General features: G+C 38.6%; 1 protein-coding gene across 1 annotated transcript; it reads left to right on the top strand.

Annotated features, from left to right (window-relative positions):
* Positions 1-9,145: 9,145 nt before the first annotated feature.
* Positions 9,146-119,749, top strand: FRMPD4 (FERM and PDZ domain containing 4). Its single transcript, XM_062515113.1, is given in 18 exon segments — positions 9,146-9,255; positions 17,662-17,688; positions 17,690-17,743; positions 53,613-53,773; positions 55,855-55,957; positions 88,945-88,990; positions 98,402-98,506; positions 99,667-99,774; positions 102,785-102,916; positions 105,216-105,335; positions 106,069-106,205; positions 107,422-107,548; positions 109,905-109,994; positions 110,567-110,749; positions 113,893-114,031; positions 114,613-115,674; positions 115,997-117,268; positions 118,398-119,749. Coding segments are annotated over 18 exon segments (5,256 nt in total). The 5' UTR covers positions 9,146-9,217.
* The last annotated feature ends 24,430 nt before the right edge of the window (positions 119,750-144,179 follow it).

The raw sequence follows: 144,179 nt of genomic DNA on the forward strand, positions 1-144,179 counted from the left end.
CCTGACTTCAGGGTGAGGATGATGAAAATAAAGGAGCAGGAACATTGGAGTTGCACAGAAAATAAACACTTTAACTGAAAACAAAACAGAGAGGGTGCCCAGAAACCAAGTACAGTATAGGGATGAGCTCCGAAGACCAAGAAATGGGATAGGTACAGCAATATATAAGGTAGGTCTGGGGAGGGGCTGAGGGTAAGGGACCAGTCACAAATGGGATTAGGAATATGTAAAACAATGTGGCAAATAACAACCATTCAGGGCAGAGAACTGGGACTACTTGGCATAACAATCTCAAAGACTTCTGGGAGGAATTCTCTGTCTCACCGTGACTTAGATAAATGTTTCCCAGGGCTTGAAGTTAATGCCTGCTGGGTTAGGGGTGAAGTCTAACTTAGTCCGAGCCAGGCTGGCACCCACACTATACTCTCTTCTGGAATAAATTCTCATAGTTAGTAACAATGCTGTCAGTAAACTAGATTGCATTTCTATCAGTGACTTTATGGGATGTTTTTTTCATAAGGCAGATGTGGCAAAATTCCTGAACTTCTTCCTGAAACATAGCAGTGAGTCATGGCTGCTTGTTACTGCAAAACTGGTTAGAGGATGAAAATTCATTGAGAGCAGAAGTAACAACACTATAAAGCAAGGTAAAAAGCCCATAAAAATTATATGTGGGATAAAATCCAGCATCTGATAATAGTTGTGATTTTTTTTTTAGGGATTGCATTTTATGAAAAATTAATTTGGTGCCTGGTCTAGGGGTATGCTGCACATCACATGGTAAGGTTTTCCAGCATGTATTATGCTGAGAGAGAAAAAAAATGAAAAAGGCTTTTCAGCAGATTTAGAAATAAATCAATACTCCATTTACTAAATGAGAAAGAGACCAAAATGCTTCATATAGTTTCATTAGTTTGTTTTGTTGAACTGTTTTTTTTTTTTTAATCCTGAAATACTGAGTAGGCCTGAGAAAGCCTAAGGTCAAAATCCCCATTAAAACAGAGAAAAACACAACAGATTTTAGAGACCTTCACTTTCTAGCGCACATCAGCATGAAGCTAAAGCATCCTATAGAACAGAATGGCAAAGAGCCTTTCACAGGCATCCAAGTCCCAACTATTACTTGCTGCTTTGGGAAATTTCTGGCTTTAGTAATACATAATTCTGGAGGTGAAACAATTCCTTCAGGACTTGGATCTCTAATGGGGTCAGTGTGCTTTAAATGAGAAGTTATGGCAGTCTAAAAGGAAATATGATGGAGACTTTTGTTTTCTATTAAATGGGGGCACATCTTTAATAATAATGGATATAAAACTTAGAGGGAGAAAAGACAGGCAAATGAAAAATGTGACATGTCTCAGATATTTTAAGAAGCCCATGAAACCAACCAACCAAAAAGTCCCATAACAAAACAAACAACAGACATGGAGGTGCATTAACTGGACAGCAATGACTGTAGAGAATCAGAATACATGCACATTTTTTGCTAAAAGGAAAAACTCAGCTTACACAGAACAGGGCAGCGCAAGAAACAGATATATCAGTGATAAAGAGTTTTTACCTTTTGGGGAATCAGAGACAAGAAGAGACGCATTCTGGGGTAGGCAAGATACCTCAAGGAATGATTAGACCTTTACCTTGCCCCTTTTCCAGGGCATGTGGAGGTTGTTAGTGCCTGGAACAGACCAGCATTGCCTCACAGAGTTTGTTTCATACATTGTCCCGGTGTTCTGCCTGTACCTTTGATAGTTGTGGGTCCACAGAGGACAATAGTGGCTCTTTGAGGAGCCACCACTCAATTCTGAAGAGCTTTCTAACTGAAGGCAAAAGCATGTTCCAGAGGTACTTCTCTGTGCTGTTTGGTTACCTGTGTCTTTGCACACATCAGTTAGAGAAGAGAGAGGAAAGTAAAATTGAGATTTTGGAAGATACTTGGTGAAAACCGTTCTACACATAGACCCTTAGAACAAAGCTTGTTCGGAAGTAACATCATGTTGCAGTTTCAGACTGAGAAGAACCATTCCTTGTATAGTGAGGTGTGCAATGAGTACAGTATGCGTTTTGAAAAGTCTGTGGCTTTGTTCTTCATTGTTCTGTCTTCCCTGTGATACAGACAGGAATCTGGAATTGATGCTGAAGTGTTTGGAGCCCATGAGTGGCTCACAAAGTCCATGAATAGACTTTTATGGCCATGTGGAACTGCCCTATTTTTTTTTCCTGATGGAGTGATGGGCACCTGCTGCTGTATTTCCTGCTTATGTGGCAGGAGAGCTGTTGTGGAGTGTTCCCCATGGCAGTCATGGAATCCCTGGTAAAAGGGATCCCTTACCTTTCAGATCGGCTATACAGCATGGACCCTTGTCTCATGAGTGGCAGCAGGAGCAGTGATTTCTGGAGTAGGAATTTATAATTCATTGGAGTGTCTTCTGTTCTCAATCTAGGCATAGGCTGACATTTAGAAAAAAAATTGGTTTAAGCATTGAGGAGATGGAAGCTAATGAAATCTATGACAAAAACAGCCTGACAGGGTTTTCTAGAAATGTAGCTCCTTGACAATTGAATTGCCATAGAGGAGTCCAGTATGAGTTTTTGAGTTGAACTTGAGGTTTTCTCTGGTCCCCCAAAGGATTTAAAGGTCAAGTGAAGCCTTTAGCATAGTTGTCTCTTTGGAGTGGGAATGAGTGGCACTTGGTGAAATTGTGAATAATTCAGAGCATCTGTGGTGAAAGGTGGGGACAGGAGAAATAAAAGTTTGGAATTTTTTTGCTTCAGCCAGAGCTGGGGGGTAGTTAATGCTCAAGAAAGAAAAACTTTGAGACAATTTCTGAACAACTGATGCAAGGCAGCCTGGCTTTGTTCATAGACCTTACTAGAAAAAACTAGCATATAGCACAACAAAGGTGAATGCCTTTATTTTCTGAATAACATTTACATTTTCCTGATGGTGCATGATGCAGGGAGAAAATTTCAGACAAGCCTGAAGAATACAGTGACATTCTATCTTTGACCAGAGCATGTCTGTGTTGCAAAATTATTGAGAATAAGGTGTCAGGTGAGAAACAGGTGTCAAAGGGAAAAAATATTTTTTTAGCATTTTGTTCTTATGATTAAATAAGAAAAATATTCTTGGACAACAATTCTACCTTTAGTGATTGGTTAATTACAAGCTTGAAGCTCTTAACCCATTTATGGGATGATAATCCTCAAATTTATTTTAACTGATACACACAAGTTCAAAAATAGCACACATTTAGATGAGGACTAAAACCCTTTTGCTTTCTTACCCATCAAAAGATTTGAAAGCATGCAGGTTGTAGAAGATGAAGGATATCTGAAGTCGTTAGGGTTCCCTTCTGTACTTACATGATTTAGTAATAAGAGACTCAGCATGAATTAAGGTTTTTGCCAGAGCAGAGAGTGTCTGGGGCAGTTAATTTTCTTCTTTTGTGTTTCTGGTAGGATTACTTCTCTGGGGGTTTATAGGACTCGCCTCTACAAAGACAAGTCTTCCAGTGTCCTTGATCTTGCATCCAGAAACTATTGTCCATCATGTCTGTGTGCCCCTCAGGAGAGTTACAATAGAAGGGTATGATGATTGATTTTGATAATATCTCTACAGATTCTTTTAAACTTTCATTTCTCATTTTTTTAAGTTAAAGTGGTAGGATGGAGGTAAAAGTATTGTGGTATTCTCCTGGGACAGGAGAGGGTGAGAACTGGATTGAGAAAGAAGGGTTTCATTCCTGAGGCAATGGAAGATTAAATATCATATAGAGGCAGTTACTGAACTCCACTTGTGTCACAATAATGTTTCCTATTTGCAGATGGACATGCCCTGAGGATACTTCAGGTGTGGTGTTCTTACTTTTAAAAACTAATAATACAAAATGTTTTTTTCTCTGGTGTCCCTCTTGGTACCTCCTTGGGATTGTTGTGGCTAGAATTGCCTCTGTGCTGTGGAGCTGTGTGTCCTTCATAAGCAGCTCTGGGAGTGCAGTGTGGCTTTTGTTCAGGATGTCTATCTTTAATGGTGGGTGGGACAGGGGCTGACCTACGTATTGGCACGTGGGAAGCAAAGAGCTGGCTTTTGTACCAATGGATAGTTGAAATGAAGCCAGGCTACATGGCAAGACTTGAAATTCAGAAGGTTTTTCTCCATATGATAATGTAAAGGAAGCCAGCATTTCGACACCATTACTCCATTCACAGTGCTGACTTGCTTGTGTTATATGGTTGGCCTTGTGTGAGTCACAGATGCCCCTGAATGCAGTGCTTTCAGGGAAAAAAAATTCCTGTATATGAGGAAGTACTATGAGAAACATCAATATGTTGAACAAGATGATTGCAGGACATTGAATATCCAAATGGTACACACAGTATTATAATGAGAACCCCCATAATAAACGTTCTGTATCTTCAGCCATCCACGAAAGTTGAAGCAGTTCAAGGGATTGATATAAAAGAAGATTAGAACATAATCCTTCCACTATTTCAATCCAACTGAGGAAATCCAAGGTAGATGCTTAAAAAGTTACTAATACCTAAAGAGAAATCATGCATAGAATATTAATATTTCAAATTATTTATATTTAGGAAATTCATAGGTCTCCATATGGTTTTACATACAGAGATTTTAAAGAATTTTGAAGATTTTTGTCAGAAACTGTGGATAATTTCAGTTTTTGATAGCCTGTGAACTAACAGATATTAAAGCAACACTGGGAGAAAATAAGGCACAGGAAAAAGTTGTGTTGAGAAGAAGTTTTCAAGGGGAGCTGCTTTGATGGGAACATTTTGGAAGATATGCCCCAACTTTGAACTGAATGTTGTGCCCCATCAGGCTCAAAATATGCTAAATACAATTGGGACATTCCATTTAACTGAGTGCATTCTGTCATGTCTTTGCCTAAGAACTATCCAAAGAATGCAGTTTTTGTTCTACTATTCATTTTTGCTGCCATGTGACCATCTGTGAGGCCATGAAGTAAGCAGAGATGAATCTGAATGGAAAAAAAATAGCTGCTAATTTTAAGGTGTACCAGTTTTCTTTCATTGGCACCGGAGCAACAGATTTGAAGCAGGAGATGCTGGGAGAATGAGGATACTGCTTTTGTGTCAGTGGCAGTTTATGCTGTTTCAAAATTATAGCCTGAGAGCTTAATCACTAGTTCAGGGAAGTGCTACATTTATAACAAAATTTACAGGCTTGGGCTATAGAGGTGGCACAGTTAAAAAGTCTGTCAAGATTTCTATAGTGAGGACCTATTGAGAGGAATCTCCAATTGCTGGTTAAAAAAAACAGGTTTTGGGCAATATTACATACTTATTGGTTGAGTCTGTAGATACTACTTTTTTTTTTTTTAACTGAATTTTTCAACTTATTTAAACATTTGTTTTTCCCATGTTTGAAAGAAGAAATGGTATTACTTTCTTCATTCACCATTAACACCATCCAAACTGCTGTGGACATTAGGCTTTAATAGTATGTTTTAAAATTCAAACTGTTCTAGTTTTGATCTTTAAAAAATAAGTGGATAACACTACAGATTTGCACTTCTTGTTATGGCATGTTTTATGCTGAGTATATTCTATATATCATATAAAGAACATATCACTGATATAGTGCAGGAGACTTTACATATGCTCTCATGCTTCAGGTCATTCCTCAAGCACAGGGCAGAAAAAAAGACTGACCTGAAGATGTTTGCTTTGGCAGAGCTAAGGCATTATCAATCAGAATGTCCCTCCACAGGGCACATTGATTCCTTACACACCACTTCAGTAATCACCACTTTGGTGATTTAATGAATTGATTGTTTAATATGAAGCAATTTGGAGAGATCAGGTTTCATATTTCTGCAGCAAGAATGTCAAAAGCAGGTTGAGGGGATATTTTAGCTAATCTGCCTTGTTTTCAGACCTCTGCTGGCATGATACTGGACTAGCTTTCACAGTGAAGTTTAACATCTAAGGACTGTGCTCCTAAAGGCTCTCCAGCAGCCAGTCCCTTTGCTGTGAGCAAGCAGGGAGGGTGGTGGACAGCAGGCAGTGAGCAACAGCAGTGCCTCTGCAGCCAGACTTGCTGAAGTAGAAGGTGCATTTTCTTTATCTTTTTAGTCTCTGTCAGTGTGCAAGTCTTCCACAAATCTAGGCAGTCTTGGTGTGCTCCTCCTTTGCCTGTGAAGGAATGAAATGACAAATGGTGATCAGTGAGCTGAGGGATATATCCAAGATCACCAGCAGGGAGGTAGGATTTGGACTGGGATCTTCCAGAGCCTGATGATCTTCCTCATCACTAAGGTATCCTCTTGACTTAAAGATTATCAAGATGCCTTTTCTCTTTCCCAAAGTGAAATGCCTGCCTTGCTTATCATTTCTGGCATTTCTTTCCTCTTTGCCATCTTTTGCCCTTCATAGTGGCCACTGAACAGAATTCTTGAAGACAAAGCAGAATTATGTTCAACAAGCAAAGGGACGTGTAGAAAAAAAAACCAGTTAACTTGCTCCTTTCTTCAGACTGTACAGGCAGCTGGGAATTCTAGTTACCTCTGAGCGTAAAGACCTTGCATTATTGTTATGGCATGAGTGTTTATTATTGAATTGCACAATAGCTGTAGGAAAAATTAAGTATTTTTCCCCTGTGGAGCCGCAGTGAATTTTCACACGTCTGATGTAAGTGTGTACAGTGTCTCAAGTGCTAATTTGTATCCCACTGATTGTAAGAAAGTCTGGAGGAGTAGATCAGATGTAGACATATTTATAGTTAAGTAGGATAGTTATTACCTGTCATATATGATACGGTTCTGACACCATTAATATTTTAAGGGCTCAAAGAAAGCTTTCAAGGGAATTAGATTTACCTTAAAATCCACTAATGTTATAATCCATACAAAGATAAGTCCTTAATTTGGATGCAGAGAGTTACAATATTGATTATCATCACTGTCCCATGTCCTACAAATTATCTGATAATTTGATGTACTTTACTTGGAAATTTAAATGTCACTGTATCCATTTAACAGATGGTGAAACTATAACACAGGGTTTGTGAAACACATCTAATTAAAATGAAAACTGTTAAATGGATGGGTATCCATGTATACAGTCTTGATAAAATAAAGGTTATGTTCTAGTGTATCTAGTTAACTGCAGTGGTTAGGATTCCAAATACTCTGAAGTGTTATTTGAAGTCTGTAGATGTAGTTAAGCTGACATTCTCACATTGTAGAATGGCTCCTGTCTAAAAGGGACCCTTTTTTGTCTCTCAAGCATATGGAGAAAAAGGAATGTTTATGCTCATCTTAACAAGAAACTGCATGAGAAAATGTTGAAAGTATTTTGGATTTGTTCCTTGTATGACTGTTTTCTAATAAATTCCTTGGATCAGAAATGGATTAGTTGCATTTATCTGGAGTACTGTAGAATATCTGACATTTATGTGTTTGATAACCCTTGAACTAATTTTTTTAAGAGTTCTAGCATTTTCAATATTAGACTTAAGCTGTGCCTTATAGCAAATACCAGTGTTTGAATATGCTCACATAAATGTTTTTCTACTCCTTCAAGATAGAGTACTTAATGTAATTGATAAACTAAATGATACCTAGCATCCCATTGCGATGCTCTACTTTACATGTAAATTATATTTTGAAGCACCATATTTTTTCTCAATTGTGATTAATCCTTGAAATGAAGGGGGAGGGCAAAGCAGCTAGTTTGTTTTTTAATGATACATTCCTCCTTTGGGAAAGATTAACTATGCACAACTTCATTGAATTTAGCAATTTACAATCAGTTATTGAGTTGTCCATGGAGACCAATTCTGTTTCTTCAGGAGAGTTTGTCAGGTTACACTGTGTTCTGTTTCTCTAAAGAAAAGTTCTTATGTCTCTATCTGTGGCAAGAGGTAGTAAGTCCTGTGTTACAGTTTGAACTTAAATAAATCTAGCACATAAAACTAAACTGTAATATATTTGATGGGTGGAGAAAAGACAGGAATGGGGAAGGCAACTAATTAAAAACATGTTCTTATTTTGTATGGTTTTGGTTTTCATGTCAAAATTTCAGACTGTATTCAGTGTTGGGTGCTCATTCCTATTTGCCTGTCTGTCCCACGCTCTTAGCTGGCCTTTAGCTTTGTTGGTTGCCCTGCATCCTCTTCCTCCTATTTCCCTTTTTCAGATTGTACATAGATATTAATGGCTTCAGTAATTTTGCTAAAAGACCTTTTTTTTTGTCCTCTGAACCTCTTAAGTCCCACAGGAGAAAGTGGGAATGTGCACTAATATCTAGTTTAATCCCTGCAAGTGTGGGGAAAAGCATGTGTGCAAACACTGGGGATTCCTGTGGGAAACTACGGCAGGTCCTTGCTAGCTGAATCTTTTATTGTATGGAGTCAGTAGAAAGTACCTCACAAAATATTTCAGATTAGTGGGGAAGCACTGTCGCTTGGGAGTGCTGCTGAGCCCTTCTTTGGGAGTGGGAATAATAGCAGAGAGTGCTGGAGCAGTGGGATATAACAGTATGTGGGCTCAGAGATGCTGCAGCCTTTTAAAGGTTATTTGGTAGGAGAGATAATGGATAATGATCAAGTGCAACAAGATTTTATATTCAGTCAATTTAGCATGTTATGCAGCAGTGTCATGGCCTTCCTTCATTCAAGCAAAAGAAACAAAAAATGTTTTCCTAGCCATGCACCTTCTTGTGCCAGGTGTTGCACTGTGTGTGTGATCTGCAGTGATGCAGTGGGTGGTTTGGTTTGATGGATTTTTTTCCCACTACAACTGTGATGAGAGCTGGCATTTGAACACGGAATGGTGATGAATGAAAGTGCTTCCCCTTCCATTTATTTCAGCTACTGAAAATTAGCACTGCCTATGTGGGACTGACGGAGAATAAAAAATTCACCAACCAAAGGTTTGAAGTCAGACTGTTAGAAATGACAGCCTATCTTTTTACTGACTGAAAGAATATCATAAATGTAAATAGATCTGCTAACTTCTGTTTCCTTGCCTGGGTTTTGACTCTGTATTTCACAACTATGAAAGTACTTGGATGTCAAGTGAATCATATGAAGTACAAGAGAGAAATAACTTATTTTCCCCTGTCTTTTCCCCTCTACGCTTTCCAAAATTGCAGCCACAGGAATAAGTCTTCAGGCTGGCCTCACCCTTCAGGGACCTGGAGTTTGAACCAGGGGACACCTTATGGATGGGAGATGACGGCAAACAGAGATGGAAGAGACTACTTCATCAGGTAAGTGGGCTGTGCCGTGTGGGGCACAGCACTGCAGCCCTGCTCCCAGCTGTATCGCCTTGGAATCCCAATTCTGCTTCAGCCCTACATGGTTAATGTTTGCTGGTTTGATTTATGGCACAAGGATAGCTCAGACTGTGCTTTCTGCACTTTGCTTTGGTACTTGGTTACTTCATTTGCTCAAGAGAATGTTGATAATATAAGGACCTGTAATTCTTTGAGAATTACAAGTAAGGTCATTAACAAAAGATAAATAAAAAATTAAAATGCCATGTTTAAAGAATGAGGCAGGTCAGTTCTGACTGAGACTTCCCACTCTTCTCTGTCTCTGCCATGTTGATGCCTTAGGATTTAGCGTTCATATTTTTCAGATCCTGTACTGCTTTAGTGTATAACTCTAAAACTCCACAGGCTGTCAGCTACTGTTCTTCCATTTTATTCAGACAAAACAATTCCTCTCTAGGCCTGAAACTCAAGGACATCTTATTGTCTGAGGCCTGGAGAGATGTAAACAACAGTGAAGTGGGGGGTGGAAACTTGGAGTAAATTACTTCATTGCCTGAAACTGTAATTGGAGGATTAACCCCCGATATGTAAACGGACCAAACTTTCAATTGCATGGAAGACTTGTGACCATTGTCCATCTTGGATGAAGCCCCTTGGTGGCTTTTGACTGCCCAAAGTGTACCTAGTGAAGGCCTTTAATAAATACCCACTTTTATTCTCTTAATTTAATTTAGCCTCTGTTTTAGGTAGCCACTCCAAGGCATCAGTGTGAAGTCTTTTGGTTTGTCTAATATGTTCATTATACTGGTAATAAGAAAGTGTATGTTTGGATCCTGTATAGCAAATATACTAATTCTTAGCTTTCCCATATTTTTTACCTCTGGTTTTAAAAAAATGTCAACATGATATAATTGTAAACACAATTGGCTTTTCTTTTCCCCTTGTAAACTGTGCGTAATTATTCTTAAATCACTGAGGTGCCTTGGATAAAATACATTTTGCTGTTCCAACAAATGTATTCTTAGATGACTTTGGAACTTCACTAAAGAGGGGTGATAGTAGTGAGTTAGCATAACAATTGGCTGCTTGGCATTCCTTGCTTTAGCTTGCATTTCATTTTAAGGTTAGTGTTTTGATTCTGTTATTGTGAAATTCTGCATTTTTTAAATTATTATTTCATTTTTGTCTTTATCAACCTATTTAGAAACTTGCAGGTACTTGAAAAAGTCATGGATGAGAATTAAAATTCTTTTAACACTGAGTAGAAGGATCAAACATATTTTTAATTGACTGCTAAAAATCTTTAATTCTCTCAAGATCGTTCAACTGCAAAAAAAAGAATTTTAAGACTGAAGATCCCTGTTACCATGCTTTGCTTCCCTAGCCCTTTTGCCTACAGGGTCTGCCTTGGCTTCCTAGGAGGCATCTGCTTTTGGAGCCAAAGCAAAATTTGTAGCAGCCTGGTGACCTGAAGGCTTTCAAGGTTTAGAGCAATTTCAGACCTGTCCAAATTGGAACAAATTTTCTGGGTTAATGAGGGCTCAGAAGCTGACTTTGAAATGTTGTTTTCTTGCTCCAGGAAGTATTTGTCATGCTTTGGATGTCTGAAAGATGGACAATGTGAAGCTGAATGCCAGGCACAGTGTAATTGTATTAGCATAGGTTTTCTGCCTGAATTCATTAGGCTTGTCAGGAAGTATAGGTGAGCCTCCAAAGTACTGTGCAGATGCCAGACTGTTGTTTCTGTTACTCAAGTTAGTGAAGATACCTGCATGTCTCATTCTTATTTTCTGTAGACTGTTGGTATGTTCTTGCCTGCGTGAATGGGATTCATTTGAAGGATTAATATCCTGATTCTGAGGACAGGCACTACATTTGATTGCTCCTCTTTTCTCAGTGGTCGCATAATGGGATTCTGCACTTGTGTAGCTGTCAACAGCTGTAGCTTACAAAATGCAGTGCCTTAGTACTCATTAATTTTGCAATTTGGGAATGTTTACTAATCCTCTTTAGCTAATGATTATTTTGTTTATTTTTTTCTGGAATGGCTTTTAGTACCTTAAAATGCCACATCCCTTTCTTAAATTAAGAAAACTGCATCTAGGACAAAAAAGAATTCCGTAACAGGGAGTGCCAAATCATGCCTTGATTAATATTACTCCTGTGGTTGTTTTGTTGTTGGGGTGGTTGTTTTGTTGTTGTTTTTTTTTTTTCTTATGCTCTTACAAGGTGCTTGCTTTTCATTCTCTTTTGGGCTCTGGTCTTTTTTCCATTTCTCTGTGTGTGTGGATGGCAGAGTACATTGAGAAAAATAGTCTGCTCTGAGAGGTAATGAGCATGAGGCCTCTGTGGAAACTGATCTGTAGAAGCCTTTGATGTTTTGTGCCATTCTTTCCAACCCACCAGAATCTCTGAGCAGTTTCAGGTGCAAGTTGAACTATATACCTACACATTGCATGGTTTATAGCACACATTCCTGTAGCACATATTCATACAGTAGCAAATGTTTTAAAGCATCAGCATTGGCTGTAGCATGTGCACAAAAGTGCTTCTAGACAAGTTATGCATCTTGCATTTGATGATGCTTCCCAGGAATGCATGAAGAGCAGTACTTTTAGAAACAGAACAAAACTGTTTGGAACTACATACTGCTGCACTGAGTCACCAGCCATCAACCATTACTAGGGAACATCAGCCCAAATGGCTACTAGAATGTGACTGGCTAGTTCCATTACATGCATCTTGGTTTTAGAAGAATGACCAAAGACTAAATAGAACCAGTGACTTGCCAGTGCTTCCTCTGTGGAGTTGTACATAGTATCTGTCCTTACAGTGACTGTCATTTGGCAGAGGAGCTCTCTCTGGCTTTCCAAACAATTGTTTTTGCAAATACTACATGAGACTGTATAAATAAAAACAGAATTTAATTTTCTTTCCTTCATTTTCACACCTCGATTTTAGGAATGATATAGTGAGGTGGTTGTTGACAGTTATTCCAATAAAGACAGGAGAGAGATCAGCTAGATTTCATTTTTTATTGTCTCTAAGCCTTTTTTATTGCCGTGGAGATTATGCAGATTAACAAATTGCATCACACTGAAAGAGAAAAAACAATTCAAATACTTTGCTTGGTTTTGATTAAAGATGTATAAGCCAGGTATATCATAATGAAATGTATGCATGAGCTCTGTACAAGGAAGTAACATAATTCATAGGGACATTAACTGCTTTTTAATTAAATAATTTGCTTTGTGCCATATGTACCTATCCATTCAACTGCAAGCAGACATATTGTAATTTTGAAATTGTGAGAGGAATAGAGAATCCAGGAGAATCTTCTGGTGAAATGAAATGTAATTATATAGTGTTGGTGCAAATGTTTTAAGGGATGAATGGGAAGAGATGTTTATTCTTTCTGCTGCAGCAAATTTGATTTCTTTCAAATCTCTGAAAGCCCTTATGACATGAGAGCAATCGGGGGCATCTTCCATCATCAGGCAGTGCTTTTGTAAAAGTGTGAGAAGAGCCTCTTATCAAAATATTTTCAGATGTTGCTAACATCATTTGGTATCTCTTCTGTACAGAGAGCACAACCAGGGTCATTTTGCAAACCTCTAAAATATTTTTTCTTAAGTTTAGGCCATGGCAAATTGAAGTTTCAGAACTTCACCCATTCCCTTTTAACTTGCCCCTTTTACTTGAAATAGCATTATGAGATAAGTAATACATTTCAGTATGGGAGAATGGCAATCATTTAGTATTCTCCCAGTGTATTTCTGTACTCCACAAGCTGTATCAAGCTGGACTTCTAATATTAAATAATTTGAATATGGTATATTTTACCACTTTAAAATTCTAAATGTTTTATTTGCATCTATTATATATGCTGTGTAGTATATGATTATGAGAAATTCTGTAATGTTAATTTGAATAAAAACATGACACTTATTAAAAATGGTTTTGTGTGAATATAGTATTCTAGAGAGATAGTATGTGGAGCAGAAGGTTTTGGCTAAATTTGTGTACAAAAGGTTTAGCCTCACGGCAGTTTTAGGTCCTTATTTTTGCCATTGCTGTGATTTTACTGATTTTTGGACCTATACATTTTTTTCCTTTCCCTTGTGGAAATCTGGCTGCTTGTCAGATCTGGAGAGAGGTTGATAGATGGAAATAAAGAGACAAAAGTGAATAAAAAGTTAATCTTATGGAGAAAGCAATAAATTTTATGTCTGTTTTCCTCTAAGCTGATCCTTTGCATGGTCTGATGAAGTTGCAGAATAGCTTATCATGGAAGAATCCTCTGCAGGTCAGCCTATCCAGCTTCCTGCTCAGACCATGGCTAATACCAGGTGATGAGCAGCATTGCTGCCATACTGAAATATCTGACTGGCTTGAGAAAAGGGTTGCAACAGAGTTGTATTGCCTTAAGATGCCTGGCAACTGCACTTTAAGGTACAAGTTGAAGCAACAGTCACTGCCTTCAAAAGTCATACCTTTTTGATTCCTATTGATGTTTAGTTGCTAAGGAATGAGATACTTTGGTATTTTCATGGACTTAGTTTCTGTCATTCAAATAAAGGCCAGAGAATGTGAAATAAAATTATCTGAAAGGAAACGTAGCCCTTCTCATGTGAACTTAGAATAACACTGGTTCCTATAAGGTGTAGTTAGTTATTAGGTACTCAGGACAGAGGGGTCTGTTAAGTCAGTTTATTGCAAGAGGTGCTATTGGTTGTGTTTGCTTTCTCTTGCATTATTGTTTTTATTTGTTGTGTTTACTTATTCTTGCTATTGCCTGGGAGAGGATGATAGGGTCCTTCTGTGATTCCACTTTGGTTTGCTCCCTACTTGACTCCAAGGACCCTGACCATCTGTACTTTGTGCATATTAGCTTTCCTCTGTGCTCCAGACTGGAACAAACTGAGCAAACAGTTGTGATCCCAGGCAAGAAATTAAAGGAAGCACACCCAGAGGTCAAAGCCTGCAGCATTATTACTGCTTGGTTTGAAACCACAGGTCAGACTCCAGAGTGCTCAGTAGAACTGGGAGAGTACTACTTGTCAAAAGTATTTCTGAATTTTATTTATGTTAATACAACATGGTTGCTAGAGCAGTTGAAATGACTGAATGACCCACATAGAGGATGAGGGAAACTCTTGAGGATGTAGGATACTTGGACTTCAGTAAAGTCTTCGATACTGTCTCCCATGGCATTCTCAAGGAAAAGCTGGCAGCCCACATATTGGACAGGTGCTCTCTTGACTGGATTAAAAACTGGCTGGATGGCTGAGCCCAGAGAATAGTAGTAAATCCAGTTGGAGGCCAGTCATTAGTGGGGTTCCTCAGAGCTCAGTACTGGAGCCAGTCCTATTTAATATCTTTATTGATGATCGCAATGAGGAGATCAAGGGCACCCTCAGCAAGTTCACGGACGACACTAAGTGGGGTGAGAGTGTGGATCTGCTGGAAGACTCTGCAGAGGGGTCTGGACAGGCTGGATCAATGGGGTGAGGCCAGCAGTGTGAGGTTCTGTTGAGGAATACACTCGGTGTGGGTAGCTCAGTGTGCGCTGCAGTGTGAGCTGCAGGTTGAGCTCTGTGGGGTGGGAGCTGGCACTACAGGCAAGAGGCCATGAGCTGCCAACCCTCTGCATAACAAAGGGCACAGGGACCTGTGGCTCGGCCAGGTGACTGGACACTTAGAGACACAGCAGGAGCCAAGGATCCCAGACATCCCTGTGCTTAGACCGTAAGGATATAAAAGCCCAGGTTTCCTTTTTTTCAGAGTCCCTCCTCAGAGGCATCCAGCTCAAGCTGTTATTTTGTTATTGCACCAAGATTAAATTATTCCAAGCATCAAGACCTGTGAGGCCCTGCTATGGGAAACTCGGGGTCGAACTGGTAAGGAAACCTGGTCTGACTGAGTGTGGGGTGTGTAGCTGTGAAGGGGCCTTGGTCCCAGCTTAGGTGGTGTGAATGTGACAGAGTGACTCCTGGATGGTCAGACCAGGACAGTGGAATAAATCCAAGTTGCTGGCTCCTGCACTTCAGTCACAACACTCCCTGCAGCACTGCAGGCTTAGGGAGCGTGGTTGGAAAGCAGGCCAGTAGAAAAGGTCCTGAGGGTGTTGGTTGACAGCAGGCTGAGCATGAGCTGGTGTGTGCCCAGGTGGCCAGGAAGGCCAACAGCATCCTGGATTGCATCAAAAATAGTTTGACCAACCGGACCAGGGAAGTCATTTTCCCCCTGTATTGGCCACTGGTGAGGCCATACCTCGGATCCTGTGTTCAGTTCTGGGCTCCTCACTTCAAGAAAGACACTGAGGTGCTGGAGTGTGTGCAGAGAAGGGCAACAGAGCTGGTGGAGGGTCTGGAGAGTCGAATCATACGAGGAGCAGCTGAGGGAGCTAGGATGTTTAGCCTGGAGAAAAGGAGACTTCATGGAGATATTACTGCTCTTCTCAACTACCAGAACAAAAGTTATAGCAAGATGAGGGTTGGCCTCTTCTCCCAAGCAGCTAGTGACAGAATGAGAAGACATAGCCTCAAGTCTCAAGCTGCACTAGGGGAAGTTCAAGTAGGAAGAATTTCTTCATGGAAAGGGTTTTTAAACATTAGAACAGACTACCCAGGTGGAGTTACCATCTCTGGAGGTGTTCAAGATATGACTCTACATGGCATTTAGTGCTATGGCCTAGTTGACAAGGTGGTAATTGGTCAAAGGTTGGACCTGGAGGTCTTATCCAACCTAAATGATTCTGCGTCACATCATATTTTGATATCCTGAGCGCCTTGTTGTTTGCTAGTGCTTTTGAATTTAGTGTCAAAAAAATATTTTAGACTTCTTCCCGGTGTATCTGGCAAGCTTAATTCTTTTCTCTAAGGTATGTTATCCTGTATATATAAACTCCATGATTTTTGGCTTGTGAAATCATTACATTTAGGTTGTCCTTGTTTGGCTTAGTAGCTGTGCTATTCCTGAAACATGAAATTCTTAAATGTCAGCTTTTGCCCTGTACAGAAAAAGTGGTAATGTGTTTGTGTTCTTTGATAACTAGTGTAGCTCACAGCATCCTAAATTCACAAGGCATACATGGTAGAATATTTCTTTGCAATAAAACAATGTTATGATATTCTTCTATACTCAAATACTTACCTAAATTTTCTTTAGTAATCTACATCTTATTCTTTTAGTGCCTGCTGTGCTCAGAAGAGGAACTCAGTTGTGTTTTCTAAAAGTTTACCTCTGCTCATGTTGCATGCATCCTGTGTGGCCTATGTGCTTCTCCTTGTACACCCAGATCTAATAGCTGGGCAGCAATGTGGAATGACACAACACAATCATTGATGATATTAATGGCCTATCAATCAAGCATCCTGCTTATTAAGGACCACTAATTTATACCAGATGCAAAACTGAGGCTTGCAGCCTGCTAATCAGTTTACTTCAAAATAAATAAACACGGAAGATGATCAGACCATTCAGCTTTTTTTTATTTTTTAATTACTGTTTTCTTTTGTTACATCTAGCCTATCCCAACATTCTTGAACATATGTTCTGTAGGTGTTTGCTTTGTTGGAAGGTTTTGAAAACCATCAACAGATATAAGCAAAATATAGTGAAAGCCTTGATTGTTGTTAGTATGTTGTTCATCTTCCCGGGTTTTGAAATGGCTGTTGTTATTTTACCTTAAAACTACCATAGTGCATAAAGCCATAATGAAAGTTTGAAGTTGCAGGAACCACCTTCTGCCCTGTAGGTGTGACATTATATAGCACTTTACTGAGCACATTGCATCCTTTCATCTAAGTACAAAAACAATGTTGACTGGGTTCACGGGGGATTTATGTGACATTCTCAAAAATAAGAGCAGCACAGCTGCTGCTGTTTCGTTCATGAGGGCACTCACCACTTGTGCAGGGCACCTTTCCTTGGGGTGAGGGCTGTGAACAGCCCGTGTGCTGGTTCAGTGCCTCAAGCCAAAGGCTGACTGCTGTGCACCTCCTCAGGCATCTCCGCTCCCAGGTGAGATGCCAAGGGGAAAAAAGGCAGTGGAATCATACTCTCTGGCCCACTTATTCCTGAGTCCCTAAAAGGGACATCCAATGAGATTGAATGGCAGGCAGTTTAAGTGTGATAAAAATAGTACAACCTATATAATTAGCAAATAGAACTCTCAGCTACAGGTTACAGTAAAGCCTAAAATGCTTCATAGGATTCAAGTATACATTTGCAAAGTACATTTGTAATAAGACTTTCACTATTAAATTACATAGGATTAAAAAAAAATTAGAGCAGATACAAAATCTTATGTTTCAGACAAGCGGGTGAGTCAGCTGCTGACTGCCTAGGGCTAGGACGAAACTTCCTGTATTAATCAGGTTATTCTATAATTACAAGGTTTCTTGCACCTTCCTTTGAAGCGGGTACTGAGTGCTGTCAGAGAAAGAATACTGGACCAGGTGGACAACAGGTCTGATTGGTATGGCTATTTTTGATTTTTTTCTATCTCCTTTATGTTTTTTTTCTTTTAATTCCCTTGTCACTAATATGGATGGTTGATAAGAATAGTGTGCTATTAGAGAAAGAGTGCTACTCTGCTTCTTTCAGACTGCATACAAATTTGCTTTCTGTTGCTAAGGGTTTGACCTACTCAAGGACAGGATCATATGGTGGAAGGGGGAGTGGATCTAGAAAAGATGAGCTGCAGCAGGGAAACACAAATGCAAGTGACTGTTTAAAGCAAACCTGAATAATTAGAAAGGAGCAGAAGGAAAATTATATAGCAACCTGTTTATGTCAGTGGTTTGCCTAGAGACTACTTGGGTATGGTGAAAAAGAGAGTATTGCTAAATCAGCTCAACCTCCTGAAAAGGGAGGATGATTTAACAATTGTCCTTCCTTTGCAAAGTGATGTTGCTCTAGCCGTAAGTATGACAGTCATAAATATGACAGACAAAGTGATGTTAATACTGGCTGGGATAAATCGTTGTTATAATGGAGGGTATGATAGCAAGGACATGACTGCTTGTGGGGTTGTTTTGTTTTAATTAGAGCATGGAAAAATGGAGAGTTCATTGCATTGCAAGGCAGCTGTACCTAACCTGGTTAGTGTGCTGTAACTGGGGAGCTAGTCACAGCAGTGTGGTTCCCTCCCTCTTTTCTGCCTTGCAGTTTTTGAGTCCCCTCTGCACACACGTAGAACCCTTACTGACTGAACCAAGGGTATTTCTCAGACTGGAAAGGTGAGGGAGGTTATACAAGAAGGTGTGAATGTGGGTGAGACTCCACAGAAGAGAAGAAGCTTTTGCTCAGTCATTTGCCTTGGGTTGCCTGGATGTAATTACACCTAAGTGGAATACAGGGAATCACACTGTGGGCCTCTGCTACAGCAAATTCAATGTTTCTGAGCTAGTCCTCTGTATTTTCTCCAAACACAAACTGGATGGGGACACCATAAAATTCAGAGAAGTATTGCATCCTGAACACTGTTACTCTTGTGTTCTTGAAGGTGGATTTGGAAGGAATAATACTTCTGCAGCAGAACCTGTAAAGGAAAAAAAAAATCCAAGTATCATAACCCAGGATTACAGAGTACATTAACATAGAGGTGCAAAGATTAAACCTGCAGTATTGTTGGAGTACACGGTGTTCTAGGTAGGTGTTTCATATATAATAACAGCAGCTCATCTGTGAGTTGCAGCATGTAAATGCTTTTGTAGAAGCATTGCTTTGGTACTCCAAGATACCCTTCCTGGGAGTGTAAAACAAATTAATTCTTGTAAAGATTTTGTGTGAGAACGATAGTCCCCACTGGAATTTGTTTTTTCAAGCATCTCTCTTGTAAAACAGTGGGGTCCCTGCAGAACTGGGATTAAAAGTGTCAATTTCTGGTTCTGCAAAGCCATGCAAGTGTTTGGAAGAGTGGTAGTGGTTTGTAAGAAGCTAAGTCTTACCTTGGGTCACATGCTAGAAACCAAATTGATTCAAGCACAGAGACTCTGCATATAAAATAAAACCAGGCTATGTAAAAATAAAGAGGGGAATACAGCCCTAGAAACACCTAAAAGGTGTTTTCTGCAGCATGTACATGGGGCCTTGGTGGTGATGAGCTTGAAAAATTAAATAAGGCAAAGCTGTCTGGTACTTGGTGATGGAACTTCCCTTAGAGCTGCAGTTACAACATTGAGGGGAAAATGTGCTGGAGCTGGATTATAGAGCCAAAAAAAAAAATAAATAAAGGGATGAGAGTTAGCACACTATATCTATATTGCTGCTGTTTAAATAACACAGTTGAAGTTTACCGGTTCATCATGGTGTATGTACAGAATTTAAAATTAGTTACCTAATGTGTTATGCCATGCCAGGAAATACCATATTTCCAGCAGACATTCATATACTAAAGAACTGCATGCTGATGTATGTGAAAGCCAGCACTTAGGAAGCCTAATTCATCCTGTGGGATTAATTTGTCTCATATTAATATATTTACAGTTTTCTGTAAAGAAAATCAAGTATAAGCCTCCTGTGAAAGTTCTTGTCTGGATTGCTTTTGTAGATCAGGAAGATAATTTGTTTTAGAAAGACAAGATGTTACTACCAAAAGTTTACTGAATTTTAATTCTCGTTTAGTTTTCAATTGCCCTTCTTGCAATAAAATAGTGCCTAATTATACTCGAAATTCTCAGCTCCCAAATATATATAATTCTACAAATCCTCATATTTTGTATGTTGTCATATATATTAAGATTCAGGTAAAGAAACAGTTCAGATGAACTCAAATTAATCTAGTCACTGACAACATTATGACTCACTGCGATATTTTGAAAACCGTTTATCTCAAGTTCACTGAAATCCTGGACCGTTCCACAGAAGAACTTCAATTTAAAATAAACCAATCAAACTGTGTCGCTGCACAATTAAATATCTCCATGGTAACAGGGATTAAGCACATAAGGTAAAGACCTGCTGACAGTGCAGAGATTATTTCAAATTTCTGGCTCTTCCAGCAGTAGACAAATGAATTTATATTTTCTGTATTGAGCACTGGGAAACATAAAATGAAAGCAATTGAGCTACTTCTGTGGCATCTTGGGACCTCAGACAGTATATTCTTGACAGGGGAAGTAATTAGCTGGAATTACAAGTAGGAACTTAGCAGACAGATACAAATATGCATTTGCTCATGGGATTTATTTAGTGTTTCATAATTAAAACCTGGATAGGCATATTATTTAGGATACAAATAGCATGGAAACATCTTGCCATAATTTCAAAATTTAACAGCATAATAAAACCATTTTTCTTTTAAGTGATTTTAGGTTCACTTAGGAGAGGTTATTTGCAGCTCTGCTATCAAGTAATATTTTTAATGAGAAATGTACTTCTAAAGTTATAGTGCAGATAGACACACTGATATTCAGTGAAGACATAGGATGATGCTTTAATCAATCCTAACATCTTTCTGATTCTCTCTGACTCTATTCCTGGCTTTTTCATATGCATTTATAAAAGCTACTGGAAATGCACATCTGCTGGCATGTGTAGTTATCAGCTTTCAGTTATGTGGCTTACGGTTGGTTTGTTTTTCTTTTCTCAGATTGGCTTTTGGTTTGGTTCCTAGGGACATACAATGACTTGGAAGGGACCTTAAAGATCACTCAGTTCCAACCCACCTACCATGCACAGGGACACCTTTCACTAGACCATGTTTCTCAGTGCTGCATCCAGCCTGGCCTTGGAAACTTCCAGCAGTGGGTCATCCAAAACTTCTTTGGGCAACCTGTGTCTTCCAGTGCCTCACCATCCTCAGAGTAAACAATTTCTTCCTGATACCCAATCTAAATCTAGCTTCTTTCAGATTAAAACCATTGCTCCTTGTCCTGTCATTGAAAGCCCTTGTAAAATGTCTTTCTCCAGCTCTCCTGTAGGGCCCCTTAACATACTGGAAGGCTGCACTAAAGTGTCCCTGGACCCTTCTCTTCTCCAGACCGAACAATCCCATGTCTCACAGCCTGTCTTGATAGGAGAGTTGCTTGTCTGTCAAAATGTGGGAAGTGGAAGTGAGCTGCCCCCATGTGCAAGCAATTCATCCTGTAGCTCTTCATCCTGTATTAGGCAGATGTAAAATCTGCAGTGCTTTTGCATTCTGAACATTCTTTCAGTATTTTGAGCTCGCAGTATGTTGAGATGAAAGGTGTGGTGGCTTCCCACCACTAGTGCTTACTAGGTTGAGTTGGTCTTGGAATCATGCTGTTCTCATTCTTTGTGGCAGGATGGAATTCCACCCTTGCATAGCAGATAAGACACTTGGAAAACATTTTATGAGACCAGGTTGTCAGATAGACCCACAACTGTACCTCTTCACTTGGAATTAGAATTTACCTACTCTGTCAAGCTACATTTTGTTGTCTGCTTTTGATTATGGGAGTCTATACAGTCTTGGATGTCTTTGGTTCCCTGTTCATTTCAAGCCTAAACACAGGTCTCTGTGTTTAAAGAAACAGGTTTTTTAGCTATGCTCTTATGAAGACACATTGCTTCAATTATCCTAGTTGTCTGACACTCAGCTTTATGTTAGAATATTCTTCGTTGCCCGTTGAGGTGCAATTTCTTTTCTTTGCATCTTGGGATGAAAAATGTTTGTTAAAAATTCAAAATAAATATGTCAGATATATCGAAAAGTCATCATAACTGGTACATTCCTAAAGGAAGAGAAGAATACCCAGCACATTTGATAGGAATGAGTACAGAGTCTCTGTTTATGGCTGCACTCTTTAACCATTCAAAAAAAGCAGAAGACCATGTTAAAGTTAGCTCCTAGCATAAACATCCAACAAATGTAGAAGGAAGAAGTACTGAAACATTGATGAAACTAAAGGTAAACCAAAAAGTCAGGAGTATATGGAGGAGGTGTCTTAAGAAAAAGCTTCAAAGATAAAGGGACAGGTATCTGAGGGGTGCTGTATGAGATAACACAGTTCCTGGGCTGGACCAGGTGGGAACAACAGTTTTATCTGGGGTCTAAAGAGATACTTCATATTTCTGTTCATGTTTATAACCCCTTTTGTGCAGCATTTTCTTCTTGCTGCTGTGTTTATTAGTTTTGTTTAATCCAGTCAGTGCCTTGAGCTGGACAAAAAGCTGTGCCGATAAAAGACATTTTGGGGTGGACCATGAGGGGCTGATTCTGGCCGCTCATCACAGTGACATTCAGAGGTTTTGTGGCATGATTCTTTTTGCCAGCACCCAATGAAGATGCAGTTCCAGCCTGTTAACAGTGTCCTATCAAAGTATGAACTAATGATCTATCTCTGTGAAGGAAGGGGCATACTATTGGTGTTGCACACTGACAAGTTGCAATTTTCCAATCAGGAATTATTTTAGTTAAAATATACATATAAAAAAGTAGGGTATTCAGTGCCTTGAAACACAAGCCAAAATTGTGGCTATGTCTTGAAAAAGATTTGGTTCCCCAGAGTGTCACACTATGACTAGCCAGAAGTTTCCAAAAGGCTTTGAACTAGTAAGAGAAATCCCAACATCAGTATACTCAAGCTCCATTTAAGACAGTCCTGTTAGTTTCCCTGACTAGAATTAATTAACACGAGTGCCAAGCTAATGGGCAGATCATAGAAACAGCTGCTTTCATGGCATGAGCCTTCAGGAACAGTGTTCCTGAAGGAGGAACCCTATCACCTGAACATAATGTCTAATAGATGCACAGCTGGTTTCTCAGCCTGGCCTCTGTGACTTGCATAGGCAATTGAGCCCTGTGCTGAAAGCCTGGGCACTGTTACGGAGAGTGACAGGACAGAGCTTCGTGCCGAGCTGCTTGGAGAGGGAGGTTTGGTTGGATGGCTTGATTTTTTTCAGTAAGCTTCTTTTCCAGCAAGCTGTGCTCAGAGTGAGCTGGAATATCCCAGACAGCCTTAGAAAGGATGTCATAACTGCCCATGCTCAAGATTTGGCAGTGTGAAATGGTTAGTCAGGATAGCTTAATGGTTAGGTTAATGGTGCTGTTGTTTGAGTTCAAATTTAAAGAATTGATCAGCTGAACCTCCAGAGAAATTTGCTAAAAAAGAATTTGGTTTTTGGTTAATGGAGTTCTTTTTTTCATTATTGTTTTGTTTGATTGGTTGGTTTTTTGTTTGTTTGTTTTTGTTTTGTTTTTGTGGGTTTTTTTGTTGTTTTGGGTTTGTTTTTTTTTTTTTTTTTTTTGGTTGGTTGGTTTTCTTTTGGTCTTTTTGGTTTAGTTTTTTTGTTTTATTTTTTCTTTTTTGGGGGGGTGGGTTGTTTTTTCGTAGGTTTGGGTTGGTTTGGTTTTGGTTGTACTTTTTTTTTTTTTTTTTGTCCATACCAGGGGAGCACACATACATCTCTTGCACTTCTGTAGTGATTCTTGCTGATGCTAAGAATTGCAAAAAGTGTGTTGCATATTTAAATAAGAGTTTTTAATCATCTGGATTTATAGTCTAGTTTATAAATTCTCAAATCTTTCAGCAATTTTCATGCATGTACCTGAAAACTGGTATAAGAGAGGCATATTTAGCTGAATAACCACATCTGTAAAAACATTACAAAAAATCAACACGTGTAAGGGATGGTTAAAAGGACTGACCAACATTGAGAACTTCGTAAATATCAGAAACTAGAGGGCTGTAGTGAGGTTTGCAGAAGTGCAGCATGAATTATCCATATAAAAGAGGAATGGGAGACCTCTGGATTTTACTGTTTGTCTGGGTTCTTTACACAAAGACATGATTGAGGACTAATAACAAAATCTTCCCAATTATCTAAAAGTAATTGTTTAAATGACTGAGGAGAGGAATTGTTACATGTTAGCTGATTTGCTGAGATAAGTTCAAGTTTCATCTTTTGGTTATGTCACTGGAAAATGCTGTTGTAGAGATAGGGAAGTATTATTTATTGCAGCTAGACATGTTTGAGAGGGGGTATTCAAACTGTAAAAAATGCAGAAACTACTGTTAGAATGGCTTTGGTGAGGGAAAAATTTAGGGGAGACAAGATCACATAGATTTGTCTAATATAGCAAAAGTAAGAACTAGAGGGAATAAACACCAGGAAGAAGCAAGAAATGTTTAAAGCAAAGAGTAATTTGTTGCAAAAAACATGAAGGTGCTGTATATTCAAATTGAAAGAGGGAAGACTCTTAAAGATGAGAGCAATGGAGTTAATTTCCAAGTTTGCAGCCAGAACACTGGATTGAGTAACCCAAAATGTATTTATACTGATTAATAAATAATATTTAAAGGAGGATACAGGACACAGTTTATAAGATAGATTGTAAAAGAGCAAGGGTTTGGAGATGGTGGCAAACCAGATCATTCCCATTCCTGTTTTCCTGTAAGTCAAGTGACACTTCTTTCTTTAGCATGTGGAACATGAAATCTAAGCAACACTTTTTCAAAACAGACTTAATCCACTATATGTCCTTAGAACCTTTTGCAAATATTAATGAAACATATCTAATTATCTCTTTCAGACAGATTACTCATGGCAATTTAGATTGCCATATAAGAGTGGAATGAAAATCAGTGGTTATAGTTACCATATGGGTAATAAAAATACTTAAATGGGATGATATTCAGGGAGATGATATCACTTGACCAGACTTTTGGAAAACTGGATAAATGTTCTTTTCTAAATGCTGTCACAGAATGATGAATAAGTCTATTTTAAAAAATGCTTTCATTGAAAGATAGGAAAGGAAATATTTTTTCCTGAAGTGTTTATATGTAGTATCAGCAAAATGTTTTTCTTTTTCTGGAAAACGGGCATTGTCATCAATCTTATTAAAGAATAAAACATAAAAGTAGTCTGCAAATATAAGGACAAGTTAAAGTACTATTTCTTTCTGGAAGTTTTGAGTTTTATATTGTTTTCTTATAACAACCAGGATCAGTTATTAATTTCATCAGAATATACTGGTTGTCTTCTGCCCACCTATCAAAAAAAACAATTGCAGGTATCTGATACAATTTTTTTGAAGCAACATTTAGGGAATCCTTTTGCTCATGTGAACTTCTGAATAATTGTGGTAATATGTGTGGTATTTTTGTGTGAGCAGACTTTTGCTGCCAATAATAAAATGGTAGTGCTTTAGAAGTATGCTAGTTAGACAGCTCTTCAGAGAAGCAAAACCCAACAATTTGAATTCATTTGTCATGCGTATGGTACATGCATATGGTACACAAGCTGCCATAGCCTCCATAGTTCAGACAACCTGTTTAATAATCAACTTCCTTAGTCTAATGCTACAAGTTACCTTCACACAAGTTGTTCGTTTTGGGGTTTGATGGTTTTATTAGTTTGTTTTAAAGACTGTTTTTTATTTTTGCTGTTCAGTGTCAATAGCACACTTTTCCTGGCATGTAGAGACAGCAGTTTCCTTGAATAGGCTATCAGCAGTGGTGCAGCACAGATCCTACAGTACCTACCACAACTACCCAGTACAAGGAAATCCAGATATAAAATAGTGTCAAACAAGTGTTGGCACCGGAGCGACTGGCTACATATGTCCAGAATGTTCTGGTGGATATTTTACATGCTTCATCAGACCTCCTTTCTGGCTGGTTCAATGTCTCTTTCCCTTCTTATCTTAATGTATAGAATGCTAATGCTCCTTATGAGTTCTCAGACATATATATGCTATGGTTCAATTAAAGTAGAACCACTAAATTAATGCTAGCCAAATGTAGAAAATGTCTTAAGAGAGGTTTGAGTGGTGACCATCTAGCTCAGAGGGGATTCCTCCCATCCTGGTCTGACAGCACCAGCTGCTGCAGTCCCCTGTCCCCTGGTCCAGCTCCCCGTGAGGCTGAACATGACTGCACGCAAAAATGCTCTGGACTGGCACAGATGGCACCAGGATCATGCATACAGGCAACCAGTGCCTCTGCAGGCACCACATCCACACAAGCAGCCCACCCATGAACAAGACCAGTACAAACAGCCTGATCCTGTTCTTACCCATCAGCAGCTGGATCTTGCATATCGGGTGCTTGCTACTGGGACATGTATACATACCCATGCACGGGGTGCAGGAGTGGGTGTCACCAGTCACACCGATGGTCTTCCACACCGCAAACCCTTGTCTCTGGTCTCTCCAGTGCCACACTCCAGGTTACTTTTCCTCATTGGTTTCACTTCCATAACATCTGGACCTAAATTTGGTGTTTGTGAACCATCACCAAGATGCCATTACCTTTACATAGTAAGACCAATACAGTCCCCTTGGCACTGTTGGCCTTGCAAGTCCCATTCCCCAAGGATTGTCTGGGGTCCTGTCAAACGTGGTGTTCTTCCACAGGATCCCCCCTCAGCTGCCCATGACACCCAGCCAGCCCTCCCTGTGCTCTCTGTCACTTGTGGCACTTCTCACTCTGCTGTGTGCTACAGCCAGCTCTTTCTCTTGATGTGCTTTCTAGTTTTTCTTGGTTGACAGCTGCACCTTAATCTCTGTATGCATTAAAAAAAGAATCCATTATGAAAACAGAATAATGTGTGTGTTTACTGCATAGTCCCAAGAACTGCCAATTCCAAATTCTCAACTGCTGCAAAGAAAGGGGGGTACAATATATCCCAAGTTAGAAAAAGGATTTTGCTCTCCATTTTTCAGTAATGTTTGGCTTCTAATTTAGCATTACGACTATTGTATTTTAATTCTTTCTAACATTACTTCAGGAACTTTAATATTTTATTTATATGTGCTTTCTCTGCAGTAAATGAGGTTTTTTGTCTAAGTCAGATATCACAGACTAATAAAAAGCTATACTGCTCTGTAGGTGTTCCAAAATTTTGGAAAAACTTGAATGAAATTATTAAGTTTTTCATGCTCTCGTTCTTTTTACAAGGGCTGCTGAATGCCTTTCATCAGCAGATCTTTTTTAGCTATTTGTAACCTTACATGCTTTCCTTGACTGAGGCAAAAAGTTTTGTTCCCATCTCTTTTCTGAGACCTAATTAGTATTTTGAAAAAATATCTTCCCTTTCCTGGAGAAACAGAAGATGTTTTGCCAAAGTGCATTGCAAAGCTTCATTCCCAGTGTTTGAGACAGATGACCTATACATCCCCTTGCAACCAGGGATGTAATTTCTGTTGTGGCTGTGAAGTTCTCCCATGTTAAGAGCCTTCTGAAAATTTTGGAAATGGCCAGAAATACAGAAGAGGCAGCAGTGTTCATGCAACGTATCCAAAAAATATATCACATGGCTAAAAGGAAATATGCTGATAGCGACTGCTGAGCATCAGAATGGAGAGCTGAGGAGGAAGCTAGGTAAAAATATGGACAACTCAATTCAAGGAGGAACTAATGTGAGTGGCAGGACTTGGTTTAACTGAGTTTAACAGGATAGTCATTAGGAGCTATGAGAGTAGAAGGATTAGGTGGAGAATTGCTCTCACGAGGAGATGGGAGCAGGAAAGAGGAGGACAGGGGAGGTAAAAAATGACATCTATAATTTTTTTGCAACACAGTGGCACTGACTCATGATCTGGTTATGACCTGTAATAAACTTTGCTATTGTTCTGCCAGTTTTATTATAAATGTTTTGCGTATGAATTCTCTGTATTTATTCCTGTCAAATTGATAGGAGTATTAAGTCTGCAACATGAATGTTAATATTTTATTTTGTCAAATGCCTAAAACATTTAGCCATGTGTTATATGCATATGTACTGTTTACATTATTAAAACATTTTTAGAGTTCAGGAGTGACATGAGTTAAGTACTAAAACATTGTAGAGTTTAGGAGTGACATGAATTAACTATTGAAGTTCTTGCTAACTGAATTAAAATTTGTTTTACGAAATTATAATTTTAGTTGTCCTGAAATGTGGCTGCTAGTATCTCTAAAGTATTCATTTCATGCTTTGTTGCTGCCTTTCACAGAGGTGTTATTAGTATTTTAATTATGTATATCATTGCCACTGTCAATGTGAGACCACAAGATGAATACAACACAGCTCTTCTGCACAGACTACATTTGTGTTCTGTGTTATTGTAGACTTTTAATAATATATTTCTACAAAATCTGCTGTTGAATTTAGACATTAGTTGTCATCATAGGAAATAAAGAAACAGAGTCTCTGCCATAAGTCAGGTTGGCTTCATTAATGTCAGCAGAGCCCCGCTGATTTACACCAACAGAAATGACACAAAAGCACTTTTTATATTTTATTGCTTCTCCCATGAGTTGCTCTCTTGCAGTGTTTCATGAGTCCTAGAATAATAGTTCTTTTTCTCTTTTTTCCCATCTTTTCCTCTCTGCGCATTCATTGTTTTGTCAGCCACTTGAGCTCAAAAATATCCTTACCTAGTCTAAGTGTAAAAAAAGGTTTGATAATGTGCTGTTTGTCCATAGCTATCATGGAGACATTTCAGTTTTTACTTTTTTCATTACAGATATTAGTCAAAGTGTGCTTTGGGCTTTTGTGAATAGGAAGCTGGCTGCCTGTAGCTTTCCTGGTTTTGTGCTGCAATCATAATCCACACATAAATGTTTATGGATGTGCATGGATGTCCTGTCAGCCCCATAGTAGAACACAAATTGCAAATAATCGAGCTTAATTAGGCCTACTGAATTACTTATGGGGACCTTGATGCATTTCTCTTAGATAAATACATTATGGGGTCATTTTTCTGGATCAGGATCTCAGTTGTGACTCAGGAAGAAAAAAGGCGTAGTCAAAACCCAGGGTTCTGGCTGCACTGCAGTCACAGTGAGAGCTGCTGTGAATCAGTGTGCCCCAGTCAGCCTTAGCTGGGCTGGCATGGGCACCAGTGCAATCTTGCTGTGGCAGCCTCAAGTTTTGGCTGGTGTGAAAGGGAGCAGGATAAACCTGTGCTGTGCTCTGCAGTGCAGCACCTGGGCTTCCCACAGCACCCAAGTGCACTGGCTGAAAGCTGTATAGATTTCAGATTTCTCACAGCTCACTACTCAAGTATTCACTTTTACAGATAGTTGTCCTTAGTGATGGGCTCAGATTTTCAGCCTGACCTATCTTCTAATATGGAAATACTCTCTAGGGATATAGTAGTCTTTTCTGCTTGGGAGAATCTCTTATATTTTGTTGCAGTTAGCAGCCTCCATCTTGTACTCCTGGCTTGTATCAGCAATAGCATGGCCAGCAGGACTAGGGCGGTGATCTTCCCACTGTACTCAGCATGGTGAGGCCACATCTCAAATCTTGTGTTCAGTTTTGGGTCCCTCCATAGAGGAAAGACTTTCAGGTGCTGGAGCAAGTCCAAAGAAGGGCAATGGAGCTGGTGAAAATCTGGAACACAAGGCTTATGGAGAGCAGCTGAGGGAGCTGGGGTTGTTTAGCCTGGAGAAAGGAGGCTGAGGTGGGACCGTATTGCTCTCTAGAACCACCTGAAAGGAGGCTGTACCCAGGTGGGAGTCAGTCTCTTCTGACAGGTGACAGGGTGGGAGGAAGGGCTGCTAGAGGAAGCTTAGATTAGATGTTAGGAAAACTTCCTTCATGGAAAGCATTGTCAAGCTCTGAAACAGGCTGCCCAGGGAAGTGATTTAGTAACCAGCCCTGAAAGTACTCAAAAGACATGTAGATGTGGCATTTAGGGACATGGTTTAGTGTTGGACTTGGCAGTGCTCAGTTAATGATCTGGCTCAGTGATTTTAAAGGCCTTTTCCAACCTAAATGATTTTGTGATTCTATGAGAACTTGCAGCTTTATTCTGTGAATAATTGTTTTTTTCAGCTTGGTTGCTATTTCAGATCAAATCAAATGTAATGTGTGTGACGGTTTCTCCTCTTCCTAGTTGTTCCCTGACTAGAACAAAAAGTACTCCACTTCTTCAGTAATTCACATTTTTCTACACAAAATGGCCCATTCAAAGCTAGATTCACAAAACTGCCAGAATATTAGAAACTGCATTTGCTTTTCAAAGTGATTAATCCCTTTGTGTTGGTCAATTTTGTCATCTACCTGGTGAGATAAGCTCATGATTCCTGTTCCCTGCACAAGATTATCCAGCATTCCTGGCCACAATGGTACAGCTCCATGTTGCATAAATGTGAATTAAATGCTCACTGAAGCAGAGCAGGGACCAAGTATGACACTTGTCAGATGACTCATTTGGCCTTGCTTCAGCTTGCCTGTGGGTAATGTTTTGATGAGATTTAACTGATGGACTTTACAATGCAGCCTTATGCTGGGTGGGTAAAAGTCATTCTCCAGTGCCATGGGAGCTTGCTGGATGTTTGGACCCTGGGAAGCTGAGGAAAAAAGCTGGAGTTATTTCCAGTTCCAGAGACTGCTTCTCCCGGGAGGGAGAGAGCCCAGTTTGAGCTCCAGATACTTCACTTCTCTGATGATTTTGAGTTTTTCACTTCAGCAAGTAAAAAGCCTGTACCAAACCCTACAGCATTTAAAGCAGGACTGGCTCACAGCTTTCCAGGGCTTTGGCTTTATGGGGGAGATGAGGGATTGCATCCCAGATGTCCTTTCTTTTATACTCTCTTACTGGGAATATCAGAAGGCAGAGAGCAACTGTGATGCTTTCTTTATGCATATTAAGAAATCATGAAAAATTGGTGTTGCTCACATGTAGCTAATGTGATCTGTTCTAAACTCTAGAGAACCCTGTTCTGCTACAAAATAACCACTCGATCTTCCACGTATTTCTTTGACAGCTGTCTTTGGAGATTAAAATTATTATATTTGCATTCGGTGGAGTGGAACAACCCCCCATCATACTGACTGAAGAAAAGAAAGGAGTCTCAAATAGTTAACAAAGTTACAAAAATTACCTGCCTTGCAACAGATCCTACTTTATTTTATTAAACCTTCAACTAAGTTGCATTAAAAGATCTCATTTTTAATTTCTTTTGCAAAATCACTTAAAATTTGATGATTTATTCTACATATATTCTTCACACATCCTCAAAACATTTTTTTCAAAATTATCATCATAGAATTCTCTTTTACCCCACTCTATTGTTTCTTTTTCTTTTCCACATTTGACACAGTATTTGTTTACTTAGACACTAATTTTGTATGTGTGCTATAAGCTTTAAAAGGGGTGGTCGAGAGGTTGTGAAAATGTGAAGTGTTTGGCCTTAGGAAAGCAGCACTCATTCCTAGACTCTGAAAAATCTTGATCTATGGTCAAACATAGCTTAAATTGTGAAAATTAATAACAGTAATAATTGTTGGTTTTTTGTTTGTTTTGGTTTTGGTTTTGGGTTTTTTGTTTGGTTGGTTGGTTTTTTGGTTTTGCTTTTTTTTGTTCATTTTTATTTCAGGTCCAATTATATAGCTAATAGCTAAAACACATCATTACTTTTTGTTGCCATTATCATGTCTTTCCTTATGGGATATAATGTTTGGGAAATAAGTCATATATCCCCCATGTAATTTATGTTTATATACATATATGTATGTATACAGAAAGCATAGTCTTTCTTTGAGGTAGTTAACTATAAAACTAATTTACTACAGTTCCTTGTTTGGTCTCAACGAGGAGTAGTGCTTTACTCACACTGCTGTGTATTTTGCCTGTACTGTGTGATTTGTTCCATTCAGTTTGGTTTATTTTCTAAAAGTACTTTAGCTTGTATTATTTGGTGTATACAGAGTAATGGAAGTGATTTTAAATATGTTTATCTAAGATTAGAGATGAAAATGTTATTAGATACTATAATGTTTTGCATTTGCAATAAGGCTGTATTTAGAAATTGAGGGTTACCAGCTCTTTGGGCATGCTGGGAAAGCAAGGAAGAGGCACCACCTTTTATGTGAAACAGCGGCTGGGAAGCAAAGAGCTCTGCTGTGGGGATGGGAGATGAACAGATCAGTGTGCATAGGTCAGGACTGGCAGGTAAACCTACATGGGTGATGCTCTAGGAAGTCTGCTCTAGGCCACTGTCATGGTTTAGCCCCAGCCAAGACAGATGTGGTTTAGCTCCAGACAGCTGCTTGCTCGTGGCCCCACCAGCAGGATCAGGGAGACAACTGGAAGGGTAAAAGATAGAAGACTTTTGAGTTGAGATAAATGCAGTTTAATAGGGAAAGCAGAAGCAACACACACCAAGTACAGCAAGGAATTGATTCAGTGCTTCCTGTGGGCAGGCAGGTGTTCAGCCATGTCCAGGAGAGCAGGTCCCACCACATGTAATGGTGACTTAGGAAGACAAATACCATCACTCCTAATGTCCCCCTCTTTCTCTTTCTTCCCCCCACTTTATGTACTGAGCATGATGTCAGATGGTCTGGAATATCCCTTTTTTATGTTGGGGTCACCTGTCCCAGCTGTGTCTCTTCCCAGTCTCCTATGCATCACCAAGGTCCTCACCAGTGTCAGTAGGAAAAGCAGAAAAGGCCCTGGGTCTGTGTAAACTCTGTTCAGCAATAAAAAAACATTTCTACATTATCAAATCTGTGCTCAGCATAAATCCAAAACATAGCCCCATACCAGCCACTGTGAAGGACATTATCTCTACCCCAGCTGAAACCAACACAGCCACCTGATCAGGAAGGAAGATGAAACCTTAGGACAATGGGAATTAGCCTCACATTTACACACAAAGGTCCTTACTGGGGATGTGAACCAGTTTCATAACTTGCTGGTTTTGTGTGCAAAAGATGAAGGTTACGAGGAACCTTGGCTGTAATGCCCATGATACGATGGAGTTCCAGGGGCGTGAGAGGAGGGAGCAGGGCAAAAAAGTAGGACCACACCCTCAGACTTCAGGAAGACAGTCTTTGGCCTATTTCAGTACCTGCTTGGAAGAATCACATGGTATCTTATGGCATCCCATGGCCCTGGAAAGAAGAGCAGTTCAAGGCTGGTCTTCAAGAATCATCTTGGGCCACTTGAGGGAGTTCACTGTCCTGCTCCACTCTGTGCTGGTGCATCCTCATGCCAAGTCCTATATGCAGTTTTGGGTACCACAGTAAGAAAAATATAAAGCTATTAGAGTGTCTAAAGGCTACAAAGATGGTGAAGGATCTAGAGGGGAAGCCATAGGAGGACTGGATGGGAGCACTACGTTGTTCAGCCTTGAGAAAAGGAGACTGAGGGAAGACCTCACAGTGGTCTGCAGTTTCCTCACGATGGGACACAAAGGAGTGGACATTGATATCTTCCCTCTGGAGACCAGGGACAGGACCCAGGGGAATTACAGAAGCTGTGCTTGGGAGAATTAGGTTAAGATGTCAAAAAAAGGTTCTTCACCCAATGGATTCCTGGGCACTGGAATGGGCTCCCCTTGGAAGTAGCCACAGCACCAAGCCTGACAGAGGCATTTGGGCAATGCTCTCATGCACATCATGTGAGTCTTGGGGCTGTTCTGTGCAGGGCCAGGAGTTGAACTTTGATGATCCTTGTGAGTCCTTTCAAACTCAGGCTATTCTATGATTCTGTGATCTTCTCCAAGATTTAATTTGGCCCATCCCAACAAGCAATCAGCTTGGAAGCAGGGACAGGTAACCCAGGAGGAATAGAGATAGTGTCTGGTCAAGCAGGGGTGGTATTGGGAAAGGCAAAGCTCATGTGGCTTGAATCTGGCAAGGGATGTAAAAGGCAACAAGAAAGGATTGTAGGGGAATATGAGCAGCAAAAGACTAAAGAAAATGTGAGCCCACTGCTGAGTGGTTCTGGGATACTGCTGAAAATAGACAGAGAAAATGCTGAGGTACTCAATGACTTCTTTGTTTCAGATTTTCCTTGCCTTTATGAATCCAAGACCCTTTAAACTAGAGGGAAGGTCTAGAGCAAAGACTTGTCCTTAGTGGAGGGTGATTGAGTTAAGGAATGCTTAAAATTGATGTAAACAAGTCCATAAGGCCTGGTAGATTGCATACATGACTGTTGAGGGAACTGACTTATTTCACTGTGAGGCAATTCAGCTATGTTTGGAAGGTCCCTGAAAGTGGGAAAAGAGATAATTACCATGTCTCTCTTCCAAAAGGGCAAGGAGTGGGATCTGGGGAACTCCAGGTTGGTCAGCCTCACCTTGATCCCTGGGAAGGTGATGGAGCAACTTATCCCAGAAAGGATTTCCATATGCAGGAGGGACAAGAAGGGGATCCAGAATAGTCATTGTGGATTTACAGAGTAAATTGTGTGTATGCAATCTGACAGCCTTCTAAAATGATGTGACTGATTGGAAGGGAAAGGAGTGGATGTTGATAGCTTTGATTTTAGTGAGGTTTTAAACAATCTTTCATAAGATCCTCAAAGACAAGCAGATGAAATAAGGGTGAAACAAGTAAGGTGGGTGAAAAAGTGGCTGAATGGCTGAGTCAAGAGGGTTGTGATCAGTGGTGCAAAGTCCAGTTGGAAGTCAGTCACTAAGATAGTACTCCAGAGTTTGATACTGAGCTCAGTACTGAGTAACATCTGCGTTAATGACCTGAAGGATGAGGTGGGATGCACTCTCAGAAAGGTAGCAGGTGCTAAAAAATCCTGGGAGCAATGTTAATACACTGCTTGGGTGTGAGGCCATTTAGAGTGACCCTGACAGGCTCAGGGTCATTTCAGACCCTGAAATGGGCAGGCAGGAACCTGACAAAGATCAAGAGGGTGCTGCATTGGTGGAGGATAAACAGCATGCATGAGTATAGGCTTGGGCCTGGCCAGCTAGAAATCTGCTTAGCAGAAGAAGATTGTTTCTTCTGTACTCCAAGCTGACCATAAACTAGGAATGCACTCTTGGAACAGAGGTAGCCAACAGCATCCTGGGCTACATTGGGAATCCATTGCTAGCAGGTCAAGGAAGGTGATTTTCTACCCTGCTCAGCACTGGTGTGGCTGCATCTGGAATCCAGTTCCCCAGAGAGGTTTTGGAGCCTTCATTGTTAGAGGTGCTCAGAATCCATCTGGACACATTTCTGGACAACCTGCTCCAAGTGGCCCTGCTTGAGAAGGGTCTGGATTACATGATCTTAAGAGGTTATTTCCAGCTTCAATTGCTCTGTGACTCCATAGCTTCCCTGACACACCTTCTCATCTTCCATGAATCTATTAGTAGATTCTTGGTGCTTCCTGTGCAGAAGTTGTGCTTAAATAATATTTGCCTTTTGACCAGAAGCTGGTTGATGGTTGTTACATGAATTTAAAGGGCCATGTTTATGAATCTTTTTAGACATGATACTTCTAATAATGTGTGTAGAATGACACACAATAGAATAATACACTTAACACCTCAAAACTTCTGTTATCACAATTTTTATTGCTGTTATCATTTAATTTGCACTAAAGCTGCTAGAGACTTTCTCAAAAAGATCCTGTTTTAGACACCATTAAGATAGAAGCTTAGTAAATTAAGCAGTTCTGTATAATTTTTTAAGGGAAAAAAATTTGATGGGGCCATCAGCTAAACTATTAGAATAGTCCTTGACATGCTCATGCATGTGCCACTTCACACTTCCCAAAAAAACTGTGAAGATAGGTTGGGATTTAGCATAGGCTGTAGGGGTCTTGTAATCCCCACAAGACTTTTTTGGACATCATACCTTCTGTTGTGAAGTGTAAGAGAATGACTATAATGAGAGCTACAGGGCAGTAATAATGTTGGCACAGGCTGCTCTGTGCCATTTGCTCTCAGAGCCAGTGAACAGACTCTGGCATAATTAACTTATTGGTATTGCTATAGAGACAGAAATGTTCTAGGCCAATAGCGCTTGCATATTACTGGGAAATACATAATAGGGAGGTTGGGGATACTGGGAATCTTCTTGTCCATTTGTACAACAAAATCAGTTCTCTTTTGAGAAGTACCTGAGAAATGATAGATGAGGAAGTGGTTGGAGAACACTTCTATCTTAGTAAAGCTCCATTTTTATTTTTCACTGTACATGAATATCCATTTTTGTCACTTTTCCAGCTGGCAGAAGTTTTTTTTTTGCCAAATGAGTATTTCTTTTTCCTAGAGAACCCATGTTAAAGGAATTATTTCTCTTTGAGGCTTAGTGAAGGATACTTTAAAGACATGCTGTGTAAACTTGTAAAGGTGCACTATGTTGTCATTGAATCTTACAAAATGTATGAAGTGTTACATTACTACCAAGCTGCTTTAGGCTTTGCATTGGCTAAAGATGTCATGGCAGCCCCCAGCCACTGTGGCCATCAGCAAAGGCAATGGCAGGCTTTGGCAGGTAAGAGCTGCAGTGCTGACAGGAGCAGGTATGCTTTAAGGAGAGATTTATCATCTGAATGCCGGAGACAGTCAGTGGATGGGTTTGTTCCAAGCTTGATTTATGCGCCACTGTATCTTGTTTGGCACCTTATCATTATAATGAATTATTCCTTTATGGAGGGTCTTAGAAATTCCTATGAGATATGCAAGCACATGTTGACACTGTATTTAGCCTCACTATCAGTTTGTAATACCTATTTTACCTAGCAAACAAGCAAAATAGCAGGACTTTTCCATGGAAGTTAGTCCTTGTCATTGAGGCAGAAAATGCTTTCTGTTTACCTCTCAGTTTTTTTTTAAGAAGAAGATCCAAAATGTGTCTGTCTGGTTTTGATTGCTGTGAGCAAGGTTGTGGCATTTTAGACTTTTTATCTGTGAAAGTTACCAAAGTATTGATAGCACCCCAGGCTGCAAAGCAAAAAGGTGCAGAAACTTCATCTGTCCAGAAGCTTCAGAGGGGAGCGTAGGAAACTTCATCTACTTTCCACGTGTGATTTATCATGATCTGTAGCTGCTTTATTGAATTGAGCAGCTAAGCAGTATTTTCAAACTGATATTTCCTGATATATATGGTTGAATTTAATCTGATCTAAGATAAGGTAGGGTAAATAAGTCTATATCCAGTATATTATCCACAGTACATTAAAAACAGAGTCAGAAAAGCCCTCCCTGAGAACAGTGAATAAATTTGTGCTGGTAGTGTTTTTGTAACTGTGATAGATCTAGAAATAGAACTGAGGCAGTGCTTGTTATCTTCTACTGGGATGACAAAGATAGTTTGGGAAAAAAAACCAAGCCAAAAACAAAACCAAACCCATGCTTTTGGGCAACAAGATCCTCTGGTTAAAAGCTTGCTTGTTTTCTCAGCTACATAAGCTGCTCTAATAACTTGCTATTAGAAAAACTCGGACTCAAAGTATTTTTTTTTATTTCTATAAGCTTTCCTTTACAGCCATTCTTACAAAAATACAGCTGCTGCCTAAATAAATAGGCATTGCCCATCCAGCCTTGCTGAAAAGCAGCATGCCTTCCAGTATGCATGAACTTGTTATGTCATCCTTTATACAATATCTATTAAGATCATAAGGATCTGAGCCCTCCCTAGAAGTGCTCCCCAGGCAGCTGCTGTCGGACCTGGGTCTGGTTTCCTGTGTATCTGCTCATGGGTCAGGCACATGCTGTGGAGTGTGTTTCTGGTGTTACCACTGATGCTGAGCTGAACTTGGCTTCTGGAGCTGGCTGGACTAGGAATTTGATTTGCTGGACTATATCCAGATAGACACAAAAATAATTTTAGAAATTTCTGCTAGTAGGGGACATGGGATAATCATAATTGCTTGACTTATAGTGTCTCCTTAGTGTATGTGCTTCCCCACAACTCGAGGACCTAGCTCCCAGACAGTAAGATCTGAGCCCTAATTTGAAAAGGCTCAGAGAACTTGCTGCTAGAGCCAAGGACACCAAATCCCTGTCTTAGCAGACCTGCTGTTCAGGCTTGGAAAACATCATGCAGTGTGAATTGAGACTTGAGTCTGAATGCAATGTGTGCCTTACCTAGGCCTTCAAACTGGTAAAGGCAGTTGTCTGCTTCATCATCCCCTGCACAGCTGAATTCAAACATTGGAATGGTGCTGTGACCTCATCAGCATGAGTTCATTCCTTCCTGCAGGACCACTGTCCCTCTGATCATGACACAATGGAGGGGTGTGAAATTTTGTATGGAGCAGTTGATGATGAGAGCAGCATGTTGGATCCTCATTTGCTCTTTATGGCCTTTGTTGATACCATGAAGTAAGTCTTCTCTATAAATAATTTGGGATGGAGGTAATTTTCTTTCCTGAAATCAGATTATTTGTCTGTGATTTCAATTTATTTTTGGCACAGAAACATGTACTGCACTGCTTAGCATACTTGTACCGAAGCTGAGCTTTCAAAGGCTAGTCCAAAATTCAGAAGGACAAAGCAATGCATCCAACCTTGTTGCCATCTGATCCAAGGTACTTACAAATTATTATTAGCCTGCAAAACCCCCTAAATACTACTTTTTTAAAGTACAGAATGTAGGACAGCACTTTACCATATTTAGTAAACACTGTCCATGTTGCTTTGTGCCAGCAGCATTGTTCATAGGATACAATTATACAAGATAAGCTTTATTAACTAATTCAGATTTATATGATGGATGTCCTTGCTTTGTAGACTCATCTCCTCTGAAGTTTCTTCTGATCAATCATTAGCATATATATACCTACTGAAGAATTATCTTTTTTATCTTTTAGAGGACATGTCTTTCTGGCTAAAAACACAGCCGATTCATATCTCTAGTTTCAGATTTTATAGTACAGTCTGCCATCCAATTTAATATTTATCAGTAGTAATAACTGACTGCCAGGGTATTTTCAACATTAATTCCGGGTGTCTGTGCACTGGAAAGTCCTGCATTCAGAATTACTAAGCAGACTATGCAGGCAGACACTTTGGCTGTAACTTGTTTGCTCATTTATATACAGAAGAATGGAGATGAATAGCTAATTTTGCTGCAGAGAGTTGTCTGCTTTGAATCCCAAACACTCCATATTTTAGAACTCCAGGAGCCTGATCAAACTATTGTAGCCGTCTTCCAACTGGTAGAAGGGATTAATTATTCCAAGCTTCTTTTTTTTTCTCTCTTTCCCTGCCCCTGCAACTTTCCCTAAAAGAGAATCTGAGTCATTATTTAGAAAGCAAATTAAATGTTTCCAGTATGACCGATTTAAATTTCTCTTAAGGATTACACTGCAAATGTAGTCTTGACTGAAGGAAGGAAAGCACATACAAAGACAAAAGAAGACACACTACAGCAGAGGATCTGGATATGCAGATTTCCCCAGCCAGATTGTACCATATTGTTTCAGTCTAAGGGATTGATTTGACCTGAACAGTACATAAATGCAGGTTTATTCCCAGCTGTTTGATAGGGAAGCTGCATTGCAGCCTCAATTTTACAAGAGCTGTGCAAAACTCAGATGAAAATCCAGTCTTCTGTTTGCCCTTAGTTACAGCTACAAGGAGATCTAAGAGGAAGAGACAGGTTTTGTTCTTGTAGAAAACATTCAGTTCATGCTCATGTTTTATTTCATCTGGCAATATGTACACAGCTTCAGGGTTGGATTAGTGATGGCTTCTCCTCCAAGGATCTAAGCACCTCTACAGAAGATTTCCCAAGCAGTGTAGTCACTGTAACCATGACAAAAGAGGATGGTGGTGGACGTACACTGTGATCCCTAAAAAATGGCTTTAACTGTACTTGTGTTTGCTGAAGTATTTATATCCCTTTAAAATAGAAGTTGCTTTAGTCTCACTACTGTGAATTAACAGTGCCTCATCTAGATTTTACAGAGAAATGTCCTTTCAATGTGGCCAGAAGAACAGGGAATACAGGTTGATGGAGTAGACTGAGGATGGCAGTGCAGTGTTTGATGGATGGTGAGATGATAATGTTGCCAAGGATTCCCAATGTTTTTCTACTTCCCACAAAGACCACTTTGTTTTGCCTGGGCTGAGTTTTACCTAGATGTCACTGTAAGTCAGGCTGCCTGTGGATTCAGGAAGGAATTAAATGCTGATTGATGTTTGACCTAATCTGTAAGAAAGCATCCTGGAAGGAAAAAAAAAACACATTGGGGTTTCTTTTTCAGTCTCTGGGAGGAGGCTGGAAGTAAGATATGAAATTTATGAAGGCTTCTAGGAAGTTTTCCATGTAATTTTTCCTGCACTGATAATGTCACAGGTATAACATGGTGTGTTCCCAGCAGTCCAGAAGTTTGACTGTGAATTTTGTCTTGGCAGTAGCAACTATTTTCCCACACTATAGACAATTAAGAGGAATAGAGGAGTTGCTGATGAGTGGCTTCTCCTCTGATGTCATCTCTACCAACTCTCCTTCCCATTTCTAATTCTGTTTCGTGGTTTGACTGTGAAAAAAGTCACCCTGAATTTGGTGTGCTCATGTTCTCTGGGCTTTTTTTCCTCTCCCATCTTTACTCTTTAAAGAATGTATATGTGGCTTGGCATTTAGCTGGATTTTTGTGGGTAGCTAGGCTGAAAGGATAGTGCAGGAGGGCATCTTTCCCAATGATTTGCAGCTGTATTGATTACCAAGGAGTGGAAACATCTGTTTGGCCAATCACTCTGGATGATATCAAAGAGTGGGTTAGCTGGACACCAGTTAGAGGTGCTTGCAGTTAGAGCTTGAGACCCAGAGTTTGCTGGAGTAAGAGAAGGAGCTGGCTGAACTATGGGGAGGTAAGGGGGATGTGGTTGTGCAAGGGGCAGATAGGGAGAGAAGATGCTGTGTGAGGGATAGACAGGGTTGGGTGGCTGGGAAAGGTTAGCTGGTCATGCAGAGCTAAAGGAGTCAGAGCTCTGTGAAGTTCCTTATAAAAAAAGGAGTCAGAATTACCTGAGAGAGGTCTATGAAAGAAGGAGTGAGACTTGTGAGGAAAGAAGTTTATTAAGAGAAGAAGGCATGTAGAGTTTGCTACTAAAGGACTGGTGGTGATACCAGCTGGGTCCATTTTGACATAGTAATTGCAACAGATTTTGATTGCTGTTCCCCCCCCCCCTCCCCCAACTTGGTGTTAGTGAGGATGGGATTCTTCTTTCATCCCTGGGTATCCTGAATTGTTGCTGTGCATCTAGCTATTTTTTAAAGATCAAAACTTCAGATTTATTTTAAAAGTGGTTTAATTTTCCTATCCTTCTGTCTTTGGAAAACAGAAGAGGAGAAACTTAATTGAAGAAGTGGAACAGAAAGCTATTTTTGTGAAGCCTTTCCTATTATCTTTTTTTTCTGTAGCTGCAAATTTTTTTCTGGTTTGTTTGTTTTGCTTTTTTTTGTTTTGTTTTGTTTTTAAAGCTCTATGTATTTGGATCAGGCCATAACTGGGAGGCAGAAATACAGGACCTACAACTGGCAAAAGAGTAATCTGCATAGCTCTGAATATGGATGCAGAAGCTTAAATGAGACTTCTTCTAAAACACATTATTTTGTTCCTATTCTTTCATTTATAGCAAAACTATAATGGACAGACATAAGATCCCCTGAATTGCTGATGCTTCAGTAGTTCTCATTATTTACACAAAAGAGAATAAGTAACTGTGTTCTACAAGGATGTGAATTTGATTTAAAATGTTAAAACTTTTCCAAATCTGTTCCTTATATTTATGGACATAAGTAGTAGAGTAGTTGCATTTGACAGAACAGTGAGTAGGTTAATTATCCATCAGTGAAGACTTATTGTTTTCTCTTGCCAGATGTTTTAATTAATTTTAGAAAATAGTAGAGCTTTGCTTTGATTTTTATTCCAGTTGCTTCAATTGTGACAATGTATGACTTATGTTTCAAAACAGAATTCAGAGAGTAACTTATTTTCCTGATATGATAATTTTTTTTCCTACCCCCAAATCTGAGTTATGTAGTTTTTGAAGTTAAACTTCTTGTCAGAAATGAATAAAACTTGTCTAATTAATCCTTTTTAGTTCTTGATTTGTGGAATAACAATTTGATTTGCATATTTTGTTAAATAAAAATGCCATATAATTAAATTATGAAAATGCGTTCCATTTATAGTCTAGACTCTCTGTGATCTGAAAATATAAATGTTGATTTGTTGAGTAATTAATGATGGCAAGGGCGGTTTTGCTTTTGAAGAATTTGTGCTTTCTTCATAGACTGGCTTCTTTTTCTACTAAAAACTGGTCTACTAAATATCCAGACATTTATTTCTTAGTTTTACCTGTGGGTTGTGAGGTGACTAAGATGTGCATAATTCCTGGATCTGTCAGTAAAGATATTGTATGTAGAAGAGAATACTAGAATCATTACATTTGGAAAAGACTTCCAAGATCATCAAGTCCAACAATTAACTCAGCACTGCTGAGTTCACCACTAAGCCATGTCCCCAGTTTTACACATCTTTTAAATATCTCTGGAGCTGCTTCCCTGGGTAGCCTGTTCCAATCCTTGACAAACCTGTTGTTTAAGAAACTTTTCCAATATCCAATCTAAACCTCATCTGACACAACTTGATGTCATTTCTTCATTTTGTTGCTTGTTACTTGGAAGAAGACTGATCTCCAAGTTACTGCAACCTCCTTTCAGGTGCTTGTAGAGTGTGATAAGATTTCCTCTGTGTCTTCTCCAGACTAAACGCTCTCATCTCTTTCAGCCACACGTCATAAGGCTTTTGTTCCAGACCCTTGATGAGCTGCACTAACCATCTCTGAAGTCAAACAGTTTGGTTTGGCTTGGCTTCTCATTCCTTGGTGGAAATGCTCTTTTACTTTAGGGCAGACTTTCAAAACTAAAGTTCAGTATGCTTTGTATGGACCTTAAAATGAGGCTACAGTGCATTTTATAAAGTGTTGAGGTTTTACTGGTATAATTAGACAGATTGTTTTGTTTTTTTTCCCCTTCCCATGTGCTGTGCCATGCAGCTTAAATTCTACACTGTGTTTTAAAGGCCACTACGGTTCTGCGATGCTCTGTGAAAATTAAGGGGCCTTTGGCCAGGAAGTGTTATCTAACTAGTAAAACACTGTTTTATAGAATGCCCTATGTAGTGAAAGTAATTTGTGTAGTGAATTAGAAACTTCATCACTGGCATGTTTCCTACAAAACTGATTTATCCTCCTGGTATGGACTGCAGCTTAATATATAATAATATAGGGATAATAGTGGTCTAAATTCAGTTACAGCTAGATAATCAGATCATGTCAAGAATGGTGTTTAAATTAGTGTGTATTTCAGTGCTTATTTTGGTTTTGAGGTGGTTTTAGTAAAAAAGCTAAAAGCCTTGGTTTTTATATGGCTACCAACTATCACTCCTTCATGTAGTCCTGAACCCCACACCAGCCTGATCCTAAGCAGACTTACATTTACAAGATAAAGTAATTTATGCTTACTGCTGGTGGCTCAGATCCATCCTTGTTCTTAAATTTCAGGACATAAGTAAGAAACTAGTATTTTAGAATGGTAGTTATGGCTCATTTTCTTCAAGTTTGGCCTGTTCTGTCAGTCTGGCCTATGTACATGACAGTTTATAGGCTGAAAATGTGTACGACAGGTGTGCATGTGTATCAGTGACCAAGATTTTGTTTTAATTGGATTTTTTTTAAAACCTGAGTCTTTAAAATCTTTGTTTCAGCATTGTATTTACTATCAGAATTGCACTAGTGTTGTTTTTCCTTTAAAAAAATTAACATTCTAAAATGCTTTATGTATTTTCTCAGTTATGAAGCCTTTGAAAACCTTTGTTTTTCATGAGGTGGAGCTTTGCAGAGTTTATCAGCTTCAGATTTCAGAAGAGAGTGGCATGTCTGTGACTTAAACAAAAAGCAAACCATCTGTAGAATTGTTTTGAGCTCCAAAGTGAGGATTGTCAGAGTTTGGAATTCACTGCTTGCTTTACTGAGAGCTTTCACTGTTTACAGAGAATTGAGACTTCTTGACATAACCAGGGAGATTTAACATGCTGATCAGCCTGGCTGCAACTTCCCTCATAATTTTTTTGTGTTAAGGTTACTCTACATGACACTTTTGTTTGACCTTTTTCCTCACCTGTAAGCAAGCAGTATCTATCTGAATAGGCTTCCCTAGAGCAGCTGTCACTCCAGTTTAACTCCAATGCATCTGTTTTGAAATGTTGTATATTACCTTTTTTCTCCTTCACCTCTTGAAGCTTGCTGGCAGTTACAAATTGAAGGAGGTAATGATTCTTGTACATCGTTGCCACATATAGTGTCTTTAATAATGTAATAGATTGGCAGTTGGGCAGCTTCTCCTGTGTAGGTAAATAGAAATGACCTGCAGGCTTTAGCAGAAGCTTCTTTGAATAATGAAGCTGCAATATGATCTGCAGCCAACCCTATTTCTAAGATATATAAAATATCCTGTGGTTACTAGAAGTGCTCTCACTTAGAAATGTTAGCTGCTTACTAAAAAGTAAGTCCAGAAAAAATAATTCAGCCATTTGTGCTGAAGTATAGAGAATGGTGTATCAGTTAAAAAACAAAGATCAATCTGGCAGCCTCATATCCCATCAGTGCAATCTGTTATTCTAGGTTGTTTCAATTAAGTTCCTTCTCATTTTGCTGAAGAGTCATAATGCTGCGCTCCCAAATCAGCAAAGAGAGTAATCCTCACTATTCGTATTTGTAAAGAGAAAGGAAGAGATTGTTTCTTTGTTTCCTCTCTCTCATCAAGGCCTTCTCCAGAATTACAGAACTGCAAGATTCGCTTTGAAGACCAACTGTGAAGACTTTGTTACAGATCAAGAAGGCTTGATTTTGGGGCTTTTGTGAATTATGAAAGTCTTTTAAATTCCTTCTATTCTCCTTGATTGCTTGTAGATCCCTTTCTTTCTGGTAGCTGGAGAATTAAAGGTTTTCCTTGCTGTCATTTTATCGGTGTGAGAGTTTGACATCTTAATAAAACAACTTTCTAATCTTTGCTGTGCTTGGATTTCCAGTGAAGAGAATTCATACCCAGCACTGGAAACTGGAGACAGCTTGTACTGATGTACAGACTGGTCCTCTGTGTTACCCTGAACTCAGACAAATTCAATGCTTCTAACTGGGTTGCTGTGTTGCCGTGTTGCCCTGTCCTTAAGTGAACATACTGAAGCAGGTGCAGCACTCAGTACTTCTGAGTGCAGAGAGCTGTATGGACCAGAGTGATATAAACTCAGGGCTTATATCCCTGAGTATTTAAATACTTGGTTGTCAATGAACTAAGCAGCTGCAGTACTGAGTATCCACTGTTCATCAGCTAACCCATATGTTGATACTTCACCTGTTTTAACACTGCCAGCTGATGCTCAGTTTCACCTGAGAAAGGCTGCGCTTGGCTCAAGAGGCAATATGTTGGAATGCTGGGTTGATAAGGTACCATCAGAAGGGCTAGCTTTGGTTCAGGAGCCCTCCACTGTAACTGGAACAGAAGGAAATTAGTAGAGAATTCAGAATCCTTTCTGTGACCTGCTCCTCCATTCAGTTGCTGAAGGAATGAGGAAGATTAAGTTTAAAGGATTAACACATGAGTTTTGCTTCTGCTGTAATTGCTTATCTCCGTATGTGCATAACAGTACTGAGTTCCCAAGAGTTAGGCAGATAGAGACCTGTTAAAGCAGGAGCTTCAGTGTTTCAGGTGTTGGTTCATGCCAAACCCAGCTGTACCAGGGGGTTACAATGGGCACATTAAATCTTCGTTTTCTTACCAGGTCATCAGGTTCCCCACACAATGTTTACAGAGAGTAACATGTGATGGTAGGAGCAAGATTATAGCATTGCACCAGATGAGATAATTTTTTTTTTTTTTAGTTAGTAGCTTTCCAAATCTGATCAGGACCTTAAAAGCACTTTCCATGCTGCTTCTCCTCCCTTCTTTTTATGAGATTTCAGTTGGACAAACTGTCTATCTTGTGCTGGAGATGGTAGCTCCTTTTACTTGCTGGATGGGAAATGCTGGCAGCCCTTAGTACAGGTCTCTGCTGTTTGTTGCAGACTTGGGCCAGGCAAGGCTGACAGATTGCTCTTGATGGAGTCAGTGTGAAGTTTCTAAAGCAGGTTGAATAGGAATTGTTTGCTCTGTTTTCCAGAGGATGTTTTCAGCCCAAGTGGATTTATTGTGTATTTGCAGGTTGAGGCTTTTCTTTCCCCTTTTCTATGTCTATAGTTGCAACAGGGTTTATTGAGGCATGTGCAGGGGATAATGAAAAGCTACATTTCAGATCATCTTTAAGGGTCTTGAAGTAGTTCACTGTCCTAAACAGAGTAGCTCGGATAACTTTGAGAAAAATGCTTTTTGTTAGGATAATATCTATGTGCACTTCAAATCCTAACTTTGTAAGAAATTCCTGCTGTGGGGGAAAGCCAGTAATTCTGATTTCTAGGAGAAGCATCTTGCACAGTTTCCCTCTTGAAGGAGCTGGGCCAGGCAGGTGGCCCAACACCCTGCCTGCCTGTGCTATACTACCAGCCCATGCTGCATATGCAAGAGTTGACCTGTGAAAAGCTCCTTTCTGGAGGGAAATACCAGTGACTTTGTGGCATTGTAAATCTGTTTTCCTGGGAAAGGCAAGGACCAATTGGTGGTCAAACCAGACGATGTTAGCCATTTGTCATTTCTGCTGTCTAGCTCTGTCCCACATTTTGGATTACCCTATGTTTTCACAGCTCCAGCCCAGGGCTTGCCCTGGAATTTCTTGTGGGAGGCAGTTCACACAAGTTTCATCCATGCGGTCTTGTACATAGGAGTATTTTGTGAGTTTCTGTTGACTAGGAAAACCTGCTCAAGAATGGGCCCCTCAATCTCTGTTTACTTTCATACTTTGAAACCAAGACTATTTCTGCTGAACCTGGTGTCACCCAGCTGGGAAAAGTTTGCTGGGATAAAAACTGAGTGCAGAAGCCACTCAGCAGTGTAGGAGCATAATTGTGTGTTAGGGGGAGGGCTGTCCATGTGCCTTATGTGCTGCATGTGCATGGCTGCAGTTCAGGCTTGACATTGGGATACCCATTTTGGCTGTGCTTTTTGGGTAGTGAGTCAGACAGAGGCTGGCATCATGCTCAGCTTCCAGGGGAGGAATTCCAGCATTTAGGTGGCCCTTTCTCCACCAGTTTTAACTGAGGTGTTTCTGTGCAATTTCTCCTATTTGGCGTGTGCCTGTAAAGTCCCATCCCAATACAAAAGGCAGGAATTCCAATGTTCATCATGATCAGAGGCTTTGCAATGTTTGTGGCCATCCTGACAGAAGAATAATTTTAAAAGAGAATTTCTCTAGCAATCTGTAGATACAATAATCAAAGCAAACAACTGCTAGTTGGCAACTGGGGCTGGAGGTTTATTTTCATGTCTTTGTGGGATTCAACTATAGAAGTTTTCTTTCTTTCTTTCCCAATATATAGTTTTCATATACAGGATAAGGAAGAATGAATAAGCATTTGCATTTTACACATGTAATAATGAGTGCTAGTTGTCATTGTGAATTATATTTTCAGTGTTGTTTTCCCCAGTGTCTGACTAAAGTTGAGCAAAAATCTTTTTAGCCCTCTAAATTTGCATTCATGTCAGTTTTATTCAGTGCAATTTTGGTTCACTTTTCCTTGCTTTAGATTGCAGATCATGCCCAACAGTGGAAGAGTGGATCTTGAAGTTTTTTATATGTCTCAGATTTCCCTGTATCCAGTTTTATCAAAAAAGCTGTCACAATCTTCTTCTGAAACCAGAAAACCTTTTTTCTTTCTAATTACATTTTTACCATATGTTCATCCAGATGGCATATGCCAAACATTTTCTAGGGTGTTATAGAATGACCTGACTTTGGAGGATTTAACTGTTGAAGAAGCTTAAAAAAAATTGACATTGGGGCAAAAAAAAAAAAAAAAAAAAAAAAAAGTAGTCCTAGAAAGAAGAAATAAAAAGATCTGATAAATATCCCCAGTTGCAATTTTTGGCTGTGATACTGAATTATTGGTATATACACCTGCACAAAAAAAAAAAAAAGTGGAAAATGTAGGGAATGTTTTCTTGAAGCATTAAAAGTTGACTCCTTTTTTAACCACTGAAAATAAAATTTTTGTCTGTTGAATGTCTAAAATAATTCTAGAACTTTGAGCAACTCTCTGGTTTCCTGCAAAATGGAGCAAGAAAGAGTTTGTCAAGGCACCAGATTCTCTGTAGGAGCAGCAGTTTTACTGAGCAATGTAATAACTACTTGTGCACTTTTTTCTTGAAATATCCTTTTCAAGTAAAAGGCAGTTGATGCAAGATTTTGACACTTGTGTCCTAGTTCTTAATAATTCTTGGGGGATTTCTTAGAGAAAATAAATTAACTTGGGATATACTGAGAAATTCCAGGAAGGAAATTATTTTTCATATCAGTTCTTCATTTTCTGGAGGGCTTGCATATTTTTTCATCTCTGGCAGTTCTGTTTTGACTGTTGTTGTTGTTTTGGTAGTCTTTCCAGATTATCAAGCAGGAAAATATAGAATAGCCTCGTGTTGTTATCAGTTGTCATAGAACTGTCTCAAGCCATTTTACTTAGTGCTAATTCCTGAAGAATAGTGATTGAATGACAATTAGATTTAATTCCTTGTGTTGCTACAATAGCTTTTCCCACTCCCAGGAAATCTTGAGTACAGAGCCCAAGACTCTGAATAGAGTATAAACAGGTAGTTTTGGGGCAGGATGGGCAGGGACTCAGATGGAAAATTGTAAATGAAAGTTTGTTCAGTGTCCTTAACTTGCTAATCTTGTTGAAAATCAAAACTGCAATCAACAAAGCAGATCCTCTACCTCCTCCAAATTAATGAGACAGTGTTCAACAATTTGAAGTGGTTTTGTTATTTCTGAATTAAACCTTTGGTAAAAAGTCCTTATCTCCATTCTCTTTGCCTACTTCTTATTAGTCTCTGAGTGGTTTGACATTTCCACAGACTCTTCTATGTCATTGATCAAGTTTACACCTGCTGTGTCTCAAGTTTGAGAGTCTATTTTGTAAGTAAATTAATCTGTATAGCAGAGGTACTGTAAGTATTTAAAAGCTAAGGATTAAACACCCCAAAACTGCAAGCTGGTGTTAACCTGTGAAGCAATTGAAACAAACTGTAATAGGGGAATATGAAATGAGACATCCGAAAGTGGGATGTCTCCACCCTGTCAAAATATGATATAACAGCCAATTGTTTAGTTGTTCTGGAGTTTGTGGGTGTGCAGCTGTATTCAACTCAGTTTGAGGTATAACTTTTCCTGCTTTCTTTTTGGAAGTCTTTGCAGAAAGGAGCTAAAGTTGTTCAGGTGCCTTTGTTACTTACTTCTAAAATAATGTTTATCACAACCAGGATTGCTGGTGCTGTGGCTTCCAGTTTCTTAGAGCAGTTAGAGCTCTAACAATTTTTCTGTAGAAACACTCAATTTTTTGTCAAAAATAAACAAAAAAACTTTTGACATGTCAGGGAATGACGTGTCAAAATGCAAAGGCTAAAAAAGCATTTTACTCAGATACTTTGCTTTTCATTACTAGTAAGCATTATTAAGTCAGGTTCTCAGTTGCAGTCTTTGTTTATATATTCTTTGAATTACTCAGCCTCTAACTAAAATAAGGACAATGTTAGGAAGGTTTCCATGGACAATATTACCAAGTTCACAATTTTCAAGCTAATTATGTGAGGATTCAAAGTGTCAGTCTTAAACAACACCTCTGACTAAGCCTAGCATGAATCTGGATATGCACCTGTTAAGTCAGACTCCTTATAAAGTCCTGGGCTTCTGAATTGTGTTTGCAAGTGCTAGCTGCTGTGATGCAGCTGATCAGTGCTCCCCAGGGTGTCTTTCTTTCCTAATTTTCTTCCTCTTTTGCTCACTGTAGGCCCCTTTGTGGGAGTGTGCACATGAGTTTTATGCCACCCTGCAATATCTCTGTTCTGCTCTGTGTGTTGGTGCATGCACACTCAGATGCCTTCTCTCATTTCCCCTGATACCTTCTCGTTTGACTAGAGCAGTTGCCACAGAGTTTTTGAGAGTAAGTGCTTATGATTGCACTTCTATGATTTTCCATAGCTGGTAGTTGCTCTCAGAAGAGTCTGGTATATAAAAATCTCTGTTCAGGAAATTCTCTACAAATTATTCTCCTTCATATGGCAGCAGTCTCCCAGTACTGACAACGTGAGTGCATCAGAAGATGGCCTTTTGCAAAGCAGGAACTAATCTCAGCTGTTGAAAATGGGAGGAAATAAGTGTCTCACTTTGAAAAGACAGTCTAAGGGCAGCTTGAGTTTGTGTACATGGAAAGATCAGTTAGTATTTAAAATCTCAGTCTTTTTATTTTTGTCCCATTTTTCCTTGAGAGAAGCAAATCTTTATGTATGATAGAAGGACTGTATCTAAATGTATCTAAATAAATTTTAGGGTGTTTGAAGCAAATAGCAAGCTTGTAGTGTTGCAGTTGTTCTTCTAAGATCTTTCACAGTGTAAGGGATGTTCTGGGTAGGGTTCCCCAAAGTGGCTTTTTTGAGTCCAAGCTTATTAGATTCTGGTTTAGAACTTGTAGCATAGTTATTCTGTGGAAGTCAGTATTTTCCATAGCTGAGAAGGAGATAAAATACCTGCAATTAATGCAAAATTCAAATTAGTCTTGAACTGTGGTACCACAACTCGCATCTCAATAATGAACTAACTGCAGGAGGAAGTGGGTTTGTCCATGTACCATCACAAAAAGCTTTGAGCATTCATCTAATCTCTTTTGGGATCATATTTATACATCTTGCTGCTCTCTTGAAATACACCCCCAAAGTACTGAATGGCACAAGAATATCTGATGCAGCAAGCTGTGGAATCATGAGGTGGAGAGTCTTTACTTGATGTATTTCAAGGTGGATAACCTTAAAAATCAATAGTGTCTCCTGTGCTACTCAGAATCCTGATGGACTGCTCCTCGCTGATCCTCTTGCTAAGGCTTTGAATAACTGATGCTGTGCTGCTGCAGATCCTCAGCACCAGCCAAGGCGAGGGCTGGAGCTGGAGGGCTGAACCAGTGGCAGGGTTGCTCTTTTAAGCAAATCTGTCTGCTCTTAGAATTTGTTACGTGAAGTGCAGCTGTTGTTTGGGGGTTGTTTTGGAGTTTTTCCTTTTTAAAACAGACTACACAAGTCCTAGAAGACAGATTAAGTACACTTACCGGAAAGTAGTTTTCAAAGTCTCAAGCAGTATTTTCACATTGCTTGTAAATATGGTATTTTCTCTTTGGAGACAGAAGGTGCTTTCTGTTTTGGCTTGTAGTGCTCCAGTTGCAAAAATGGAAATGGTTATTAGGAAAAAATATTAAATAGATTATCATAACTTTGTGGAATGTTAACTTTGTGGGGCTGTCCTCTAAGAGAGGTGAAAAATGTAGAGTTTTGTCTTCTCTACCAAAACAGAATTCTCAAGTTTTTTAGATACGTGGTACCTCAGAAATTGTCTCATTAGAAAGACAAAATGTTTGAATATCTAGAAGCATAAACCATGAATAGGAATTTATGGAGAGGAGGTACCTGGGAGGTCTTGAAGATAGTTTTTTGTTGTTTTGTTGGGTTTTTTTTAAGGGTCTGCATACAATTCTCTGGGTTTGCCAAGAGTTCATTGGAAAAAACAAAACAGAAAGTTATCTAAAATAAACTGACAAATGCTGGAAGAGGAAGAGAATGAAGTAGCACATGTGATGCTCTAGCTAGTAAAAAACAAGTAGTTTCTTTTCTGACCTCACTTTATGTGTATATTAAGAGAGCAGAGAGATATTCTCTTCCTCATATGTTTGTAAGGAAGTAGCTTCTGCTGCCTCTGATCATATGCATGAAAAGAGAGCATGTTACTCTTAGGCAGACTGAATTTAGTGATAGGGATAGAAAGCTTCTTTGAAGAAAAGCCCTAGAAAAATCCAGTAACAGAAATAGACTCCCACTGAGAGTTTACTGAGATTTTGCTGCTCTTCTGTGTATCAGTAATGAAGCAGACTATGGAGAGAAAGTAAATTGTCATGCCCAGGTATATGTGTTGGGGAAAGATTAGAGAAGTTTTTGCATGTCATTGATGCTGAAAAGAGATCTCTGAGTGATACTTTCTCTTTATGGACTGTCCATTTGGAATTCTTCAGGGAGTTGTATTTGCAGATAGAAAAGGGACAGGTGGTGAGAGCAAAAATGCTGGTTGCACAGAATGTCCCTTAACTCTCATGTTATAACATGTCATATGTAAAAGTATCAAAAACATGTGAAAATTGCTTGAATTTCATATTGTTAATTAATTATGAGGATACTAACGGATAATACTGCTTAGTGCTATAGGGATATCTGCCTCTCTGATGTGCATTTCAGAGTTCTTGGGTTGGGCACCTGGCTGTTACCTTTCTCAGAGCCTGTGTCCTCTCTGCAGGTGGGGTTGGGACTTGGCTCCCTCTATTTGTCTACTGCATTCATCTACCCTGAGCTAGAGTTAGTTCAGCACTTGCAGATTTACACTCTCTTGAAAGTGAAAAAAGAGTTAACTCTTGGTCAGGCAACTTAAAACAAATATTATCTGAGGTCTCTCAGGACTGCAATAAGTTGATGCCATGAGCTGAAGTCCATCTTTGTACTGTGCTGACCAGATATTGCTTTTTGCCTGCAGTGGTAGTTTGGTTTCCTGAAGCACATGAGTTCAATGGATAGTGTTTGTGGTATGACGCTGGAGTGGTCTGTCTGTCTGTCTGTCTGGCACTGGGAATTGGTAGCTGTGATTCAGTGGGGACTCCAGGCATTGGGTGGAAAATGCAAAGTATGTTTTGGTTCTGATTGTGTACAGCATCAACCATGTTTCACCAGTGTTTATTAACATTAATTTAAAATCTTTAAACTGTTACCTATTTCATGGATATGTGATGTTGGATAGCTTTTATCCTTTCTATTTTCTGCTTGAAAACTCAACATCTTTCCCTCCAGCCCTAAGAATTTTTCTTCTACGTACAATAAATAGGCTTTGTCATAACACCATAGAAGAAAGTAAAGTATTTTAGTAATTCCACATAAATATATTTTCTTTTTTTTTTGTTTGTGCCCTGTAACATTTTGAAGTGATTTCAGATAGTTTATCCAAGTGCACATACAGAGCTGTTATGGGTGCCTTAGGAAGGGAGAGGATTCAGGTCAGAAATTTGCTTAACATGCTAGATCCCCAAATTAAAATGTGTGGCCTTTTATTAAAAAGGCTGACAAACTCTAATTGTTGTGTTTTGTGTTATGAGTAGATCACTGTTATTATTTTCCCCTTCCAAAAATTGAAGGATGAAAAATTCAAGCACAGATGATGAAGGCTTTATTGTCAGGTTATTTTTCTTTAATATATGGTATATGATTAAATATGTGCTGTCAAAAATAGGCCTCTTTAAAGCCTGATACTATTGATTACTATTTGAGACCTGCCAGCAGCATTATTACTTAATGCATAAGAAAATCTAATAGGAAATTATTAAGTTGGTGTTTTAGTTCCTCTAGTGAGATCGTTTCAGATATTCATCTCATATCGTTGCATAAATTGCTTGGCTCAAGTAGATACCACAAAATCATGTTTTAATGATTTTTTTCCTTTTTCCATATTTTTTTTTTTTTCACAGTCACATGACACAATCAGCCACATTTGAAGACCCTCGAATAGAGAGCTGCCAAATAACCCCTCCAGCTCCTCGGAAAGTGGAAATGAGGAGGGATCCTGTGCTAGGATTTGGGTTTGTGGCTGGTAGTGAAAAGCCAGTTGTTGTGCGCTCAGTAACACCAGGTATGTTTTCCCCACCCGACCCCAGAAGAAAACTTTGATTTAGCCTACTTAGATGAAATGCAGCTACAAACTTGAGAACTGTTGAAATATTCAGGCAGGCAAAGTAATCACAAATACTATATGTGATTTTTAAGTCTTGTCTTACTCAGTGGCTTCCTTCCTCACACTCATTTTTGAACATTGCATAAATGTGTTGGCAAAAAGACAGTTTGGAGTTATTGTTCTGAGCCATTACTAGTGTTTGCCTGAAAAAAGTTAACCCATTTCATTCAAGGAAAGAAGGTCTTCTCCCTGGTATCTTTATATTGGTTTGCTGTCGCCTTCATTACCATTGAATCAGTGTTTTCAAGAGGTATGTTGAGTTCTGAGATTAAAACTTGCATATTTTTCATTCTTACCATCACCCTCCAAGGAAAGCTAGGTTTCTAAAAACAGTATTTCTTTCTGAAAATGATGATGCTATTGCTGGCTACTTTTTTCTTTAATTAATGCATCTGTATAACTATATGGTTAAAAGCCAGGTCAAAAGATATCCCTAAACATCTTACCTGCAGTGAAAATTAATGAGGTTTGTGATCATCTTGAAGTGATGAGAGACCAGACCTGGGATAATCTGTCTCCCAGATAACAGGCTCCTGCTCTCTGTGCTTAAAAGTTCAGTTGTTATGTAAAATTGCAGCCAAGGGCAGGGATTTGACTTTGCTCTTGTTCAATATGCACTCCAGAACCCCCACAGAGAGCAGAAGAGAGGCAAAATCGACTTTGTGGAGTTCTGATGTCATTTTCCCACGTGTGTGCATTGATTACATTTGTATTGCTTTCACATGAAGTGAGCAGTGTAACTAATATTTGAACCAGATCCAGACAGCTCATTTCTCCTAACTTGGCATTATTAATGTCGTTTTATGTTAAAATTTGGAAAATGTGTTTGCTATGTTTTGTTCCAAGTGAATAGGAGGAAATATGAGCTCAGGACAATGTTCTCCTACATAGATTTATATCCATTTACATGGGATATGGAAGTGAAGTAAAGTTTTCAAAGCAAAGAGAGGGGAGGATCAGCAATAGCTCAGTTGTGGAATGAATTGGTTTTGATGGTGAAACTTTTTCTTTTAAGACTTTATCTTCATAGTGGTACTATAACTCGGGGGTTTTTAATGTATCATTGCGGAGTGTAAAGACAAAGACTAGAGAGGATATATCTTTACATGAGGAACTGTGTCACATCTTCTGGGCATGTAATTGTGCTGAAAAACAAAGTAATATGTGCATTTTATAAAATACAATGCACTCAGTGTGCATTTCAGCAGTGCCAGAATGTATTACTGATTGTCTATTCAGACTAATGCTAAATATCCATGTCTAACTGAAAGTGGCAATGCTTTTTGGATGCACCTGTGTTCTTCATGTGGTAGGAATCCATCAGAAAAAAAGATTCAAGGAGCTGGAGGTATAAAAGCTTGCCACCTCCAATTGAAGAAAATAGGACTGTTTTGCCTAGAACAGAAAAGTCATAGGAGAGACCTGTGAATGATACTCAAATATGAAAGTGATGCTTCATAGGAAAGAGGAATAAAATGTTCTCTGGTGTGATTTTTGCCTGGGACAGGAAACAATGTGCTGCAACCAGGAAGACCTGGTATACTTACCATGGGAAAAGCCTTCCTGATCTAAGGAATAGATAAACAGGATCATTTATTCACAGGAAAAGAAATCCTTCTCAGGGTGATCTTACAAAATATCAGAGGAGCTTGATCACAGCTTAAAGGGTGCATTGGGTTTATGGGTCCTTTTGGTTTATGGGTCCTTTTGGCCCTTCAGAAAACTGAGCCCTTGATTTAGGTGGTTACGTACAGGTTTACAACTTGAACTTCAGTAGAAGCTGCTAAACCCCTAGCTCACAAGATTTTCCTGGTGAGGGAATACTGGTAAGGTCAGAAATAGTGTTAGTGTAAAAATGTCATTAGCTGAAGAAAAGCACTTGTAGTATGTGAACAACAGTGTGTCTGTGCATTTACAATGGTCTGCTAACCTGTGCTGTTTTGTTGTTTGTTTTTTTTTTTTTCTTCATTTGTTTGCAGGCGGCCCCTCTGAAGGAAAGCTTATACCAGGAGATCAGATCATAATGATTAATGATGAGCCAGTCAGCACTGCTCCAAGGGAGAGAGTCATCGACCTTGTAAGGTAGTTGATGTCCTGTCACTTAAACTATGAACCCAGTGAGTTATTGCCTGGTGCAGCCATTCAGTAATACAGCAAGCCTTGCTTTCCCATTGCTGAGAAAAGGGAAAATAATGTTGCTTTAGTTATAGTGGAGAATGATGAATTATTTTAGTATTGAAATTAAGTGTCTTCTTAAAATGTCATCTGGGGAGCTGGAAAGTATGGAAACATCTAGGAGTAACTCTGAAGTACTTGGGTATCAAAAAAGGAATAGTATTCTCCTAGTAATTATTTTTTGTATGGATTGTTGTAAAGATGATTCCTAGAGCATGGAAGCTCCATTCACTGCTGCATTACTGTTCATTTTTCACGTAAAGAAAGTTAAGTCAGGTTTGTCTTATGTGAAGAATAAAGAAAACTTGGATGGCTTTGAGAGTAAATGAATGCATGTAAATATGAAGAGAAGCTCAAAGTATTTAGGTGGAATGCAGGTAGGTGAGTATGTGTGAGGAAGCATGTGGGAACAAGAGAAGAAGGCAGAAAAGTAGACAAAAGTGGCTGAGGATTGTACAGGAAAGGAGATGTCAGTATTTGTAACGGGATGCAGAAGGAAAGGAACTACAGCAATGAACAAATGTTAAGAATGTAGAAGAAGATATATTGCAATTCATAAATAAACTTTGTTTTTGTAGTAACAAGAAATGTTAGTGCATCACAGAGAAAAATGGCAGGTAACTAAAAACATAAAAATTAATAATTTAAATTCCAGTAACCTGGTTGCTGTATACCAATTTTGTTTCTGTATTCTCCTTCCCACTGATGTAAACTCTAAATCAGTGGGTCTTGTTGATTCTGAGAGATGCTCCAGGTGCTGCTCCTCAAAACTTATAGCTATCACTGTTTTCAGTGTTAACCACGTAGATTTGAAAAGCCACATTTGTTTACAGAAAATTGGGCAGGAAGTGCCAGGGCAGTTGTATTCCTCCTGCAAATGGGTGCTTGTTTGCTAGAGATTTAGCTGAAAGAAAACTTCCACAGATGATGCAGAAATGGTATAAAAATGCCCTCAATGCTGATGGTGTTTATCTTTGTTAGATGGGATTAAACAAAATATATTTTCAGGTTTTCTTCAAAAAAGTGTTAACCTGCAGATCAACCAACAAACAAAATTTGCTAAGAGCTTCTTGTGATGAGTGGACTCCATAAGCTTAAAGAACTGTCCTGCTCCTAATAAAGTTCTGTTTTGACCACTGGCATAAGCCTAAAGAATGGGTCTTATTTATGTCTTTGTTTCTAAATAAAGTGATAATATTGTCTTCATTCTTTCCATGATTATTTGATATTAAGCAAAGTTAGGTTCTCTACCTCATTTTCTGCTTCTAGCAATATGTAGTAATAACAGCAAGGCAAATAAACTGATGAGACCTGAGACAAACTGAATTTATTGCATAGTTGATTCTGTCTGCCTTCAAATGAGAAACTCAGTAAGAATGTCACCCTTCCCAATTACATTGACTACAATAGGTGGTGTTAAATTAAGCATTGTTTTGTTCCAGGGAAAGCTTTAGGTGATGCTTTTCTTACACTGTAATTCTACCTCTGCTCTCAAAATCTGTATGCTGTTGGGATTTTGACAGACTCATTATATGATGAAATTTGGAGTGAAATATATTGGGGTTGTGTGTTACAGCACTTGAAAATAAGAGCTTTCTTTTCATGCCAGTAGGGATGCCTGGAATGATTAGACACTGTCAATGTGCAGTCCTAACACCACAACAGAAGCAATTCTTTACATCAATGAAATTGTGAATCTCTTCTGTATAACTGAAGGTTTTCATGTGGGGTAGATACATCTGTAACTTTTTGATGCATCTGCATTTTTCAATGTGCATGGGAGAAATTTTGAAATCTTGTTTTCCTGCAGGTAGCAGCATCTCAGTGGCCAGCAGTGAGGGTGTTTAAAATGTGTAGGTTATGCAATGGGCATAATCACAAAATCACAGAAGAACTGAGAGGAGATTTCTGGAGGTCATCTAGTCTTACCTCTTCTTCCAGGTCAGGTAGTGTCAAGGTTAGATGTGGCTGCTCAGCACTTGCCAAATCAAGTCTTTAATATCTCCAAATATGACTATTTTACTGGGTTAACCACATCGGGTGTTTCAGTTCTTAACCAGTAGCCTTTCAAAAAGACATGAGCCAACTTCTTTATCGGCCTTAGGTGCATCCCATCTAGGCCCATGGACATGAGTGTCAATTAATCCCTAATTCAGCCTTTGTCTGCCTCTGTTCCCTAAATTGTTACTGAGCTGAGGGACCAGGGTAGCAAACCTTGACACTAAAGGCCAAAGCCCAGAAAGCACTGAGCCTCTGAGCTCGCTCAGTATCCTTCATCAGGTTACCCACTCATTTTAGCAGTAAACTTGTATTTCCCTTGGCTTTCACTGCTATTGTAGTTGTAGAGACCCTTCTTCTTATCCTTCATCCACCCTGGATAAGTTTCAGTGCCAGCAGAGCTTTGAAAACCCCATCCCTCCCTGGCCAGGTACAGCTTCTCTGGGTAACCTGTCTCCATTTCCATCTTTGATCTCTTTCCATTTTGCACTGGGTCTTGTTCAGGCTTTCCCTGTGGAGCCACGCTGGTGCCTTGCCTGCCTGCTTCCTTGCAGATTGGAATAGACCATTGTGGCACCTGGAGGAGGCTCTCTGGGAAGATCACCCAGCCCTCCTGGGCTCTGTCCTTTCAGGGCTGCATACCAAAAGACCCTGCTTGCCAGTGCTGTGAACAAGCTGCAGTCTGATTTTAGATTGGACTCCTCTTCCACTTTTGTGCTGGGATCTTAAACTGTGGTCACTGCAGCACATTAATGAGAAATTAATATTCCAACACTTTTTTTGTGATTACATGGTCTCTTGCTGATTAGGTACAACAAGTTATATTTTATATTCATGTGCAATTCAGTGGCTATTTTTATGCAGCTTTCCCTCGAAGCTTTTTGTAAACTCCACAAACAATTTGTCATTATAATTGCAGGGAGTATGGAAAACATTAATCTACTTTTAAAATACTGATATGAAGATCCTAGCATGTCAATTAGGAAAAAAACAAATTGCATAAGAGAAAGGCCATGTCTTGGTTTGAAAGACAGATGTCTGCTAAGGAAGGCAGGAGTCTTCCTTCAAATGGCAGATGTAAACCTCCTCCCTTCAATTATTATTATTTTGAAAGTAAGGGGCTCTCAGGCAAAGATATTGGAATAGGAATAGCAGCTCTTTACTAGGAAAATTAAAATTATAGAGTAACACAAAACAACAAAACATTGACAGAGTCAGAATCCAACCTGACACCCTGTCAGTCAGGGTGTTGGCAGCAGTCCCATTACATGGTTGCTGCAGTCCTCCTGCAGTGACAGATGTGGTTCTGTTGGAGCAGTGCTCCTGTAGAAGGGTGCAGTTTTCCTCCAAAGGTCCAGTGATGATGTAGAAGGACCTGTTTTTCCTCTGGAATCCAGAGGAAAAAAGCTGTTCTCATGTTCCAAATCTCAGTTTTTATCTAGATAGGAAAGGCTTGGCTCCTCCCCCTGGGTGAAGTAGCTCACAATGGGATGATGTAATTTTATCAGTCATGCAGTGGGACTCAGTGGCCCCTTAACAGAAGATATCTTCCTGGAGGAAGGATGGGTTGTGGAAAAGAAAGATGTCTGCCCCACCTGGTTTTAACAGATGGTGATAGAATACATGCTTTTGGTCACATCCTGTATTGTAACCCAAGACAGGTGGATTTCACAACCAGGTGAGCATCCAACAGGAGTAGGAAAGCTCAAAACTTCCAAGCAAAATATACATAGATGTTAGATGTTAAGACAACTTTGAATGTTAAACAGTTTTTAATGAAACACAGTATTTTCCAAGACAACATGGTCAGAATATTCTTATGAAAAGAGTTATGAGCTTGAAGGAAAAGAAAATGGAAACCGCAAATTCTGCTTTCTTAGAAAATTCTCTCAAAAACAAAATTCAAAATATCAACCAAAAAGGGTAACTGAAAAATATCAATTAAATCTTTTTTTTTTTTTTTTTTTTTTTTTTTTTTGTTAGGAAAAACTATATCCCTAACCAATAAATTAGCTTTATTTCTAAATTCACCATAAAATAAAGCAAAGTAATTTCTTTTAGGTAGCTTTTTTCTTCAGTCCTTTTCTTATCAGCCCCAAATTCATTGTTTGTTACTCCTGCATGATTAGAAATAGATAGACTGGTCTTTCAAGAAGCTCCCTTTTGTATAATGGTTTTACTACAGGATAATGCAAGAAGTTAAATGCAATGCATAATACCGAACTTTTCCCATTGGCTTTTTATTTTGTTGTAATATTTTGTGTGGGCTTTTTAAACATTCATTACTGAAAATAATCTTCCTTAAGTAGAAAACTGTTATACCTACATCTGGATGACTCCAGGGAGTACTGAGCAGGAATCTGGCAAAAGATTTTGGTTTGTTTTTTAAGCATTGAGGGACACTCTTGTATCCTAGGAAGTCTTAGGCCTGGAGATTACCAGGGGTATTCATTATAAATATCCCCTGTAGGTCATTGTGATATGCTGAATTCTTTTGGCTCTGCTTTACTGGCAACACTTTAAAATTAGTGTTCAAGTTGTCCTTTGCAAGCCAGGGTTGCAGAAACATGAATCCAGTATGGTTTGCAGACAAAACCTATATGGACTCATTATTTCTGGGTCCTGTTCAATAGCTTTTGCGCCATATCATGTTCTCCTAATCTATTTCCAACACAAATTTAGAAGTCATGTTTATGGTCTCCCTTACAAAGAGAGGTCAGTTTTATGAATATCACTTGTGGCTGTGGTCAAGATGAATTCCATTCAAGACAGGCAGTTACAGAACTTCAAAACAGAGAAAGAAACAAGCTCACTTTTCTAAATGGAAGCTTCAAGTCAAGGCAAGAAGCAAGTGAACAGAATACAAAGAATGCATTTGAAGTGCAGTCAGCTCAAAATTCATCAGGAGCTATTTATGTTGGTTTTACTTTGCTGCTGATACAGATTCTGTGAGTTCAAGATTTTCACACAGACTTAACATTTGAGATAACATTAAAGTCATGGTGTAATGGAGCAATTTTTTTCTTATATGAAGGTAAACAACAATGCAGCATTAACATATTAGAAGGCATATTAATGTATGGTATCAATTAATTGGTTACTTAGGGGTGCATGTATCTCATTCTCATGTTGCGTTTCTATCTTTTTAAGAATCAGCTTAACCAACTTCTTGTTTTTTTTTTCTTAAACAAAGAAAAACCTCTAACAAATAATTTGCCTTATTAGCTGTTTATAGGCAATTCCTATAACATTAATGACTTGTTTATCTTAGATTGCAGCGGGTCGGCATTATCCTACAAGGATCCCAACTTATGTAAACTCTCTTTTTATTTAGCAAGGTATTTTACTGAAATTTTAAGCGATGCATGAGTGTTCTGCTTACTCCATAAACCAAACAGTGAGTACAGCATGGTAGTGGTACTTTGTTCACACTTTAATTAAAAGTTGTCCAGGCAGCCATCCAGAAGAAACTGGCATCTGAAAAGGGTGATCCATCTGAGATACTTGTTTTGGCAAAACTACTCTGTTGCAGAAAGCTTTATTATACACTGACTAAATAAGAAGAGGCAAGAAAAGTATTTCAGAGTAGAAACCTGACTTCTAGGTTCCTAAATTAGGCTAGATTAGCCCATTCCTTGCAACTGTAACAGCAGTAGATCAGTATTTGATATCCTGTGAAATTCCACTAAAAGACTTAAATTGCAAAGTGAGAAATGAAGAAGGTGAAATTCATTAAGGGCTTTTATCTTGTTGGCTCTATTTTTCATGTTGGCTCTATTTTCTATTTAAGAGAAATTATTCAAAAACCTCTCTGAACTAACTCTTTGGCAAGTTAATGTCACAGCAAGTTTTCATCAAGAGGATCTAGAGGATTCTTTCAATTCTTCAGTAGTATTTATGGTTTGTGTATTGCCATAAGTGTGGAGAGAAGGAATCCTCCAGGATTTTAGCTGCATGTTGCATTTTAAGCACTAACATGAATTTAATCAATACTGACTCTCCTCACCATCATTGTGAAATGGATGAGGATTCTGTCGCTCCCATTTGACTCTGTATATGTCAAGGAGCCACTTTTCCTACTCTGTATCCTCAGAGCTAAATGCAAGTGTAAAAGGGAGCTCAGTGACAGTGCCTGTCATCATCGTCATCTTAGAGCAGCTGAAAATGCTGCTTTTCAAATATTTCTGCATCTAGTTTAGACAGTTTAATACATTGGATAAAGTAATTTTGGTGGACTTACTATTAAAGATTCTTTCTTCATCAACATCATAGAGAAAAAATCAAGCATATTAAGCTGTTAGCTATGATACTGCTTAGCAACCATGAACCTTGAAAACTGCTTTTTCTGAAAAGTCAGTCATGCAGACACTTTAATTTGAAGGTACTCCATTATACTCCCAGTTCAGTATATAAATCTGAAGGCTGTACCCACTTTGTGTCAGGCCCTGATTGATGAAGTGCTAGTGTTTTAAGTTTTAAACACATAATGAACAAAGGGACAAAATGTTGGACCAAGTGATCTGTAAGAATTTTACAAGTATCATCAATGGAGATAAGCTTTCTGCCAGGGCATTTAATTAGCTACATCTGACCATCTAGCCCATGCAGGGAGCTCAGAATCAGGATATTAGAATTCAGTTTCCCTCTGTCTTGAGCAGTGTTGTTAGATATATATCTTCTACCTTTTGAGGTGTTTCTGCAATGCAATACAGAGATAACTGGATTATATTTCAAATTAGCTCTGAACTTGTGAGAGCACACATTGAATATTATCTCATTTATCATCTTTTTTTGGCTGTTGTGATGCTGCTTGTTCTTGAGCTAATATATTGAGGGCAAATTCAGGTTTCTCCAGATTTTAATTACTAATATACAATAACATTTCAGAAATGCCCGCCCACCTTTTCAAAGGCCTTTGAGAGCAGAAAGCTGTATAGAGATCTTACTTGTTATTGGTAAAATCAGTACAACTATGGACATTGTTCTCTTTTAAATCCATCCTATGCAGTGTCATATTCTTGCTTATTCTTAGCAGAAAGTTGACTGACATGGTTTAGAAAGGTTTGGCCTTGATAATTCACATGTTCTGAATGCTGAGATCTTAATTTGTTGTGTAAACCTAATTTTCTTTTTGTGTTAACCATACTGAATAGCCCCCAGAGTAAGCAACTGTAGGCCCTGTTTTGAAATTTCAAGACTTGAAGTATCATTTGTTTGAAATGTTGTGTCATCATCTCACTCTGTTCTCTAGAAAAAGGAGTCAGCCATGATGAATTTCAGGTCAGCTGTTCCTTAATAAGTTGCTTTATGGAATGCAAGGGTATGAATGGAGTTGTGGAACAGCTTTGCCCAAAACACAAGTAACTGTACTGACTGGTTATTCAGATGTGAACCAGCAAATGCTGCTCCCATTAGCTTGTTCTGACAAGCTTATTGCTTCTCATATGACAAAAGCGTTGGCTTGTCCAAATGGAAGATTTGCTCTTAAGCCAGATGCACTCACATTAATGTTTCATAGTAGTTGTTTCCACATAAAGTCATTCAAATCAACAGCCAGTTTTATTATTAATTAATTAATGCGTCCATGTCAGGGTTTACCTTTGTATTGTGTGCTCTGCAATAGATGTTTATCCTTTGTGCTGTTTTTGTGAGCCTCATGAATCAAACGATTGCATCTGGTTGGAATATGTAGCAGGAGGTACCTGAAACTCTCATGTCCTGTATTTGGGGTAGGGAGAGTTAGAGAGTAGGTATCAAACTACCAAAATCACATGGTTTCTCTTTCCCAACCGCTTTGTCTCTTTTGAAATGACACTTCCAAATCCTCAAAGACAATATTGGGCAAGCCAGCCCTTTACATTGTGCTGTTTGTACTTGAATGTTCTGTGGATGTCTTGAAGACATTATAACAGGATAGCTGCACTTACACAGGTGTGGTCACTGTGAAGTTTAATCAGCAAAAAGTGGAAGCCAGGGAGAAATACAAGCCAGAGATAGCTTCAGGAGCTATTTGGGAAACACCAGTCAGTGCAGAACACTTTGTGGAACTGGGGAAGCAGTATAGACTGAGAGGATTGTGCCATGCACCTGGGCTGCCAGCATGGAGTGGCTGTGAAGTCGGATGATGACAGAGATGCCTTCACTGCTGCATGCACAGAAGTCACAAAGTGACTCTGTCCTCCTAGAAGTGTCTGTCTGTCCTCACTGGGAAGTTTAATACACATCAGCTAATGAAGCTATTGTAAGGGCAAAACATAGTCATTTCTGAGAAGACATGATGTTGGTGGGCCTCTGATGATTGGTGTAGGCTTTCACTATGTGGCTTTTCCCAGTGGTGGCATCAGAATTCCCTTTGATCCTGAGCCAGTGCTGGCTGTGTGAATCACAGAATTGTTTGGGTGTTTTGTTTTTTTTTGTTTGTTTGGTTTTTTTTGTTTGTTTTGTTTTGTTTTGTTTTTTGTTTTGTTTTTTTATCTGCTGCCTAAATAGCTTCAGGATGACAGGGAAGTAGTTCTTTAAAACACTGAAATGTAGGTTGCATTGTCAATAAAGTGGCTTGTAGTTGCTCTGAATTATACCAAAATGCTGTATTTTGACACAAAGATGGCAAAGGTGATGTCAAGAGCTGAGAGGCAAACATGATATTTTTATGATTTTGGAAGTTGACCCTTGCAGACTTCTGTACGCTACAGGTACCTTGTATGAAGAAAAGGCATTTAAATTGCTTCCTTATAAAGGAATACTGTTTTGAAGGTGGCAGTTTTACATGCATCAGTGTTCGTAGGAGGTAAAAGGCAATTTAAACTGTTGAGAGAGAAGGGTTAAAGGACTGTGACCAATTTGCAGTGTATTGTATATTTCCATTAATTTAAAGTCTCTTTAGTTTTCAGGTTTTTTACCCCTGTCAAAGTAGAAACAATATTCCCTGGGGTGGGAAGGGCATAAGGCAGATCACTGAAAATGAGTGAAACCATAGTCAGAGAAAAATGTCATGGAGACATCTTGGAACTCCATGGTCCATTGCTATCACAGTGTAATTTTAATGAATTGCATAATGGGAAGCTGACTCAGGAGTCCCTGAAGATGACAAGATCTTTCTCTAGCTCTGCGGCATGCAGATGCTGTCTTCCAGATTCTCAGAGTTAGTTTTTACTTTGAGAATTCTATTTACTTTCTGCATGACATTTAGTCTATAAAGTAAAATAAAATGAAGAATGGTGCTTCCTGAAGCTATGCGTGTCCATAAGGCAGCTTTCCCTCAGAACATTAGGGTCCACTTTCAGTGGCTACCTCTATACTTCCATTTCATATTCCTCCTCTCATGGCAATGTTGCCTTTTAATCAGCCAAAAACATGTTAGGGATGTCAGTGCTTGAAACCTGTAACCTGTAGGTTGTCCAAGGAGTTGGAAAAGCATAAAAAGTAGTAGAAATTAGAAAGAACCTAATACTCAATAGTTAAACTAGATTGGAAGGGGCAAAAAGACAAAAGCAGGCTTGACATTGTGCCAGGAAAGGTTGAGATTCGATATAAGAATTATACTGAATGTAAGTTCTTCACCCAAAGAGTGGGTGGGCACTGGAACAGGCTTCCCAGGGAAGTGGCCACAGCACTGACCCTGACAGAGTTCAAGTGTTTGGACACACTTTCATGCACATGGTATGACTCTTGGGGTGGTCCTATGCAGAGCCAGGAGTTGGACTTCAGTGGTCCTTGTGGATCACTTCCAACTGAGGCAATTCTATGTTTTTATGGTTCTATGAATCCTACTGACTGACGTTTTTGATTGAGAGATGTCTGGATTAAATTATTTTATAAAATTATTGGATCTGGCTCTCATTGCAATTTGATTTTTTTTCTTACTACTTTTTTTGTGTTTGCAAGGCCTAATTTTGGGGGGTTTTTGAAGCTTTTTTTAAAATCTGATCAAAAGGTTTAAGATTGTCACTAGCAAGTCCTTTTTCTTTCCTGTTTCCCTCCAATAAGGATAATTTTGTGATTCAGTCTGTCTTAGTAGTTGATAGATTAATGTAGTTGGAATAGAAATGTTGTGGGGACTTCTGTGTTGGGTGATTGTCTAGACAAGTTTGAACACAGAATTGTCGGGGTTTTTTAATACTTAAGGTGCAAGACTCGAGGGCAGTCTCCCCAACCAACCTCTAAGGGTCCCCTGATATCGGGGCTAAGGTGGCAAAATGAGGAACACGTCCACACCACAACTCTGGAACTAAATACTTCAATAACCATAAAAGAAAATGTGGGACGAGGCCCAAAACACATGCATACGCTGTAAGAGCTAAGGGTTGAAGACAAGGCTGAGGGAAAATCCAGGGTATTTATAAGGGATGATGAGAGGTGGGTCCAGGATGAGAATCCAGTGGGTAAAGGGAAGAGTGGTGCAAGGGAGGAGTAATATAAGGCAGGGGCCAATAAGGTAGGATGGGTGGAACAATGCGGTGAACATGAACCAATGGGGGTACAAGGATACAAGAACTTTCCAGAATTGGGAGGAGAAAAGGGATGACATAACTGGGAATTGAGGCAACCAACGGGAAATGAGGGTTCTAAAGCTTTACCATAAACAGTTTTTAAAACCCCTGACAACCTTCTTAGGAACTGTTATAAACTTAAACAAATGCCCTCCAAGGTCTGGGGCCGAGGGGCAACTCCTCACCAAAAACACTGGTCTGGCTTGGGATGTCAGCCAGTTCAATTCCTACACAGAATTAGATAATATTTTTGATTTAGCAGTGGTGAGCCAACTAGGACTCCAAAAATTGCCACGAGATTGAGTATCTATTTCTAACTCTACCTGATATGCCCAATCAGGTTAGTTAAAAGGGAAAGTGAACAGTTTTACATACTCTGACACATTAGTCCCCAAAGTGAGATTCTTCAGTTAATTATTAGCAGTGATTGGGATGACTCTGGGTCACAGTGCAACGTCAAAGGAGAAAAACAGCTTCTCATTAATCTGAGACAAAAACTAGTAGAAAATAAAAATAGCTATTTTTTTTTTTAATTGAGTGCTTCAAAAGGCAGCTTAATATGGTAGATTTCTCTGGGATATATTAGCTTTTCCTACATTTCTGATGTGACAATTGATCATCTGTAATTTATTACAGGCAACACCTGACAAGTAGTGTAAGAGAACTATTTTAGCTACTGCTTTAGCTTTTTAGACTTTTTTCCCCCATAGATGTAATTTTCTACTTGACTTTTTGCTTGACTTTTAACAACCAAGTCTTCACAAACCTCCTGAAAGCAACAACAGGAAAAGGGAAAGACTAAAATGGTGTATTTCAAAGCAAGTGACTTACAAATGATGTTGGTCTTAGTCTTGCTTTGGCTTTGTTTGAGAAACAAAGAAACTGCTTCTGAGAAACTGAGAAGTTAGAATATCAAACTAGAGCCTGCAAATACCAAAGGAGAAACTGCAGAGATAAAACCAGATTGCCATCAGCCTACGTTTCCCCAAAGGTGTATTTCTTGCGTATTATGTGCTGAAATGTTAATTGTTCTTTTAGCTCCTATTCTTCCTCATGCAGACTAAAGCTTTGTATATTTTACTTACTGCACAAGGGAAAATCCCTGCAGTCCACTGTCTATATTGTTAAATAAAGAAATTCAGTTTGATTGGAGGTTTAGTTAAAACACATTTGTTCAGCTTATGAATCTAACAAGACTCCAGGAGAGGCAAAGGTCTTGTCATCTTGTATCATGGAACTTAGCCATTTTATGATTGCTTCAGCTTTTCAGCAGGTCTGTTACTCAGAAAGCACTGTGTGAAAAAGACAGTTCTTTTATAGAAGAAATTGGTTGCTACAGCAGTCTAAAATCCTCTAGGTTATCTGTATCTCACAAAAACCATAGGAGTCATGAGGTTTAGTCATTACACTGAAGTCTTCATTCTGTATTTCGTCTTTTCTGCTAAATATTATTTTCTATGTGTCATTGCAGTGTGCCAGAGACTTAAAAGGGAAATATCATCTGCCTGAGTTTATCAAGAGAAATAGCAAAAACTCTCCATATTGGAAGGCAGCAAAAAAATTAAAACAACTGAGTTTGCAGTCCAATTTCTTTTTAATTTTTCATCTTGTGTCATTCTCCTTACTGCTCAATTTTACATGGGAATTATACTTTTGTGACCAGAAATACCCTTTTGTTCTGCATTTCATCTGAAATTCTATTTGTGTTCAAAGTTTTTAAATATTAGGACAACTGTGTTATTAAACATACTGCTTCCTTTTCCCCTTAGAAAGTATTGACACCATTTCTTAGTGTTTTACAGCCATTAGTCATGTTGCAGTGTCCAGCAGATGCCTTGAGCTCATTAATAATTAATTCAAACTACCATGGGTTTAAGGAACTGTACCACATATTGACATATGAGAGAGGAAGAAAATTCAGCACATACTTTTGCAACCATGTTTTTTTGGAGAAAGAGGCAATTGCATAATTTATGCTCCTAGGTATATAGAGTGAGGATACAGTTTGCTAATGTAAGTCTCAGGGCTGTTCATTGGACAAATAACATGCCATAAGCATGCAGTATATATTCTACATTTGTATGTAGGCATTTGCACATCTTTGTATGTATGTGAGGGGAGAGAGAAAAATGACTAATAAAGTTCTATTATAATGGATTTGGGATTTGTGTGTTACTTAGGAACAAGATCCTGAGGTTCTGCAGCTCATGTTACCCAAAATCTTGTCTTGACATTTTACATGGTTTGTCATGACCATTTTATATGATTTGTACAGCCAACCTGTTATAAGGAGAGTTGCTTAGATAGTTTTAAAATATTTCTTTTAAACATTTCCTTTATTGAAAATTGATAACTAAAAGGTGCAAATTCTACGATGTCATTGTGATTCTCTCCAGTAGAAAAATAATGTTTCATTTCTGTTTTACAAGAAAAATACACATTAAAATGGGGAAGGATGTGGACAGATGGGATTTTTCTAACACCTATGATTTTATGAATATTACTACTTTTATGGGGTCATAGTATATATACATTTCCTAGTGGGGGAGAGAGAGGTACTGTATACATTTTGCCAAAGATACACAATGCATTTAATTTAATCCCTTTGGAGATTGCTTCACCTACAGACAAGGCTGTTATGAGGCTTTTGTAAGCAAGGCAGCTGGAACTCCATTTCCTGTGAGATGCTGAGGAGTTCAGGAGGGCAGAGCTGCAGGTCATGGCAAAGCTGGTACTTAAGGATGGCAAAATAAGTATGTCATAGAGCAGTGTGTGTTGGAAGAGACCTTAAAGATCATCTAGTTCTAACTTCCCTGCAATGGGCATGGACATCTTCCCCTAGACCCGGTTGCTTAGAGCCCCTTCCAATCTGAACTTGAGCACTGCTAGGGGTGGGGTGTCCACAGTTTCTCTGGGCAACCTGTTCTAGTGCCTCACCACACTGACAGTAATGAATTTCTTCCTTGTATTCTGAACATATCTTGTCTTAGTTTTAAAACTCTTGTCCTAATGCAACAGGCCCAGCTAAAAAATTGGTTCCCATCTTTCTTCGAGGTCTTCTTTAATTTACTGGAAGGTGCTATAGGGTCTTCCCATCACCTTCTCTTTTCCAGGCTGAACAATTCCAATTCTCTCATTCTGTCTTTGTAGCAGAGGTGCTCCAGCACTCTTATCATTTTTGTGACTCTCTCTGGACCTGGGTCTTCACACCTCTAGCTGATGGAACCACTGTCATGTGGCAATAGCTGGTGAAATTCCAGAAATTCAGAAATTTAGGCAAAGGAGCTTTGATAGTTGTGTGTTGGCATTACGAGGGAGGTGCTATTTCCCAGTGGAATATGGCCTCTGGTAGTAAAAACTTTCTTTCAGGAGAAGCTGGCCAAGGTGAAGTGCAGGGTGACTGCCTGTTGCTCAGAGCAAGTGGGTTAAAGCTGGTATTGAGACCATTCCTCCCTAGATCCCTTAGCTCACATAACAAAGCTCAGCCTAGGGTGAAACTACCAGAGACTGTTAAGATGCAGCAGTTCATGCCTCAGCTTGCCATGGCATTAAATAATTCACTGAATCTGACCTTTCAGTGCAGTACATTGTAGCTAATAGAATGAATACAAAATGGATATAAAAAGGATAAGAATATCAAGTGGGAGTAGGGAGGCAATATAAATTATATATATAACCATAGAAGGTCTCCAGTGCTGTCCATTCCTGAAAGTGTGCTGGTAATTGGATGTAGTGTGGGAAGAGCAGCAAAAATTAACCACAAGTTTCCCCTGTTATGAGATTCATAAGAAACTCAGCTAGCTAGTTAGGTTGCTGCAGGACAGATCAAGACAGGTTTATCTGAACAAGGACAAACTGGGATAGCAGGAATCTCTTCAGCTTGGTAAAAAAGTCTAGTCCTAAGAAACTGCTGCTAATAACACTGAGAAATAAGAGAGAGAGCTGTAGTAATTCGTCATAGTTTCAAGTATTCAAGTTACAAACTTGTATCTGTTTGGAAAGATGTGCTATAACTCAAGCATAACACAAGGCCTTCCCAAAACATCTACCAACAACAGCTAGCTGGGAAGTTTTTGTTTGGACAAAGTCAGATATAGGTTTTATGTTGGTCTTGGATCTGTGAGTGCATCAGAGTAGTAAGACTCTAACTCACATCCAAATCTGGACTTTGAGGAGTTGAATAAACTGTACCTTTGGGATTATCAGCCCTTTCTGGGAAGATGTGAATTTTCCAGGAAGGAGGAGAAATTAGTATCTCTCTCTTACAGCAGTAAATTTCTGCTCTTGGGCTCTTGTTCATTGTCACCCATGCCAGCATTCTGTCTACCTGCACTTAGTGCTGCACAGAGCCTTTCAAAGGCTTGCCCACAGTTGGGTGTCTTCTGACCTTCAGCCTCACAAGATACTGATGCTTTGCAGGACATGACTTTAAAAAAAAAAATATTTTTTTCACTTTATTTGATTGGTGTTTTGCTTGGTTTTTGTCTTTTTTCTTTTTTTTTTTTTTTAGATGTGTGTTATTTCACTGGGGCTCAGGACATGGTTTTTCTTTGGAAGTCAAATACAGGATGATATGGTGTTACTTTTCTGGTACACAATGCTGAACCTACACGGTAACAGCGTATTTCAGTACCATTTCCTTTTTCTGCACTGAAATTCAGTTGTGGCAATTATAGCTCTGAATGTCAAAAACAGTAGGAAGAAGCAATTTGGTTTGGTTGTACTGTGGTCAAGATTATGGCATGACTGCCTTAATCTGATAGCATTTACTGATCTAAAATTTATTTTTATTTAAGCATCAGTTTATTTACAGTCAGATTTCTTACTCCTAATCCCTCATTTGGAGATATGATGTTTTATCAAAGGGCAATGTGTAGTAACTTCTTTGAATAGCTCCTGTACTAAGCATTTTTAAAATATTTCTACTCTTCAATATATTCCACAGAAATTATAGTCTATTGACTAAATACTAAACTTTAGGAAAATATTCTAATGTGTGCTTGTATAAGTATTTGATAGATGCTTTTGAACAGTTAAATTGTTTCAAGAAAAGAATATTTGGATTTTTGTCTGCTATCTTTACCCTACTCTCCTCATGACATTACAAATATCTCCATGAGAGTTCCTTTCAGCTGCTGCTTTAGAATAATTATAGTACTTTTTGTATCTGTGTCACTAACAATGAGGAGAAAAAACACTCTTATCAAGGCTGTTCATTTAGATATCTAATGCATGAGTCAGGATACCATGAATTTCCCAGTAGGTGCTCATAGTGTACCACCAATGAACTATTTTTTTTTTTTATTTCAAAGGAAGTAATACCATTATAAATGTGGACTTTTATGACTAGCCTAATTTATAGAGACAATCACCAGTGGCTCTTCCATAAAAAATGCATTTGTTTAAGATAATTGTTTAGCAATACTCTTATTATTGTAAATGGAGCGATAAAACACAGCATTTTACAATTATTAAGCATCATACAGAGATAGCAATAGTGTTGTTTCACCCTATCCTGCCATTGCCAGATCTATTAAAACTCCTGGGTGTCTAACAGTCAAGTGCAAATAAAGCAATTCTACAGCTTTGTAAATTAGCTATTTTTTTGTTTACCAAAGATACATGGTGGATTTTTTTTTTTTTTTGCAGGCACAGAGAATAATGCCTGGGCTTTTTGTTTAGGGTCAGCTCTAAACCTGATGAATATTTTGCATATTGAACCTATACTTATGTATCTGTAAATATACATGCTAGAATACATACTGCCTGCTTCTAGAAATACTTACATTTTGCTTTTTGGTATGAAGTCCCTACTTGCTTAAGGCTTTGTTAACAAAAATTTGGCAAAGGTGGTTTAAAGTGGCAGGGAAGGTGATGCTTTGCTTCCTGTCTTGCTTTTGTGCATAATTTTCCTGGGATGGAACTATGGAGCAATGGTCATCTTCCAGAAACATTACTCTGATCCAAAGCCTGCTGAAAATGATGGTAGTCTTTTGGGTTTGAATCAGGCTGCTTAATGATCACCCCAGGGATTGTTTGTAGTGGTTCTATTTGTAGCCTCCTAATTTTAAGATACAGCTGACAAATGGTGGGGAACATGCTTTAATAGAATATTTCCCTATTTCTTTTAGAGTAATTCAAGGGGTAGCTTTGTGATATGCCATTCCCAGTGATAAACTATGCCAGCCTCTGCAGCTCCCTTTCTCATCACTCTTCCGAATTCTCGCCTTTCACTTTCCCATCACCCTCCCTTCTCTGAAACTCTGTGCCTAGTAAGGCACTGGGCTTATTTCAGAAAACAAAATGTGAAAATTAAGTATTTCAGCTAGACCAGACCCATTCTTAAGGTAATGCTATATGTTACAAAACCATACATGAGAGAGATACTGGAAGAGTTTTTAGAGCATGAGGTTTTATGACAGTAGAAATGACAACAAATGACAGGTGTAAATAAATCACAGAATGGCCTGGGTTGGAAGGGACCTCAAAGATCATCTAGTTCCAAGTCCTCTGCCATGCACAGGAACATTTTCTAAAACACATGGTTGCTCAGAGCTCCATCCAACTTGGCCTTGAAACACTTCCAGGGATGGGACATCTACAGCTTTCCTGTGCAACCTGTTCCAGTGCCTCATCACTCTCAGAGTAAAGAATTTCTTCCTAATATCTAGTCTAAATCTACTCTCTTTCTCCTGCCTCTTGTCCTGTTACTATATGCCTCTCTCCACCTTTCTTGCAGGCTCCCTTCAGGACCTGAAAGGCCACAATCAGGTCACCCCAAAGCCTTCTCTTCTCCAGGCTGAACAATCCCAATTCTCTCAGACTTTCCCCACAGGAGAGGTGCTCCAGCCCTCTGATCATCTTGGTGGCCTCGTCTGGATTTGCTCTAACAAGTCCTTTCTGTGCTTGGGATCCCAGAGCTGGCTGCAGCTGTCCATGAGAACAGAGGGGCAGAATCTCCTCCCTCACCATTGCTGGCCATGCTGCTTTTGATGCAGCCTAGAACAAAATTGGCTTTCTGGGCTGCAAGTCCACATTGCTAGGTCATGTCCAGCCTCTCATCCACAGCCCCCAAGTCCTTCTTGGCAGGGCTGCCCTTGATCTGTTCATCCCCCAACCTGTAAATGAAAACATATAGAGGTTTAAAATGTTTGTGTTTGTTCTGTGCTTCAGTACAATGGTCTGTGTACTGACTTTCCTACCATTTTGTCACTGCATCACTTTATGTTTGAAGCAGTTTCACATCAGCATCTCTGGGGCAGGGTGCAGAGGCTCATGGCCTGCAGCAGACAGCTATCATAGTTTGCAATAACACCCTTCAACATCACTTACTACAACAGAAAAAAAAAAAGAGTGGATTTTTTTTTATGTAGGAGCTGAAAAAAAAGTAAACATTTTGAAGTCCTTTCTCTGTTTCTTTCACGAGTCCAAACAAAACTGTTAGGTACTTTGTTAAGAGTTACGGTATTCAGGTGAATGGCTGAAAGTCCCAGTCTTGTTTCAGTGGAAGAGCATGGTCCTCTTGACTGCAGAAAGCATAAAATCATAAGCTCAGAAAAAACAAGAATGCAAGAATAGAAGATAGAAGTTTATCATAGCTGGTGTCATGGCTTTGAAGTCTGAGTAGGCTTTGATACACCATTATTTAATGCATGAGTTTGACAGCACTGAGATAAAGTTTCTGATATAAATCAGTGCATCTTCTTTTCCCTGAGGCTGTTTTACTGTGAAAAGATGTTAGAGAGGGAGAAAAGGATGATTGTGCCTTTGCCACATCTCTCCTACTTTTGTCTTTACCCTCTTCCTCACAAGTGTTATGTGCAGTTTCACCATGTGTCTGATGGATTGTAACAATTATCTTTATCTGCATTATCACTATGAGAATGTGATAATTTGACATTGCTTTCACTGCCTCTCCAAGAGCCAGCCCTTTGGGAGTGAGATAAAAGGAGTGGCAGCTCTAAGGACAGCTACAGGGATCCATAAGCATCTGCAGTGGCTGGCTTTGAGGAACCAATGACTTTGTTGTGCAAGCCATTGCAATATGCAGAGCCTTTGGGACACCTGGAATTTTTTGCCCATGGACAGAAGAGAAAAAGGTCTTTAGGCCTTTGCTGCTCTTGGAAGGCACTGCTTTGATGTACAAGGTGGCAGCAGCAGCAGCACTGTGAGGAAGTACAAAGTCACCACCAGGTGTTCCAGAATGCTGAGGTGTGTCAGGCTAACCAAATAGGTTAATCATATTGGCAGCAGCAGCATGCAGAACAGCAAAGCAAAAGTTTCGTATTTGGTCTGAATGAATGGATGAATCAAAGAACTAGGAGAGTGGATTTTTTATAATTGCCTTTAAAAATGCAAATAGTACGTAATTCAAATGTTGAATTTACAGATTTTGAAGAGCAAAGCTCCTCTTCACAGGTAACCTTCCTGAAACTTTCCTTTTTGAATTCAGATCTTTAGAAGAGCCATGGGGAAGGTATGAACTTTGAACAATTCTTGGGAAGCTGCAGTTGGGGAGAAAGTAGAGGGAGGACAATAAACAAAATAAATCCTCTCAAACCTCTCTGATCTCCCTCCTCCACTTTTTAATTATTAGCTTTGAGAGTCTGATTCTATACACATGCTTCTCTCCCCTGCCTCTTTATATGCTTTTCTGGCTGTTGATCCTTTAGATTAAGAGCTTTTGCCCCAAGGTTATCTCTTAATTAGGATAGGACAGAATTAGGGAATGAAAAGTATAGTGAAAATTTAAAAAAAAAAAAAAAAGCAAAAAAAATTTAAAAAGTATTTAGAAGATTTTTAGTGGTTGGATTATTTTCTGTAGAATCACAGATTAGTAAATTTGAACTATTTTTAATTATTTTTATTCTTCTCTTGCCATGTGTGACATAAGGAATTAGTGACATATATATGGGCAGTTTGGTGTTTAATTAGGGCTGCAGGTGATAAAAACACATCATCACAAAAATACAGTGTTCTGTGACCTCTCTGTTTACATCTTGCTCTTGTCCTCATCCTTTTTTGCTGAGTTAAAGGCCAAAATTATGCCTGGGTATGGACTCATAACTGTTCTCCTCACTTACATGTATGCAAAAAATATTGACTAGTAGATGTAAAGAATCTGCCAGCCAATACTCATAATTTGCCACTTTGCATTAGCAGTAAATGTAATTTTAAAACAATGATTTACTTTGCTTTTTAAAAATCACATTTTCAGTCTAATTAGACTCAAAAAATTACCTTCTGACTACATAATGAAGAATATTATGTCCATTGGAACATGGAGATACAGCTACAATGATTTCTGTCAAATTCAATTTTAACAAGTCTATTTTTAATCTTGAGGTTTGACACATAGCCTTTAAAGAATATATATCCTTGCATGCTAAATCCACTGCTGTGTCCCCTTTGAGAACTAAATTTTAATGCATGTCCTTGGAACAAGGAATTTATTCCTGCACAGATAGATTGTTGTCAGTGTGTACAAGTGAAGCAGATTTTTGAAGTGCTTTTTTTTTTGTGCTTATCTCATGATTGCAGCTGAAGTGAGGGATATTTGTGATGCCTAAAGTTCATGAACTAGCTTTAAATTAAAGCCCTCAACATAACATGGATGAAAGAGAAGTACAAGCTGTCCAAGAGAATGGGATGGATGTTCATCCAAGAGAAGAAATCTGCAGACCCCAAATGCTATTCTTTATAGGAGTCATTCTGTAGGAAGGACACTTTCATATTGTATACTTCTCAAACTTGGTGAAGTTGTTTACATGGCTAATACAGGATACATTTTTATGCAGCATACCATGAGTTGGCTCAGACTACACGAGCAAGCCCTGCAGTATCCAAAGCCCAGGTGGCTGAGACAAGGTGCTGTGTACAGCCCACAGAGCCTGTTGTGCTTGTGTGTTTGACAGGCCAGGGTGATTTCTGAACAATAAAACTTCTATCACACCTGATTGAAAATTCACCTCTGTGAGCTCCATCTGTTTAAACCCGGGCCTTTGGTCCAAACTAGCTGCCTATTGCCACACCGAGGATGGGAGAAGCTTTTAGCAGCTGTCCCTCTGATTTCAGAGAGCATCTAGAGGAGTGCTTTGAGCTGTGGTACCTCGCCCTGAGACAGCTGGAGGTGAATCTCCTGTTGGGGTGGGTTCGGGGGGCGGCTGGACCAACAGAGCCCCTCGGTTGCCGTGTCTCACCTGGGCTCATCCGCAGCTCTCCATGTCTGCCTGCTCCATCCCAGAGACCGGCGGGCACGCTGGCAGCGCCGGCCTGTGCCTTGTGCCCAGGGGAGAGGGCTAGAGACAGGCTGGTTCCGAGCCAGAGGCAGCAGGGCTGCTGTGCCCTCTCCCCTTCCTTACCGCGCCTTGTGCTTAGAGGGGGTTTGCGTAAGACCCTGCAAACTGTTTAGTGTCGAATCATTGCAGAGGGTTTGCATAAGACAACTTCACTGCACTGTTTAGTGTCGAATCATTGCTTGGCTCGGCAGGCCCGCGGTGCCGGGAGCAGAGGCCATGGCTGCCGCGGGCCGGGGCTGTGCCTGGGCAGGCTCAGCTCTGTCCCCAGGGCCGGGCAGACTGCCTCCAGAGCAGGCTGTGTCCCCAAAGCAGGCTCTGTGCCCAGGCCAGGCTCTGTCCCCAAAGCAGGCTGTGTCCCCAGGACAGGCTCTATACCCAAGCCAGGCTCTATCCCCAGGCCAGGCTCTGTCCCCAAAGCCCGCTGTGTCCCCAAAGCCCGCTGTGTCCCCAAAGCCCGCTGTGTCCCCAAAGCAGGCTGTGTCCCCAGGTCAGGGTCTGTCCCCAGGACATGCTCTCTCCCCAGGCCAGACTGTGTCCCCAGGCCAGACTGTGTCCCCAGGCCAGGCTGTGTCCCCAGGACATGCTCTGTCCCCAAAGCAGGCTCTGTCCCCAGGCCAGGCTCCGTCCCAGCGCCGCCGCTCTGAGCCCCATTGCCGGGCAGTTCCTGCGGGCTGCGGTCGTAGCGCCCTGTCGGCCACACACTGAGACAATTACAAGTACACCAAATAAATTATGTACGAAATACCTATGAAATCAATTTAAGTCTCATCGAGTCAGTCCCTCTTTCTTTTTCTCCTACATCAGTACACATCTTCCCTCCTACCACCTTCTGGCTGCAGCTCTGTGGTTATCTATTCGCCTCCCCCGTGAACAGCTTCCCTCCTCCCCCTTACTGCTTTCCTCAAGAGCAGAGAGCTGCTTTCCTGTCCTTCCCTTCAGCCCTGCCTGTCACCCGCAGCTCTAAAGGAGCGGGAGAGGACAGGGATAAACTGGTTTATTTTCACCCTTTCCCCTTTTCTGTGCTGCGGGCGGAGCGTGGCGGTGGGCTGGGGCCGGCCGGGACACGGCAGCGCTGTGAATCGTGTCCCCAAGCGAACTGAATCTGCCGGGTGCGGGCACCGAAACATTGGCTTGGCTCGGCAAGCGTGGGCGGCTTCAGAACTGACACTGAAGAGACTGGCGGCGTGTTTTTACTGCTGGTGTTACCCATCTAGACTAGAGCTGTCGTCCCTGTGTCCGACTGCGCTGCAATTATGTCTTCATTTTCTGCGTGGATGGAAGAATGCAACCATTCAGCGTTTTGTGCTTGCTTTGAGTCTGCAGGGCAATTTTCATCTCCCCTTTTCAAACATTTGTTCCCCCTTTATAATTTACAATATATTTGCATTTATCAGGGAAGATTTTCTGCTTAAATATAATTTAAGCTTTATCTTAAGGACGACATTGAGCAGCGTACATTTTCTTCCTAACTTTTCAGAGAAACTCATACTAGTCATCCTTCGTCCCAAGAACAATGCAAAAAAGATTCTGTATTGTTCTAGTGATACAGAAAAAGGAAAAAAAAAAAGGTAGAGTAGCACAAATGCATTTTTAGATTAACCAGCATAAATATTGAGATTTATTAAATTACAATTAATAATATTTATTAATTTATTCATAATATAATTATTTTGAAAGGTTGGACAGAGCTTTAAAGAGAATAGATTTTTAAAGTCATGTCTTATTAATTTTAGCAGAGTAAATAAATCTTTCCTTTAAATAAATTTTTAAAAAATGGGATGACCCTTGGAATTTAAAACATTCCAGATGTATGGTATGTATTCATAGCAAGACTTTTTAATAACTAATGCAATTTAACAGGAACAGGTGGCTAATTATGTGGCAGAAGTTCTGTGTCAATTTCTTCTCCTGTCAGTCTACTTCCTAAATAAATTAAATAATATGTGAGGATATAAATATAAGCAAAAGAGTTTGCTCTTTGGGACTGCTGTCTGAATTACTGTGCATGGTAGCTTGAGAAGAGCAGCCACTTTGGCTGCTCATCCAAATCATTATAAAATGACGTTTGCCATGACTTACACTGTTCCAGTAGCACATGGATATGTCTTTGGCATCTGACCAATCAATTTTCTATTCCAGATGCAGTAAGCAAAAATCATTCTGCATTAGTCTCTGCAGCTCAGTATCCATCAATTGTCTAACCTTGCAGATATAATGATAATTACAGTAATACTAATAATAAAACCCATAATGCTCAAGACACTGCTGAAACTTTTCTTAATGAGGAATTGAATTAATCTTGTTTTGTTTGAACATTTACTTCTTAAAACCTTTTCTAGCAATCTGTAATTATTTAAAATACTATTCTAGCATTGTGTTCCATAACAAAGGATTGAGATGCTCTTAGAATGGATCAGATAGTTTGGTCCCAAAAAAGCAGGTAAGACTGAAAAGCATAAGTAATAGTGTTCAGGCATCTGAAAGAAAAATGCAATCACTCTTTGAATGAATGTGTTTTTTTTAGGAAACAATGATAAAGCCAATAATATTGAACTGAGAACAGTACATTATGTAGTGCTTGAAAATACAGTATTCTTCAGAATTCAAGAGCTTTATTTAATTTCCAATTGCATCTTCCTCTTCTTAATTTCTTTTTCTTTATTGGCTGAATTACTTTGAGCTAAGATAATGCTGTGAAGGACTTCCAACACAAAATAGCCCAAAGTGAATGTTATGCATTATTAATAAAAACTTAGATAAAAAAGTCATCTCTAAAACAAGAGGATCCTAAAGCATTTAACATTTAATCAGCAAAATTTATCTCATGTTCTGCTTTTTGAAAAGCATTAAGGGAAAGAAAAAATTTAATAGCTGCAGGAATGAAGGATGTGTGTGAATGCCTGACCTTTCATTACTACATACACAATGCCCAAATGTGAAAATGAAAATGCCAGTGCCGTACAGATTATGAATAGCAGCAGTAATGGTTTCTAATGCTTCAGTACAAATGAAAATGAAGCTCTGATCATAAAAGATTATGGTTAATTTGTCACATAGTAAAAATATCTGTAAGATTTTCTCATCTTTAGTGATCTTTAGTCCTCTTTAACATGTAACACTCATAAATCTCTTTTGCAATTGTACAGATACCAGCATTGCTCCTCTACAGTTTTTGACATCTTCAACTATCTTTTCTTTTAGTTTCTTATTCCCAATTTGAAGTATATTTCTAGAGTATGTGATTTCTTTGTTTCTCAGCAAGGAACAAGTCATACTAATTTTTATTTTAATTAATTGACATAATTATTTATTCAAGGTGTTTGGTATTAAATAATGTATTTTATTGAATAATTGTTTTTATTGATCTCTTAGCTGCCATAGTATCTAGAACATACTATACAAAACTATGCAAAATTCAGCATCAGCATGTATGGTAGATCTTCTTTGTCCAAAGTATGTCTATTTATGTCAGAAATCAGAGTAGGGGAGAAACTGTTGGGAGAATCTAGGTGCTAATGAAGCAATATTTGCATTATATTACTATCAGTATATCAATTGCCTAAGTTTTTTTCTGTCGCTGTCTGCGGGGTCTCCTGAACTTGATATCACCCACAACAGGACATTTAGGTGGTTTAGAGTTCAAGTCTTCTCAGCTCGAGCATCAAAGAAGAGTCAGGAAGCCATTTTCTGAGGTTTACAAGGTTGCTTATTCTTTCTTATCTAAGAAATTCTTTCTCTAACTAACAGAGATCTGTGTAGCACGTCGATCCAAGGCACTCTATCTGCCCTTGGGCAGAACTTATCTTTTATACTATAAATTACATACCTAATGTTTACCATTACTTTCCAATACATGACACCTTTATTACACTGTCCAACTTTGTCCCAAAGCAATCCAGTGATGCCATCCTGACTCAGAAGATAGATGACATGAAGAAGAAGAAGAAGAAGAAAAGACGTACCATGCCCAAAATCCTCTATCTTAGCTTTAAACCCCTAATATAAACATTTCTAAAAACTCATTTTCTATCTTCTAACAATCTAATTTATACTCTACTTAATTTTTGTGACTTGTAATTGTTCCTGCAATGTTGATAACTTTTTCCAGGAACTAAAATCCAGTCCCCAGTGGTCTTTGGCTCTATACCAAGCCCTCTGAACCCCCTGCCTGAAGGGTCTCGAGGCACCCAGGGAAGCTAGGGGAACACCCTGGACTCCCACATTTTCAAGACCAGGAGGCAAACAAGAGCTCTACTAGAGGCAGTGTTCATTGTGGATGATAGCAATGTTGCTTTTCCTGCTCCAGCAGGTGCTGTGACCATCCCAGCAAGGGGACTTTTCTTCAAATCTGTACAGAGTCACTCTTCAGTCCAGCTTTGGATTGATAGTTTGTGACAGAAGAGCTGCACGTTGCTTCTTCAACCATCAGTGTAGTTTTAACCTGGGCAGAGAGTTACATTTCTGCAAAAATAGCCATCAGCTGTGCCATGAGGTTTTTGTTGACTTCTGGGCTAAGTTTAAGTTGCTCTACCACTTAAAATGAAGAGAAGTAGTCCAGCGCAAATTAGCTCAAAATTTTCCCTTCTCATGGGGCATGAGATATCTGCTGCATCCAGACTAGAGTAAAATACTGTTGAGTAAAGTGATGCTTGTTGTCTTCTAACATAGTGTCAACAAAAACAGACATTAAAAATAAGCCATCAGAAGACAGAATTTATTTTCTAAATGAAAATTTATATAGCATCTCTCTGAAGGAAAGACAAGGAAACCAGCAAACCTTCATTATGTGAATGTTAGAATGACGTTTACTCCCTGAAACATCCTTTTCAATTTCTTGATCATACTGTTAATCTGTGTGTTACACTAAGATAAATGAATGGAATAACACCAATTTCCGGGGTTCAAAAAGTTGTCTCATAATGCCCTTCAGCTTTAATCATTATTTTATCTGTTTCCTCTATTGAAATAAAATTGGAATAAAAATTCACGAGACTACTTTACTGTGTCAAGGTGTCTAAACAAGTGCTGGAAATTTAGGAGAGCATAAGAAAGTTTATTTTATTCTAATTCAGATAATTTAGAGGAACATAAGAGACCTATACAGAGATGTATTCAAGATGTTGAATTTCTTTCTTTCTCTCTCCCAAGTAAGTGAACTCTGAACTCAGTTTGACCATCCATATATATTTACAAAAATTTAGAAGTTATTTTAGAAAACTTAGTTATTTTAGAAGGATGTTGTTATTACATTTAGCATTTTTAAAATTAAACTTTATATGAACATGTATGCTACTATGACAAAATCACGATGGCTCCATTTTTGAAGTCTGAACATAAGAAATGACAAAGTAATTGGAATGTATTTCATAACCATTGTTGGGTGTCTGGTGGGTGCCTCAGAGAAAAGGTTCATGCCACTCTTTCAAAGCATAGTCTGTCATGTCAGCATTGAGTTGGATTTTTTGGAATGGTTAGAATTTACCATGCTGTGCATTTTGTTCTGCAACTTTGGTGTTTTGTTGCAGCCAAAGTTCCCGGACATCCTCAATAAGAATGCCAGTGCAAAGGATGAGTGAACCCAAATTGATTGCATGGGTTTAATGTCCCTGAGCAGTGGGCAGGTGTAGTGTGTCTGCTGCATCTGTGTGTGTGGACAGCTGCTGAATGAGAGAACAGAATTGCACTTAGCTCACTTAGAAGCTGTCTGAAAGGGCTTGCACAAAATGCTCACAGGAATGCCATTTAAAAGTAATTGCAGTCTGATGGAAACAGCAGAGTCTGACAAACAAAGACAGGAAAATTTCAGGAGAATACAACTGACCTTTCCATGGTGAGACCAACCACTTCTGTAAATATTTTGCTTTGCTAGTATTGTATTAAAACTCCATAGAACTGTTTCTCAAGATACGTCATCAATAGTCATCTTGTGGCTGCCTGATATTAATTTTCTTCATTACACTTTGAAAATTAATGTTTCCTCAGAACTTTTGAGACTTTGGCAGTTAATGATAGAAAAACTAGCACTGGCCTGGATGAGTGACCTGTGAGACCAATATTATCTCATTTTGTCTGCCTTTGATCCTTTAAAACTAATGTGTAGAAAGTCTAATTAGAAGAGGATAGCTAAACAATTAATTAATAGGGGAATAAGCACTACAATTTTCTCCTTGGCTGTATGGCATCTTTGTGCAGCATGAATTAATTGACATGGTGATGGTGTTGGCAGTGGTATGCCAACAGCTGGACTTGGTGACAGTCTCGGTCCATCACATATACACTCATGCTCATTTGGCTCTTGGTTGTTTTTTGATACACTGACCAAAATGAGCAAATACTGCTTCTGCTGGATCAGAGAACCCCTGTGTTGTAATTCCTAATATGTTCTCGGTTCCATCTTGAAGTACAACCCCAAGTTCTCTCAGGGGTTGAGGGACACCACCATAAATCTCTGTAAGGACAAAAATGGTTTTCTAAGGAAGGCACCTCAGTCCATGTCAAGTTTTATGCATATTGCCAGTACTTAGAGGTGCGCTCAAGAATTTATTGCAGGCCATTGTAGTAAGGAGCAGGTAACCAGGTATTGCTCAGGAGTTAGGCAGCAGTGTAATGCTGCTGTTGGTATTCAAGCAACTTTGCTGAAGCACTCTTGTACAACATACACAGGTATTTACAGCATACAGAGGTATTTACTGTTTGTACAACATTTTGGTAACTCAGTTACAAAGTTTTAACAGCCTTAAACTTGAAAATATGAGCAGCTAGAAAACTTTGAGTGTTTGTGAGAAGAGGGTTTATTTTGACAAGAGGTAAATATAGTCATCATACAGCACTGAAATTCAAGAACAACAACTTTATAGGGCTCACCTTGCCAAAGTGCTAATACAGAAAGAAATAGTGTAAATTTGGCACATGTGAAAGTTTGACAGATGAATAGCCTTAAAGGAGAGGAGGCTTTTTTATTTTCAAAGCCTTTATTGCAGTGGTATCTGAGATGGCATTTGCTGTGTGAAAGCCCACCTGTGTGCCACAGCCCTGATCTGAAGGGATCCCTTCCGTCGAAGGAAGCGAGCGTAATTCAGCCTGCAGACACATTCACTCCTTGACCCCTTACAGAGATTGCCAACAAGGGTTCCAATTAGTGCCAGCAGCAGACTGACAGTTTTAAAGATTGACTTTCACACCATGCCAGGCCTTTAAAATAAAGAACATTTATACAAAATACAATTTGCTTTGACAGTAATTTTCAGTATGCTATTATTGAAGTTATTTATGTTTGAATCAGAGCATCTTTCCACTCATCTCTGTTTCTACTGCTCTTTGATCCTGCAGTGTTGTAATAATCCCGTCCTTACGTGTTTTATACTTTATGTGGCAGTGGTTGTTTCAAGTATCCATTACTTGCACAATTTTTAGGGCTCCGACATTCAATCAGGATTCTTGCAAAGTTCCCAAGTTCTTGTGCAGATTGCTTCTGCTGTTGCAAGCCCTCACATATTTGATGGCAGACTTAAATTTTAATAACTTTGTGAAGCAGCAGGCTATGCAAATGAAATTCCAGGGTTCACGAGTTCACAAGTTGAAGATGCTTGCATGTCAAGAGTATTTAATTGCATTGACAGTGAGGCTAAGGACAGGTAATATCATTAACATCAGTAGACAGGGCAACCACAGCTTTCCAAATGTGATTGTGTTGTCTCTGTCTTCTGATACCAAGGATTACAATGCACCATCCTGATCTCCAAAAATATGACCTGAGCACTATGATCTTTGTGTTCTGTGCATATCATCTCCAGAAAACCATATCCATGCTGATGCTTATCTCTTAAGTTGTTCTTCATGTGTCTGGCACCTTGGCCTCATATCCTCATCTTCTTTGACTATATTTCATGCAGTGTTACCTGTCCTCCCTAAACTGGGACCCCAGACCTCACCTCTGTGGTGATGTACCTTATTTCATGAGCCTCCTGCTATGCTTCTTGCCTGCTGCATTCCTGCAACTGTCTTCCGAGATGGAGTTGGGGATGTAATGCCATGTGTGGTGTACCCTGCTTTTCCTGGATGGTATGATGGCAGGAATGCCCATCTCACTGTGTAGAGGATCTTCAGAGAGAGTTCCCAGAGATCAGCAGAACATGCAGAGACTGAAATTCCATTACCACTCTTCCAGCAGATGGTTCTGCTAGATTTTGGCAACCTCTAGAGAAAGTATAATTTTCCATGTTCCCCTAAAAAAAATTCTGGAAAATAACATTCTAGGCATGGAGAGGTCTGATGCTTGATGTGCTACTGAAACAGTGATTATGTCGAGAAGACCAAAAAGGATCTGCCTACAGTAGCATGGTGTCTAGCTTGATGTAATCTGTTGTACTTGTCTATTAGAGTCATGGAACTATTGCCTGTAGTTTGTATTCTGCAGGGTTACCTTTGGGAATGGAAAGGGAAGAGCCCCACATGCCATGGCTCTTGCTGGAGGATTGTCTGGTGCAGAGGGCTTTTATCCTGGGTGTTCTTGTTTGCACAGTGCTGCTTCTCCTGTGACAAAAACAGCCCTGGGGAAGTCACACCCTTCTTAAAGCCTTTCTCCCTGGATCCCTCCACACTGTTTCATGGATGTCCATGAATACTGAGTTTGTCTGATAGTTATGAAGGTTCCCCAGGTCAGCTCAGACAGGTTGGCATCATCACAGGACCTCAAGGCTCACTGTGTGTGTGTGTGTATGTGTGTGTGTGGTGTGTGTGTGTAGTGTGTGTGTGTGTGTGTGTGTGTGTGTGTGTGTGTGTGTGTGTTTCTGTGTGTGTGCGCTGTGTAATAACAACGGATAATGAGGAAACTGCCTTAAATTGGGTCTACTCTGTCCCACCAAGGTCCTTCTAGAAGATGTCTCTGTCCCTGGAGATAAATCTGTCTGGATCTCTGGGGAAAACTCTTCCACAGGAACTGTTGCTCATGCTAAAAACCTGGCGAAGTGAAATTTATAGCTTCCCTGGGTGAATATAAATACTGTACAACAGGTTTTATGTAAAAATGTATATACAGCTCAAATAAAAGTGATCCTTAGTTGGAACTAAATTATTTTAAGGTCTCTTCAAATCCAAACCTTTCTCTGATTCTGTGATTCATTCTATTAAATAATTAAAAAATACGACAGTAGAATGACTTTGCAAACTCTTTGCTCGTTAATACTGTGTTAATATTCATAATATTGAAAGACATCCAACCATTGAATGATTTTTCTCTAGCCTAGATGCTAGAATTTGAAGATAATTTCCACCTTTCCTTAGCTTCGAATAGGGCATTTGAGGTAACCTGTTAAATTTTGTAGTTAGCTTTTGACTCATTGATTTCCATTTCCTTACTTCAAAAATGTAGTGTAAACATATTGCAGATCATGGCATCAAACTCCACAGTTGTGGAGTTCAGACGTTTCTCATCAATAGTGAGACCCAAATTGAAAGAGATTATTTTAAAATGGCTGAGAAAAAGTGTTTGACAACAAGAGTTTCAGAATTTAATGTTCATGATGAATTAAACAGCTGTTAGTTAGAAGATTTTTCTGAACTGTATTCCCTGAATATTATATTATATTATTTATTATAGCTTTAATTAATTCTTTATTTGTTCATCTTCAGTGGGAAAGAAACCAAGTACTCCTCTAGTAGGTAAAATTGCTAAAAGCTTTAAAATTAGCATAAATAATTTTTCATTCTTATGTCTTAAAGGCAATATATATACTTTTAATATTTATATGCTATATTTGCTGTATGATGCACGTGAATAACAGACCAGCTTATTCTGTTTGGCTCAGATACTGGGATTCCCCCATGTTTCTCATCTGCCTTTGCCCTTCCTCTCTTCCAGCTAGCAAGAAGCAGAAGGGAGGCAGTGATTTCCAGCCTCAAGTTCACAGAGGCTGGCATTATAGCTGAATGTTAATGCCTCATGTAGCTCGAGATGCCTGATACTTAGTAATGCAACTTTAACCTTTGTAACAGACATAATTTGATTCTCAAACCATCTATATTCTCTCCTTGTTGCAGCCTAAGTAGCTGTGAGGAGTAGTGAGAATGGACAAATATAATCACCATGCAGGACACGGAGGACAGAGAGATGAATCACAAATTCCCATCAAAGTTTTCAGATTTTAGCCTTATTATCACTATTTGAGTCTAATGTCAGGAAATAAAAGAAACATGAAGATATTTTGTTGTGTTGTTAGCCAGTCAGATGGCAGAGCATTGAAAAAGTCAGCAGTTTGTTTTATAAGCTGGTATTGCAGACATTTGGTCTTGAGTGACTGTAAAATAGCACAGAAATAATTGGGTAGTTGTTAAGTGAGGTTGAAAGGTAATAAAATAATAAAACAACTGTAATATATGGTTTTTTTCCTTTTTTTTTAGTTTAGTCACATTTTAAATGAGGAAAGACATTTCAGAGTGAAACTAAGACTGCAATTGTGGGTTTTTTTAGCTTTTGCCACTGTGTTTCAGGTGTTGTTTAAAAGACAGCTCACATTTCAGTGTGATGATGTACCTTGTTTCTGTAATCTTAACTGTCTGTATGTTCTGCCATCACATGAGGACATAAGTTTGTCCACATACATTTAAACTACAAACACAAAGATCACACAGTAAGTTATTTCATTGTTTCTCCATTCTTGTGACATATACAATACATGGTACAATTGGCAGTCTCCAGTGCTGTGCAAGGTTTTGCAAATAGATCCATAAGTTACCTTTCTTAACATGTATTTGTAGATTCCAAGAAATGTGGTAATGATACAAATATCTAATAAAAGAAATAAAATTGGAAGCTCTAAGTAATTTTTCTTTAGTTATGTGATATAAGATTAGACTTTGCCCCTTACATGACTGGTGGCTTTGACGAAAGTAAAATTTGTAATCCTTGTTGGCATTCAGTAATATGTTTGTTTCAGCAAATATAGACTGGCTTTCTAGATCTATTTTCTGACTAGGCCTTTAGTCTCTCTTCCTTTTTTTTTTTTTTTTTTTTTTTTGCTTTTTGGCTTTTTAAGTTGCATATCAATGGTGTCATTTTGCCTATAAGGTGACCCGATATAAGACCAGTACAGTATGATTTCTTTTCATTAATTCTGCTCAATAGGTCAGGCATGCAAAATCAATTCCATGTCAATTTAGCCAGGTAGTAAATCACATAAATAAACAATTTGTGTTTGAATATAGTAAAACCATTTAATTCTATCTAAACAAAATGGCAACTGATCTTTTCTTAGCTAATGACACCAACTGCAGCCATCTGATCAAAAGATAATACAAGAGATACTGTGATTGCCTTTTCTTCCTTCTTCCACTTTACTTTTTCACAGTTATCCACCACCCCCAACTACCCACCAAGAGTTAAAATAGATAAATTATTTGTCTAGACCACTTGGTCGCATCAAGATTCATAATAACTTTTTATCCTATAAATCAGTTGTGGATTTTTAAAGGTTTTCATATGTTTTCCATTTACTAGTTTCATTGTAAAAAATAACTATTTAAATTGAAAGGAAAGACTTTCCTTAGCAATCCTGTAAAAATTTTAAAATTCTAACAGGAGAATTCACCAGATATTTGTCTTTTCCCACCCATATGAAAAGGTGAGCTAGAGAAGAATTGGGGGCTAAATTTTGTCCTTATTTTTGTTTTGAAAAAAGCCCTATTGACTTCAAACAGATTTGGCTTGAAGTGTACAAGAGCTAAATGGTATAAAAATTACTTGCATTTGTAAAGTAGGTAAAAGAAATTTGTAGGCTGCAGATGCTGAACTAATGCAATTAATCAAAGGTTGTTTCATTCTTACTAGAGACAACCATTATTGGAGCATGCAGGTTTCTCTGATGAAGCAAGAATTTTATAGCATAAACTGCAAAGTTAGGCCAATTCAATTTGTTAGATTGGAAAAAAAATTATTTCTTAATATTTATTGTTATTTTGGCATATCATTAATCTCTCTACTAATCTGCTATGTCATTGTAATAAACATTCTTCCATGTTACTGCAGTTTTCTCCATTAAAAAGAAAAGCTGGTTATCAGTAGTGAGTAAAACTGACGTTTTACTTGATTTTACTTTTTTTTTTCTTTTTATAGAAGCTGCAAAGAATCGATCCTCCTTACTGTTGTTCAACCTTATCCGGTAAGTATTCTCAATGTTTTCTGAATTAGTTTCCTAGCAACACAGCAGCTTCTTTTTCTGCCCATATTCTGTTTGTGTCCCTCCATTATCTGTGCAATTAAAAGAAGTAAGTGCAATAAGGTCAGTGTCTATTAAAGATGATGTTTCAGATGGCATTACTGTACTCAAAGGCTGCACTAGTCAATTTAAACATAAGAGAGTCTTTAAACTCATAGTGACAGAGCAGAATTCTGAGTTCTGCTTTGATTTCTTGTTTGTTGCAGCTCCTGGGTTATTCTTGATTCTGCGTTGGTCCCACAGAGTTAAACTGCTGCAGCAAACCAGCTCTACCTTTTCTAAGGCAGGGCTCTATTGGTATCTCCATCTTGTGGAGGTGAAGGGAGAGCAGAGACAGGCAACCTTGTGAGGTTGCCTTGAATGGGCTGGGAGAAACTGCAACCCATTCAGAGCTGGTTGATGCAACATGACTTAGCAACTCACTCAGTGGTTTGTGGGAGTGGGTTCATGACCTGTCTCTTCAAACCCATCTCCCATGAATGAAGGGGAGAAGCCAAGCCAGGGGAGGAAACTCGTATGTTCATGCACAGCCACGCATACATTGTGTGCTGCTGAGTGGCCTCAGCCATGGAGTAATTTAGGAGTAATTCAGATTCAACAGGTCCATTTGGTTCCCTGTTGTCTAGCCTGATACATAGCAGTTTTCATTAACAAGGGATAATTGCATCCTTTTCATGCAACAATAAGAGATGAGGTGGATTTGACACAAAGACTTGATGAAAACAAGTTTATCTGATGAAGCTGCCAAAATGTACATCTTGCAAATGCCACTTGGCCCGTGCTGTGTGCTTTAGTACTAGTCATTAGCCTTTCTGGTTAGTTTTGAGGTGGCCATGCAGCTTTACTTATCCTGCACCCTTTCTAGAAGCCAGTCTGCACTGCACCTAATCTGTGGGGGGAAAGTATGCATTCCACAGCAAAAACAGGCAAGGGCTGCCCCCCTGCAGAAAGACCTGTCAGGAAGGTGATCTGGGATCAGGTCACTTGAAGCCTGGTGTGACTAAGTAAAAAAACCTAACTGTCTTCAAGGCTTCTATTTTACAGCCAGTGGTTTAAGTCATAGTGAGTATATATAATATAGGGAAAAAGAAATCTCCACCCACTTTTCTTTTTTTATGCACGTTTCATCCATTGACAGACTTAATTCTTGTCTATAAATATCAGGTGAAGAAAGGGCATTTGCTTTAGTGCATATATGTGTAGTCCTTAAAAGTGGACAGCAAAGTGTAGTACTACATCTGTGACATGCTGTGACCTGTTATCATTATGCTAGTGGTCTGAGAGCAAGCCTGTATGTACTGAATGTAAGGGAAGCTGAAACCCAAATAAATTGTGCACACCATGTTCAATGGAACACCTTACAGCACAGGGACTTCTCCAGCCTTTAGCCTGGAAAAGAAGGAAAGTCATGACATGGTATAATTACCAAGGCAAGTCCTGCTTGACCAATGTAGTGGCTTTCTGTGATGGAGTGACTGCATCAGTGGACAAGGAAGGGCTACCAGATATCTTTTATCGGGGCTTCTATAAAACCTTTCACACAGTCCTCCACAATATCCTTCTCTCTAAATTGGAGAGAGACAGATTTGTTAGGGGCACTGTTAGGTGGATGAAGAATTTGTTGGATGCTCACATCCAGAGAGTTGTGGTCAACATCTCAGAGTATCCGTCATCAGTTGGAGTTCAGTGACAAATGGTGTCCCTCAGGAGTCTGTAATGGGACCAGTGTTATTTAATATCTTTGTCAATTAAATAGAAAAAGGGATCAGGTGAATCCTCAGCAGATTTGTGATACCAAACCAGGCAGGATGGTTGACACACCTGAAGGATCAGAGGGACTTGGACAGACTTAAGAAATGAGTCCATGGAAATCTCCTGAGGTTTAACATGACCAAATGTGAGGTGTTGCAGGTGGGTCAAGGCAATCTCTGGTATCAGGACAGGCTGGGGGATAAACAGCAGCTCTGTCTAGAAGTGGGATGCTGGTGGGTGAGAGGCTGGACATGAGCCAGTGACATGTACTTGCAGCCCAGAAAGCCAAACATGTCCTGAGCTGCATCAATAGCAGTGTGACCAGCAGGATGAGGGAGGTGATTCTGCCCTTTTATTCCACTCTCATGAGACCCCACTTGGAACATTGCATCGAGCTTTGGGATTCCCAGCACAGAAAGGACATGGACCTGTTAGAGCAAGTCCAGAAAAGGCCATCAAGATGATCAGAGGGCTGGAGCACCTCTCCTGTGGGGAAAGTCTGAGAGAATTGGGATTGTTCAGCCTGGAGAAGAGAAGGCTTTGGGGTGACCTGATTGTGGCCTTTCAGGACCTGAAGGGAGCCTACAAGAAAGCTGGAGACAGACTACTTGCAAAGTATATAGTGACATGTAGTGACAGGAGAAGGGGCAGTGGAGAGTAGGTTTAGACTAAATATTAGGAAGAAATTCTTTACTCTGAGGGTAGTGAAGCACTGGAACAGGTTGCACAGGAAAGCTGTAGATGCCCCATCCCTGGAAGTGGTCAAGGCCACATTGGATGGAGCTCTGAGCCACCTTGTCTGTTGGAAGGTATCTCTGTGCCTGGCAGAGGGCTTGGAACTGGATGATCTTTGTGGTCCCTTCCATTCTTTAATTGTGTCAGTCTGTGATTCGCAGCTCTTTGTTCAAGCTCTTTGTGAGGCTTGACAGGGCAGAATCTGCTCCTCTCATTAAATAGCACCAAAATCTGATCAATAGCTTAACTACCTCTAGATGTCACTAAGCTAAGGATGGCACTGAAGCACTTTTCTGTCAGCCATTTGGACTGCTGTGCCCATTTTATACACGAATTTGCTTTGCCCAACTCTGGTATGTCTGTCAGAGTTCCCCAGCTCTATCTCAGCAGACAAAGTACTTGTGTATTTGGGGGTGATGGACATTCAGGCTCATGTAGGCATGAAGATCATCTCCCCAAGAATGCGCACAGAGCAGTTAGAAGATGAGATTAATGTCTGCCTGTTGGTGCTAGCTTAAATTGACCCATTCTTACCCCAAAGCTGGGATGCTTAGTGAAATTAACTGGTTGGGAGGGCCTCACTGCAGGACTCTTGCACCCAGCAGATCTTGTCTGTGCAGCATTATTGTACCTCCATACCTGTCCATACCTGTAACTTTTTCTTGTGTCCCCTGCCCTGTTGTTGTTGGGCAGGGGAAAGTTCCAAGGTTTGTGAGCGCTGGCCTTTCAGGCACTCAGCTTCATGGTTTCTCACACAAACCTGTAGTTTCCAGCCGGCATAAAAAGACCAAGAGAGCAGCTCAGACTTTTTCCACAGGCTTTATTATCGTCCATGAAGGGGTCAGGCTACAAATCCAAAGATGGGGGATCACACATGTACTTTTATAGGGTTTGGGGGATCACAAGTAAACCAATGGAAAACAGGGTTAACACATTTTGGCCAACTACATTATCTTTCTTTCTTTGGGACAACCAATTATAAAGAATCAAACCTAACCAATAATATTCTAAAAAGATAAGAAGAAGAGCTTACATTTTTTCTAGCATGAGTCATTCTAAGCAAGCAGTTTTTCTTATTTCAGAGTAAGTGCCAGGGGGCCCTCACAGGGATGTCTGCAGAGGGATTCGTCTCCTCTACACATACCAGGGTCTTACTGATTCATAGCATCCTCCCCTTACTGCTTTCAACTTCAAGTTTATCTGCAGTGTCTGTAGGGGTGTGGAACAGTTGGGATGATGCCAGTGTGTGTGTGCAGCCAAGTTTTGACCCTGAAGCTTTGCAAGACCCCTCAGTTTATGCAAACCTTGGACTGCAAGGTTGCCTGGGTACTCCTGAGTCACTTTGAACATCTGGTCCATGCTGGCCCTCATAGTGCCACACCATTGCTGTCAGTAGTGCCTGAACCTGTTGGCATCTCTTTCAGCCTTGCAACCCCTGGGTGTTGCTACACTCCAGCTGTGTACCTGTCCTGGTCTTCTGTGCAAGGGATCCTCTGACAAATGCGATTTACATTACAGTTCAAAGATAATATTTACGCCTTCAAAAATTCTGATGCACATATAGTTTCCCCATTTGTTTAATTTTGCCTCCTCCATGTTTTCTTTTACTTTATTGCCAATAAAACTGGAATGATGAAGTAGAAACCAGACAAAGGAAAATAAGAGCTTTTAAATAAAGACTGAATTTCTTCCCCATTCTTGGCAGAAATACATCTCTACAAACATTTCATTGATCTCTCTTCTTGATGCTGATTTTCCTTCTACCATTGCATGAAAAATAGCTGCCAAGATGGATTTCAAAAGTACTATTTCTTAATTGGTTTTATTTGTGCTGTTTAGAGTGTGTTTTGATTTTGCATTTAAGTAACCATCCTTTACAATTGCAGGTGAAAGTAGACATAATCTAGATTTATAGTGCTCTGTAGTTCACTTAGTACTTTTTGAAAGCTTTTGCAGATAATTTTTGCTTAAATGCATTCAGTTTTGTTTAATGCTTAAACACATTAAAACACATTAAAATTTCATTTTAATTATGCCCAAGCCAAAGCATTAGGCTATCTTTTTCTTTCTGTCAATCTGCAAATCTCTGATAGGTTTTTATCACCAGTGCTCCTAAGGAGGTCACCGAGCAGCTCGAGCAGTTAAAGCAGTTCAGAGTTTTGATTTCTGGCAGTGTGACATTTGATCATAATTCCTGACTGTTTTATTCTGTAAATGAACTGTCATTCTGATTGTTGCCTTATTAAGTTTTAAGCATTACTTAAATCAAATAACTTGCCTGTTTGATATCCTTTCAGATTTTATGTGCAGAGATCATTTGATAGGTTGCTTTCATGATTAATCTGTTAAGCTCCTTGGATGAACTCCAGGCCCAGCTGGGATCTATGGCAATTTTGCTGCGCATTAAGTTTTGCAACAGGAAAAAGATAGGATCTTCTGTTTTGAAAGAGATGCTTCTTGTTTTAACATGGTTATACTTCCGAGGCACAACAGTTTCAGAAAAACTACAGTAAATAACATTTATGGATCATAATGATTGTGGCAACGATCTTATTGAGAGTTTGTGGGACTAATGGTCAGACTGTGACTACCACCTAAGAATGGTAAAATATAAATAATGCAAATACTTAAATACAATTGTCTATGATAGATTACCAACTTTTTAAGAGAGAACACAGATCTGACTACTATTTGAGCAATAAAATTTTTGCCAAGAGTTTAACAAAGAAATACTCCTGATGATGATCTGTCAGTGCCATGTGGTTATCACAAATTGCTGTGTGGTAAAACTTCTCCACGTTATTTCTTCCATGTCCCCTCTTGCTCTTCCACAATGCTCTTGTGAGTCAGTGTACTCTTTTCAGCCTTGTTCACAGCAATGAATTAGCATATTTAGCTTGCCTTTGGGCATTATGTCCTGTTCCATTTAATAAATGTAATTCTTCCTCTTACCTTTTATTTGCTTGGTAAATACTGATGTCTGTAATTGCTGTTAGCAGTGAACCAAAAAAGTCAACACCTATTTTGCTCTTATGCAATCTTTTCTTTGTTTTCTAGCAAACTTAATATTTTATATAAAACTAATGACTATTTTTAAGTAATAAGCTTAAAATTTATTTCATATATGCACTCTGTGACTATTTAAAAATTATAGTATTTCTGTAGTTTTAAATGTAGTATTTCTAATTTTGTTGCTTACTGTCACAGCAGGTTTTCTTTTCACCTTGTGATTGTCCTATACTGCTGTCATTCTATTTCTTTATGATATCTCAGTACTACACTGTGCTCTTCTATCTACTAAGCCCATCTTTTTCTTGAGCATAACTAAAGGTTTTGCTGTTGCACCACCTCTACTGGCAAGAGTACTCAAAGGGGCTTTTTCAGCAAAAACTGAATGAAGCACTAGACATTTTTATTCCATCAAAAAAATTTCCCTCATAATGTTGTATATTGTTTCTAAAATCTAGCAATAAATGACCCACTCTAATGCTGTTGGCAAATATAGGATCTAATTTTGAAAAGTCTGGAAAATGAGAAAGTAACATTTTCCTGAAAGTCTGCTCTGCAATCTTTTGTGTTTGACCCTGCTGATGGGAAGGCCATTGATTACAGTTGCTATAAGCAGGGTTCAAAGCAGGGTCTAGATCTTCACTATTATTTCCTCCAAGTGTATCTCTGTACCATGCTTCATTTTTCTTGTTAGCAGTTTCTCTAGGTAGTGTTGCAATGATCAGCTGATTTTTTCCCTTTAAATTCTGTGTAAACAAGTAAAAATTATTTAAAATTCTGATAATTTCGAGCTTTTAGTAGGAAACAGGGTCACACAGAGTAAAGTTTGGGGAGTTTTTAGTTATTTTGACTCCTTGTCAAAATGTGCGCCCTCATTTTGCAAAAGTCACTCTAATGAAGCTGTTTTTATCTGTGACAATGCAAATAGTTTACTTGCAGTGATAGATGTCCTGCATTAGTGTAAACACCTCCTGCTTAAGGTCATTAACTGAGAATAATGACGCCCATTTGGCTAAAACACAGAGCATCAGATAAATGAGCCTGGCACTATGAGAATCATTAAGTGATAGCATTCTTCTAAAAACCTCAAGACATTAAAATACAATAGAGCTGCACATCATCTTGCTGAGGCTTTGTTAGACAAGGAGTTCTGACAGTCAAACCCAACTGTTTTCCTAGGTATTTGCACATCCTTTGGAAACACTCCTATTCCCAAAGAGAAAATGTCAAGTGTCAAGTTGACGCACAAGGTAGAAACAATGACATTGCGCAATTAAATGCAAAAGCTGTGCTATTACTCAAACCTTTAACCAGCAGAGAATGTTCTCTCAAATACCTGGTGCAGCTGTTTCATTTTCTTACACCCCTGGTTTATAGTTTGGAGCCTGCTGGGAAACAATCTGTTCCAGGCTCATCCAGAGTGCCTGGCAAAGGGTTAGAGTCCTTCCCATGTCACCACAGCAAAAGGGGAAATGAAAGGAAGCACCATGTTTTATGGTAGGTCATGGTGTGCTCCCCTGGCTGTGCACTGGGTCCATTTTAAACCCCACATCCCAGAGGGGTTCTTGGGAGCCCACATATGTTCAAATCTTTAGTTGTCCTGAACTCTCCCATTGCATTTTTTGCAATAGCATAATTTAAGTTTTTATGCCTCCCACATGTGACTTTAGAGATTGTAGAGAGAAAAAGAGGTTGTAGAGAGTAATAGGGACACATAGTGGTTTGCCAGATTTGCTGTATGGGAATAACCTTGCCAGAATCCAGAAAAAATTGGCAGTCTGCCTGTTAAGAGAAGCCAGACTGGTGACTCATCTGTAAAAAGGGCAACAGTACAGAGATTTGTTCAGCAAGAATAGTAAGTGAAAGCCACTCTTTTCCCCATGTTCTTGCAAGGGAAGGCCAGTAGCCTAATCCTGCTGCTGTGCTGCCCTGTGGCAGTGGAATCAACAGTTTACAGTCTATTACTTGGGAGCCAAATAGACTATGTGTAAGGGGATCCCTTACACACTGCAGAGGGGGACTACATGGAGAGGAAAGAAGCTGGAGGAGGCATCTCTAGACTTGTTATATTAATCATTGTACTGTTTTATACTGTGTCTTTCTAGGAATTCATCTTCAGAGGACAGTATTTAACCTGCTTCAGCATTTCCATGTTGTACCCTTTTGCTGAAAAAGTCAATGGGGTCCCTCAACCTGAGACACGATTTTACTTTTTTTTTATGCTTTTCTTTTTTTTTTTCCCCATGATTTTCCAAAACTTCTGGGCACTTTCCATTTTTTTCCAGCAATGACTCTGGAGGCTTGGTTTGTTCATGGGGTTGAATTATTGATTATTTTATGGTCATATGTGCTAGAGAGGTAAGAAAGAATGAGCTGTGAAAGCAAAGAAGCATTTATTTTTATTTCTTGATTCTGTTTTGTGCCTCAGGAATTACTGGATGTCTCTGATATTTCCTGAGAGAATGTGGCAGTGTTCATTCCTTGTTCAATGGTTGATACTGATCCTATGGTAATAGTTGCCATTAGTTTTCAATGTGGTAATAGATTAGAAGCATGCAGAAGTGAGAGAGACTTTTTCCTGCTAGTTACTGGAAACAAGGCTTCTGTATCACAAGAAAACAGCTTTTTAAGCTGTTTCAGGAGAGATCAGAGGTAGAAACAGCGGAGCATGTAGCCTTGTACTACTCCATTACTCCTGCAGATTGTTAGTTGGGTCAGATTTTGAGTGATAGTAACAGACTTCCCATGTTTACAAGGACAGTTCTCATGACACATTGGTCATCACCACTTGTGCCTCTGCTTATTTCTCACAGACAAACCAACATGACTCAAGTTTTTATTCAAAACTAGTAAGACCACTTCTCAGGATTCTGATTCAAGATTCTGAAATCCTTGAGTCATATTTTCATGAAACAAATGGATCAAAATCTGGCCCAAAAGAGCCCAGTGACTTTTCAGCCAACATGAGAAAGTCTTCCATTGACCATTACCATGGTTTTGAAGTGAGGCAATGCCAGAAGCACTGTGTTTGTATCTGACCTGACAATAAATCAACCTCACTTCTGCTGCTGAAAATGGAAATCCCATTGACTGTGAATATTTAATTTGTTATTAAAAAGGAGTTGTTAGTCAAATTTCTCAAGTGAGGAGATTTTTTTTTCTAGGGGCTGAAAACAGGTGAACCCATTATAATGTAGTAGGTGAAAGTCGAGTAGGTCCCAGAAGAAAATGCGGAATTCTTCTACACTTCTAATCCATGAAGCCCTGCAACATGTCAATATTGAAGGCATGCCTTGCACAGGGTGCATTTAGGGGATACCTTCAGGGGAATCCTGATGGCCTGCAGGTGCCTCTTGGTGGTTTTCACCTGTGTTTGGAGTGGACAAATACTGTGAGGTGCCACTGCATTTGGAGACCTCCCAGACATTTTTCTGGCAAAAGTTGTGTATATGTCTACCCAGTAGATCACAGATGATACAAAGATTTTCCATTCAGTCTGTGAAAAAAGGGTTGCTGGTAAGTCACTGGTCAGTGTCCCTTCATGCAGACAAGGTTGGGTGACAGCAGTCATTGTGGGAGCACTACAGGAATTTGTGTGTGCGCCGAGAGCCCTTCTCACTGCTCCAGTCTAACATGGGGATAATTTTTAGTATGTTCAGTATGCTCTGGTGTTTCCTTATGTATATGTACAGATAGATTACCTTGGGATGCATTATGGTTTGACTCTATTTCCATTCTTCTGTATTCAAAATGTTTCTGTTTGCATGGAGTTCGCAGCATATAAGAAACGGGGAATAACTGAAAAAACTTTTTAATTTGAAGTTATGTGATACATCTTGTCATCATCTTTTCTTCCAGTCTCCTAAATCAGCTTTTATTAGTGCTGCAAAAAAGGCAAGATTGAAGTCCAATCCTGTCAAAGTACGCTTCTCTGAAGAAGTCATTATCAATGGCCAGGTGTCGGTGAGTATTTAGCTATTCTCAGAAAGGGTTGAGCATTTCATCCAAAGGTACAGCTCAAGCCTGGAAAGGGAGGTAATTACATGGCAGGAAAAATGGTGACAGGATTGCAAAGAGAAGGGTTTTTCTGAAGTTTTCCCAAGATCCTTTTTAAAAGGTCATTAGGCCCATAATTTTATGAAAAATTTGTCCCTTAAAATAAAATTAAGATGCTAGTGAATGAATTTTGTGGTGACAGCACATATGTTTTTCTTTATAGTCTTGATAGTTTTTGTCTCTTGGTTTTTTTCAGATCAACTTTGTTTTCATAAAACCCATAAGCTCAAGAGAGGTACAATGGCAGGAAAACTGATGAAGATTGCCTCACAGACCCCTTTAAAATTTGTTTTATCTTCTTGAACTTATTGCTTCCAGACCTCAGGCAGCATCAGACTCCCTTTGAGAGGCGCTGAACTCCTTTTTAGACATGAAATCCTAGCTCATTTTCATAATTTGCCAGAGCATCATTCCACACTGATGTCTTTAGCCAACTCTCTTCCAAACCTAAAATGAAACTGCATTTTTTTTCTAAAGCAATTTCTGCTTTTTAAAATAAAAAGAAGCAAACAAAACCTCCCAAGATTTGTTTCCCTTCCTTTTTCCTCTTTATTTTGCTACACTGGTTGTGAATCATCAAATTAGGTAGCAATTTTATATGTTGCTCTTCTTAAATGATTAAATATATCAGCATTAAATATCAACCTATAAAAAATGTTAAACACCTGGGTTTTAATCCTTACTAACAAACTGTAGTTTCCATTTTATTGATTAAAGATGCTAAATAACTCACTAATTCAAAGAAATAATAATCCATTTTTCTGTTTAAGTGAAAATGTTTCAACTTCAGAGGCAATGTTTATTGTCAGAGAGATAGTATTTAGGCAAAGAGAGTGCTCCAAACCAGACCTATGAAAAGTTATATTTTTGTAGGATAGAAACCTGTAGAGGGCAGCTGTAATGAGCATGGCTAGACCCTTGCAGGGCACTGATATTTCTGCTTTCAGTTTGGGCCAACACCTTCCTTCTCATTTTTTTTGCTTTTCCATCAGAATGAGGTACTCCTTGATGGAACAACATTGATATTTGTTGCATGTTGTAATCTGATTCACTAATTTGCTTGACAGGAAACAGTTAAGGACAACTCACTTCTTTTCATGCCAAATGTTCTAAAGGTGTATCTTGAAAATGGACAAACCAAATCTTTCCGTTTTGACTGCAGCACTTCAATAAAGGTAAGCTGACTATTCCTTGGTATGAGAGCTACAGAAATTTTCATTTACTTGGAATGCTTTAACAAAATTACTGGTGTGTTCAGTTTGGGCTGGACTCTTAGATTCAGAAGTAATGAGGATTTGGTCCATTTTTCTGCTCCTAAGAACGTATTTTATTGTCAGTGAAGAAGAAGTGATGATTTTAATGTGCTTGGAGCACAATCAAAACTCTGTGCTTGTATCATTTTGATATGCTGCCAAACACTAGCATGATTTGTCAGCAAAAGTCAGGAGCTAAGAAGATTAAGATGTTGGTTACTGATTGAATATCATCTAGCTTATCATTCAGTGGATTTAGGATGGGATATTGTGGGGTTCTGTCCGTGATAAATTACTTGCCTCAGTGCAGTGCCCTTTACACTTTCCATAGCACATTTCACATGCAGAAATAAAAAAGTAAAGCCCTGGAACAAAACTGAGTCTGCCAGGGAATTTCTGTGACACTGTTCTATGTGGGTTCCTATATCAGAGGCATCATCAGTGTCTGTGAGAGCCTTGGAATAGCATGGTAAGCAGCAGGGCTAGCATGACTGTTTGGGGGAGCGAGTTTCAAAGTTCCAACACGGGTGGGTTACCAAATCTAGCTCACTGCATGCATGCATGCCTCATCTCATGAAATGTGAGAGGGGCCTGGGTGGAAATAATCGATGAAGGCTAGGGATGCCAGCTTTTGCTAGTTTTAAGGGATTGTAAAACCAGGCATGTCTGAAGAAAGGCTGCCTTTGTGCTCACTGTGGTACAGCAGTGTGCTCAATCATTTAGAGCAGCAAAGAGAGTTATTTACCAAGCAGACAAGAAATTTACTCCAGTCTGATAGTAAAACAGACTCTAGAGTCACACTTAAAAATGGGATTCAACATTTGTCAATAAATGTAGCATATATTCCTTAGGTGTAAATTGAATGCAGGTATGGATACAAGTATTCCATACATGGGATACATCCATGGAATACTGAATTCCTTGATTCCATTTACAGATTTGGCTGGTGAAGAAATAGGAAATTTTACTCATGTCGCTAGTGAGGTCTCAATACCCTTCTAAGATACACAAGCCCACTTTCTATTATTTTCTATTATGAGCATATAAACAGCCAATCTATTCCAGGATGTTTTGCCCCTGAAGACCAGTCTTTGGCCATCACATTACATTACATTAGTTTTGAGTAGTTCTGTCATGGATCTGTCAGGTGCTATCAGACCAAATGTCAGATCTGAAGTCGTTGGTGCAGATGCCCACGTGGCCTCAGTTACCTAGCTGTATTGATATTGTAAACCTGGTTTGAACTTAGTCATTTTGACTATTACTAGGAATAATTTCCTTTGCATCTAATCCAGGCAATTATATATTCTGAGGCTTGCATGGCTGTAAATGGCACGTTCTTGCATGTGTGTGCATATTCCTCAGTGTGGATGGGTAGGTGTGGATTGTCTCTTCTTTGCTTAACTGGGGTGATATGCCCCTGGTGAGTCAAGGTAAATGCAGGTTTTCTCACCTCTAGCAGTCCAGTAGTTCACCACTTAAAGAGGATGCAAGCAGCACCTAAACCTGCAGTCCTCACTTTCCATATTGTTGGGTCATAGCACCTGGGCTGACTCTTAAATTACCAGATAAGAAGATATATAGCAAAAACTTTGGTGCAGTTATTCAGAGGCTGTATGCCTTAGCCTCATATTTAAAAGGTCCAGAAGAGCTAGTGGTGGAAAGCAGTACCAGTACTACCCTCTCTTAAAAGCTTATATTTAGTATTATGCCACTTCATGTTACTGTTATGCACATAGTCTTTTAGCATAGTTTATAAGTGTAATTAAAAGTAGATTTAATGTGTAAGTTGTAAATTCCCCACTGGTCAGAATAGTATAATATTAGCCTCCATTATTTAGAGTGATAGCTTGCAATTCATTAATGCTATCTTATATTCTCTATCTTATATTCTCTATTCTATATTGTAGAGAGCTGTCCCCATCCTCCCATGTACACGTTTTCATCCTTCCATCAGTGTGGTCTTGATTTTCCATAAACATGCTGTAATTGATCAATAAATCTTCCTAAATTATGTTAAAACACTTGGATTACAATTTGTCAAGATCTCCTAGTGAGTCCTATCCATCTGGATACTAATGTATAACTGAAAATATTTCAGATGGAAGGAAATGTTTTAATCTTGTCACCAACATACTGTGAAACTATTTATAAATGATGGGTTATTATGTATTTCTTTTTCCTACAGTGTTCACTAAAGTAAAAGATACCTTGACAAATTATATTCATAATCTGCATCTGTTTGCAATGTATTATATGAAAGTAAGGTAGGGATTAATTGAATGGTTTTATGAAAAGGTTTGTTTAGCTGTTATTCCAGATACAGTCATTCTCAAATTAGCTATCCTTAGGCATAATTCAGTGTGAAAAAAGCTAATCAGGAATCTCTAAAAATTGATATGGTCCATCAGTTTAGAGCTATTGTTCTGCACATCATTGACTTTTCTGTCAGCATTTAAAACTCAAGAACTGTACTTTTATAAAACTCATTGCCATAAGAACAAATAAAGGTAATTAATCTATTTTTGCTTTTGTTTTTGTTAAACTTATAGATTTGTTTTTTCTGCCTGATGGCATGGCCCCAATGAAGGGAAATGAATAGTGATAAGAACATTTCTCCTTTGCTGATGGGCTGTATTTCCAGGGAGACAGATATGATTTAAGGGCCACAACAATATAATTTGCAGGTTAAAACACAACAGAATGTTGTCCATTCCCAGGAATCCCATTTATGCATTTCTCACGTTCATATCTATTACCATCTCGGGGATGTTTGAGGAATGGTTGTGATGTCCTGGAAAGTTGTGCAAAACAGGCACAAAGCCTGGACTTCTGCCCTGTGCTGGGTCCATGCAGGGTGTGTGGCAGTGAAGAACTGGGTCCCAAGCACTCCATGAATTTAAGCACTTTTTATAAATCCTTTGTTAATTAGGATGTCATCTTAACACTTCAAGAAAAACTTTCCATCAAGTGTATTGAGCACTTCTCCCTAATGCTGGAGCAGAGAGTTGAAGGATCTGGAATGAGACTCCTTTTGCTACATGAACAAGAGACTCTAACTCAGGTTTGTGTAATGGTATATGAAAACAGATATTAATGAGATGGGTTAATCAGTAAATTATCCATCTTTTTCATTACTCAAGTGAGTTAGCTGCAAGCTTTATAGTTTGAGACAGTCTATCAAATAGCTAGGATATTTAGATGTGATTGTAAGAATAAGGTTCTCACAGGAATTTTCTATTATAAAAACATCATATTTCATTGCTTTATTTGGCCTCTTAAAAATATTAAGAATTAAAAATCTGACTGAATTTGAAAAATCCTTATCTAGCCTTTTCATATAATGTGAAGCCCAGCTAGTGAACAGTTGGCAAATCCATGGTAACAATTCTGAGAACCACAATCTGCCCAAATTTCTTCAAAAGCCTAATTTGGATATTTTGTTCCAATTTTATTATACATATTCTGCATAATATATGTGTGACAGGGAATAGTCCTCTTTCTGATGAAGTCAAGTTTGGCTTGTTTACACAGAGGTATGCTATGTCACTTCAGCAATGATGGCACAGAAAATGTTGGTGTGACTTTCTTTCTTAGATCAGGGAAGTGTCACTAAAGTTAAAGTTGCTTCACAGTTACCAGCAGAGTAAACTGATTTTATCTGCATATCATTTTGCCAAATTATTTTGCTTGAAATTTTCTGTTATATTTCTGTGTTTCAGGAGAACGTTGGCATTTTTAAAAATTTCAGTTAAATTGAAAAAGATGGAAAAGGGGAAATGGATTCTTAGACGTGAAAAAATACCTAATTTAAATGACAGAATCCCTGTAATTATGACTAGAGTCTGTGTAACAGTGTGAAGGAGCTTAGTTTACCAGATAACAGTCTTTTTAGCATTTTCTAACCTTTAAGCACTTGCTTTTGCCATGTTAACATTCTTTTCTTGTGGGTATAAGCCACCCAGTGATTGCACAATATCCAAAAATACTCAGTACTTATCCTCCTAGCCTAGCCCTCTGCTTGAAGTTCTTGGTAAAATTCTGCACCCCATGAGAGAGACTTTTCTGAATTTGTCATCTCTTTGGAGAGGCGAGAGGTTTTGCTGTTTAGTATTGTTCATTTTTGTGCTGGGGAGTGCTTTGCCTGTTTAAAATAAACAGGTTTTTTTCCACTTCTCTCTGAGGAAATATTTTCTCTGAACCATTTGGGGGAGGGACTGCTTGAATCTGTTTCCTAGAGGGTCCCCATTCAGAGGTTTCCTCCAAAATTTGCCCTAAACCAGGACAGGTCAGAAAGATCAGAATAAACTAAATTCTTTTCAGAAAATCCCATCTGGAGTTTTTATTAATATGTGCAGAGTATGTCTATATACTTAGGAAAGAGGTGAGACAACGTGAGATAAATAGACCTTTTGAAAATTGTTTTAGCAAGACAGAGACTTCATTGAACATTTTTAAAAGTATAGTTTTGTCAAATTAAGATGTTGATTATAGAGTACCCTAACTCTTTAACTGCATTAGCCTAATTGAAAAAATTACATAAACTAAATTAATTCTGAGGGTTTCTTCTTTGAAGTTCCTGTAAAATCAGCAAAATTTTAATTTGCCATTATATTGTTGCTGCTGACCATGACTTACAATGGTTGGTTTGGATTGTTACCCTTTTATCCAATAATTCCTTTGCTAGGCAGTGGTCTCCTGTGAATATATCCAGATTACAGAGTTAGATGCTTAAAAATGTTTTGCTGACCAACACACAAAGCAGACTTTTTAATTTTTTAATGTCTTGGGTGTCAGTCAGAAGTTATGGAGTAGATCTCTTAATCCAGAACAACCCAGGAAAAAGACCTAATTTCTCTCAATTTGCCAAATGGATTAAAACAAGCAAAAAAAAAAAAAAAAAAGAGAGTAATAGCTGCCAAGTTGGGCCTCAGCTGTGTTCTCAGACAGTCTTTGAAATAAAATGTGACCTTTCCCCAAACACCTAACTCTCTTGTTTATGAGTATTTTAGTCCTGCTGTAGATCAACTTAGTTTGCATTTCACTTGGATGGTTTTTGTAAAGATCTGTTTTCTCTGTCATTTCACCCTGGTTTTGAGTGAATTCTGTTGCTTTGAGGATGAGTTGTATCAGGCAGACATGCCTATTTCAGTCTAAAAGTCCTTCCATAAGATTATATATATGTTGTTTATGATCTTAGGTGAAGAACTTAATAAGCAGCCCATGACAAAGCTCTTTTTTTGGGCAGAATTCTTTTTCTTGCTACCACAGTGCTCTGGAGCAGGGTAACATTGCCCAAGACTATAGACCCTGTTGCTCAACCAGTGTTGCCAAGCTCTAATATTATTATTTCACTGTCCTAGGTGACCCAAAGGCCAAGCTCGCATAAGATGAGATGTCTTTTCAGGATTAGCTTTGTCCCAAAGGATCCAATTGATCTTTTAAGAAGAGATCCAGTTGCTTTTGAATATCTCTATGTTCAGGTAAGGGAAAGCACAGCCAGTGCTAATGTAAAGGAGAATATAAAAATACGCTTGCTATATATATAAATTTGCATCTTCACATAGAAAAACATGGTTGCAGTGAATCCTGGCTTTTATTATTGTTGCATAATGCCAATGAATGCACTTGGGGAATGTGCAAATCTTTACAATCTGCAGTCCTCTTTCTTCATAAGTCTCTCCAAGTAGTAAAGCTTTGATATCTTTCCAAAATACATTTGGCTTTAGAGAAGAGTGAAGCTGAATTAATTGTTAATACTTATTTATGGTACTGTAATATCAGACAGAAATGATGTCTGAAAAGGAGCTTCCAGTACAGTGGATGGGAAGACTGATGTACAAGCAATGCGGTTCTCCTGAGTATCTCACCAGGTAGAGTCCCGCTATCCTGAGTCCAGATATACTGATGCTCTCCAAGCATTCTTTATGATGGAGGATTACTCTTCTCTCCAGGAAGGCTGAAGAGAGCTTAGGTCAAAATAATCATGCCTTTTGCTCTTTGGCAGAAGTACTGGTATTCTTCATTAGTGCCCATATCATGAATATCTGACACCTCTGAAAGCAACAGCACAGTCCTGAATCTGAGTTAGGTGTTACTTTTCATTAAGTCTTAATTAAAAAAAAAAATAAGAGAGAGAGAGAAATAAAAGAATAGTAATTTATTTTTAGTACAAGATCTTTTGACGTGATGCTCCCTCTACTGGTTCTTTGGCAGAGCTGTAATGATGTGGTCCAGGAAAGGTTTGGACCAGAACTGAAATATGACATTGCCCTGCGGCTGGCTGCATTACAAATGTATATTGCAACTGTGACCACCAAGCAAACTCAGAAAATCTCCCTCAAATACATAGAGTAAGTTGAGAATGCTGTGTGTTCTTTAAAAGTGAAACCTTAGGAGCAACTTGTAGGTTCCTTAAGGTTTTTTCTTCAGTATGTCTGTATGCATGCACCAATTTAGGTTAATTCTTTGTCACTGAATTTAATTCAGGTGTGTTAAGAGTGGTACATTTTGTCCTTTGGGTCTGTTTACATTTTGATTATCTATTTGGGCATAAATGTGAACACAATTAGCTCACTTGCTTTCAGTGATTTAAGATCTAAATTTATATGTATCCTAAGGTTTTAGTAGAAATTATTATAGTAAGATTCAGATTATTGCTTGGTTCAGAAGACAGTAGGTCACAGGTTGGAGTTTTTAATATTTCTGAAATACAGAAGTACTCCAATAGGCACCTGTCTTATGCTAGACACCATATATATGTGCATATGTATATGAATATATATGTATAACAAAAAAGAAACATTGGAAAGTGCAAATCTCTGTATATCTGCTTGGATTAAAAAAAAAAAAAACAACAACAAAAAAAACCAAACAAACAAAAGAACAACAGCCCGTTCCCTAAATTTTTTGTTGCTGTTGTTTGATTTGCTTGCAGAATGGAAATAACTGTTACATACTGTCTTGTAGAGTTTATTCATCATATTGAAGACAATGTTATATCCTATCCTATTAATGAATATGCAAAAAATAGTTACTTAGAAGTAAAGAGTCGGTCTTCTGTCAAAAGGTACTTCAAGCAGAAAAATAATTTGGTAAATGGAAGAGAACTGGTGGCATTTGAGGAGGACCCAGCCCTCCCACCCAACCCCCAAACATAAAGGTGACAAGAAAATAGCTCTGATTTCCATATTCTAAAAGAAACCAATAAAATAAATCTGACATCACATGGTTGTATTATCTGCTATTTTAATTCTGTAATCATACTTGTCAATGTAATTAAGTGGTGTTTAACATAGACTTTAGATATCAAACTAAAACATTATTTTCTGAATGGCATGACTGAAGAGATGGAAGGGGTAGAAGAGAGATTATTTATAATTTTAAAATACCATTCTTTTAAGAAGTAAATATTTTAAATTTACAAAATAACATGTTATTGCAAAACTCCAGACCTTATCAACTCTCCTTCTGTTTTCAGGTAATCATTCACTTGGCATTGTAGTCACCAGTCTTTAGATAAATAATCATCACAGGAATGTGAAATTAAATATATGCCTTTTATTGCAGAAAAGAATGGGGATTAGAGACCTTTCTTCCATCTGCTGTGCTGCAAAGCATGAAAGAAAAGAACATAAAGAAAGCACTTTCCCACCTTGTCAAAGCAAATCAAAACCTGGTTCCTCCAGGCAAAAAGGTATTTCATTTGCATCTTAATGGAAAGTATGTTTTAAAAAACAAAAGTGTGGCAGGCATGGGACACATTTAAAGCTAATCCTTTGGAGAAACACCTAGCCACTATATTTTCAGAGATTTAATTTTGGGTGCTGATGCAACATAGCTAAGAACTATTAAAAATAATTAATTATGCCCCAGCTAAACTACCTTTTCTTGAGAATGACAGAGAACTGGTTATTAATACCTCAGGTATGATAACCATGTACATATATGTTTTAATTACTTAGTGCTTTCTGTGAATGGCTGGTTTGCTAGGAAAGTTTTTGTTCTCTCTCTGATGGTCTCACCTGTCATGAAGACTGTTTTTCAGATTGTTTTCAGTTACACTGTAGAGAAGGACTTTTCACTGGCCAAGATCTAACTGGATAGATGATGGTCCTTGCAGTAAATGACCCTCCTTGCTGTTGCAAAATGCTTTTCTTAGCACTCAGCTTTCACTTCAGCTGGCAAAAACACGGATAAGACAAAGTCTCTGAGAAATACCTTTGTTACATGCATACAGCTGAGACTGATTTTAGACACCATAATGTGGTTTCTTAGTGCAGGTCATCTTCTCATTTGTAGTCAGTGGAGAGAAATAGGCACTTTCAGGGAGGGATTCATCCCATCCCACATTTGGGACCAGAAATAGGTTAGATTGCTTGTGTCCTAGAAATGCTTATTTCTCTTCATGGTCTAAAAAAAGAACCTAGGAATAACTAGTTGAGACATAAAACAAGCTGAATCCTACTTCATGACACTTTGTTTCTGAACCAAAAAAACCTCAAAACAGCTGCTGCCTGAGCTAAGGCTCGTTGTGATCAGCAGAAATCCTGCCTGGAGGTCTCAGAACACATCATGACTGTGAAAATAGCTCTATTTGTTTGACCTCAGGAACAGAGGCTGAAGCACTGCATGTCTTCTATACTGCTGAAACTAAAGCTACATTTTGCCAATTGCTTATTATTTATCTTGGTAGTATCAACTTGGGTTTATTTTGGAAGCCATCACTGCTGCAGGCCTTACAGGTCTAAGATATGCCTTACAGTGGGATACCAGTATCAGCTCTTGGTTAGAAGAGGTATTGCAACAGTCCCTTCCTGCAGCAAGCAGACTTTGTTGGGTTTGCTTCATTCTTTTTGATTTGAGCTTTGGAAATATGTTGTTTGCCAACCTGCTTGCTTAGCAGGTAGGTCTGAGAAAGAAAACATCTGAGCTCTTCATCACCTCCTGTTTCACTTGTAGGTACTGACACAAGAACTGATTTCTTTCCGGGGTCTTCCCTTCCTTCACAAGAAGGGAAACTTATCATTCTCAGGATTCTCCTGGTTTTTTACAACCCTTGTGTGTTTCTGCATCAAATGAAAATGAACACCTGGTGAAGCAAAGGACAAAGCACTACCAATAGTTGCTCTGCTTTGGATCCATTTCCTCCTTTTTGCCTAGGAAAAATTTAGGATGGGGCCCTTAAATGCTGTTTGAGATTAAATCAGATTTTGAATTAGAAATCCAGTGACTGGAATGAAACTAGCAAATTATATGAGACTGTTTTATATTACCTTCTAAAAGTCCAGATACAGGGTTTACACAAAGGAAGTGTAAGGTTTAGATTCAGACTGCTGAAATGAACTGTTTCTTGTTTCCCTTCTGTCTCATAAAGTATTTCCAAATTGTTGTTTTTTGGGTTTTTTTTTTTAAGCAGTTAGTTTAAGCTCAGAGGAAAAAAAAGAGACAAATTCTGACCTGTATCACATGACATGGTCATATGTATTCATGTACTGTATTTAGCTTTCTGATTTATTACCAGCTAAATGTAGTGGAAGAGTGTTATTTTAGAAAGTAGGAAATGCAGTAACAAGTTGTAATATATGCCAAACACCACAAGTACCTAGCAAAATGTAGCTGACAAATGCAAATTTTTTTGTTCTCTTTCTCTACATAGGTACATAAACATTTAAGAACTGATGGAGTTTATGAATGGAAAGCTGCTGTCTTAGCCTTGAAATCCCTCAGTGAACAGATGTTTAATCTGAGTACTTTAACATTTTCCCTTCATTAAAGCAGTCAGGATGTTCTTTAAATGCTCTGATCTGCCCATTCCCAAGTCATCAGTGCATTTTAACTGAACAAGCAACAAATTAATTTTAAGAATGAAACTGTTTCTCCTCACTGTTTCTCCTCATCTGAAGCTCAAGCATCTCAAGATTTAGTTTCAGCCTCCAAAGAGCTGTTATTGCACACCATTCTCTTTATATTGCACAAATACTTTTTCTTTCAGAATTTTATAATGTCATGATTTCCACAGCTACCTCTTACCCCTGTTTCTCCTTTCTCAGCTTTCTGCTCTGCAAGCCAAGGTGCATTATCTAAAGTTCCTCAGTGATCTCCGATTATATGGAGGCCGAGTCTTCAAGGCAACACTAGTGGTAACATTTCTTTTAAAAAAGTCCCTTTTGATTGTTTTATCTTTTTTTTTAAGATGGATTATATAATTTTCTTTAGAGGTTTAGGTTCTATTCATATGCTTAAAAACCATTTTTAATTGAACCGAATCACCTTTTGTTTCTTTTCATCTTGAAGATAACATATCTGTCATAATATAAATTTTACTGGGAATTTGGAGATAGTTAGCACTTTCTTAGCAAATGCCATCCAATTATCTATTGAATGCTAAAATTGTTAGTCTGGGAAAATCTTAATGACAAAGTTTTTCTTTTAACAGAAGCAGAGTCCACTCATCGTCTGTCCATCTAACTATCCACCTAAAATCTAGAGTGCAATCAACATCCAGCAAGAAATTTCTTTACTTTTTTAAAAATTATGAATCAAGTATGCTCTTGTGTATTGTATCTATGTAGTAAAAAGCATAATAATCTTTAATGTAGAAACGCTGTGCAAATGTAACTCTATGTAACTGAAAGAAGGGAGTGGTGATTTGTGTCGCTATGCGCTACTTGTCATGTTTTTTACTTGTGTTTTCTTTCTTTTTCTGCTAAAGCAGGGAGAAAAGCGTTCAGAAGTGACTCTGTTAGTAGGGCCACGGTACGGGATCAGCCATGTGATAAACACCAAAACAAACCTTGTGGCTCTCCTGGCAGACTTCAGCCATGTGAACAGAATCGAGATGTTTACAGAAGATGAAAGCAGTGTTAGAGTTGAACTGCATGTCTTAGATGTAAAAGTAAGTTTGTTACTGATTTATCTTGATATAACATCTTCTAATAATGTTTTTGTCTTTGAGGATCAGATTGAGCTAAGCTGTTCTGAACATTTTCATGCCAATGTACTCTGAGAGTACTTTTTCAGCTCTTTTTTCATGGTACATTTATAATATAGGTTGGGCCTACCATGTACTAGGCTGGTGTTTTCCAGCACCAGCATTCTGCTTTGATTTTTCTCTCACCTGGCCCCCAGCAACTTGCTTTGTTATTATCTTCATGGATTTCCATGATGAGGTGATGATGAAATTTGTCTTCTTTTGAAGGTTCTTCTAGTGTAATATACATTATTATTACCAGTAAACAATTGCCAGCTGCACCTGTAATCCAGTGTTATATCCACAAAGTTTACTGCAAGTAACCACACAACAGTTGCCAATTAAATAAACTGTAAGAATGCCTGGGTTTTTTTCTTAAGTTTTATAATTCCAGTTTGGTATTCACAGGTGGTCATCATCTACCTATAGTTATTTAATTTCTTTAAAATCTCACTTAACACTTTGCATCTGTGTGGCATCTAGTGGCAAAATGAGTGGAGTTTTGTATGTTATACTGTCCAGGTTATTTTTAGTGTGGTTTCTATTAGTTTTGAAGTGAAAGGCTTCATAGACTTTCTAGGGCATTAATCTGAATAACCAGAGATCAAAGGAAGAGTTCTCATTGTATTTGAAACGTAAATATTTGATTAAAATAAATACAGCCTAGCAGTTCATTTTGCTTACCCAACTATACACAAAAAGCACACATGAGGAATATTTTACTAGGCTTCTGCTTTGAATGCTTTAGGTATATTGACCTGGAACTGTTCTTCTGTATTTAAGGTAGTGAAAAAACATAGCTGTAAAGTAATCTAGATGCTCTTTGCCAGCAATTTAATGGTAGCACCTGAGGTTCCCAGACTGCTTTGTCTGCATTACTGTGCTAAACTCATAGCTTTCTTGTAAGAAAGCTATTATCACCTTTTTACAGATGGAGAAAGTAATATAGAAATTATAGAATTAAATCCTGCCCATAAGTAATATACAGCACTGTATGCCATAGTATTATGTATTACCATGGTAATATGTTGTTATATATTATAATACTGTTACTGTCTTATTTCAAATTGTGCATATCCTCATCTCCTTGCACTTCAGCACATGTGATCTTAAACCCCGAGAGACTGACTTAAAAATAAAAATCTAGGAGGCTCCTGATGGAATTTGAAAAAAATGTTGCCTCTCTGTGGGGCATAAGTAGGGGTTGTAACTATGTCCTGTGAAGGAGATGCAGGCACACACAGGTAGGTATTCTCAATGATGTTTTCATCCTTTCACTTACCCTCAAGAAGCAGGTTCATACTGAATGTACCAGTATATGTTATATATGATATTATTTTCTTAGTGAACAGACAGTTTGGACTTTTATTTTATTTTTGTCTCTTTAAATATGTTCTCAAGCATGTTTCAGTTGGCAGAAACACGCAATAAAAGTTTAGCTGTCACAGGACTTTTCAGTAGATTAGCAGTTCTTCACAGCATTGTTTTCAGCAATCTGAGAGTTCTGCGTAATTCATCAATTTCTGCTAATCACTGCAGAAAATTTGAGATGAATGTAGCATTTCAGATGTCAGTTTTTAGTAGTTGCTCAGAAGAACAGATTAATTAATCCACTGTAGGTTTAATAATTTATAGTAACTATAACAGCTATAGTTGAATACCTCTAAAGAAGCATGCACTGAAAAGAAGCTCTAGCTGTAGTAAAAATAGGTTAAAGAAAAAAAAAACAAACTCATATATTTTTTCCAAGTTGATAAAAACAGTTTATACAACATACAGAGCACCTGGAACATGGTGGCCTAAGGTGCTGTAGCACAGGCTTTTAAAAAGTCATCGGACCTATTGTGGGTTTGGTAGTAAGCTGTAACTAGTTATGTTTTGGCCACAGCTTCCGTAAGAATCAGTTGTCTTTTTACTACTAAGGAGCTGAGTAGTTTGGAAAGCCATCCTTGTTGTATGTGACATTCCTCCTGGAATGAATGATAAAGGTCCTTGCATCTGTCTTGTGACAGTGGGCTCTGCATGCTAAATTATGATAAATTGTCACAGATGTCCACATACTATGAGTCGCTACAAACTGTGAGTGATAAGATGGGTTGTCTATGGTCTAATTTCTATCCATGCATCATGGTAAGGGATTCATTTTTATTTCCTGTCTAGGGGTTTTAGAGGCTAGCCACCTTAATAAATCACATTGGAGAAGAACAGCTTTTGGTATTAAAACCTGTAGAGACAAAATTTTTATGCAAGAAAGTGAATATGTAATGGCAAAAGAAAAATTAATTAAAGTATGTTTCACATGGATGTCTTGGGTTTGATGCTTGCTATCCTGGCAGCCATAGTTTTCCAAAGCTGTGAGGTCTCACTTTTTGTTGGGACTCTTTGTTTGTTTGTTTGTTTTTTGCTTTTTTTTTCCCAGTGTTTTGTATTTGTTTTCTTTGCTGGTCACCCTTCTGGTGGTCTTTCTCTGATATCCTCGTCTCTGTTTATCTGCTTATTTTTTCACCACTTGTCAGGCCACAACCACTGAAATCTTTTAACGAGTCCCTGTCTTGCAGTGTATTGATAGCTTTAACCTGACTGCTGTATTTTATTAAACCTCAACTTTCCCTGACTGTTTGCTTCCCCTGTCATGCTCCTTTGCATATAATTAGTGCACCACATTTTCTGGGATGCAGTAGATTCCCATACAGCTGCAAGACTCCAGCACCTAATGTACTAGGTTCTTCACCTGTGGCAGATTCAGAGTAACATTAAGTAGTGCTTTTGCCAGACTAAGATAACTATGCAAGAAAAAGATGGAGCAAGAGTCTTAAAATAATTCGCTTCATTCAGAAAGAGAGCAATCAGTTGTTAAGATGTCTAGTTGGACTTCTACCTTACTACAACTCCAATCTTGACTAAACTTTTATATACCGTTTGATATTTGTAGTGAGGAAAATTAATTCTCAAGTGTACTTTTCAGTGTGGTGTTTGTGATGTAATTACTTTTGCTTCGATGTAATAGTATTGTTAACAGGCAAACAAATTGAGGAGGAACAGTCTTAACTTGATTGTATTTTTCTTAGCCTATTACTCTTCTGATGGAGTCATCAGATGCAATGAATCTTGCTTGCCTAACAGCTGGATACTACAGACTGCTGGTTGACTCAAGGCGTTCAATATTTAACATGGCCAACAAGAAAAATGCAGGGAGCAGAGAAACAGGTATTTATCTCACAGTATGTTAACAATGGCCCAGTGTATAAAGCAGAAGTCAACTTAAGCCAGAGCACCTCCAGATAAATAGAAGGCTGTCTCAAGTGAGATCTGATTGCTGACTCAGACCTAGCACCATAGTATTCAATTCAGCTTTATAATGTTCCAATACCCAGCCTATGATAGCATCTTCATGGTAAAATAAACCATGTGTCAAATTTTCTTCATACTCTAGTAGACCCCTGTGAGTGTTATTATTTTATATGCATATATCTTTTGTCAGAATACATATGGTGTTGGAGAAACCAGCTGCTTCTGTGTTACTGTGCCTGGAATAGCGTTTGTACCTGGCTGAGGTTTACATTTGTTTTAGAATACAAGAAGTACTGGTTAAACCAGTTAAAGTTCAGATCATTAAGTCAACAGATGACTTAATGAGAGGTAAATTTGAAAGCATTTTCTGAAATATTTGATGGCTCAGCTATCCTACTCAGAGTGTTTAATACTCAGCATCAACAAATGATTGTTTACAAATTACATTACTTTGTTCTTTGATTTCACAATGTTGATTTTATTTCACCATGCTATAGGAGCTGAGAATAGAGGGAAGCATAATATCCTTGCTTCTGAGTGGAATTGTATACCAAAAACTACCACTTTCCTGGCCGAAGGAGATCAGGAGGCTCAAATGTCCTTTGCTGATCCAAAGCAGAAGACTGGAGATGTTTCTGAAAGTCTGTTATGTCAAAAAGAACACAGACATCTGTACATAGAAAATAGTTATAATTCAGGTGGATTTGATCAGCATCTGCCCAAACAAAGTGACCCTGCTGAAACAGAAGAAAGCAGAAATTTTAACCAGCCTTCACTGCTGTCACTCTCAGGTTTGGAACCTAGCAAGAAAGCACAGGATACCACCAGGGGAGCAAAAGTTTCCTTTATATTTGGAGATCCCAACTTGGATAGTATCAGTCCCCAGACTCTTGGCTATGAAAGACTTTTGGATGAAAGTCCAGAAGTTCTAGAAAAACAAAGAGCCATTTATCTTAGCAATGCCAATGATATTAAAGGCCTGGAATTGTCACCAGATGCTGAAAGCATTCAGTTTGCTACAAATTCTGTTTACACAACTATAAGCGATGGTAAAATATTTGGAGCTGCGGAAGGGATAGAAGAGCCTTTGCTGCATGATATCTGTTATGCAGAAAACACTGATGATGCAGAAGATGAAGATGAAGTAAGCTGTGAAGAAGATATTATGGTAGGAGAAATCAATAGGCCTGCTCTTCTCAGCCTTTCTGGTTCTAGTGATGACATTATTGATTTGACTTCACTTCCACCTCCGGAAGGTGATGACAATGAAGATGATTTCCTCTTGCATACCTTAAATATGGCCATTGCTGCTCCTCCACCTGGCTTCAGGGACAGTTCTGATGAGGAAGACTCTCAGAATCAAGCGACACAGCCTAGAGACAACAAGGAGCAAGACCATAATCTAGGCAATGATGACATTCCAGTGTCACTTATCGATGCTGTCCCTACTAATACCGAGGGGCAGTGTGAGAAGGGGCTAGATGATGCTGTAGTCTCTACACTTCAAGCACTAGAAGCTTTGGCTGCTTCAGAGGAACAGCAGACGAATGACAACTCAGGTTCTTTCACCATAGTTACATTTATTCATTGAAAATCATTCCATCTCATCCATTTAACTTTGGAAGTACTCCATTTCATGAGGGTTGGTTTGGTTTTTTTTTAGTTCTCCTTTTATCTTTTGCCATCATTTTGCATACATCATATTTCATATTTAATGGAGCCACCACTGTTATTAAACTACCTATCTCGGGAACTGTGCAATAAAGTCAGAGTATTCTTATAAAGAATATTTTTGTCTCTAATACACCCCATTTTGCTTGTCGCTTATCCAGTGCCTCAGCTGCTGTCATTTAATTGACTCTTATTTTTTGTGGCTTGCAGGTGTAGCTATCCTGCGAGCATATAGCCCTGAGTCATCTTCAGATTCTGGCAATGAAACAAATTCCTCTGAAATGACTGAAAGCTCTGAACTAGCCACAGCACAGAAACAGTTGGAAAACACTGCACGTATGTTTCTGACCACAAGTGAAGGCTACCAACCGCTTGTGGAAGAGCAGACTGAATTTCCCATCGCTAAGAATCAGGCTGGAGGGCCAGGCATGAAGCCCTCACAGCCTTTGGCTGGTGGTCAGGCTGCAGAGCTACAGTCAAAAGTTGTGCCTTCAAAGCAGATTCTTCATTCCGATAACATGGAAATGGAGCCAGAGACCATGGAAACAAAATCTGTCACTGATTATTTTAGCAAATTGCACATGGGATCCTTGGTATATTCTTGCACTAGTAAGAGGAAAAATAAGATGACAGATAGCGAAGTAAAAGCATCCTCTGATGGAAATGCTACTGTGAAAAAGCAACAGGGAAATAAAAAATCAGAGTCTGATGAAGATCTAAAAGCTAAATTTGGAACTCTTTCAGCAAGAGACAGCCAGCGCCTAAGCACTTTTAATGTGGAGAGAACTGCCTTTCGCCAAAGATGGTATGCTGCCGATGATGGGGCAGCAGATAAGCCAAGCCCAGAAACAGTTAATGGGAAGAATTTTCCAAGAGTTCCTGTCCTTGGTAAAACAGAAACTGACTGTAAGGATGAAGTGGATCCTGAGGTGGATCAGGATGATACCTCAGGGCTTAGCCAAGGTGAAAACTTCCTGTCAGATATGACTCCCGTGTCTTCAGCCAAAGACCTAAATGATGCAGAAGATACTGATTTATCTGCAGATGACCATCCTTCAAAGCTTCCAGAAGCTGAGCAGAGTGTGGCTAGACTTTGTGAGTATCACCTGGCTAAGCGCATGTCATCTCTTCAAAGTGAAGGCCATTTCTCACTGCAGAGCTCTCAGTGCTCTTCAGTGGATGCAGGATGCAGCACGGGCAGTAGCACGTGTGCTACCCCTGTTGAATCCCCTCTTTGTACCTCTGATGGTAAGCACATCATCTCTGATCCATCAGTGAAGGGCATTGCCTATGTTCCAGCAGATGAAAGAGCTGCCATTCTTCCAAACCATGGAACGACGTACAAGGACCTGCACCAGCAGCCTGAAGCCGTGTGTCACAGAATGACAGTGCCTGTTGTGCATTCAGCAATTAATGCTGAACCACTTTTTGGCACTTTGCGAGAAGGATGTCATCGGATCCCCAAGATAAAGGAAACTACAGGTACAGCAGTAATAGAGTGTTTCTTGTGTTTATTCTTAAAGCTACAAGTTCATGTTGAGGTCTAGGTAAGACATTTCTATTATCTTTATCTGGAGCTACATCATCAAGCTGTAGCAGACAGTGAGATTAGACCTTCGGTTTCTCTGTTCATTTTATTTGTTGTGATATTCTGATGAGCTGCATACAAAGATCAACTTTTTAAAAATCCTCTCATTGCAGTTAAAATATTTGGAGGGACAGTGATGGAGAGGCCTCTCTAACACTCTTTGGAAGCCTCTCCAAAATCCAGTCACTTGAGTCCAAAATATTTGTTAGGTTGTAAAATTACTTCAGAATTTATATTGATTTAGAGGAGCAAAACCTTTGATTCATTTCTTAGGTATCTTATATGCTATTTTAGCTGGTTGTCAAAAACATGCCAATATGAATAAAGAGCTCTAGATGTTAAGAATAAGAAAATGTCACTACCTTATTAAGCATGAATTTACTTCACAATCTGACAGTAAGTGTTTCTTCAAAGTTATAAAAAAATGCACAGTTTTCAGAGACAGCATTGAAATTCTTTCAGTTGGATTTTAAAGATTTCCCTCTTCTTGGATTGCAACCCACATGTAGCAGTAGTGTGTGAATGCATGAAAATCCAAAAGTGGAACAGACTAGGATTTAGAATGAGAAATAATCTTTCTCTGCCAAAAACTTCCACAAAACCAAACCAAAATTACCATGAACACATCTTCCCATACTCTTTCAGGTGTAGCGAAAGAAGGTATTTTAATTTGAAATTATTAATCTAACTAGTTAATAGAAAACATGCAATACATGTATTAGGGGAGATTTAGGATGTTTTGTACATAATTTGCTATTCCTTTTCTTTGAGTTAGTCTGCTGTAGTGAAATGAACAATTACTTCTAAATTATAATTTGTTGACCAGTTGTAAAAGGCATTTTAGTGAAATATAAAAGGCTGGTAATGAATTTTTGTTGGAATATTTTGAGGAATGGGGACCATTGGGAAATACCAGGAAACCATTTGTACTGACTGTTAAAAGATATTTTAAAGTTCAACCTTTGAATATTATCAGGGTGATGCTTAATTATTCTGTCTGCTCTTCTACTACCCCTAGTGTAGCTTTCACAGAGCCTGAAAAGGGAAGACAAGGAGGCATGCCTACAGCTTTTCCTGGACAGCCTCTAGCTGACTCCATCATGCTATCATCCATGCTATCAGAATCAAAGGTGCCAAGTCAAAATGAAGACTCTTGTGACATTCCCAAAGTAAATCAGGCTTGTGGGGCAACAGTTAGTTTATGGCCATATGACATGATAGGAGGAAGCCTCAGGATGCCGCAGAACAAGAAAATGCTGAGACGCAGCAGCAGCAGCAGTAGCATTGGAGGATCTGCAGGCACTGAGATGCTGTTTGAGAAGAAGGCAGCCACGGCCAGCTTGAAATGCCTGGACACCACCCAAAAGGATGAATCCCGATCGGAGAAAAGGGTGGAATCTTCCCTGGGCAAAAAGCTGTCAAAAAGTTACTCTCAGAGTTGTGTGTATGTCAGCACTGATAGGAAGGACAGTAAGAGGTGTGCAGGAACAGGCACCAGTCAGAAGGACTCCAAGCAGTGTCGAACACTGCCCTTGCGAAGGCTGGCCAGCAGCACCTGGAGGTGTCGGGGCCCCTTTAGCTATTGCTTCCTGAGCAGAGGAAATGATGACAACGAGGAGGAAGATGACCGAGACAGCCATCAGCTCTCACATCTCTTCGAACCACAGACCCCGTGTGAGCTGGCAGAACCAGTTGCTCAGTCATCCAGTGGCAATGAGCAGAAAGTCTTGGAGTCCCCGAAAGCTGCTGAGCCCCCACATGATGCAGTCAATGAGCATGAGAAGAGCAGTGCTGACATCCAAGGTGGCCAAATTGATGTGAATCTCAACGATTTAGCCTTCGATGCACGAATCACACGAATAAATGTGATGAAAGAGAAGACTTATGCAATGCCTGATGGATTTATTGCAGCACAAAAGGATGCCAATGAGCTACTCTCACTGGTCCGAGCAAGTATGGGCAAGAGAGAAGATTTACATCCAGAAACATATGACCTTAAACTTTCTAAGTACAAACAACTGTTATCTTTGGAATCGAGACAGTTGGGAAGTGCCTGCAGGAAAATGGCCATGGCTGATAAAAGCCCTGAGGAAATGCTTTTAGCTATGACTTCCAGCTTTCAAGTACTCTGTTGCTTAACAGAAGCCTGCATGCGTTTAGTTAAAGTCATGAACTCTGAAACACAGCAGCAGGAAATTATAGCTAAGATAGACGAGGTTGTAATAAACTACATTTGTCTTCTGAGGGCTGCAGAAGCAGTGTCAGGCAAGACCTCCGGTGATCCTAGCATTAAACTCTTGGCTCGACATTCAAATACCATGGCCGCTATTGTAAGCACACTAACACGTTCTCTTAAAATGCTTTTAAACAAATAAAATACAAAAGTCACTTCATAATCTACCTTTGCAAAGCCATACATAAAAAAATTTTATTTACTGTATGTGTATGAACTAATGTAACAAACTCAGCTTTCTCTGTATATTTTGTTATTTTATATAAAATAGGTATGAGATTAAAAAGAGTTAAAATACTAAGCATTGACAGAAGTAATGACTAGGTCTGTCCTTTGGTTTATACAAAAACAACAGCCAAAAAACCTTATCCCCACGATCAGAAAAACAAACAGAAATAAGTCCCACACAGGAGCAAATGATGTTTGGCTATTTTTCATATAGTCAAATTTATGATTGTATGAAGTGAACCTCTAGAGCCTGTTATGTCAATGAAATTGTTTTCTGTTTCATCCAAGTTTTCACTTGGAGAATGCTCCATGTTTAGATTAATTAAATCATAATGTATATAACACAATATTTAATGTTTTAAAATTATAATTTTTAAGCATTGAAAATAGCAAAAAGACATTTAAAATCCAAGAGACTATTATAACTTACTAGAGAATATATATAAAATAAATGACTCTTTTGTTCATATGGACTGAATTACCTGATTCTTCTTTTCTAGGAAATTCTGTACTTAAAAAAAAGTATTGAATATATGAATATACAAACTTCAGAGGGGATCTGATGTTTTGAACTTTAGTGTTGGCGTTTTAGACAGTGAAGGTAACTGTGGAGGACTGAGAACACAGAAACCAGAGTGATGGCGGTTCTCTCTGAAATGAAAGATTGATGCCATAATGGTCAGACCAGAATGTATGAGGCAGGTCTACACACCCTTTTTCCTGGTAAATGACAGAGAGGACCATCAGAAAATTCCTATGCTGTTTACTGTTTCATCATATATTTATGGTGCACCTGAACAACATGGACTGCATCTATTTTGTTAAATATTTTATACTTCATATTTTATGATTCTGAATGTTTAACTGTAAATAAGTTAGAAATAAAATGAAATTTTCAGAATACAATAAATATCTCTGAAATATTTCCAGCTAGAGACAGTTCTTCTCTTGAGTGATGACAAAGGCAATTTGTGAATTATCTCTTCCATGTGAACCTCTCTGGAAAACATTTTGTAGCCTTGTGTTTGAGAGGCAGCCAAAGAAACAGCTCTCAGTTATGGCTGGCAAATAGGGTTTCACAAGAGTGTCTGATGAACTTCTCAGTGACCGAAGAGCAGCAGCCTCCATTCTCCAAACTGATGTAGGTAATTTTCACCTGTTTCTCATAACACCTTGTGCAAAGGGTATTACTGCTCTTGTTTTGAAAACTTACCTTTTCAGTTGAAGCACACATGAAGCTGTGTGAACAAGAATGACTAAACCAACAAAATTAAGGAGCTACTTTCTTGCACTTCACTTCATAAAACAAAGACATGCCTTTATTTCTAACTGCAGATAAACATCTTCAGAAACACAGTACCAGAAGTTTAATCTGTTGTCCATAGTAGAAAAATCTGATTTCTGAGACAAATTCACTCAGTAGTACACGGACCCACTTTGGAGGACTGCTCAGAGATAGGCTGCAGGCTGACTTTCACTGTTGGTGGGTGACAACAGTTTGTCCTGTGTGGTGCTGACACTCAGTGCTCTCATTCTGGCAGCCCAGAGAGTGGGGCTGTGGGTGCTGCTCTGGTGCTGCAAACATTATGGGACTTGAATATTTCATACCGGGGAAAAAAATCAAGCTGAACTGTTGCATTGGTATCTATTCCTTGATGGTTTTCTGAGTTTATTAAAATGTCAACAGTGATTTAGAAATACTAAGTTTCAAAAATAAAATTAGATTGTCACAACTAAGTATTGACATCGATAGGAATGTGTCACTTTAAGCACTTTGAGTCCAGTTTTTTTGTTTCCACTTCTTTTCAATTGATGTAATTGTATTTCAAAGGTAAGTAGATTTTTGTTCTTCTTACTGTACAAGAATTTTTCTTATTGTAAACATGTTCATTTTGCTCCTTAAAGTTAACTATAGTCTCTGCTTTCTCTCTTTTTTTTCTTTTTTTTTTTTTGTGTGTGTGCATGTGCATGTTGTGTGTTTAACAAGTTGAGGGGTGTATCCTCTCCTTTTTAATGCATTTTCAGAGAATAATTTGGATTGTAGGATTGTAAATCTAAATGGTCCTCTGAAGTTCACCTAGTTCAACCCCTGCTCAGGTCTAATCACATCACATCAGGTTGCTCAGGGCTGTTTAAAGTGTTTGTTGGACACCCTCCAAGGATAGATGTTCCACAATTTCTCTGCGCAACATTTCCAATATTTTACAGTATTTACAGCTAAAAAATGCAAAAATTCTTGGGTCTAATCAGAATTTTCCATATTCCAACAATATCTTTTGCCTTTCATTGTATGGCTTTGCATCCTTTAGAAGAGTCAGGCTCTGTCCTCTCTCTATTCTTTCATCAGGCAGCTGTAGGCTGAAATACAGTCTCCCCTAAGTTTCTCTCCTCCAGACTGAGTAAAAGCAGTTTCTTTCCTCATATATCATGTGCTGCAGCCCCTGACCAGCATGATCACCCTTGACTGGACTCCATGGTGTGATTTCATAAACCACCACCATGCTCTTGTGTCAATTTTGACAAATGGGATCATCTAGCCAAGCTCTCTGAGGCACCTATTAGAAGGCAGTTTCTCCTTCCCTCAGGACTTTGAATATCCCCATGGAGTACCATGTGAATGTCTTTTCTATAATGTTTCCACACAGATTTATATGCAGGCTTTTAAATGCTGCCTAATGAGAGCTTTGTACAATGGCACAGCTGCTGGAAATTATTTTTTGGCAGTCTCATAGAATCACATGTATTCATGTGTTAGGTTAGTGTCTCACAAATATCCTTGTCAGTAAGTATTCCTATCTTTCTGCTGGGCTTTTGAAAGACCTTATTGCAGCCTTTCAATACTTAAAGAAGGCCTTGTATGAAGGATGAGGACAAGCCTTTTAGCAGTACGTTGCAGTATGAAAAGAGGTAGTGGGTTTGAACTACAGATACAAGGAAGTCATTTTTTTATGATGAGGACGGTGAGGCATATCTCTGATTGCCTGGAGTGGTGGTAGGTGTCCCATTCCTGGAAACATTCAAGGTCAGTCTGAATGGGGCTCTGAGCAAATTTAGTTGAAGATGTCCTTGCCTGTCACAGGGGGTTGGACAGGATTATCTTTAAAGGTCCCTTCCAACCCAAACTGCTCTGTGATTCTAACATCCTATGATTCAGTTTGTCCTGTCCAGCTAAGGAGAGCGTTGATAATAGTAAAAAAGATAATAGTCATAACTGCTATTAATTCTGGGGCATATGACCTTGCACATCAATTGGTGCTGAATTGCTACAATAAAGAAATGTTAAATTATATAATGTCATCTATATACCATATAATACAATACTTTTATAAACTTTTGTATATGCACTATATGTTTAGTGATTTTTAACCTGGAAAAATGCCTGTCACCTTTGAGTCCTTGAGTTCAGGCTGTTTTATAAAATAATTGGGCAAAATCTGCCATTTTGACATTAAGAAACAAAGCTGTATACCTACACTATTTTCCTTTTATTTCATTAGTACTCCATCAATTCATGATCACTGGAAGATCCAGAATGCTTCATTACATCCTCACTGTTCACCAGACATGTGAAATAATCACACTAGCACATTGGAAGCTGAGAAGTGTATTCCAGAGTAACTTTGTCACAAAATTTATATCAAAGAGAGACCTGATTACTGCACTTAAATCCAGATGAGTGTAGTAGTGTTTTATCAGGGATTAATTTGACTCACTAGGGTTTAACTGTAGCATTGTAGCAGCAGATGTTAAAGGCCAGAACCTCATTGCATTAAGCATTAAACTGTTACAAATTAAAAATTTGGTTCATGTCATGGATAGCTTAGTGATGGCACTAACATAAAGCAGTATTTATAATTTGCCACTCAAAATTCAGTAGTAGCTGTTCTGCACAAAAAAAAGGATGTGATCACAGTCTTCCACTGCACTATCCGTGGAGAAGCCCTAATATGTTTTCAGACCTAGATTTGGCCAAAGCCATAGAGAGGTTGAGGCACTCATCATTAAAGGCTAAAATAAAATAAATAAGTGAAAATAAAATATATAAAGTAGGAAATACCTATAGGTGTTCATAAGATAAAATCTGAAAATTTCTGTCAGTACTGATGGAATTTGGAAGATGCTGATGGGTGGAAATGAGATTTGATCAAATGAGATGAAAATGAGATTTGATCAAAATTCTTCCATTAGAGCCTGTAAAGCAATGGATTCTGGGGAGAGCAAATTTTGGCCCATGAGATTTGGGACCAAATCTTGGATTTCATAAGGGTGGGAGGGAAGGCAAGCAAGTACATCCTGTTGTACTCTAGCAAACGTAAATGTTTCAGTATTGATTTTGAGGTACATCTCTTTTACAAACAGAGACTGTGGGACATTTTTATGCTACAGGAAATACTCAATTGCATTTTAAATCTTGTTTTGTCATTCTGAAAATTAACAAATTTTTAGTCTGAGCCTGCAAAGCTAAGAGTAAAAAGAATGCATTATGTCTCCTGCTCCACTAGAAAAATACACTAAATTCCTTTTCTTAACTGGTTGCCCTGTTGCACTGGGTTTATGTGAACCTCTTGCTCAGGTTTCTGGGTTTTACTCCTTATGGTGCCTGCACTTGCAACCGTCTCCTCTTATTCTCAAAACATTTGACAGATGTTACCTAGAACTATTTCAATTTTTCTCAATGGCCAACTAAGTTATTGTCATTTGTTCTTCATCCATGCCTTCTGTCAGTATTACCTTTTTGATCAGAGAGATTTGAATTATATCTTGCCACCTGTTTAAGAGGTGCCTCTACTCCCTAAAAATAAGGCACCTGTGTGATCCTTTTACCATACTTTTAAAAGTGGAATGAGAGGTCATCTGGCTGTTTATCTAGTAGCTTAAGAAGCCTCTTATCATCTGTGAACACAAAACTGCAAAACATGAATATTGGCCAAGCTGAAATGCTTGTCACCTTCTAACTGGGAAGGGCTTTCATTTCAACAGCCAGAAATGGTTGTCCTAAAACATCCCCCAGGTGATGCTTCTCCTTTTCCATGATGGAAAGGAAAGAAGGAGGACTTTTCAATGTAAGGGACAGGAATTACAGCATAGACAAAGTCCCTACATCAGCATTGCTTTTCCTTGAAGTGTGAGAACTTTTTCTTGTGGTGGCAGAATTAAGTTTCCATTGGGGGATGATGCTTACATTTTTCCACCTTTCTAGGAAGTGGTATTAGATGTGTTCCCTCAGGTTTGACTGACCATTTGGGCAACAGGATTAGATAGGGACTGGCCGAAGGACCAGAAACTTCATATCCATGTCATGGAGTTCCACATTATCTGAACTGCAGGAGTGGCTTTCTATATCTAAAATTGTTCACTCAAATGAGGACTTCACCACTAAACTACTCCTTTTTAAACTTGATAATCTGGAAAGGGTGTGTGTAGGTTTCCCTTCACTCTTCCAGTATTTAATTAGCCCTTGGCAGAATGTCATAGAAAACTATGTTCCTTTATTAGTAGTTTATCTGCCAGGTACTCCCCAAAAATTGTGTCTGAGCTCTACCAGTGGATCTATCACAAGCAGAGTGATGTATCAGTTTGTGTCCCACACAAACACTAATTTTCCTCTATCTTGAACATTCATTCATGTGTTTTCAACACTTCCACAAGAGTAGTTGAACTATCAGGCTGCCTGCTGGACAGACCCCTGATAGTGTAGATTAAACATATCTTCCAGGCCCCGTGTCCCCAGTTTCAGTGAAAGTAAGGCATGATGAAGGATGCAAAGTTTTAATATCAAGACTTTCTCCCTTTCTCAGAGAAACTTCTGCTGCTACTTGTCTACCTGTTACTGTGGAGTGTGGGGTGTTTGGCTCATCTGAGTCTAGAAATGTGCTCTCCATGCTGCAGATAGAGGAAGACTCACTTTCAGCCCTCCTGTTTCTCTTGTGCCTTGTAAGTAATGGAATGGAATGTAAATTATTAACTAGATTAGATTTTTGGATTCATGTTTTTGTTGGCCCTCCCATCAGTCCAGTCTGTTCCAAGTTACCTGCTCAAACTCAAGCAGTCTGGTGTTTTGTTGCATGTTGCTTGCTCTTATTGAAGTCTGTTTACCATCTGTCACAGCCTTGAGCTGTGCTTATCAAGATATTTCCCTATGCCAGGCAAGGCACTTGCACGAATTTTAATTTGGTGTTTCAAGTTTTCATGGATTCTCCTTCTCCAGAAAAAAACATTATTTGTTGCTATCTTCTCTGTTAGAAAATCAGAGAAATCCATATCCCTGTGATTCCTTCCTTGACCTTACTCTTCAAAGATAGACCAGCTCTTAAGATGCAGCCATCATTTTTGCTGAAGGTAGTCTGTTTAACATCACTTACTTTTTTATGCTTTCCTTCACCTTCCCTTGGGCTTCTAAGAAACATGCTTTATTTTGTACCTTTAATAGCAAAAGAGCTCCCTTTATATTTGTAGTCCAGGCTATGTCTAGAATATACAGACTGCATATCCCTAACAGATCCAGCAGTTATCTAGATGGATGGTAAGTGTCTCAGTATTTGCTATAAAACTTAGGAATTGATACTTCCAAGTGAGTGTACAGCTTCTGTGAGACTGTTGAGTTACTGACCTGCAGTATATCCACCACTCTTTCCCCAGGCACTGTGCCATCTCTGGTGAGCTGCCTCAAGAGCTGCCACAGCACTTGGTAAAGTCAAGAGCCTCTGGTAGATAATTGGTTTCAGCTAATTTTATGAAGTCACACAGTGTGAGCAAATGTGGATATTAATTTGAAAGTTTATAAGGAAAGAAGATCTGTTAGCTCTATGAGCTCTTTTAGCAGGGCTTGCTTCAGTGTTTTAGACAATGTCTGTGTGGTGATCATTTAAACAATTTATGGCATGATAAGGGGAGTTTTATACTGTTGTGTCAAAGGTGATGACAACAGTGTGAATACACCATCCATAGTTACTGCAAAGGAAAAATCTCTGCAGTCTGGAGGGACAAGGTGTAGGGGTACCCTCAGAACCACTTTATAATCTGTGCATCCTAAAGAATACTAATTGCTGGTAAGTTATGTTTCTGTCTTGTAGACCAGTCTTTATGTTCTATTCTACCTGTGGATTGAAATAAAGGACAGTGGGACAGCAGTCTGTATCAACAAAGAGGAATTATGTTTATAATAATAAACCATGTTGCTGATGTTTCGTACTATGAACAGAGGATCAAAAGAAGATAGTTGCCTCTAACATAGATATTGCAGAGAACTAGTAACAACAAGCATTACCCTCCCATTTTTATGTAATAGTTTGATAATGGGCAACACTGAGATGTTACACAGTGGTAATTGTTTTTACAGCGTTTTTGAGTTGCTCTTCAGAGAGAAGATATGTTTTTTAAATCCTTTTTGGCAGTGCATTGCAGGATTATCCCAGTTTGCTCATGCCTTTCAAATGACAGCATGGGGTGACAGTAAATGTCATCAACAGATTTATCCTTGTAAATCTTCCTTTTCATGTGCTAAACTCTAAATTTGTATATAGGACAGGTTTAAAAATGGTGTATCTAAGTATTATTGGTAACAACCTGAAGGCTTTAGCCTGTGTTCCAGGGTTTGGTTTCAGTAGTAAGCGCTGAGTTCCTTAATATAAATAAGTCATTCACTATTCATGGAAGGAGGCGATCTCAGCACTTTATGGGAATCCCATTTTCATAATGGCCAGGACTGTTTGTTTTTAGTTTGTTTGGGTTTTTTTTCTGAAAGAGTTGCCAAAGGATCCAGTTTTGCTTTAAACCTTTATTACCAATGAAATGGCCACAGATGCAGCTGAGGATCTGCGTTTGTCCCTGGGCTGGCAATGCAGATTCCATGGATGCCTGAAATGGAGCATCCTGTCATCCTCACAACAATTTCTGATGTGACATCCTCGTGAATGGCTCAAAGAACTGGCAACCTTGAGAAAACAGAGCCCCAAGATCAAACTTCTCTAAGTGCATAAACCCCGCAAGCTTACTTTTTCAGCTTATCTTCAACTGCTTTCTTCAGTAAGAGGAGAAATTGCTTGTGCTCCCTCTCTTAGTTCTATTCTGAAATCAGCATGTTTTGGTAGAAAGTTTTGTTTTCCAGCCCCACTGAATACCTTTCTTAGAGCTTCTGCTACAGGTCAGTTCTACAAGCAAGTAATCAGCACAAATGCAGTACAGCTAATTGTACAGCTGAGTTTCTCCTGCCTAAAGCAGCCAAATGTTCCTTATAACTTGTCAAGTTTCAGCAAGTGCAGTGCCTCTGAAAGATTACTACCTATGCAGGACACTACTTGGATTAGATGCTTCAATTCAAGCTATTTATCGTACTGAATTTTGGCATTTTATAACTATGATCTCAGTTTTCTTTCATACATTTCAGGTACTTGCATTTTGCACTTGAAAACCATGTCTTAAAAAGTGATGCATTAAGCATGTTGCTCATCAAGGATGCCTTTTTCTTATTAGGGGTTTTACTTTCAAAATGATTTCCCACTTTCCTAAAACTAAAATGTTTACTGCCGCAGCTTCTCTCTAAATCAATTAAACAGAACACTAGAAACAGTCTTCTTTAAATATATGGAAGAACTAGAACAGCAAGGCAGCAGTACATTCCTTGAGAAGTCAGGAAGGGTAAGTATTCACCAAAGCAAGTGAGCACGTGCCTTTCAACTGCTTCATTTGTACACTGATAGGGCTTCAGGTAAAATACAGTATCCAGGGCCAAAAAGAAAAAGCAACCTTTGCCTTGGAGATGCTTCTACAGAACTTCCTGCCAGCATGTCCTCCATAAAAGGACAAAGTTGCATCCAGTGGAAAGGTTCAGGGAACTGCGCCTAAACTTGAAGAATGTCACGAAGAGCCTTGGACAACTCTTGTGTCTCTTTGGAGGCAGCCTGTTCAGCCCACATGGCTCTACTTATGGCATGAAGGTAAGATTGCTATTTGAAATATTTTTCACAGTTTACAAAGTAAATTTCAAAGCTGCTGTTCTTTTTCTGACTGATTTTCTCTTGCCAGTCTTACTGATTTAAAAAAAATAGTTCTCAGTGTTTTTTCTCTCTTCCCTTGCTGTATGAAAGACCACATAAATCACTAAGTTAACCACTAGATTATGCAAAAAACCTGATTCTACACAGAGGCTTGTCTTGCATGTAAAATAATACATCAGTACAGTCAATACAAATCTGTGATCTCCTATAAAAATTGCAGTGTTGTCAGTAAAACATTTTTGAATAAACTTAATTTTGTGTAACTGAGCTACCCACTGGTAACTTATTTAAATTACATTGGAAGATACTGCAGTCTAGCTTTTTTTTATTTCCTGCTTTTTAAGCTTTAATTTTCCTTCCCTGCTTATTCTCAAATTCAGGAAAATGCAGATTTCTTTACAAAGCTTGAAAAGTAATCAAATTTAAAATTGCATTAGTCTTCCTGAATGTCCTTATTTGTACTTTAAAAGTTACACATTAATAGATTGGGAGTCTTTTTCTTTGCAGAAAAATTTGCACTGTTTATATCTCTTATGTCAATAGGACCTTTGCATTGAAAGGTACCTTCTTCTAGCTGAGTCTATTTGTGTTTTCTCAGTGCAGACAAGCAGGCTCAAGACCTGTCGTAAAAGCACTTGGAGTTTTGATAGTCTTTCTTTGTAGACAGCTGTTTCAGGACATCACTGCTTTTAATTTCTTACCAAAGCCTCAAAGAAAAGCCGAGTTCTAATACATTTTTATTTAAACAGTTCTCTTCTATTACTGGTGCTTGTACAAAAAATTCCAGATGAGATCTGACCCATTTTTATCTAGTGGTAATATTTCTTCTCTGTCTATGGAAAATTTCTTGTCTGGCTTACCACAGGATGCCTTTTACCCTTTGTGTCTGAAGCACAGTGGTGGCTTAGAGTCATTCTATGAACTACTGGTATGTTCACTTCTTTCTCCTTAATCAATTAAAACTGATGAACTCCTAAGTTACCATGGACTTTTTTTCCTTTCCCCAGGGCAGAATTCATCTTGCTTGACTCTAGTTGTCTAAATGCTGGGTAACGGGCATAAATCACATAAACACTCTCTGCAGTCAATGCAGGGAGAGGAAGAGACATCTCCAGAGGGACATTCAAAGATGTCTGGGATAAATCACCTCCTGGATATGTTTTCTATTCTCTTTGTGTTGACAATGTAGAGAGCCTAGACAACCAGCTTGTCTCAGTGTTAAACAGGGAGAACATTTCTGCCCCCCTTCCCCCCCACACACCCTTTCTCTTCACACTGTTTTAAATTTTAACTCACATCAATTAGCATTTGTCAAGGTCATCTACTCCTCACTTTTTCTAGTGACATCTGATCATCACTGAATTGATGATGCTTCCTATCTTTGAGTACACAAAGTGCTTTGAAGGGTACAAAGTACTCAAAAAAATGCATTTAAGTTAAGAATGTGCAGCTTTTTCCAGTATGTTTGAGGATGTTGTTTAGCCAGTTAGAACAAATCTTCCAGCTTTTCAGACTTTTTTCCTTGTTTCTCTTATTCATATTTGCATTTTTAAATTTTTGCTTACAACATTTTAATGCACTGTGAAAATTTAGGGGAAAGTATTTCCAAAGCTACTGGGGACATTTGTGTGATTACTTATTACTATTTTCATGCTAAGTTAATATGAAATTGGTTTCTTTTGTTTGATCATCCTTCTGATTTAAAGCTGAAGAGAGTATTAATTCCACCAAAGGTGCTTCAAAGTGAAGCTACAGCTCATGTTAGCAGTGAACAGTAAGAAACAGTTCCAGAACTAGTAATGTTAAAGATTTGCTTTGAGTTGTTAGGGCTGAATTCTGGTGCTTAAAAGCATTTGAGGTTCTTGAATCAAAATTTAATTTACTGGATCATTAGTAGAATATGGTTATTGAAAGAGGAAAAATTGAGATTAATTTAAACAACTGGAGATGTTTTTATCCGAGATCTTCAAATGTGAGCTAGTCATGCTGGTCTCTCTTTGAACTGGAGAGAAAAAGGCACTACTAGATGCTACTCGTATCACTGGAAATAAAGATCAAAAATAGGTAAGTGAATTCACATCTAGAAAATGCCCATTTCTGTCTGATAAATTATTAAGGAAGTCTAAGCTGAGCAGCTCAAATGTTCATGTTTGCTTTGTAAATGTTTCAAGTCGTTTGTTTTTAAAGCCGGCAAATGAAAAAACCCAGCTGAGAAATTATATAAGGGTATTGAATTTCATCAGTTCAGAAGGTGCATAAAGCTTTATACATTTTCCTTTTTCTGTTGTTGGGGTTTTTTTGGTTTGGTGGGGTTTTGTTTGTTTGCTTGTTTGTTTGGGTTTTTTTTTGTTTGTTTGTTTGTTGGTTTTTTTTTGTTCTCTGCTTACATTTATCACTATAGTATTTTCTCATCCTACTTTTATGTCATGGTATCCAGTTAGCCCTTTTGAAAAGGCATATTTAAGCCAGTAGAGGACAACATGGAAGAATAACTTTGATAATACTCCACGACCTGGTGTTGATTTTGGCACTGTCATGTCTGTACTCATTTGGTTTGGGATGAACCAGCCTTCCCAGTCTCTCTGAGTGCTCAGGGACCTGCACTGTCTGCCAGAGCTCCTTGTACACATGTCCTGGCCTCCCTAAGCCCTTTGTGCCACCAATGCTGGAGATAAAACAATGAGCTTTGAAATAGCCTGAAAAGGAGTTTCTAGGTTCTATATACATCTCAGTATTTTATTTTGCATCAAACTTTAATGGGAGTGATTAACAGCACTTTATAATTGTTCACAGTTTAACAACAGATCTTTCTGAATCTTCGTTAGTATTTGTATAGAAATTACATAAATTTTATTTTTTCAAGATTTAGAGTGGGCAGAATTACCAACTGTACTTTTCTCATATTTCTAAATCCCATTTCAAGTAAATTGCAGGTCAGTATAATAAATAACAGAAAAAAAGGCAGATGGAGAATGTGAAACATAATTTCAGGAATAATGCCATAGTTATAAACGAATATTCAAAAGGCTGTTTCTCTTTTCTTAGGCAAATGCTATGTTTTTACTTTGAGCATATGTTGTTATTTCCTCAGAGGTGCAAAAAATCCTTGTGTAGTTCTTACATTCCAATTCAAAACGCCAAGGTTTTCTACAAATTAATTGCACAATCTCAGATGGGCCATTTTAGGGGATTGTAACATCTGTTTGTTTACATTTATTGTTTAGGATGCACATCAATTTCCATGAGACTACTCACACTGCATATTCACAACTTTCATTATATCTCTTTTTCAGTTCAAATTGGCCAAGTATGGTCTCTATCTGAAGGTTAAACTCAGATGGTTTAAAAGCAGTGAGTTTATTGGCAGAGCAAAGTACATTATGATGATTTAAAAATATTCTGCCAGTACTTCAGAAAAGAACTATATCAAAAGTAATCCAGCCCCCTTCACTCTTTGCTTTGAATCTGCATCATCGGTGATGTCAGTGGAACTCTAGTAAAACAGTTGTTAATTAACTTATGTCCTTTCTCATGGTGCTGCAGAGCAAAAGCACAAAATGTTGTGGGAGCAACCTGAAGAGCAAACATTAGTTTGTTTGTTTCTTTATTAATAATTTATCATGAAATGTTGTCAAATTCTCCCATCCTATGATGACATTCCTAGGACTGGACCCCATCAATCTTGCCCCATGCTGATCATTACGATACACGGGTTACTGTAAGACTTGCTCCTGCAAACACTTCTCGACCCAGCATGAGCTCAGATTTGGTAGGCAACTTAGAGTAACAGTGTCTTTACCTTTGCAAACAAAAAAAAAGAGAGGCTGGAAACCTAAAATGAAATTGATTTAAATTAAATTGAAGTTGTTTTATGAGCTGTCTTGCAAATAAATAATGAGAGCATAATAATGGTTCTTATATGAAGATCACAAAGCAAAACAGATCAAAAATCACCCAAACTTTAGCTCCTCCTATTACTCTTTTCAAGGTCAGAAAAATCTTGCCTGGAATAAACATTGAAAAATCGCTATTATTTCAGTATCCTTAGTTTGTTAAGACTTTGTATGTGGATAATTGTTCCTTTAATTTAAAACAACAGCCAGCACTTGCCTCTTCAGATATCCCCATTTGCTCATTTGACTTAGTGAAAAGTGTTGACTCTGAGACTTGTTTTATGTCTGGTAAAAAAAGAGACTTTTTGCTCTTGTGCTTTTCAGGAAGAATCTATAGAGAATGCTCTGAACCATCCTAGAAACTGCAACATGTCGAGCTTCTCTGACCTAGAATCCCACTCTGTAGAGCCATATCTGGGTACTACCTTTTTCACATATCTTTGTTTCTACATTCCTGTTTCATATACCACTGATATCCCAGCACCTGTGCTTTGAATAGGAGTGCTGTAGAAATCATGCATATGGGAAACAGCAACATAAATTTTGCAGAGGCAGAAAGGTTTAATTTTGAAATGTCACAACTTCGGAGTGTTTGACTTACGACCTTCCCTGATATTTTTAAGCAATTGTCTAGAGTTAGAAACCCCAAACAAATCTCTTTGCATGCTACATTGATATTCACACAGGTTTTGTACCTGTTCCTCCTGGATAGCTGTTCTGCAACTTCACTCCTTGCAGAGCTAGAAACCTCTTTTATTATTTCCAAGTGAAAACAGCATTAACCTTTGTTGCAACTGGAGCCTTTTAAGTGGTTCTCTTTCCACTTCATATAGAGTCATGTTCCCTCTGGTTTTCTTTAACTGATCAGCAAACTCTTTTACCACATTTATCCAGGAGATTCTTTAGAATCTGCTTAGTCAGGCCTTTGGTAATCATGTGTCTCTACTGACAGTACCTCATGTACATAACATATTATCATCACATTTACATTTTTCAGTACATCAGTAGCTCTTAATCATTCTGGCCCTGATTACTTTCAGTGGTTGAGGCTGTCACCATTACCTGCTAACACTACACATGTATTCCTTTTCTATCACTTCTAGTACTGAAGGGTACCTGATTCTTCCAAAATGTGATCCTCACCAAACCAAACCAAACCAAACCAAACCAAACCAAACCAAACCAAACCAAACCAAACCAAACAATACAACATAAAAAAAACCACTGACAGAATGAAAGTGCTATAAAAAATGTTATTAAATGAGTTCGCTTGGTGTAAAGAAGTGAAGAGTGAAAATTTCATTTAATTAAAAGTTTAGAAGAGTTATAATTTAAATCCATGTTATAACAGAGTTTAGTTGTACTTGAGATCCAACAACAGGATTTCCAAACAGCTGTGGTAGGCCAAGTGAGAAGGTCAGCCATAGACGAAACTTGTCATGAGAATAATATTGATTGTGCTTTTAAGCTGGGGCATTTATGTTTCAGAAATGGCAAAGAAACAGAACAATCAAGCCCATAAACCAAAAACCCATCAGACAGACGAATAGCTTTCAAGCTGTTTCAGTGTTCCAAAGGAAAACAAAAATGTAGGGTTTAGGCACATCTCAAAGAATTGGACTTTCCATACAACATGTCAAAGCCCAGTCAAGCAACCAGAAATGGGGAGGAATGGTGACATGGATTAGAAGATATCTGAAATCCCAAAGAGAGAGTACCCACAGGAAGCATAAAAAAGAACACAAGCATTGTACTAGCAAGGAAGTTGTTGTCACTTCTTGTTCTTAAAACCATCACAGACTAGGAGTCGTGCCAGTCCCAGCAAAGCAAAACTATTGAATACAAAGTTGGGGTTTTTTTTCAAGCGGATGAAACACTGGAAAACCTTGGAGGTGGGAAAAGCAGACAAAACTAAAAAGTGGGATAAGAACTTCAGACATGAGGGTGGGGACTAAGTACCCTTGGAATCTCTTTGTATCATCAAATTAGGTGGCCCATCCAAGCAGAATATCCAAATTTTCCAAGCAGGATGGGAAAGAAAGTGACTAGAAATGGTTCCGGTGTTACATAGAACTAGGTGCTTTTTTCATTAAAACGTGTCAACAAAGACTAGAGCATAGGTTGAGGCAGGGGCAGCCATTGTGTTGGATAGAAAGATCTCGGGTACTTCACCATCTCTGCTGTATTACAGCCGTGTTACCACAGAGCATGGGCTGCTGGATGGTGGATCCCAACAAAAAAAGTAGCTTTGAAGAGAGGCATTTTATTTATTTTTTTTTGCAATAAAAGGTCATCAGGAGATAACATGGTATTTTACAGCAATACTGGGACTTTCATTTGATTATCCTGGCCAAACTCCTAGTTTTAGTTTCCTTATACGTATATACCCTGCAAGCAGAGACTGTGTGGACAATTCTTCACAAGAAAATTAAAATTCTTTTAACAGTCAAGCACTTAAGCAAGATATGTTGAAGATTTAAATGAAAAATATTTTTTTCTGTCTGCTGCATCAGGTAATATTAAAGCCAGATAGCTTCTTATTACAGTTAGTCTACTGTCTTTAGATTTCAGTTGGGGGACAAAAATGAAACAGTGCAGTTGTTTAGAAATACTTCTAATATCACATCAGGTCGCTCAGCAATCAAAATGAAATCAAATATTTGAGTACAGATATTTTTCTGTGCTTTTATTTAGAGCATGAGAGGAAATTAAATGGAAATGGGAACAAAGAATGAAAGATTATACAAAGTATGAAATTACAAACAGAAATAAACCTGGTAAGAAAAAGACGCATTGTAACCACCTTGAAATATTCTATGTTCTTTGTTGTAAAAGTGAATAGATACTTCCATGGATTTCCAAAGTATATATTTGTGCCTCTAGTTGAAAATAGAGTTTTTCCACTACACTAATTTCAAAGGTGTGCTATTCTACAGTCTCATCAATTGTGTAGGTCCATAAGGTCCATTAACAACTTCAATTGGGAAGTAAAAATAAAAATTGATTCTAAAATATTTGTTTCACTGCTGCCATCTTAAATTGGATCTACCTGGTTCACAACAAGTGAAAACACTTAAGCTCTGCTGTTGTTTTCTGCATATACAGCTCATACTAATGGATTGCTGCAATATCACTCACCTCAAAAGACATAATTCCATCAGATCCAAAGAAGGACCTTATAAACCATAATGCATGACAAAGAATTAGTTATAGGTAACAAAATTTTCAAATTTAGTTTTGCCAAGGCTTTTTCAAAGAAGGAAAAATTCATTCAAATGCAACTGATTTCTGACATATTCAGATTTGATACTTAAATCATGACATGGCTTTCAACAAAAAGCACACAGGAAATAAGAAACTTAAATTTAAAAAAATTATTTTAGGTATAATTATGGAAAAAATAAAGCTCTGGTGATAGAAGATTAGAAAATTAGGTTCTTAAAAGGCATGAAAATCCAACGTTAAATTGTGGTGCCACTTTCAATTATCTTTTCTCATTCCACATTATCTAAAGCTACCCAGAAAAGTGGATGCTACTCCAGTTTAAACAGGTTATCATGTCTTGCTAAATGTATTTTGTAGCTTTATTGTCATCTCTTGAGTATATACGAAGTGTGGGGGGAGAACAATTAATCATTCTGGAATATATCCTAATTAATTTTAAAATTAATATTCTCTTCTGTTTTCTTCTGGTTTCTCTTCTGTTTTTTCAAACAATATTTGATAGCCTGGTATTTTCAGTAGTTTGTTTACATTAGAGTACTCTTGTCCCAGTCTGTCACTTTAAGCTTTTCAATTATTTTCAGAATCTCAGATAAGCTTGACTGAAAGAACTAATCTTTTAGTTCATGTCTTCATTAAAGATGGCATCAAAATCAATCCTTCATTAACATCTGCTGAACACAGGTAATGCTGCTAGAGAAATGTTGCTACATCCCCAGCCAGTGTGAATCAAATCCTTAATGACTATCTTCTGATTGCTAATGTGTCCTTATTAGCAAATGAATGAAAGAAAAATTAATCTTAGTACCTTGTCAGGTTAAACAAGTAAATCAGAAGGCGTGTACTTATTTTTGTTCCAAGAGCAAGAACAATCGAAAGAGAAAACACATAAATCACTTAAGGAAAATCCCAGAAATAACACTGTGAATGCAACTTATGGGAGTGATGGGAAGATGTGAAGATTCTTAAAGCCACCTTTGAAGATTCAAAACTCTTAATCTGTTCAGAAACAGATTTTAGCACATGTTTTGTATCTGCCTAAATGGAGATGAAGTGGAAAGCAAGTATTTAATATGAGCCTCTGAATCTCAAAATAAAAGACAAACATTTGCTACAGACAATTTTAACTGAATATACCTTTAAAAATGTGGGATGAACTGACTCTGCTTATTCGTTTTGCTTCTTATTCTACTGCCACTTATGGACCAAAAGACCCTTATTTTAGATTTATGGATGCATCTTGTCACAGTGCAAGGCAAGGAGATTTGATTGTTGTATCTGTTTATTTTTAAACAGAACTCCAATTAAGTTGTATTTCTGCTAACACTCAGTGTGGCATTTATCAGACAAATACTAATCATCCCACCTTCACTTTATAGGCACCAGATAATCAATGGGCAATTCTGAAACAGATTTTCTCTCATCTTAAACAAAATATCTAATAGAAGCTGGTTTATTTGTGCACAAGAAATTCTGTTGTTTTTTTTATCCACTCGCTCTCAATGGGAACTGTGTAAGGATACTGGGATGCTAGTGCAATTATGGAAGTCCAGTTTCTAAAAGTGTACATGTTGATGGGATTAATCCTGCCAGTAATAGAATTTGCTTCTCATTTGCAGGAATTACACTGCTTAATAGCCCAGTTTTGTTTGAATGGGTACATCTTGAAATCATTGGCTACAGCTCAGCTTTTATGGAATTTTCAGATCTATGAGGCCAGGAAAAAAATCTTATATTGCAGGTAACAGCAGGAAATTAAGGTCTTTTAAATGTGAGAAAAGATTAAAAATCAAACAAAGGAAAACAGAAAAGCGGGATTCATGTGTGAAGTCTTGTTTGATGTTGTTACAGGCCATTATAAAGATGTTACTCCCTGTTTCAGGCATATATTACATAATTGAGGTTAATTCCTAAAATTGTGGAGATTTAAATACAGTCAGACACAAGTCTTGAATACTACTGACTTCAAGAACTCAATGTAACCCTCTGATTTCAATGCCTCATGTCTTGCAGTGCTCATTTTTCTAGCTTTATTCCAGTTTCTAAGTGCCCAGCCATAAGTTCATGAGGCCAAATTCAGAAGAAAATGACTGAGTACTCTACAGTCCATTCTTGAGTATTTTAGTCAGAAGGGGCATCTTTCATTAACTGTGCTAAACACTTCTTCACAGGTCTTTGTTAGTGGAAGCTGTGGCCAAAACCAACCAAATAAACAAAACCAACCAAGCAAAGAAAATACACACACACACACACAAAAACACCCTTGAATTTCCAGCAACGCCCTACTAAAATTTTTCTTCTCTCAGAGTCCAGCATTGTCTTTCACCCCTCACTGCTGGTGTGCTCATGGAAACATTTCTCCTCAGCCTTGGTAATTACTTGCTCACCAAACCTGATTCAGTGGAAACAGAATCAGCTTCATGACACAACCATTTGCCTCTACCACACTTATTTCCCTGAATGTTCCTCCTCAGCTGCATTGTCTGTCTCAGGTGGAGGATGTTTCTCAAAGCCCAGACTTTTCAGGTGGAGGAGCCTTGCTGCTCTGGTTAATCCAATCCTTCAGATGCCTCTAGCACTGGAAAAACATCTCCATCCCCTCAATTCTGGGGGCTTCTATTTAGAGCCCTATTCTTAGGGTGGCCTGTCCCAATCTGAACTCTCTGACAGGTCTGAAAATTGGGTACCCAACCAAGAATAAAAGTGCTAGTATGTTCTCATCCCCAATGAGAGGAAAAAATCCCAACCAACTAAAGAATTTAATTAACTCCCACCTAAATGAAAGCACAGAGAAACATCTTTAGGTATGTCTTAAAAATTCAAAATTATTGGAGTAACCATTTAAAAACTATTTGGGAGTGAATTCCAGAGAAAGAAATTAAGAATAATTCTTTAACATGCAGAAAATAAACATATTCGCTAATACTGACTAGCATTGCAAAAGGAGAGACATAGGTGTTCATAAAAACTACTTCTAAATGCTTTTCTAGGTCAAGAGCAGCATCCTAAATTGTTTGTAAACTACCAGTTAGCCAAGGAAAACAGAGGCACCCTGGTTTTACCAAGACTGTCACCTAATGCCTCCTAATGAGGAGAACCCCACAATTTGCTTCAGTTCTCCTGACCCATGATTTTGAAGGCTGCCTGGAATGAGAACAGTCTAGAGACTATTTGTACACAGAAGTGATGAAACCCCTGGCTAGCAGAGGCAATTATCCTGGCTGCTTGTGCTCCCATCTGTATTTCGTAAGCACCGAAGGTCACCAAGTGGGAACTGAATTAACAAGAAAAAACCCAAATCCTCAAATGAGTAACTCTGCAGAAAGGAAGATCTTGTTCTTCTCATATGCTCTGGTTGCTAGCCTGAGTAGACAAGACAGGTCTATCTTAGTTTTGTTCATATCCTAATAGGAGAGACCATGCACAGAAGTCATTATAAGAAGTGAGGTTTAGAGTAGGGATCATCAGCACCAGGTCCCAGCCTTCTCTTTTCTCTCATAAGGTCTTGGATCTGGGAGTAAGAAACAAATGTCTTCTGGAAACATTCAACAAGAAGAATCTTGATCCCCAGTGTATCCATCCACTGCAGCTAGGGAAGTTACTGCCACCTCACTAATGTTATTTTTACAGCATCAGCCCAGGCCCTTTCAAAACTCTGTAACTGGCTGCAGAAGTGCAGGACTTCATCTTTAACCTCAGCCTTTTGAGAGTGTGCTGTGTCACAGCCAAGGTTTAAAAAGCTGCAGAGGATCTGGGTATGTTGTTTTCATAGACTTCTTTGAAATTCAAATATCATTTGAGTAACTGGTTTAGAAAAATCGTGTTATTCTTTCAGTGCGTTTTGTGGCAAATAATTATGTGACAAATTTCAAGTTACAAATTGTAAACATTTTTTGCTTGAGAACTCTGAGGAAGTGCTTATAATTTGTTACAGTGAAAGTGTTTCTTTTACCCCCACCTGACCTGAAAGCAGTTAATGGATTTTTTTTCAAAAGAGTCTCTGTAAAAATCAGATCTGAGCAGACACCAAACTCTGAAAGTGTATGTCTTACAACCTAGATAGATTTTGAAACAGGTTTTTTGACAATGTGATGTCCAGCTTTCTCCAAACAGGTCAAATATTAATTATTTTAAAGCTGTGCAATGGGATGCAAGGGATGACAGCAAGTGTGTGCATGTGGCAGGAGATTGTTAATTGGGATACTATGACAGGAGACCAAACCCTGGAATACTACTGGTGTCCAGTCCTGATTTTTCCACTGACAGACTGTATCATCTTGAATAACTCATGTAAACAAATCTGAAGGCTTTTATGGATTTAAAAATTTTAAGGATTGATAGGTAAATGCTTTAAATAATCCTTTGAAGGGAATTTTCAGTCACTGCATGCACATCCAAACAGAAGTCTCTGCAGGGATTTAGCAATGCTGGACGACACACATGTGAAGGAAAGCAGCTAATCCACATTCAGTTTTACTGGATGATTTCCTCATTTTAGAAAGTCAACCTTTTATTATAGAAGTATAACCTATACGATTTAATTTTATATCCTGCAAATTCTCTTCAAGTTCTAAGAAAGAAAAAATATTTGTGTAGTGAATAATGGGTATGGGGGAAATACTTTATTCTTGAGAGACATTTTAAACAACAGAAAAGAAATAGGGAACAATTATTTTCTTCCCTAACTGCATTTAATTTCCCACAATATACTTTGTAGACAAATGACAGGGGCCATAACCTTAATTGTTCAAAACTGTTAAGCAAATTAATCTGTGAATTTATTTAGAAGTACATCAGGTTCTCTCTTGCAGTACTGGGCTTTGAGAGTTCACAATATGTTTCACATGAGAAGCATGAGACTGATGCTGGCAGTCAGTTTATTTGCTTAGGTTGGGACAGGAGCAAGAAGAGAAACACTGCAAATGTTTACTCTGCATAAAATAATTTAATCACATCCATTAAGCTTGCAAGACTGAGTCAAATCACAAAAGCCTGTAGCATTGGTGAATTGCTAGTTATTCTCTGCAGGATTATGTGAAAACATTAATGACTAACATTTTATTAATGCTGTTAACGTAGTATTTTTTTAAATAGAGGTCATTAAGAATTGCTGCCTATAACACTTAGAAGAAAATTAATTTGAAATTGCTTTGTGTGATTCATGTTTTTTATCCTGAAAGTTCTCAATCTACTGTAAAATCTGTACAGGTATAAAAACAGTGGGTGATCATTTAATACCTCAACAGAGCATCTCATATAGGAAATTATGCTGTAAAACCATCTTAGCCTGCATTCCCTGAGAGAATGTGCTGTGCTCTGAGTCTGGGGAGTGCAGACAGTTCAGTAACTGGCCCCACACCTGGCCAAAGACCGAGCTTTCTGATACTAAAATTTCACTCTTAAAAATACTATTTTGTGGAATTGTTTAATTCTGACCTCCGAAAGTACAGATCCTCTCCTTTCTGAGATTCTGGTCCTTTTATTTTTCTTATTTTTTTTTCTTTTCTTTTGCTGTAATTATGGCCAGAATTACTTTAAGAAAAAAACAACAATGACGACAATGACAACAACCACGACCACAAAAACAAACAAAAACAAATACACAAACAAAAACTAAATAAACAAAACAAAAAACTCCAAATGAGCAAACAGAAAAAAAAAAACACCCACAAAAAATCCAACCAACCAACAATAAAAAAAGCCCCCAACCAAACCACAGCACAGAAGGAACAAAACAGACACATCTTCCCCCCACCCATCCACCCATATCCATCCCCCCCATACATTTTTCCTTGGAGGAAATCAGAATTCCATTTCTCAATGGAGATGTGAAGATTTGTTTCCTTATTTTGAAATTCAAATTAGTGTACTAATTACTTTTTTTTTTGCTCTAACAGCAAACAAGAAGAAGCATGCATCAGTATGTATAACATTCAGTATTTTCAAAATGTAGTAAATTGCCAGCACCATCGTAAGACCGTTTGTGAATAAGGGTCAAACTCTCTAAATAATTTTACCAAGAAAACTGTTCAGGTTTAGCAACAACCAAGCACCACTGACAGTGAAATAAGCAGACTTTTCTTTGCATTTTGTAATTCAGTGGTCAGAGACATCATGAAGTGGAATTCAGATCCTTGTTTCTTGTGGTTTTGATGATTTTGAACCTACTTTGGGTATAACCACAATATATGTCCCACCAGTAGCCCTGTCACAGCAGTGGTATTTAGCACTCATATTTCTTTAATACTGGATATCACTAGCATAGAGGATAGGCTATTATATCACCTTCAACCACATGTAATAATTTCATTTACAAAATAAATTTGTTGTTTGCATGTAATGTTTTCCCATCCTGTTCCATAGAGTATGTCTCCTGGGCAAAATGCACTAAATAATTAGCACTCTGATATATCTGTGTTCTCCCTTTATCAGGGTTCATAGAGCTCGTTCAGTCATCTGAAAACATTTTGGGTGTAGATAGGGGCACAAATAAGGGCTTCAGAAGAAGTATTACAGAGCTGGGGATAACCTAACTTAGTTTTCAGAGCTTGGTTGCAATTTGCTGGATCTGAAATTAATACACATGTATTAATGAGAGAATCAAGCTAGACTTCTATCAGCATGTTGTTGCCTCCAAGGGGAGACCTGGGTCCCACAGAGGAGTACTGGGCATTCTCCCTTTTTGTCTCCCTGAATCCATTCAAAAATTAGGGATAATAGGTAAAATTTTCATTCCTTTTTCCCTGCTTATCTTGTAGTTTGAGCCCCAAAGTTGCTAATTTTTAACTCGCTACAATAAGTAAGCTTGCTGACTAATTTTGCTTTTAAAAATCCCTTTAAGCTCTCAGAAACCTTCAGTTAGGAGAAGATAAATTATACAGGAGAGTTTGAAAGGTTTATTTATGCAGTCATTCTGCCACATTTTGATCCAAGAAAGTGGTCTGCAAGTAATTTTTGAGAATTATAGACTTTTTTCCTTGATACCTGGACATGGAGGTTTCAGCAGCATTTCTCTTTCCACTTTTGCTTCCCTTTTTCTCTTTGTGTATTTTAAGAGTGTCTTCTCCTTTCCTGTTTCTTTTCATTCCTTTCCCAGTTTCTGCACCAGGTTTCATGGGTAACAGATTTTGTTCAATACTTCTTTTACTTTGCTAAATGTGATGTGAACTGGGTACTACTTGAATTTGAAATGACCTTTGAGGAATAACGAGTCAGTAGGTTTGAAATGGGCCTGAAAGGATTCTCCTGGTGATAATCCAGACTTTTATCACCTGAATCCCAAATACTCCTTATTTTAGAGTATCACAAGTACAGTGCCAGAACATCCTAGAATGACAATGGGATAAAAAGTAATTGGGCCATTCTAACCTGGCTACAATATAGCTATATAAATAAAAATATTAGCATAGACTAATATATAGGTAAAACAATACAGAGCCTGAAACTGCCTTTGGAAAACCACTGAGGAACTTCTCCATGTTCACAACAAATTAGATAAAGCTATTTCCTGCAATAAAATTAGATTGACAATTTTATATCTTAATCTTCCAAGTACAAGCATAAGGCCTACCTGCAAAATAAATTTAAAAAAAAATGCTTTTATGTATTCCAGAGGCTTTTGAATGCCCACTTAATTTAATAACACTAGAACATTTTTTGCAAAGGGTAAAAGCAGAAATTATCTTCCTTTTTTGATCTTCTCCCACATCTCACAGGTTTCTGTATTCTTAATTTCTATAGAAGTGAGACAAGTGGCAATATCTCTGCACAGTTTTTGCACAGTGCCCTTTTGCTGAGTGGGTCTGGTGACAGAAAGCAAAGTTATCAGGTTCTACAGAAGCAGGGAGGGAAGGGATGCATCATCTTCGCCTTCTTTTAAGGAGACTGGGAAAAATAACATAGTATTTTATTCTGCTTCAGCGCCCTAAGGATTATTCTGCATTTCAAGGAAATAAAATTGAATAAAAGAAAGCAAGTGTATAAAGCTACATAATAGTAACTTTATCTTCTACTCCTTCAGGATATACAGAAAGCTGGGACCAATTCCTCCTATGGAAAGGCAAGGCACATTTCACCTCAGATGAAACTCTCCTAGAAAACAGGCATGTTTCCTCCTCCTGAGAACACTGTGGCCTCTCCCTAGTGATGTCATTATTCAGTCCATGTCCATTTGTGGAAGTGTTCCATGTGATTTTCTTTCCAGGAGAATGGGGACTATGAGAAGCTTAGCTAC

This window comes from Cinclus cinclus, chromosome 2, assembly GCF_963662255.1.
Source record: "Cinclus cinclus chromosome 2, bCinCin1.1, whole genome shotgun sequence".
Classification (NCBI taxonomy): domain Eukaryota; kingdom Metazoa; phylum Chordata; class Aves; order Passeriformes; family Cinclidae; genus Cinclus; species Cinclus cinclus.